Below are 142,520 nucleotides of genomic sequence, written 5' to 3'. Positions count from 1 at the left end.
AGGAGACCATGGAGGATGAGGCAGAGGATGGAGCGATGATGCTGCCAGAAGCCAAGGATGCCTCTGGCTGCCAGAAGCTGGGAGAGACAAGGGTTCTCCCCTGGACCTTTCAGAAGGGGCACAGCCCCACTGACCTTGACTGCAGACTCCTATTGTCCTGCCGCCTTAAGCCATCTTGTGGTCCCACTTTGTCACCACAGTCCTAGGAAGTCAATGTCCATCTTACTCACGTTCCTTCGCAGGCAAAATGCACCGCGTGTGTGTGGTTGTTTTTGTGCAGTTTTATCTCGTGCGTGGATATGTGTGACCATCCGGATCAAGACAGAGGGAAAACGCCATCGCAAGGATCCCTCGTGCTCCCCGGTCAAAGCCAAAGCCACGTCCCCCCTTCACTCGCCCTCCTCCCCCCATCTCACTAATCTGTTCTCCATCTCCGTAATTGTGTCATGGCAAGAATGCAAAATAAACGGACTCCCACAGAGTGTAACCTTTGAGACTGGCTTTTTCCACTCAGCATGGTTCTCTTGGGAGCCTTCCAAGTTGTTGTGGGTGCCAGGGGTTGGGTCCCAGAGTGAGGACGTGCAACTGCTTTTTTGGTGCTTCTCTTTTGGCAACCGGTGACATACAGAATTCCCAGGCCGGGGATCAGCTCCGACCTACAGTAGCAACCTATGCCGCAGCGGCAGCAATTCCGGATCCTCGTCCCACGGCACCAGGCCAGGGATGGAACCCGCATCCCTGCGCTCTGGAGATGCCGCAGATCCCGCTGCGCCACGGCGGGAAGGGAACGCTGCGCCACAGCTTTGTAACCACGCATTTGTGGGGGACATGTGGGGTGTCCGTAGTTGTTGGCCCTCACGAATACATCGACAGTGAACAGTTGTCATGTTTAGTGTGAAAAAGTTTTCGCATCTCTGGGATAAATGCCCGGGAGTCCACTGGCTCTGTCATAGGAGAAGCACGCGTCCAGTGCTGTAAGCAGGTGCCCTCCACTCTCTCCCAGAGTGGCTGTGTCATTTTACCTTCCCCCCCCCCGAAAAGTGTGGGTGATCGGGTTTCTGCTCATCTGCATCAGCATTTGTGTTGCCTTATTTTGTGCTGTCATCATTCTGATACGTGCTTCGTCTCCTCACTCGCCGTGGTTTCTGTCGGCATCCTTCCGGCTAATGGTGTTGAGCATCTTTTTGTGTGTCTGTCCACCATCTGTATGTCCTCGGCTGTGTGTGTGTGTCTTTTGCCCATTTCCTACTTGGATTGTTTATCTTGTTCTTGATGAGTTTTAAGAGGTCTTCATTTATTCCAGATGCGAGTCCTTGGTCAGCTACGTGGTTTGCAGGTCTTTGCGCCCAGGCTGTAACGTGTCTTCTCCAGCTCTTAACAGGGTCGTTTGCAAAGCGAAAGTTTTTTAATTGTGGTGAGTTCAGTGTATCAGTTTTCCCTTTTACAGACGGTGCTTTGAATGTCAAATATAAGAATTCTGCCTAACTCTAGATCCTAAAGACTTTCTCCAAGGCCTCGTTTTTCTAAACATGCTTTTTTTCTTTGTCTTTTAGTTTTTTTTAAATTGAGGTATAGTTAGTCTACAATGCTGCGTTGGTTTCAAGTGCATAGCAAAAGGTTCTGTTATACAGGATTCTTTTTTTCAGATTCTTTTCCGTTATGGGTGATAGTAAGATGCTGAGTACAGCTTCCTCTGCTCTGCAGTTGCTCCTTGTTGCTTATGCATTTCATACACAGTAGTGTGTACGCGTTAGCCCCAAATTCCTAATTTATACCCCACACCCACCCCCACTGTCCCCTTTGGTACCACAAGTTTGCTTTCTATGTCTGTGGGTCTCTTTCTGTTGTCTAAATAAGTTCATTGTATTTTTTTTTTTAGGTGCCACATGTGAGTGATATATTTGTCTTTCTCTGTCTGACTTCCTTAATTTGATAATCTCTAGGTCCATCCATGTTGCTAAAATTTTTAAATTTTACATTTAAATCCATGAGCCACTTTGAATTAATTATATAATTAATTATATAATTAATTATATAAGGTGTGAGGCTTAGGTTGAGGTTTGTTTTTGGTTTTGTTTTTTTGGTCTGTGGATTCCCACACTTGCTCTGTGCTAATTTTTTTTTTTTTTTTAGGGCCGCACCCCAGGCATATGGAGGTTCCCAGGCTGTGGTGTAGCTGTTGGCCTACACCACAGCCACAGCAACACAGGATCTGAGCCGTGTCTGAAAGCTACACCACAGCTCATGGCAACACCGGATCCTTAACCCACTGAGTGAGGTCAGGGATTGAACCTGCATCCTCATGGATGTTAGTCAGGTTTGTTAACTGCTGAGCCACCATGGGAACTCCTGTACTAAGTCTTAATAATTGACCCCCGTCTGTTGCTGTTCCTTTTGTATTTCATTCCCACAGGAGCCCACTGCTCTGTCTGGGGTGGGGAAAGTCAGGGGGGCGTGAAGGTGGGATGGATGCAGGAAGGGGGAAAGGAGGAGAGGAAAAAAGAGAGGAAAAGCCCTGGCTGGTCAGACATAAGCCATTCTTGGGTCCAATGACACAACATTCTAACCCTAATTCCTGCCACCCCCTGCCCTGCCCCCTTAGAGTGTTGCGAGGATAAAGTGAGAGCACGTACAAGAAACTGAGTGAGGAGTTCCCGTCGTGGTGCATCGGAAACGAATCCAACTAGGAACCATGAGGTTACGGTTCGATCCCTGGCCTTGCTCAGTGGGTTGAGGATCCGGCGTCGCCGTGAGCTGTGGTGTAGGTCGCAGACGAGGCTCGGACGCTATGTTGCTGTGGCTGTGGCGTAAGCCAGCAGCTGTTACTCCACTTTGACCCCTAGCCTGGGAACCTCCATGTGCTGCGGGAGCGGCCCTAAAAAGCAGATTAATAAATAAATAAGAAACTAATTTGTAACCACACAGCCCTTGGCAGACCCGCAGTGCTTTTGGATCCAAGTCCCGGGTGTGGTCAGTGTTATGATGGGATCCCACTGGGTCACTACGATCCTCTTGTGTTTAGAAAGCACATTCCCTAAAGGGTTTTCATATGCACTCTGCCTCTGCCCTCATAGATACCTACGCATTTCAGTCAAAATACTGCAAAATTCACCATCCACATATGAAATCGGCGTGCATCAAACGCTTTGCTTGGGCTCGCAGAGGAAATAAGAGGAGACATTGACCCGGGGAGCAAAGTGAAAACACAGATATGCACAAAGAGAATTGGGAATGTGATCGGTTATTCTTTAGAAATGACTCTTCTGTGACCATGGACACTGAGCTTCAGGGGCGAGTGAGCTGGCCTCCAGGGCTGCAGAGCTGGCCACACAAGCAGGTGCCCCTGGGGAGCTCTCACCTGGATAAATTCTCTGCCTCTGGTTTCTAGAAATCTGATTTTGGTACGGCCCTGAGAGTTTTGTCTCTCAAGGACAGACACAAATTAACTCGACTCACAGTGGCTGATGTATAAACCTGATGATTTATCCATCAATCCTGGGAGACGTGCCTATTGAAAGGTTGGGGTGGCACATCTCAGCTTACAGCCTCATTCTTCTGCAGGCTGGTCACCAGGGCAGCTGGACGACAGATGCTGCTCCGTCCAGAGCGAACTGAAACAAGGCCAGTCTGGGGAGCTCCATCATCTACTCTTGGGCAGCAAACCGAGAATGCCAAGCCACGCTGCCCTCCCCTCATGCGGGGCCTTGTGCTGGTCTGAGCCCAGATTTCTCTGCCCGACCTGAAGCTTTCTTTCTCTGACAAGGCCTAATACCGTTGATCCGTTCCTGTTGCTTAACTTAAAATCCCTTTCTGTCCTGCTTCCCCAATATCAGTCCCAGCTGGCATTTGACCTGTGCCCAGCTCATCATCCTCTCAGTGTGGGGATCCTCCAGTGGCTGGTGACGTCCAGATTTTACCAGCTCCACTCCAGGGCTTTAAGAAACAGTGTCAGTGCAGCCCCAAATTCTGGCTCTAGATGGCCACCCAGGGCTTCTATCACATTGGCATAGGCTTTCCGAAATGAAGAAGTGAGACTTTGGAGGGAGCAAGCTGGGTGCTTTATAACAGCACGTTTTCTCCTCTTTTCTACGGCCATATGGGGCTCTCCAGGGCTTCATCTGAATGTCTCGTTTCAAAGCAGCAGCTCCTCTGCAAGAAGAGATACCTGTTCTGAGAAAAGCAAGCAGCCAGGTCCAGACAGATGAGAGAGCAGCGTGCTCTGGAGGTGCCCGTGTTACCTGGAGAACACGCTTCCTTGTCGGTGTCAAACCACTTTGGTGCCGAGCCGCTGAAGCATTTCTGCAAATTGTCCCCGATAGGCGGGTTCCTCGGACGGCTTCACGCGATAGGGAAACTCACATCTGATGAAGGATTGCTGTCCACCAGAGACAGGCATGCACTCCAGCATATGGCCATATGGCCATCTTTTTTTTTCTTTGTAGGGCCACACTCGCAGCCTATGGAAGCTCCTGAACTAGGGTTTGAATCCAAGCTGCCACTGCCGGCCTACACCACAGCCACCGCCCCTCTGGATCTGGGCCATATCTCTGACCTACACTGCAGCCTGTGGCAATGCAGGATCCTAAACCCACGGAGCAAGGCCAGGATCCAACCTGCATCCTAGAGACAAGGTCAGGTTCTTAACCCATGGAGCCACAAGGGGAACTCCACTACCGTCCTCTCTGCAGAGAAGGAAGCGTTTTCAAACGGCCTTTCACACACTTATTTCACTGGGAGCTTTCATCATCACCCGAAGGGCAGACAGCAGTGTCCACCACGTGTGTGGAAATAAAGATGGCCCAAGGTCACTTCGCCTGAGACCAGATCCTGACCAGCTGCCACGGGGCCCAGGCTCCTCTGAGCGTCCCCTGGCCCCTGGGGAGGCTGTGCTGTCCTCAGTGTGCCTGACCTTGACCTGATGTGCAGGGTAACAGCAGAGGCAAAGCAATCAGCTCGTCTAGGAGGCCCTCCCGCTGGTGGGTGTGACCGGGAGCTGGGGACGGGGTGGGGACCATCAAAAGTCCATGTCTTCGCAAAATTGTCAAACTTGTGAAATTGGCATGACCTTCATATTGAGAGGGAGGGAGTAGGCACAGGGGGCTGCAGACGTCCCAGGAAGGGATCGTAGACGGGGAGCGAAACCTGGGGGCCACTGGGAGACCACTGTGAGTTCACACCTGCTCAAGAGAGCCGTCAGCACAAGGCAGGCTGACTTGACTAGTGGCGGGGCGAGAACGGCCTCAGGTCGCTGGGTGGGGGATGGACGAGCCCTGCATTCGGATTCAGACCGAGGGCAGGCGTTTGAGGACCGCCCTGTTGCTGATTTGAATACACACCTTATTGGACACTAAGGAGGAGCTACTGCTGGAAGAAAGAGGAAGAGGCGGGCTTGTCTGACCCCCACTCCCCTTGGAGGACAAAACTGTAGCCTGGATCCAGTGGGTCCTACGAAAAAAAATTTGAAAACTGGGGATGAAGATTCTACACGGGCCTGGAGGAAGGCAGCCAAGGGCCCTCGGGGAGGAGACTTCGCGTCCTCCTTCTGTGGCAAGTGGGCTTGCGGCTGCTTCCGCATCCTTCTTCTGCCTTGAGCAGAGGGTTTAGAGTTGAGTCCAGACCCTGAGTGGTGCCCGAAGACCCACTGGGTCTGTGCATTCGAGGGCTGGGCTTCTTGGCCTCTAGGCTCTCCTGGTGTGTGTGAGCAGGGCTGCCCTCTGCACCTGTGCCCATCTTCAAGGACTCTCAGGATGGGAAACCAGTGATGCCACCGTCCCAATGCTGCCCCGTGTGCCTTCTGTGGACTCACACCTGATGTGTGGTTTGTTGGGGGAGGGGGGGGACAGGATAGAGCCAAGAGGTGCAGGAGGCCAGTTCAGTCCACGCCTAGAAGCTTCTCACCTCTGGCTCTTCCAGTCCTTGTCCTTTCTCAGCCGACCTGAGGGCGGGCACCAGCTGGCTGCGGATCTGAGTACAGAGAAAACCTCCCTTCCCTCCGACCCGCAGGAGGCTGCATCGAGGAGAAGAAAGATAAAACAGTTTTCAACTTTCCCCCAAATGTCCACACTTCTCGTATTGAAAATGTTCCAACCAAACCAAAGTTGAAAGACTAATCTGCACACAGATGCTTCAAGTCACTTTGTGCCTCGTTTTTTCTCTGCATGTGTCATATACATACAGGCATACTGTACCGCAGGTATTATATGTCTATGTAGTTATATGTGCAAGTGTGTGTGTATCTGTGTCTGTGTCTATATCCTCCCCTTAGATTTTTTGCTATTTGGAAGTTGCAGGTCTCCTGATGCTTCTCTTAAATACTTGAAATAAAGACCTTGTCTTTTATAACCACGGATACCACTACTGCACCCAAGAAGTTTACCTTTAATATAATAATATCCTCTAATGTTCAGCCCATAGTCAAACTGCCCCAATTATAGATTGTTTTCAAATCCGGGATTCAGTCAAGAGCACAAATTGCATTCAGCTGTCACCGCTCTTTCACCTTCTCTCATTTAAAGGAGCCATTGTTTTCTTGTCTTTCATGACGGATATTTTCGAAGCGACCAGGCTGGACCCTCCGCCCCCTCCCCACCAGGAGCCCAAAGTTTGGGACATGGTTTTCTCGTGACGGGTTTGAGGATGGACATTTTTGGCAGGAGTGTTGCATGGATGCGCGTGGAGCACGGCACCCCATCAGGCGACATATGTGATGAACTTGAGTTTGTTCCATTCCTGGTGAAGTGGAGTTACCACTTCAAAATATACGTTGTCCTTTAGTAAGTAACCTTGAAGTGACATTTTGAGATGGCGTGAATATCCTGTTCCTCAAAAGCCTCTTACCTAGCGGTTTACGCATCTCTATTAATTAGCTGGCATTATTTCTTAAAAAAGACTGGTCCCCTTACCTCTTTTTAAAAAGTATTATTTTAGATTCATAAATACTTTTTAAAAAATTCAATGTGTTATAATCAAAAATTTTTCCCACCCAAATCATTCCAAATTTGTTCAGTGAGAGGCTATTTTCACACGCTCCAGCTGGTCTTCAGGCACCTCCCTCTTTCTGACACCAAGACAATCCAGGCTGGCCTTGTACTTTCCCTGCTCCAGGCCTGGAGTCAGTAATTTTTCCCTGTGGAGGAGAAAGGTCCTTAGAAACCAAACTCGGGGTACTCTGTGTGCTTACTGCAGCTGTGTCATTCTTTCCATATCTGCTCAATGGAAAGAGATTCAAAATATGTTTCTTAAAGAAAGGATGAGCTCATGCAGATGAGGTATTTACTTCCAACCCAGCATCGGAAGGTTTGTCCTGCCATTCCCACATCTCTCATGAGCTTACCTCCCATCACTGCAGGAATCCGTGTTTTAAGAATCCTTGTTTCCAACATGTGTATTGACTCACTTGCCAAGTCCTAGAATACATGTGATGATTGCACCAATATCATTATTGAAAACAAACCTCAGTAAATTCAGCTTTTTTTTTGCGATTCTTTTGTCCTTAAAATATATCCCACCGGAGGATGTACAATCTGAATACACTTTCCAAAAGTCACTTGAATTCGCTTCGTTTTCTATGTGGTTATGAGGTCAACGTGATATACAGTTAGGTTCATCTGCTTCTGCTTGGAGTCAACTGTATTTGATCCCAATGACAAAAGCCAAGGAAAATAGGAAAGAGAGTCACTGTATATAAAATATCCTTATAGCACCATGACGATGAAAGATATTATCCAGGAAATTGAAGTGCAAATTTTAATTTCAACTGAACAGAAGATATTTCTGGAGAGACGTGGTAACATAAGGTTGAGAGAACAGCTGTGTGCACTTTGTTTTTCCATCACTGCTCTTCTGCGCTGTCTTCAGAGCTGTACGGAAACTTCCTAAATCGTCACACAGTAAACAAGGGCAAAGATGAGTCTGAGATGCAGGAGTGGGTCCTGAAAGACGATCATAGACCAAGCAAGAAAAAAATGCTGGAGCTCCCTTCGTGGCTCAGAGGTTAATGACCCGACTAGCATCCATGAGGACATGGGTTCAATCCCTGGCCTTGATCAGTGGGTTAAGGGTCCGCATTGCCGGAGCTGTGGTGTAGACCGGCAGCTACAGCTCTGATTAGACCCCTAGCTTGGGACACTCCATATGCTGTAGGTGCAGCCCTAAAAGACAAAAAAGAAAAGAAAGAAAAGAAAAATACTGCCTGCAGAAGGCATACGCAAGCACCTAGTGATCTCAATGGATGCAAAATAAAATAAATTAAAATAAACCCCAATATGCACTGGATACTAAGACTGGCCAGACCTTTTTTGGCCTGGTAAATGGGGTAGAAGTTACTGGCAAGATAGGGTCGCAGTGAGGGTGGTCTGTATGAAACATCAAGATTTCGGGTCATTTTTCACTGACCTACTGTGTCGTTTCATCACTTCTTCTGGAGACGCTGTGGCGGTTTGATTTACAAACTGTCCTGACTGCATGTTGGCAGCTCAGTGGCTACTTCCCAAAGGATAACGCATGACATTAATTAAAATTTTGACTCTCCTGTGAGTTCCAAGTTCCATAATTTTTAAACTCTGTGATCCGAATAATGCTGAGATCCCCAAGGAGTTACTGTACATACAACAATAAAATTAAAATGTCAGATGTGAGTGAAATATGCTTTTCTGCCTTAATAAACAATGAATCCAAGCCTGCGGTGCATTCAAATACCTTTCCCCTGTGCCTCTTCTGCAGGTTACCTAGCAAGGCCTCGATTCATCACCCTGGGTTTCCGTGGAAACCATTGATAAGATTTCAAAACACTTCAAAACAGAATGACTCCCTTCTCTGGAGATGTTTCCTTGGTTGCTTAGGAAACCTGTCTCTTATTTTGGCTCCGGAGTGGAGGCAACGGGGAGATCCCTGTGCCAGGAGCTAAGCGGTATCTGGGAATTCTTGAAAGGAGGGTCAGCCCGGAGCGAGGGCACCCTCAAATGCTTCCAGCCCTCCACCCACTGGATTTCGGTCTCCACCCTCCTTTCCAGAGGCGCCAGGCCCAGGATGGGAGCGCTCTCTGCACGGAAGGCCGTGGCCTGCATTCCTCAGCATCCTCGCCCCGTTGGAGACGTCGGGGAAAGGTGGAAGCAGTGCAGTGTGTAGGGTCGTGGGTCCCTCGTCTTGGTTTCTTGCTGTTATCAAGAGAATTAGAAACCAAGCCTGCACAGCCAGGTCCCACCCTCTCCTGCTCCAGCGCAGAAGCTGTGGTTCCGGGGAAGGGTCTGGGTGGGAGGCAGGGAGTGGGTAATACCACAGAGAGCGCACGAACGCGGGCCCAGAGGGGGGCCACATCCATCACCCCCAATCTCGTCCCTTCCAGCCGGGGTCCCTGCCCCCCAGCTCCCCAGGGAGCAGAGGGGGCTCAGCACTGAGATCAAGGTCAGCCTCTTCCCCGCTCTGGTCAGAAGGTGCCTCGGGGCTGCAGGGGACCCATTGGGGAGCAGGTGTCCCTTGGGGATGGGGACAAGCGGGCACAGGGAGGGAGCTGTGGGTGGCCTGTGGGTGTCCAGGAGTAGGCACGACTGAGCAGTGGGCCAGGGTGGGCCGAGGCTAGAGGGAAGGAGGTCCAGCAGACCCCATGGCTGGAGGCTCCACGGGGGAGGGGGGGGGCCCAGGAAGAATGTTCCAGAAGGAGTCGGAAGTATCTGTTTCCAGCCACGGGGTGAAAAGCCTCCTCACAAACACAAAAATCCACTTTACAGAGAAAGCACGATGATTTTCAGGAAAGTAAAAACCATGTCAGGCTCAATTTGGACCGATGGGTTTGACCCAGGGTGAGGCTTGGTCCCTGGCTGCGGGCCTGGGAGGGCGGAGGAGGGCTCTGGGAGCCTGGCCGCCCTGGGGTGTGCACAGGGTGACCCCGACATGACAGACACGGGCAGGGTGGCCCGGGGAGCAGGGGACACTGGGCGTGGGAGGCCGCCTCTGCACGAGGCCTGAGGTCACGTGGACGGATCCTCACTCTGGACAAGGAAGGAGGACCCTCTGGGTGCAGCACCGTGGGTGGGGGGCGGCTGGACACCCAGCGTCTGCAGCTCAGGTGTGTGGAGGAGGGGACACAGCGAGCCTGGTGCTCCCTCTGCAGATGGCGGGGGATGAACGGCTGCTGAATGTGCCCCCCCTGGGGGAAGTGGGGTGTCTTCCATCCCCGGGAGAAGGGGGACAAGGGCCGGGCTGGGAGGGATAACACTTCTGGGAGGGGCTGTGAACTTGCAGAGTTTCGGGAGTTACACCAAGGCTCCTGCATGAGCGCGGGCGGGGGATGAGGGACGAGGGCGAGGGACGTGGTCAGGTCCCAGTTAACACCTGGCTCCCCGCGCTTCTCTTATTGGAGACCAAACCTCATCAGGTGGAACAAGGAGCCTTCAAGGCTTGGCTGGGAAAGGAGAAGCCGTCCCCCCCGCCCCTCTGCCCCCTGCCCCCCCCCACTCCCCACCCACCTTCTCTGGGTCTCACCCTGAGTCCCCTCCCCAAGGATGTCCGTCCTGAGTCTCCCTTGCTCCTGTAGCATCAGGGTTTTTTGTCAACACGCCTGCAGCATGAGGATGTTCCCAGTTCCCGGGGCCAGGGATCGAACCTGTGCCACAGCAGTGACAACGCTGGATCCTTAACCTCTAGGCCACCAGGGAACTCCGGCAGCCCAGCCTCTGGAAAGCGCTGTCTCGCAGGGTCCTGCAACTTCTCTCCTCCCATATCCACACTCCCTTTCCTTGCTCCCCAGCCTCGTGTGCACAGAACGGGATTACTCGCTGTCCTGACCGTGGCCGCCCCTCGTGGTCCATCTAGGGGGGACTCACGTCTGTTTATTTACTGACTAGCTTTAAGCACCTGAGAACTCAGCACCCAAGGGAAAGCTGGCACGTTGACAATGACCCACATGTGGCCACAGGGATTTCTTCCCCTGCCCGTCTCCTGGCTTCTGTCACGGAAGCTCATCCTCCTGTGGAAAGTAACGTAATGTCTTTTCTATCAAAGGAAATCTAGGAGTTCCCATCGTGGCGCAGTGGTTAACAAATCTAGGAACCATGAGGTTGCGGGTTTGATCCCTGGCCTTGCTCAGTGGGTTAAGGATCCGGTGTCGCCGTGAGCTGTGGTGTAGGTCGCAGATGCGGCTCGGATCCTGCGTTGCTGTGGCTCTGGCGTAGCCGGTGGCTACAGCTCTGATTAAACCCCTAGCCTGGGAACCTCCATATGCTGCAGGAGCGGCCCTAGAAAAGGCAAAAGGACCAAGAAAGGTGACTCCATTTCGCTCAGGTTTCGGCTGAAACGCCCTCCTGCGACCCCCTCCTCTTTCCCTCTTCTCCCAGGAACAGCCTGTTTCAATGAGCCCCCCGAGAAGAATGTGCGCTCTGCCCTGACCCCCGGGAAGGGGACAGGTCCACCCCCTGCAGTAGGGATAAACAGGGAGGGTCCTGGCTTCCCTCGTGTGCTGTGTGAGCACCCGCGCCCTTCTGCGGAAGGAAGGAGCCTGGTCCGGATCTCCCGTGTTCATGGGTCGCACTTTCTGACACTGACGATTCGAGCCATGTCCCCAACACGCCCCTGAACCCTGGGTCCATCATGCCCCTTTCTTTCCCCTCTGCGTCGTTTTATCACTTTTCTGGGTAATAGAACGAAGAGGCCAGCTCTCCCCTGGCTCTGGCGCGAGGCTGTTCCCACGTCTTTGCTGAGGGCCCAGGGCTGCAATGAAGATCCTTTTAAAAACTAATCCATGATATGTATTTACTTATTTTTGCTTTTTAGGGCTGCACCAGCAGCATGCGGAAGTTACCAGGCGAGGGGGCTGAATCGGAGCTGCAGCTGCCAGCCTACACCACAGCCACAGCAATGCGGGACCAGAGCCGCGTCTTTGACGCACACCACAGCTCCGGGCAATGCTGGATCCTTAACCCACTGAGCGAGGCCAGGAATTGAACCTGCATCCTCATGGATGCTAGTCGGGTTTGTTACTGCTGAGTCACGGTGGGAACTCCTGATTTTTGTTTTTTAATTGAAGCGTAGTTGATTTACAACGTTGTGTTCATTTCATGTGTACAGCAAAGTGATTCAGTTATACATACATATCTATTTTTTCCTGATTCCTTTCCCTTGTAGGTTATTATGAAATATTAAGTATAGTTCTTACAAGGACCATTCCTGTACAAGTTTCCTGTTGTGGGTCAGCACCATCTCTTGGGTTTGTCCTCTCTCTCTCTCTCTCTTTTTTTTTTTTTTTTTTTTTTTTTGTCTTTTTAGGGCCACAGCTACAGCATATGGAGGTTTCCAGGCTAGGGATCAAATCAGAGCTACATCTGCCGGCCTACACCACAGCCACAGCAATGTAGGATTCGAGCCGAGTCTGTGACCTACACCGCAGCTCAGGGCAATGCCGGATCCTTAACACACCGAGTGAGGCCAGGGATTGAACCCATGTCCTCATGGATACCAGTCAGTTTCGTTAACCTCCGAGCCACCATGGGAACTTCGCTCTCTTTTTAAATAACTTTATCCAGCACCATCATCAGTGCACACGAGTCTGTCTGCCTCAGGAAATGCACGCCCCCATTCCTGCGGACCTCACTGCCATCAGGTAGGGGTCGCTGGGTCCACTGCATGGCCGTGGCTGTCACCTGCCAGCTTCGTTCCTGCATGACTCGCTGCGGATGCAAAGAGCACCACCAGGAGTGTGCTGACGACCCAGCTTCCTTGGAGTTCAGAGTCACAGTCGCTTTCTTTCTGCACCGTCACTGATACTTGAAAGCGAGTGTAAAGCCAGTGAATGGCTAAGCAGGGACCCTCCGCCCACCTCACTGATGAGGCGCGGATCCAGTGCGGCTGTGGCTGTGGTGTAGGTGGGCAGCCGCAGCTCCAATTCCACCCCTAGCCTGGGAACTTCCACATGCCGCGGGTGCAGCCATAAAGGGGCGGAGGGGGGAAAGGAAACCAGTGCCTCTACATTGCTCTTCCAGAGATGAAATAAACATGTACTGTGCATGATTAGTGAGAACCCTGTGTCTGTCATTTTGCTGGGTTTTAAGGTCCCTTGGGGACCTTTTTAAGAGAGGTGTCTGGGATCCAGGGCCAGTCGGGGAGAAAAATCCTGACCTTAGCATTCTGAACTCACAGTATCCCCCTGTGTGCCCCCTGAGGTCCATCCCTGTGCCCTGCACCATTCCAGCAGGGACTCTGCATTGGAGTCCCCTCAACTCAGTAGATGACAAAAACTGGTTAAAAAAAAAAAAAGAAGAATACTCCAAATTCCAAAACACATCCTTGACTCAGGATGTGCAGCTGGAGAGTTTCCCATGGGAGGGAAGGGGAAAGGCCTGCCTTGTAGGTGTTCTACATGCTTCTTGGTGGGGCCTGGGGGAGGCAGGGGGCAACAGCGGGCCTCGTATCTTTCTTTCCTACAAAGTTCCTCAGGGGATTTTCAACATTTTTCACAAAGATACCTGGATTACTAAAAAGATTTTTTGCATAGTTTTCCTTTGAAAAATCTTTTGGAGAAACATTCTTTTGGTAGCAGCTCCTGGTAGCCCTGAGGGCAGCAATCACTGTCCTCTCTGTTACTGTTTAGTAGGGACAGGGCTCCCAAGGGCCAGACTGACCTCGGCTCACCCCAGGATGCAGACGTCTCTCTGGCCTCTGGGTGGACACCATCAAGGTCACGTTTGCTGAGAGCCTTTGGAACTTCAGGGGAACTCATCCAAAGGGGATGGAGAGGGAAGAGGGTGGCCCCAAGGTGCCTTGGAAGGGAGGGGCCATTGTGATCAGGACAGGGTCCGTTCTACAAACTGTCCAGGACCTGGCCCACCCAGACTCATGCCTGTGGCCCAGCAAGAGGATCTGGACAATAAAAAATGAGCAGGAAAGAACACACGTAATGTTTGAGTACACTTCCTCATTCTGCAGTGTGGACTGAGGCACAGGAAGGATGTGGGGTTGGTGGCTTGGCATCCTGTCCATGGAGGTTTCCCCCTGTGACCTTGGCAGCTCTCTTGTGGGTGCACTGGTGGCTTCAAAGACACTGCTGACCTCGCCTTTCAGGGCTGTGAGCTGGAATCAGGCCCTGACCTGTCCTATACACCCATGGCCTGGAATGCAGAGACAATTCCTAGGAGCTGTGCATGGAATGATTTCTGCTTCAAGCCATCTAAAGGGCTTGAGGGGAAGGGCAAAGCAAGGAAGAGACCAGAGATGGACCAGACCCAGTGAGGGGTCTTGGCAAAGAGATAGGGAGATGAATCATGGAGGATTCCCTTGACTTAAAAAAGTAAGTGACACGTAACACTGACCAACTGAAACAGAGGGCTCCCATTTCTCAGCTATCTCACACTGGCAAAGATATTTTAAAATGATCATTCCACGGGACAGCTAAAGCCATTAGGTGAAAACCTGATGGGCTGACAACAGCTGATCCTTCTCATCTGTCTTAATGTCCCCAAAGGTGGGGCAGCCAGACATCACAGAGCTCCTGAAACTCTGTAATAGGAAGTTAATAGCCCTACCTGTGAAGTATTGTTGTCTGCAGATTGAACCTGAACCCAAATGAGCCCTCTAGACCTAACTGCCCATTCACAGGAAATACGAAGTTGAGAAGAAATTTAATTAATGCCTCAATGAATCAGCCAGCCAAAGCCAGAAGTGAGACATTCTCTTGGGCAAATGACCTGGAAAATGATCAGATGGTTTCCAGCAAATAACTGGCATGGAAACCCAGAGGAGGAGGAGGTAAAACTCTCAAGATTACAAAAGAATTAAGAGTTGGGTTAGCTGGAAGCAAAGGCTCGAGCCAATGAACCATAAAGGCCCTTCTGAGACAATCAGGAAAAATTGAAGACAGATTGGTTATGAGGCAGTATACAGAAATTATTGCCAATCTCTCGGCTGTAATAATGATATGATGTGTGTATGTTTAAGCTCTGATCATGTATTTGTTAGCCATGAACACTGGAGTATTTATGAGGGAAATGACAGATTATCTGAGATTTGTTTTTAAGGCTCCAGATTTTTTTTTTTTAATTTAAGAGGTCAAATGAAAACAAAGAATAGAGTTTGTGTAATTGTTGAAATGAGTGATGGGTACTGGGAGTTCATCCTATCCCTCTCTATACTTTTGTGTATGTGTGAGATATTTTCCTATTAAAAGATAAAAACAAATTCCTCTGGATTGGTAGAGGTGTGGGAAGTTTTGATTTCATAGATTGCCTTGCCCAGATTATCCATTTCCTTCGGGTTTTATCTTCGATTTCTCTCTTCACGATGTTCTTATTTTCCTTAAAATTCTTACGTATATTTATAGCAACTGTTCTAAAGACCTTCTGGGCTAAATCCATCATTTCTCCATCATCTGCATCACTTTCAGGTCTGTCTCTGTGACTGATTTTTGTCCTGCGGCTGTGTCACATTTTCTCATACCTTCGTGTGTCTAGTAAATTTGGATTGAATATTGGACATTGTGCATTGAACATTGGACAATATCAGACTTTGTCCAATATTGTGCGTATTGCATTGTTGACTATCCAGATCTTTTTGGTCTTCGTTTAAATAGTTTTACAGGGCTTGGGAGGCAGGCAGTTAAATTATTTTTGAAGCAGAGTGACCTTTTTGAATCTCATTGTTAATTTTTTTTTTTTATTTGGCTCTACCTTTTTTGGCTGGATCCTTAAGCAGCTGAGCCACAGGGGAACTCCAGTTTTTTAATGACATGTTTAGAGCAGCCTTTATTCCTGGGCTGTTCTGACTAACACATGACCTGTGTGTGTTCTTTTCTGAGTGCCCTGGACATTCAGCGAGGTCTCTCCACTTGACTGGTTGGAACTATGTGAACTCTAGAAATTGTTAACCTTGCAAATCCCCAACAGTTGTTCTTTCCCCGACCTTGGAGTGGGACTGAGTTCTATGCCTGCACAGTGTAATTTTCACCCAAAGACTCAAGGACCCAGAAGGACACCTCTCAAAGAGCATTTTTTCTGGGTCACTCATTTTATCCCAGTGCTCTGGAATGAACTCTGGCCTCCTTTGCCTCTCTGAAGGCCAGTCCCTGATCTGGAGCTCAGCGAGTCCTCTGTGATCTGCGTGGATTCTCTCTCCCTGGGCTGTGGTCTGGATTTCCTCCCCGTGGGAATCTGGGGTGAAGGTGGCCTTCGTCTCATTTGTTTTCCTTCTCTCAAGATCCTGCCCTGACCCACCGACCTTGGTCCAGTGTCTGAAAACGGCTGTTTCCTCTTTTTAGTCCAGTTCCCTCATCGTGTCTGTAGATAAGCAAGTCCAGGACGGGTTATACCTCATGGCTAAGAAGCAAGAGTCCAACTTTACGACCTAAAAAAAAAAAAAATCATTTAACCGGTCCAGAAGTTTCTCCTACTAAATGAACCAAGGCGGAAATGAGGTCTAGACAAAAATATCGTCAGGGTTTTATGGCCAGTATGAGGGACATTGAAGGCAGAAGTGAACATGACTCATTATTTCTTTATGTGTCACCTTTGCGGGAGGAAAAAAAAAGTGGGAAAAAAACAGAACAACAATAAACCAGAATAGGAGACAGAACCAAGTCCTATAGGCCTGAAGGACTTTGAAAGGAATTAGATCCTAAGTATGAATAATGAAAAAGCTCACTGTTTAAAAAAAAAACAACAACAAAAGCAGGAGTTCCCTCCACAGGCCAGTGGGTGAAGACTCAGACTGCAGTGGCCTGGGTCACCACAGAGGTGTGGGTTTGAACCTTGGGCTTGGGCTATGGGTGAAAAGCATCTGGTGTAGGTCACAGCTGTGGCTCAGATTCAGTCCCCGGCCTGAGAACTTCCATGAGGCATGGGTGTTGCCATAAAATTAAACCCAAAAACCAACCAACCAAGCAACCAAACAAAAAAACCCTAGAAGAATCCTTGGTCCACCAGCCACTGACCACCGAGAAGTCTTGAGGACATGGTCGACCACCCACATGAAACAGCATCTGGCTTCAATTCATTATAAACCTGCATCGATCTCCGTGGCGCCCACAGAGGGCTTGGCGTTTTTCACATACTCACAGTACGTGAGCAGGGAGATGCTGGTGCAGCATCACTTACTGTTAAGAGCATGAATTCAAAGCAAATGAGCCTGTTGGGGAGCAGTAACCAAGGCTGGAGGCGGGAGCAATGAAACCCCACAAGGTTCTCTTAAGGAAGCTGCCAGCCCTCCTCCCTCCCAGGCCCTCAGGTCCAGGGCAAGGCAGGTTTCTCTAAGGACGGGCGGAGGGGCTGGCCTGCCGAAGGTCACATCCGATCTTCCAGGCTGGAAGCGGGTGTTCTAGCATGCGGTTCAGGCCAGGGGACTCTAGCCAGCCATGGCCACATCCCCAGCATTCGGATATGGGATATGGGATATGGGATATGGGATATGGGATATGGGATATGGGATATGTCTCCTCCTCAGGGATTTCCCCTTGTAGCACAGAGAATCAGATTTGTTTTTATAGACCCGCACCCGTGGCATATGGAGGTTTCCAGGCAAGCAGTCCAATCAGAGGTGTAGCCGCTGACCTACACCACAGCCATAGCAACGCAGGATCTGAGCTGCGTCTGTGATCTACACTGCATCTCACGGCAACACCAGATCCTTAACCCACTGAGCGGGGCCAGGGATCGAACCCCCGTCCTCATGGATACTAGTCAGGTTCATCTCCGCTGCACTGCAGTGGGAACTCCCGAGAATCGAATGTTTCCCCGAATGTGAAACAACTTACAGGAAGTGGGTCATTGTTTGGTCTGTCTTCACTAAACACTGGATATGTCTGGATACCTCGGGAGGCAAAGGCAGCAACGGAAAATAGCTGTTGCAGAGCAACAAGCCAGCAAGAGCAGTTAAAGGGTGTAAGGTTTTCTGGAAGACCAAAAGGAACCTCGGCCGAGCCGCTGGTCTAGGGCAGCTCTTCATTTTGACCAAGATGAGCTGTCATGCCGCAGGCAACGGTATCCCAACCAGGCTCCTGCAGGCAATTTTCTGAAGCCTGCCATCGAGTCAGATCTCCGGGTATAAAATGGGTCTACAAAATATGATGGCGGGTTTGTTCTTAGGCAATTCCAGGCACAGGAGAAGATGCTGCCTGAAGGCCATGTTAAAAACGGTGAAGGAGCAGTAAGTTGGCTGCCTGAGTTTCCCCACGTGAAGGAAATTCTTGCTCTAGGACTGGCGGTGGCTGGTGTCTGCGCTTGGGTACAATCAACGCACCCAGCCAAGTGAATCCTGTGTGGAGCTCCAATTCCGAGCTCGTAGGGTTGTCAGATCAGACTATCCATGTGACAATGTCAGGGCTCAGCAATGCGACTCAACATCCCCCCTCTCCTCTGCTCCCCTCCCCTCCTCCCCAGCACCCCCCTTCCCGCCCTTCCTCCACAAATGTTCATTGTGCAGCCAGGGGAGCAGTGGTGAGCAGAGCCCAGAGTCTTCTGGGAGGCAGACGTCAAGGAAACAAGGCTATTGAAGATGGTATAATTACACAGTGGGGTCAGTTCTCAGGAGCAAAGGGTCATGGGTCTAACACAGGAATCCACCTCGGCCAGGGATCGGATCAGAGGGTGTCCCTGGGAAGCGCTGGGGAGAAGGTCCCCAGGGAGGGGCAGAAAGGAGGCCATGGATGGAGGAAGCCACCTCCAAGGAGGGGACAGGTGACCAAGAGCAGCATCCGGAGGTGGTTTGTCGGATCTTCTTTTTTTTTTTTCTCTTTTCAGGGTTGCGCATATGGGAGCTCCCAGGCTAGGGGTCGAATCTGAACTGCAGCTGCTGCCCATAGCAATGCAGGATCCGAGCCCCATCTGTGTTGGCCCACTGAGCAAGGCCAGGGTTCGAACCCGCATCCTCAAGGATACTAGTTGGGTTCTTAACCTGCTGAGCCACCACGGGAACCTGTGATTTGTCAGGTCGTACATGAGCCCCTCCTGCTCATCTTGTCCTCCAAGAGGTCTCCCTCTGCTGCCAGACGGTCTCACGCGGGCTGACAAGACTCGGCCAGAGAAGAGAATTCTGGCTGCCTCGGATCCGAGGGACCTGAGCATCACGAGGAGGGGCTGCCGGGACCCCATTCCTCCTGTGGGGGCTGACTCCAGCCACGGCACTGAGAGCGCCTGCCTTTTGCACTGGGTGTCTCTTCAGTTTTGTCTGCAGCTCCCACGGGGATGCTTGAGAGTCACGAGCTGTGGCAGAGGCTTCAACACACTCTAAAGAAGCGGACTGTGTGTGAAATCCACCTCCTTAAAATAGTCGAGAGCTGTGATAAACAAAGACGACTTATGTTAAAGAAACACGGATTTAAACGAATCCTTAGACACTAAAGGGAAGGACTGATATTTTCCCCAAATGACAGCTTTTGAAGCACCTGACGGTTACTCCTTTGGGTGCAGAGAAAACATAAATCAGAGGTACTTAGGAAGATTTAAAATATAGCATCATGTGTAACCGTGAAAAAGAAGCTATGATCTGAGTTCATCCTCAAATAATCTCTCTAAGGGGCTGAGCAAATATCCGTGTATTTTAGAGTCTTCTCTTTTGGCAACTAAGAAAATCTTACTTGTCTTCTTAAGCCGTGGGTATTTCTGTGAGGCTCCAGTCAATATTTTTTTCCTCCTGTGTTAACTATTGGTCCAGACGAATCTATGCTGTTTAGGACACCCACGATGCTGTCACGACAGGATGGAAGATTTAGGACCAGACTTTGCAGTAGCATTTTTTTAAAATACAAGGTTTTCACGTTAAAATTTTGGAGTTACCATGAAGAAAATGGAAGCTTTCCAAGGGAAAAAATGCTTTTTTAATTTTTATTTTTTTGATCTTTTTAGGACCGCACCCACGGCAGGTGGAGGTTCCCAGGCGAGGGGTTGAATCGGAGCTGCATCTGCCAGCCTACACCACAGTCATAACAATGCAAGATCCGAGCCGCTTCTGTGACCTACACCGCAGCTCACGGCAATGTCGGATCCTCAACCCACTGAGTGAAGCCAGGGACCGAACCTCAGGGATGCTAGTTGGATTCGTTTGTGCTGAGCCACGATGGGAGCGCCAAGAGAATGCTTTTAAGTTTATATTCCGATTTAGTGTCTGGTAAAGTGGTAGCATGAGTTAATGGGTTCTGGGCCTTTGAAGAAACACCACATTGCAAATATTTCTTATTGAAACATCCCCTAAAACCTTCTAAAGAGGAAAGGTAGCGTAGTCACCAAGAGATTCTCTGAAGTTTAATGAGTGCAGCTGCACTGCGGATGGTTTGGGTGGTTTGTGAGAGGGATGGGCCATGTGTTTTGCTTTTTCCTTTTACAGCCACAGCTGTGGTATTTGGAAGTTCCCAGCCTAGGGCTTGAATTGGAGCCGCAGCTGCCAGCTTACACCACAGGCACAGCAATGCCAGATCCGAGCCTCGTCTGCAACTTACACCATAGCTCAGGGCAACGCCGGATCCTTAACCCATTGAGCGAGGGCAGGGATCAAACCTGCATCCTCATGGATACGAGTCAGATTCTTAACTCACTGAGCCACAGCGGGAACTCCCCAGAGGGATGGACGATGGTAGGCGTGGTCCCAGGAGGCTGGCTGTTACCAGACATGGAGAATGCTTTTAGTTAGAATTCAAGACAAAAATCACAATAGTAATAAGTCAGTATTGTTTCTTTATTAGACTCGAATTCTATTTCAGCGGGAATCTGCTGCTTCCCTGGACAGTCACGCTCTGCACATTTGAACACCTGTTTGGTCGTTCTGTCCAAGCTGCTACACATCTCCTCTGGCTTCCTCCTTCCATCGAATGCTTGGCAGGTGACCCAGGTCACGGCCTGCCCCAGCCCCAGGCCCTGGGTCCTAGCTAGGAGAAACCCACCCTTGCTGGCTGGCATCAGGTGGTGTGTAGGAAAAGAGCTCAGCGAAAAAGCTTCCTTGTTTTCCCTCCCGCTGTGAAGAAGGTGAGCCAGGCTCGCGGAATTTTTTGTTGCTGACAGAGGGGCCCTGGGAGAGTCTGAGCTGAATCAGGACTTGGCTGCATCAGGCATAGTTGGCTGCTTCATTTCTTCTTTTCTTGTATGTCGGTTTTATTAAAACACATTCTTCATTATGTTTACAAGCCTAATACGTGCAACTCAGACACCTTAACCTCGTGCCCCGTGTGCCTTATAGTTCGATAAAACCGACAAAGAAATGCATTCTGCTTTCATGAGGAATTGTTTTACCACGTCCCAGCTGTACTAATGCATTTTTATTGGAGGTGCTTTTGACCAGTTTCAAATCATATCATGTTCATCTTTGATTCTAACGGCACTAAGAAATGCAGATCTGGAAGTCACGGCTTCTGGCTGTCCTTTTCACAATGATGGTATTAGGCCCGTTTTCAGGCCCAATTAACCAAATAATCCATGCCTGCCGGCTCATGGCGGAAAAATAGGTCCAGACACATGTGGTCCCATGTGCGGGGACTCCACTGGGGGTGGCACAGTTGCACAGGCTGCACGGGCCCCTATTTCTCTGTCTTAATAGGATTTCTAGTTGGTTTAGCGCACGTAACGCTCCCTTACAGCCAGGGGCCGGGGGCAGGGAGGGCGGAGTCGGGGAGGAGGAGTGAGGGGTGGGGTGGGAGGGGGGCTGAGGGGAGGAGGGGCGGGAAGGTGGAGGACAGTGTGGCTGTGGGACAATGAAACACAGTGGAATCTACTGAGTGCCTCTGCCCGGAAGGTTCTGGTTTCCCTGTAAAAAGAGACAGACCTCCCAGCAGACCCCATGCCCCTGACCCGCTCCCATTCTTGCGGCCTGGAAAATGGACCCGGCACCCGGAGACGTGGGACAAAGCCTCAGCCGAAGGGGGGCCGTGCAGGGAGATGAAAGGCTGGTGCGTGGAGCCTGTGCATCAGCCCGGACCCGGCACGCAGCCTGGACCCCGGGTCAGGTGAGAGATGGAAGCCGTTCCTGGCCAGGTTTCGGCTGCATTCAGCCAAACACAGAGCTGGCAGATCAGCAGAACGATGGATGTCATACGTGTGATATGCAGAGACGCAGCTGCTGGAAGCACCTGGGCGGAGTGTGCCCTGGGCACCGCAGGCTGTGTTTGACCAGGGCCAGTGTGCTGGGCCCTCCCACCTACGAGCCCCTCTCTGCTGCGCACTAATGCTGTGGATAGGAGAGGCTTTTCTACGGACCTTGCCTTTTTCATAGACTTTAGGCTGGCGGTTGTTCCACTTCGGGGGATTGTGAACCTGTACGAGAATTGATAAAAAAACTCTGGACATCCTCTTTAGAAGATGCACAGACCAAAGTAAATACAAAATTAGCACCCCGTTTGAGGCTTTCAGAGAGCTCCCTAAAACCCAAGGGAGCTTTCGTTCTAGGCATCAAATCCATTTTAATTATCTGCTTATCTATGCCCATTCTGCTGATTAACATCATGCAGATTAGGCCCTTGCTGGATTTTTAATTTTGCAAATTGGGCTATTCGTTCTACTCCTTGGATACTTACAGCCACTTCTAAATTACTCTCATTTCATAAATTATGATCTACAGCAAAAAAAAAAAAAATAGAATTATGAAAGTATCACTGGTACAGAGTAGGAAATCAAATGGCACAAAAAGATACACCATCGAAAGTGGATCTTTTCCCCAAATGCAGATCTGCAAGCCCCAACGACCCGTGAGCAAGCTCCCCGGGTGTCATTTCAGAAATCCCCTGAGTGCAACCCCCGTCAGGGAGATTTTATGTTTTCTTCACTATATCTTGGCTAACCTTTCACATCAATTATCACAGATCAGATCTGCTCATTCCTTTTCATGGTTGAGTAGTATTCCACTGTGTAAACGTGCTGTGATTTATTTAAACCACTCGGTACTGACAGACATTTATGTCGAGGCAAATTTTATTCTATTTTATTCATTTGTAATTTCTATTTTAATTTTTTGTCTTTTCAGGGCCGCCCCTGCCGCATATGGAGGTTCCCAGGCTACGGGTCGAATTGGAGCTGTAGCCGCTGACCTACACCACAGGCATAGCAATGCTAAATCTGAAACCCACTGAGCCAGGCCAGGGATTGAACCTGTGAGCCTCCATTTCCTTCTCTTGCTGGGGTTTTGACTCACCGGAAGACATCCACTGAGTATGGCAGGAATGGGCTGTGGTATGGACCTTGGAGCCAGGTTGCCCGGTTTTGAATCTCAGGACACATTCATAGCTGTGTGACCTTGGGAAAGTTACTTAACCTCTCTGGGCCTCAGTTTTTCATCTGTAAATGTGGGTAATAATTTGACCGATCTGCCAGGGATGTCAAGAGGCTTGGATGAGTTAAAATCTCTAAAGGGAAGTTCCCGTTGTGGCTCAGCAGCAATGAACCTACCTAGTATCCATGAGGACACAGGTTCAATCCCTGGGCTCACTCGGTGGGTTAAGGATCTGGTATCACCATGCACAGTGGGATAGGTCTTAGATGTGGCTCAGATCCTGCAATGCTATGGCTGTGGTGTAGGCCGGAGTCTAAAGCTCCGATTTGACCCCTAGGCTGGGAACTTCCATATGCCATGGATGCGGCCCTAAAAAGAAAAAAAAAAAAAAGAAAAAAAATCTTAGAATGGTGACACAGAGAAAGTGCTAGATAATTGTTGGCGGTTACCTGTCTAGGTGACCTTGGAAGAAAACGGAGGGGTCGGTGGCTTCTGCGGTGGTGGTGGAGGCCAAGGTAAGAAACCCCTGGAGGCTGTCTCAGAGGCCTCCTTACCTCTGGCGCAGAGGTGCACCTGCGCGTGCTCACACACGCATGCCCCCTTGTGTGCAACACCCACAGGACCCCTCCACACACACCGCCCAGCGCGTCCGAGGCCTGTTGAGGCAGCACTGGTGGGCAGGATGTATCTCTGCAAAGTCCTTCTGGGGACAAGCATTGACCAAATGAGAGCCGTGCACCGGCCTGCGCAGGAAGCAGCTGGAAACGCCAGCAGACGTGGACACGGGCTCCCAAATCCAGACCACCAGGCCTGGCCTGTGGGAAACGCAGTCTTCAGCGGGGTTAGGAATCACTACCCCTGATGACTAGGAGGCCCGAGGAGGCACAGGGCAAGGGGCAAGGGTGCCCATTCCTCCCAGGGCGGACAGGCCAAGGAGCCCCAGTGACATCGTTTGTATCAGAGAAAGCTCCCGGGAGATAAATCAAGATTCAGCAGGAGGTGGCTCAATGAGCAAAAGCCAGGAAGCCCAGGCGAGGACACGAGGTATTTCGAAAAAGCAAAAAGGAATCCACACCCAGCCCCTCCTACTCAGAAAGGGAAATCATTTGCATGTCTTTTCTGTCTAGTCTTTTTCCATAAAATTGAAAATCGAGCTGGTCCTCACACATCAGGGCCCTTAAGAGTCAGAAAGGAAGCTGCTAAAATGCAGATTTCCTGGGCCCCACAGCACTAACTCAAAAGGCCCAGGAAGGCCTTGGAATCCTCATTCCTAATACACTTCCTCCTGGTAAGGCCCATTCAGGTGGTCCATAGACTACACTTAAAAAATCAGGCGAGGAATTCCCGCTGTGGCTCAGTGGAAAACAATCTAACTAGCATCCAAGAGGACGTGGGTTCAATCCCTGGCCTTGCTCAGTGGGTTAAGGATCCAGCATTGCCGCGCACGCTATGGTGTAGGTTGCAGAGGCGGCTTGGATCCCAAGTTGCTGTGGCTCTGGCGTAGGCCTGCAGGTATAGCTCTGATTTGACCCCTAGCCTGGGAACCTCCCTATGCGGCCCTAAAAAGACAAAAACAAAAAGTAAGTCAGGCGAGTGGTCAAAGCCATTACATTTTAAAAAATGATCTTAAGTAGTTGAATTCTTTCATTTTCCCCGGATTACTAATACCCACTTCACTTCCTTTCAGAGCTGCAGATAGAAAATATATGGTAGTCCCGAGTAATAAGGATATTTTAACTAGAGCTCTGTTCTGATCTGATTGATCTGCAAAATATCCAAACAAGAGTAAATATTATAAACATTAGAATAATGCAAAGTAAATATTATATTTTGAAGGCATTTGGATTTCTTATTTTGTTTGTTTGGGTTTTCCCTCTTTTTTTCTCTTTGGAGAGCCTGGCCAGAGGTTTTCCAATCTTGTTGACCATTTCAAAGAACCAGTTCTTGGTTTTACTGATTTTTCTACTGTTTTTTAAAATCTCTATTTTATTTATTTCCCCTCTGATTTTTATTATTTCATTCTTTCTGCTGACTTTAAGTTTTGTTTTTTCTTCTTTTTCTAATTCTTTCAAGTGGTAGGTTAGGTTTTTTATTTGAGAGTTTTCTTGTTTTTTGAGGAAGGCCTGTATTGCTATGAACCTCCCTCTGAGAACTGCTTTTGCTGCATCCTACAGACTTCAATTGAAGTCATCTTTGAGAATAATGATACTAATAAAGCACCTTGTGTGAAGTACATGAAAACTGTGCAAAACCTCTCATTTAGGGACAGAGTGCTGTCTGATATATCAAAAGTGTCCAATAATACTTTCAGCAGAATTTTCAAATATGTTGCATGTCACAGACAGGAAATGGCATCGCTTTTACTTGGGCATGAATTTCAGCATGTGAAACCCATTTATTCTGGTTTTGATAGTTTGGGATATCCTGTGCGTGTCATTGTGACAGCAGCCATCAGGACATTTTTATGTACCTTGTGCAAACTTAATACTTGAAAAATGATTGCTGTCTCCCAGGTCCTAGGAGAAATACATAAATCTCCAAGGTCTGTGTAAATGACTTCTAACTAGGTGAAGCGCCTTGAATGCCTCTGTACACATTGCACACTTTTTCTGCCTTTAATTTCTCAACTTATCTATCACATACAAAATGTGATAATTAGACTATATAAAGGTGTTTGGCCACATGCCTTGCATAACTGGAATCTGACTATTCAGAGCGATTTTTAACACATAATTGTTTTCCTACTAAGGTCCTGGTTGCAGCAAGAATACACTTTCATACAGCACTTCCAGATACACACACAAGGTTGTGTCTGTATATTTCAATGTTACACATCATTAAGCTGACTTTGTTAGCATGGGTTTTGCTGTAAAGTCTTCATTCTGCAGATGTTGTTCTAACCAGTCTCGGGGTCAGAAAAGAAGGTGACTCAGTTCTCTGGATGGCTTCTCTTCTAAGTGAGAAGGACAGCCCTGCGGTTCCCCAGAGTTGCTAGGCAACCATTTGCCTGCTTTACCCAGGTGTCAGGTCGTGGTCCAGGGAGGTTTGTGACACCGGGACAGCTCCCTTGAGGCTGCAGATGGTTGCCGAGTGCACCCACCTCTGTTATGCTAACCTAGGTGTGATCATCCACACCTTGAGTGTGATTTTGTACTTGGAGTGTAGAGAAATACGTCGATGTGTGAAAAATAAAGCCAACGCCTTTTTTTTTTTTTTTTTTCACCCGGAAGTGTGAGCTTTAGCTGAGCTAAACATATGCAATGTTATAGTGGGAAGACCAGGGAAGTAGACGTAGAACTTTCTAGAAAAAAGTCCAAAATGGATTCCCTACAAAACTTACATTTGATTTTTAAAAATCACTACTGTTACACACCAATGTCCCAGGTGTGTACTTGGCCTCCATTCTCCTAAATGCATTCATCAGCAGCGGTCCCCAGGAAGCTGTCCATTCTAGGGTCACTGGGAAGCTGTCCCTTCTAGGGGTCATTCATCCGAGACTGTATTGAGTGTGAATCTGAGTTTCTTGAGTGTGATGTGGGCACTGTGACATCTTCCTTGCCCAGTTTACAGTTGGTGGAACAAAATAAGCAAAGGCATGGTTCTGACACAGACAGATTTGGGTTGTAGTTGTGCTCGCCGCAGAGGGCTGGTAACGTGGGTTTGCATTTTCTGGGTTAGGAAGCATGTCCTCAAGAGGAGGACAAACTGACCATCCGGAAAGAACGCTGAAGCCACGAGCCCACTGAGGAGGGTGGAGTGGGTAGAAGGAGCTGCAAGAGCAAAGAGCCGAGGAAACTGACTGCTGCATCTTACGCGTCTACTCTCCACCCAACAATCGGAGTCTGGAGGCGCATGGGGTTTGTCATCAGCCAACATCGTACTTTACCGAGAAAGGCGTGAAAACCACTCCTACGATGTCCTGACACCGTCACTCACCCAGCTAAAGAACAAGTTAATGCTACAAGGCAACAAAGGGCTCCATCTTGGGATCAGGAACAGTGCTTTGTTCTCCCCCAATTTATTTTTTCAAGAACCCCACCCCCGTGCGTTGTTTTTATTCCTGCTTGGTGGGAACAGGTGGCAGCTTATAACCCGTGTGCTGGCATCTGGGAAACATCCCTTCATCACCTCTCAACACAAGGACCACACAAGGTGGGGGTTCAACCGTCCTGTTTCCCTAGGGCCATTCTGGTGGCCATGTGGAGAAGGAGCTGAGACGAGGCTGGAGCTGCAGGGACGGGAAGGGCTGAGGGTGGCCAGGACTAGGGTGCAGCCCCGGAGAGACAGGAGTGAGGGCCGGCGACTCAGAAGCTGAACAGTCAACGGGACGGGTGTGGGTGTGGGTATGGGGGAGGGGGCGCCGTCGAGGATGTCCAGGTGTCCATGTGTCTGCTCCAATTTCTCACTGCGCTCCCCCCCCTTTTTCTTTGCTTTTTAGGGCTGCACTTGCAGCATGTGGAAGTTCCCAGACTAGGGGTCCAATTGGAGCTACAGCTGCTGGTCTACACCACAGCCACAGCAATGGGGATCTGAGCCGCATCTGTGACCTACACCACAGCTCAGGGCAATGCCAGATCCCCGACCCACTGAGCGAGGCCAGGGATCGAACCAGCATCCTCAGGGATCCTAGCTGGACTCATTTCTGCTGCACCACGATGGGACCTCCCTCCCTGGCCTTTTTGATCTAAAATCTTTCAGTGCTGCCTTCCATCTTTCTGTTTGGAGGCAAAGTCCTAAGTCTGTTGGGAGCCAAAGCCAAACTGATCGCTCCTGACTGACTGCCCCCCACCTCCCCCAAAAATCTATGTCCTCTGCAGCTCCTGGAGTTAAGAGCCCTGAGTCTTACTCCCTAGTTTCCACAAGCAGACCCTGGGGATGCAGAGAACTGGGGCTGTAAATTTCTTTTGTCACCATTAAAAAAATTGTGGTGAGGGAGTTTCTGCTGTGTCCCAGCAGGTTAAGAAATCCAACTAGTATCCATGAGGATTGAGGGTTCGATCCCTGGCCTCACTCAGTGGATTAAGGATCCGGTGTTGTTGCGGCTGTGGTGCAGGCTGGCAGCTGCAGCTCAGAGTCAACCCATGGTCCGGGAACTTCCATGTGCTGCAGGTGCAGCCCTAAAAAAAATTTTTTTTTAAATCGTGGTGAGGTGAACATACAATTTCCCATTTTCCCTATTTTTAAGTGGTTCCTCCAAGTTCAGCAAGGCCTCTTGGGTGGAAACGACTGGCTCTTAAAAAAGGAACACTTTGTTTCTATATTCACGTAACTTAGTAAAGGTTGAAATTCTAAAAACGAACCAAAAAGGAAAAACCTTGGTTAAGTACAAGTATTTTAAATACTTCTGACTGCAGGGAAATGGTCACCAAACGGTCACGCCGAGCGCGGACACACATCACAGCAGAGATCAGTGAGGACCACGTGGAGACGCCCCCGCGCCAAACTCCCGTGGCTCTGGCTTTGGACATTTGCTTCTCAAGCAGTGGCTTGTCTCCAGTTTCTTTTTCCTCCTTTTCTTTCTTTCCTTTTTCTTTTCTCTTTTCCTTTCTTTCCTCCCTCCCTTCTTTCCCTCTCTCTTTTTGTCTTTTTAGGGCTGCACCTGCAGCACATGGAGGTTTCCAGGCTAGGGGTTGAACAGGAGCTACAGCTGTCGGCCTACCCCACAGCCAGGGCGATGCAGGATCCGAGCCACATCTGCCACCTACACCACAGCTCACGGCAACGCCGGATCCTTAACCCACTGAGCGAGGCCAGGGATCAAACCTGCGTCCTCATGGATGCTAGTCAGGTTCATTACTGCTGAGCCGTAATGGGAACTCCACACTGTTCCCGTTTCTGATGTGGCAGAGCTGGCAGAGGACAGAGCTTGGCATTGGCACCAGCTGGAACTGTCCATGGTTCCCAAGTCTCGGTTTCCTCACCCACGAAACGAAGGCAGCCCAAGGGTTTAACGGGACAAAGCTTCTTAGACGGCAGGCGCTGAGCAAGGGCTGAGCACTTAGCCTCATTCCCTCTGCCCCCAAAATACAGTCTCTTGACTATTTAGATGAGGCCGTTTGGATCATTTTATGTAAAATCCAACTTGACAACAGCAAAAACCATGGCCCAGGGAGTTCCCTGGTGGCCTAGTGGCTAAGGATCCAGTGTTATCACTGCTGCGGCCCAGGTTCCATTCCTGGCCTGGGAACTTCCACATGCCATGGATGCAACCACCACCAACACAAACACACACCCAAAACCAAAAACTCCATTGCCCAAATTGACTACGTTGTCCTTGTGCCAGGAAATGGAAGGTTGAGGCAACATCACTTGCTTGTGGGGTACACCCCACTGAGTTCCACCTCTGCCGGGATTTCCCTTCAGAACGTACTTTAAAATCTGAGCTGTGTTTGGAGTTCCCATGGTGGCTCAGCCGGTTAAGGACCCGACATTGTCTCCGTGAGGATGTGGGTTGGATCCCTGGCCTCGCTCAGTGGGTTAAAGATCCAGTGTTGCCATGAGCTGTGGCATAGGTCACAGCTGCAGCTCAGATTTGACCCCTAGCCTGGGAACTCCGGGATGCCACAGGTGCGGCTGTAAAAATGAAACATAAAAAATCTGAGCTGCATTTGATGCATCATTGCTGGATGAGCTTTGGCTTATTTTTCATATGGTTCTAAGCCCAGCACAAAAGCCCACTCTAGCCACACCAACACTCAAAGCCAAGGACATCCTGAAATGCATTTCTAGGGCAGAGGTTTAGGCACTTCCCTCAGGCAACACACACTTACGGTGCCAGGCTCTGGGGACTCAGAAGCGAGTTTAGACACGGTCACTGCCCTCAGAGCTCAGTGAGGATGAGGGAAAAGGAAGGACAGGTGTTTCAGCTCATGAAGAGCTCGGGCAAAGGCAGGGAGGGACTCTGGTCTTCCCTCGTATCCCACGGACAGGGGAGGGGAGAGCTCGGGTGGGTGGACCAGCTGGGAGCGATCTAGGGTAGCTTGGCCATCAAAGGAGCGAGAGCAAAGGGACGTGTCACGTCCTTGGGTCCGACGTGACAGCAGCAATGGTTGGGAGAACTCCAATGGGCTGCGGGAATCTGTGGCTCATTAGAGGGGAGGGTCCCAGGACCGAGCCAGGGGACCCAAGACTACCAGGAGGGCTGGGGCTGGGGAGTCACCCAGCAAGTCATTTGGCGCATGCCCCATCTGATAGGCTATTGTTCATCCAACAGGCCCCAGGCCTGGGGCGGGTAGTCAGCCTCTCGTGGTCCCTCTACCCTCTCTCTCAAGGATGCACACAGCTTCCCCCAGGGGTGGCCTGGCCTTGGGCTCGCTGGTGCCGAGGCAGCCTGGAGCTTGGATTCAAGTCACTTCTCAAGGAGGCCCTCCTGGCCCCACTCCTCCCAGCACCTGGTCTCCATCAGGGACCCGCCCCCAGTCCCTTCTCACCCTGGGCTACACCCCATACCTAGGGCACGGTGGGGGCAGGGCCTGGGGGAGTCCGGCTCTCACTAGCAACGGAGTCCTGGCGCACAGCCATGGTTCCATCCTCAGCTGTATTGCGGGTTTGGGATCTGCCCATTCCAGGTGCAAGAGACCAAGAAAATGGCAAGCCACCCACCTGCACCCTTTGGGTACGCTGGGCCACACTGATTCCCATGAGTCAGTGATGGCTGAGAGCGTGTATTTCAAGAGCAATGAAATTAACAGCTAGACAACAGATACCCGTGAAAGCAACTGTGCCACCATCATCCAGGGGCAATGGTGTGGGGGCAGGGGCACTGTTCTCCGCAAAGAGTTACGCCACGTTTTGTTTGTGTTTCCTTTAGAGGCTGCGTGGGGACAGAAGAACATACACACACTTAATTAAAATATCCAAAGAAAATTTACTGCAACTTTTGTAGAATCGAATTTTGTGCTACAAGACATGTTGCATAGGAAACAATTTAAAGCCCCTGAGGAAAAATATCCATATTTAAGGTGCGACTGGTTTGGTTTCTTCTTTGGGGGGAAAGTGAGAGATGCTCTCTGGGAAGACTGAAGGCGGAGAGTCAAGAAGCAGAAGGTCAGGTGACTTTGGGTGAGGATCGGCCGAGTGTGTGTCCAGGCTCCTGCAGAAGAAACGAGGCAGGGCTCTTTTCGTGGGTGTTTCTAGCTAGTTGGTCTTCAGTATCTGAATCAACAGCCTTCTAAGAGTGTTGCTGCCTGAGAGAGCATTTACATCAATGAGGCTAAGTAATTAACAGGCCTCCAGAAAGCGGACAGAGGGAATGACATTCAGGGATTCCAGATGGCCTAGCATCCCTCAGGTGAGCACAGCGCGTGTCCTGGCTCCTTCCTGGGGATCGACTCCTCAGATCCGCTGGAGTCTTCAGCCCCGCCCCTCACTCCCTCCTGGCGATGCAGCCGGAATTCAGCCCAGCACGCGGATCTGCAACCAGCGTTGGGAACTCAGTGGGCCCCACTGTATGCGGGAAATGTTTTCAGAAAACATTCATTTTGCTTGGGTAATCGTTACAGTGTTTTTTTTAAAAGAGACTTCCCTATGCTATTTACGTCCAAGGAAAGATGGACACACCAGGAGGCCAGAGGGGTGACGTTTTAGGTGAAATGGAGTTTGGCAAACGGCAGCGGACACCCCTGGCCATGAGCATTAGGTGCATGTGGGGTGGCGTTTTCTTCACACCCGGAGGCGAGGCTTTGAGCTCCGCAGGAAGCACTCCCCCTGCCTCCAGGGAGAAGCAGGACAGTGGCTTTAGAGCTTCGGGGACCCCCTCCCTCCAAATGGTGCAGCTCTTTTGCAGGACTGAAGGCCCCCGGCAGGGCGGGAGAGAAGGCTGCCTGCCCGCTGCCCGCTTGTCTCAAGGGCATAAAACTGGATTTCCCTCTGGCCGCTAAAGCTCAAAAAAGCCTCCCCTGTGCTGTGGCTGATCCTTTCCTGCGACACGGGGCCGATGTACAGAAGGTAAATAAAAACACGAGGAAAGCCAGGCCTAGGATGATCTCGGGAAGAATGGGTGAGGACCAGACTCTTGACTGAAACAGCACGGTTCCTGTTTGACTTCGTTTTCCGTACAGACCCCAGACGGCCCAACGCCTGAACGAGTGTCTTTCCGAGCTCAGTGTTGAAATGCCGAGTGTGCCTGGCAATTAGAAATGCTCCCACGACCCTTAAATACATATATACATCTGGAACATAATTTAAAAAGGTCTTTCGAGAACATAAAAACCTCAACAGCATCTGCCCCTATGAAGTGTTCTTTTTTTTTTAAATCTTTATGGTCCATTAAAAAATTAGGTATCACCTTTCTCATCGGCCCCTAGCCCCCCATACTTTAAAAAAAAAGTGATTTTAAATCTCAAGGTATAATTAACAAATAGAAAGCTATTTGATTGGCAACAACCTGCCGTAGCAATTCCCACGGCCCCTCCCCTGTGACAGAGGCGGTGAGTGGAGCGTTGCATGTGCTTGGTCCGGGGTGCGGGTCCAGCCGGGAGGGACCCTGGATCTAAGGGAGCAGCCGACCCTCCCTGTCCACCCCCAGCTCCATAGGACTGCGGGGCGTCCAGGGCAGACGGAGGGCAAGTGGCCCGCCCCGTGAGCAGCAGGAGGTGGAGGGACCCCTTCAAATCACATAGTCGTCCTGGTCCATGGGACTGAAGGCGGCTGCTCGGAGGACGTCCAGGGAGTTCACCAGGATGAGCGTCCCTGTGAGGTGTTTCCAGCGCTTGGTGATGGGGTTTTTCATCTTGTCCAGGCCCGTGTGCAGCTCCTGGATGACGTCGCGGTAGCTGTCCCCGATCTGGTGGCTCCAGGTGAGTAGAAAGTCATACGCGGGTTTCCACATGGCCTGGATGGGAGCGTGGTCCAGGACGAAAAGAGCGAGGGGAGAGGAAAGATTAGGGGTGGTGAGACATGGCATCCCAGCTCCTCTGCTCATCACTGAAGCTCCTCTTTCCAGAATAAAATGGGAGTTCCTGTCGTGGCTCAGCAGGCTAAGGACCCGACATCCTCTCCATGAGGAGGTGGGTTCGATCCCAGGTTCAGTGGGTTAAGGATCCAGCGTGGTCACAAGCTGTGTCAGAGGCTGAAGATGCAGCTGGGATCCTGCGTTGCTGCGGCTGGGGTATGGGCCGGCAGCTGTAGTTCTGATTCAAACCCTAGCCTAGGAACTTCCCTATGCTGCAGGTGCGCCCCTAAAAAGACAGACGGAAAGAAAAAATAAAGAGGGAAATGAGATCTTGCCGTGGCGCTGCAGGTTAAAAATCCGACTGCAGTGGCTTAGGTGGCTGTGGAGGCACAGGTTCAATGCCCAGCCTGGTGAAGTGGATTAAAGGATTTGGCATTGCCACAGCTGTGGCCCGGATTCACTCCCTGGCCGGGGAACTTAAACAAACAAACGCAAAGAGTGAAATGAATAGAAAAGAATGGAGGGATGGAGTGGCCTCTGTCCCTGGCCCGCACATCCCCGGGGGAAGAAATGTATTGCGTGGGAGCAGGTGCGTGTAGCAAGCAGGGGCCCAACAACAGAGAGGGTTTCTCTCCCCTTCCATCCCCGGCAGCTCCTCCTGTCTATTCAGAAACTCGCCACGTCCGTAAAGGACGCTCTGATCCTCGGGTCTTCCTGCTCCCTGGGTCTCGCAAGACTGTCTTTCCAGAAGCTTAACGTGACCTCCATGAAGCAGGGAAAAGACAAAGCCTCCCTGAGCAGGAAGCCAAGCAGCTCTGCCCCAAGCTGATGACAGACCAGGTATTACTGGCCCATGTGGGCAGAGCCCCGGCCAGAACTGCGCACAAAGCGCTCCGTCCCATCTGACCGAAGGTCACTTAAGATCAGGATCAGCAAGGGACGGCAGCCCTGGGGAGGCCACTCCACATCCTGCTTGATGGCGGAGCCGCCTCGCCTCTGCCAGGGACCCCGAGAGGGATGAGACTTGCTCCCACTCACCTCGCTGTCCACGACCCCGTTCCGGTCCCGGTGGGGGGACTCGTACGCGTCCATCTGCTGCTTGGACACCTTGGCGAGCTTCTCAGCCAGCTCCCTCCAGCGCTGCGCCACCTCCACGGCCGTGGTCAGGAGCACGAAGTCCTGGATGAGTCTGACCACCAGGCCCTGGCAGTCCATCTTCAGCAAGGCCTGCGGAGGAAGGACGGGCAGGCATGAGGAGTGCGGGGGGGCAGGCTCCGGCCATGCCCGGGGACAGCTGTCTCTGCAAGGGGGCCTGAGCGCCAGCACCACCAGGGCTCACGTGGCAGGGGGGAACCGCCACCTGCAGAGCGTGCTGGCCCCTGCGCGGGAATTCTTGTCCTCCTGGAACCGCACAATATGACCGTGGAAGGAGGGTCTTTGCTGACGCGACGTGCTAACATGAGGCCCTACTGGATGAGGGTTCTTAGGGACAGAACGAAGACATCTCCATAAGGAAGGCGGCATGGCCATGTCCATAGGTGGGGTGACACGGCCACATCACTGGAGCAACCAGGAGCTGGGACAACGGCCTGGACCAGGCTCTCCCTCGGAGCCTCCGGGAGGAGCCAGCCCTGCCCCCACACCTCCAGAGCCTTGACAGGTGTCACTCCTGTTGCTCTGAGCCTCCCGTCTGCGGGACGTTGTGGCAGCCCCAGGACGCTGACACGCAGGGTGTGTGTGTGGGGGGGTGACAGCTGTTCGTTTGCTCCCGCCCTTACGGGGGCCGCTGGAGAGCTGATGGGTGCCCTTTGCCCAGACGGCCAGCACAGCCCAGCCTGGGGCTCAGAGCGGATGAGATGCCATCAGCAGATGGCAGGGAGCCCCAAGAGGCAGAAGTGACGTGGGCGGGGACTCTGATCGGGGCCTGGAGCTGAGACGGGGATGCTGGAGACACAGGACGGCCCGGGGCGGAGGGAGGACAATAGAGGCCAAAGGTGGACACGGCGGACACGTGCACCCTCGGATAAGGTCTCCAGGATCAAAGGGGCAGCTCCCTCGTCAAAGCTGCGACTTTTCCGTGTGTCTCTGAGACGGGGGTCCCAATGATGGAGGGACAGGCACTTGGGAAGGAGAGAAACACCCTCGGCCTGGAACGCGCAATGAGCCCAGAACAGCAGGTGGGCACCTTGGGATTCGACTCCCGTCTAGGAAAGGGGCTGGGCCAGGAGGCCAGCTTCCAGCTCAGGGCTGGAGACCCCGTGGGTGCCGTGCAGCCCCGGGCTGAAGGCTAGGTCACACTAACACTCTGCCTCAAAGAAATGAAGCCACATCAGCTGCACAAACCTGCAAGCTTACTGTCCCCATGTGTCACCCCAGGTTACACGACGGCTGCTGGGTGCCGGCGCCAGGCCGTGGGCCTGGGAAGAGCCTGGTTACAGAAGAGGCCAGGCTGTATGCGGCTCTGGGCGGCCAGGACAGGACGGAGCCCCAGGCAGGAGGAGGGCCTCTCCTGGGCCACAGACGGCGCGGCTCACCCCCCACTGCCCCACAGAGCCTCTGCCGCCCAGCACACCCTCGGATTACAGCCTGACGGCAGCAGAAGCAGCTTCCGAGGCTCCAGAGACGGTGTCTGAGATGCCTTGGGCCCGAGGACAGCGAGGGTAAGGCCAAAGAGTTGCAGCTACCAGTCACCAGGCCTTCTTTCTGTCGCCCTACGCTGTCCAGGCACCCAATGTTGTCACTTCTCAGGTCGGAAGAGAAAGTGTTAAAAACAGCCCCAAACTAACCAGCCAGCCCCTCCCCAGTGGAGCCAAATGCACAATTCACATGCTCCCTTCAAACATTTTATGAAGACGAGGTGGGGGGGCTTGGGGGGGGGGTTGGCGAGCAGCCTCACATCCGTGCAGGAGTGATCTGCTGGGGCGCTACTTTAAAGAACGCAGCTATTGCAGAATGAGTATTCTCGGGAGTTCCCTGGTGGCCTAGCAGTTAAGGACTTGGTGTCACTACTGCGGCACAGGTTTGATCGCTGGCTGGGGAACTTCTGCATGCTGCGGGCGTGGCCAAACAAGTAAAATAAAATAGACTGAGTATTTATTTATTTGGGGAGAACTTCACAAAAAAGAAAGGGCAGCTGATTTCGGGGGGGTGTCCCTAAATGCACGCGCCAGATGTTGCAGCATCTCAGCCTCTGCCCTTTAAAACACAAGATCACTCCGGGGCCATCCCGGGTTGGGGGTTAGCAGCTGCTACAGAGGCAGGAAGCCAGAAGGGAGCTTGAAGACTGCTTGAGACCTTTTCTGTTTTTGTTTTTAAATAAGCCGCTGTCCCTGAGTACTCCCTGTGCGGGCTCCTGCGCTTCCGGGCAGCCCCAGGAAGGGCGGGGCTCCCACACCGGCTGCGTGTCAGAGCCGGCCTGGCCTCCAGGCAGCCTTGGCCGGGGTCCCACAGCGAGAGGGGACACAAGCAGAGGCAGGTCCGGGTTTCCTGGCGCTCAGGCCAATGGCCTTTCCACCCCAGTGGGTTCCTTGTGACCCCAGGAACTGAGCAGGAAGCTTGCTTTCAGTGGCTTAGGTATTTCAGACAATGGTCTCTGAACTTGGAGATCTTCAGGTGACACTGTTTGAAAGTTCAGTGTTGACTAGATTTGAGTGTGAAAGATAGGAAAGGGGCACCGCTAGGTGTCTGTGGGGAGGGCGTGCTGACCTGGTAGAATATTCTGGATTTACACTCTCTTGGCCTGGTGTGCTTTGAGCCAGACACACGGGGGCAGACAAGGTCCCCTCCAGCCATGCCTACTGTCCCGAGGCATCTCGCCAGCCCCCTGGTGACAGTGTTCCCACCCAGCTGCCTGACTCCGCAGGTGGCCTCCAATTCCAGGTACGTGCTTACCCGCTTCTGATTCAGGGATTCCTGGTGGGCGGCCATCAAAGCTGCTCTCGGTCCTGGGCGCACCCACAGACACAAAGCTCCTGAGAAACTCAAACCCTCTCTCCGGCCCTGAGTGGCCACAGCTGGGACCCAGCACTGACCACACTGTCATTGCCATGGGGTACTTTATGTATTTTTTCCTTGAAGGATGCCCCCCCCCATCTCTGCAATAGAACATTTCTCAGCAGTGGCGGGAGGTGCTTCTGGAAGCTTGTCCCTTTCAACTTCGGCACATACACCGGTCCCCGCGGGTAAGACCAGAAAATACCCAACGAAATAAAGCACAACACGGGTTCCAGTTGGACTCCTACCTGGAGTGACCCGTGACTTAAGTCAGCTCTGTAAGGGGTGAGATGGGACCTACTTTTGGTGTTGCGGGCAGGGGGTCTCTACCAGTGACAAGAAAACAGCACAGACAACACCTGAACCAGTGGGCATAGCTGTGTTCCAGTAAAACTTCTTGTACAAAAACAGGCGGTCCCGGGGCCACGGCGCCGATCCCTGTTTGAAGAGATTCTTAAGAAAAGACAACAAAGCCTCATTTCAGTTTTGCTGCACATTCCAGCCAGGCTTCCTTTCCAGGGATGCTCAGACACCACGAGGGCCGTCACCATGGCAACGAGTGCTCCTCCCTGTTTTAGCCTAGGGCTTTGGGACCACCTGGCAGGAAGTCCCCAGGAACCTCCCTAGATGCACAGGTGGTAGTTAACTGCTTCCTCTTGGGGCAGGGGGGAATGCACAACCTGAAAGTTGAGAGTTAAGTTTGATTTGGGGCAAGATTAGGACTTAACCCTGGGAACCAGCATCTCAGGTAGCCCTGAGAAACTGCCATGAGGCGGTGAGGGAGGAGCTAAGACATATGGGAGTTTCTGCGACGAAGGACAGGGAGCAGGGACAAAAGAGGCCTGGGCTCCCTGAAATCCTTCTTTTGATCCTTTGCTATGCACCTCGCTATCGGGCCGTATCCAGAGTTTTCACAGCTTGTGGGACTCACGGCTCTCACTCCCCTTGGAGATGACTGCATTCACAGACGACCGTGGCATCCTTTGCTTTATCCTTAACTACAGCCCGGGCAGAGGTATTTAATGCCAGCCAAAGAGGAAAAGGGGGATGCGATAAAGGTGAGGGGATGCAGCTGGGCACACACTTTACAAAGGTTTGTGGCTGGTCTCCTGAAGGTCACTACCAGTCACAAGGAGCAGACATCACCACGAAGGATTTTAGTGTTTTTCTAGATAAGAGGAGATGCAAGAATTGGGCACAGAAAATCTCCTCCTAAAATTATCGGACTTTCCGAAGACCTGTTCTTCCAGTTTCCCCAGAGCCAGAGTGTCTCACTCCTGATTTTCACCCTGAGCTCTGCGCAGGGGGTCCTACGGGGCAGAGCGGCAGCTGCAGTGGCTCGTAATTTTATCCACGTAGAGGCTGATGGCAAGGGCCAAACTTCAGATCACAGGGCTCCCCCATGGTCCTAACTTCGGCCATACGTTTTGGGGGGCACTGCCTGGCCATTTCGTCCCACGGTGCTAGGAATGCTCGTTCCCAGGTGTGGCGAAGGTTTCGTTGGCCAGCCACTCAATGTGCTCTTACTGGACCAGGCCTTATTAACAGTAGCTAAAAGCCTCTGGCCACCCCCTCCAGAGACCAAGAACCAGCAGCACTGGTCCCGCTGGGGGCGGGGGGCACAGGTGGCTCAGCAGGTGCTGAGCCACTTGTGCCCGCTCTCCAGGGCAAAATGCAGAGTATGGCCAGCCCAGGGCAAATCCCAAGGAAGTGGGGAATAACTGTGGTGTCTACACTCCCAACCGCTGGCAGAAGCTGCCTGTGGGAGACGGGCCAGACAGGGGACCTTCCGCAGCGTCCTTCAGAACCATCAAACATCAATGCCAAGAGCAGCAGCTGGGTCTTCGCAAAGGGGAAAGTCAGTGAGCATTGCTTTCACTCTGGGGAGACCATACCTGGGATGAGCCCGGGAGGTGGTGCAGACCGAGGACCCGGGAGGGGCTGAAGGTCAGCTCTGATGTGCACGTGGCCCGGGAACAGCCCCTCTCAGCCCCTCGGAGGAGGTGCAAGCCGGGGGGCGTGGGGTGGGGATGGGGTGGCCCGAGGGGGGGTGGCCACCCCGCCAGGGCAGGACAGAGGAGAAACCAGAGCTGGCAGGACAGAGCACCCCCTTGTGCAGGTTGGCTGGGTGAAGGGGGATGGGGGGTGGGGGTAAAAGGCCAAGGGGTCCAGTCCCAGGCTGTGAGGGTTCCCTGCCCGGCAGCCCATCCCTTTGGCCCTCATGTCTCATCTCTGACCTCGGCTGAAACCAAACTGCCCATCTTTGCCTTAACAAGAGGTGAATCCGACAGGGATGGAGCCGGCACAGGTGGCTGCAGAAGTCGCAGTAAAGGGTCACAGACAGAGGGAAACCCAAGGGCCACTGGGAGACCACTGTGAGTTCATACCTGCTCAAGAAAGCCGTCAGCTACAAGGCAGGCTGGCTTGACTAGTGAGGGGGGCGAGAACGGCCTCAGGTCAGTGGGTAGGGGGTGGGGTGAGGGCTGCCTTCAGATTCAGACCGAGGGCAGGCATTTGAGGACCCTCTCCTGCTGATCTGAATACACCCCTTAACCAGGTACGAAGGAGAAGCTACTGCTCCCAGAAAGGAAGAGGCGGGCTTTTCCAACCCCACTCCCCTCAGTTGATAAAACCGTAGCCCACCGGATCCTCAGGGCAGAGCCCCCCCCTGCCTGCCCGCTGGCATCTCTCGCAATCATCCGATCTTAATAAACCTATTTCTTGCCTGTCCCTTTGTCTCTCACTGAATTCCTCCTGCGTGGAGGCATGAAGACCCTGAGCCTCAGTGAGTCCAGATACCAGGTGAGTGATTCTCATTTAAAATCATGGGTTTAAGCTCCAGTCTGGATTCGAGTCCCAGCACGTGGGTTCACGTCCTAATCTGTGTTCTGGGTGGCTTCAGGCCGTGAGCGCTGTCAGTTTCAAATCCAGGGATAACTGAGTATTAGTCCCCCCTCCCCACCCCAGGCATCCAGGTGTTCAGAAAGAATGGTGACGAGGGAAGGGCGCGTGTCACGGACTGTCACCTGAGCAGCTTGGAGAGTGGGACGCAGGAACGAACGACGACTCACCTGGGCAGATCCCCAAGGAGGACACACCTGGATCCCCCTGGCTCCCCTTCCCATCCTCCAAAACACTCTGCCCCCACTCACCGCCCACAGAATAGAGCGCGAGCCTCACCCAGCTTGAGGAGCGTGTCCCCCCGGGCACCTCATCCCCTATCTGCCCAGCCTCCGGTTCTACCTCATCCCCCGCTCCCCTGCATCCCTGGCCCTTGCCCAGGCTGTGCCTTCAACCCAACAGCCCCTTCCCCTCCATGCCCCCACCCCTCCGTGCCCCCACACCTGCGTGCCCCTCCCTGGTCCACCCACGCCAAGGAGGCCTTGTCTTCGGGGCCCCTTACAAGTGTGTCCTGCACTCCTGTGGTTGTTCATTCGTTAGGGCGGGATGCCACCCACGGTCACAGAGGGTCATTCTCCACTGTGGTTGTTCATTCGTTAGGGTCACAGAGGGTCATTCTCCACTGTGGTCATGCTGTGCGGGTGAGAAAGGGCAGCAGAGCCACAGCGGGAGGTCTTAAGGGTTACACGAGATGCCCCTGGACCAGCTGGGACATGGCAACTGTTCACGGAAACGGTGAAAAGGGGGAACGGAACCAGAGAACGGGGCGGAAGCCACGAGGCCGGGTCCGGCTCCGAGCCCCAGGCTGCACGTGCTCGCTCACGCGTTCATCACACGCCCCAGTGTTGCCTACATCCCGGCCTCCCTGTCCTCGCGGAGTTCACGCTCAGGGTAATAACACGAACCACAATCACAAGCAAACCCGACCATTTCGGATCCGAGCAAGCGCCGTGGAGACAACGATACACAACACAGAGGCTCAGGGGCAGAGGCTGGGAGGCCCACGGTGGCTTTATCCAGGGCTGCAGGAAAGCGCAGACAAGAGGATATTTGGCCTGGAACCTGAAGGAGATGAAAAGCCACCACAGGAAACTGGGGGAAGAGCATTCGGGCAGAGGGAACAGCACAGGCGAAGGCCCGAGGCGCAGGGGAACGGGGTGTGTCCAAGATACAGAGAAAAGGCCAAAGTGGCCGGCAAGCAGGAGGCAGATGTGGCCCCAGGGGCACGGGCCGGGCTGGGTCGTACAGGAAGGATGGCAACTTTGTTCTTATTTGATTCCTTCTCCTCTCCATCGCCCTGCAAAGTCACTGCCCCAGACGTTCACCACTTCTAACTCTTTCAGTCACTGCTTCCAAACCAAAGAGTCACAACTAAACAGAAAACCTCCTTCACAATGACAGGGGTGGGAAGGGGGGGGGGCTTCGAATGGGGGGCCGGGTTGAATCAGTGGTTGAGGCCGTAGGAAATCTGACTGCTTAGCAAGTCGTTAAGTCCCTAGAAATAAAACACCTGGTTCCCCGCGACAGCCCAGAGACACGGGGATCAAGCAGCCTGTGGTTTCTAGAAGCTGGGCCAACCGTTCTAACCTGCTGCCCCTGAGATGCCAAGACAGGAGAGGAGCTGGGGAGGGGGAGGGAAGGGGGGGGGTCCGCTGCAAAACCAGTTTCACCTTGTGCCACAAATCTAACCTTGTCTCAGAGCTGCGTTCCTGCCAAGGTCGAATTTCAATTTCTCTGTGGGAGTCTGAGTCCGGGTGGGGGTGGGGCTGGCAGGGGGGTGGGGGAGGGGCCGAGATGCACAAAGACCCCTGTCCTCACACACATTAACCCCGGGAAGCCACCAGAAAAACCTGGCCCCATAGCAAAGTTCCCCTAGTGAATAAAAACAGATGCAAAGAAACGAGGAGGAAACAGAAGCAGAAATCACATCCTGCGTCATTATTCATCCGGGGCTGGAAAAAGCCCTTCGGGCTATTTGGTCCTTCACCTCTGCTCAAGCAAGGTGGGCATTTCTAGCTGTTACGAAGGAGCAATCCATAGCGTTTAGGTTCCATGAAAGCCCATCACTCCAGCACCGATGGAGAGACGCCCTCCCGGCTGGCTGGAGGCTGCCCCCTGCCCCCGGGGCCGAGGAGTGGGAGGAGTCTGCGTAGCTCGGGCTGGATGCGAGCTTCGAGAACTGACCTCACAAGGTGGGCCAGCCCTGGAGGAGGGGCCTGGAGCCCCCACTCTGGGAGAGCCCCCCCCAGCACTGGCGCAGGTTCCCCTGCAGCCTCCTAAGAACTGCTACCCCATCACCACAACAACCTGCTTCCTCCCCACAGAAGCTGCCATCAGTGCCCTATCGCTGACCGCCTGGTTGCCACCTCTGGCTGCTGTCTCCTGCCTCTGGGCCACGGCAGGCTCTCATTCTGTGCCCAGCACCTGGCACTTTGTAACACTGTGGGCCTCTATCAGGGGTCTATCTTCACGGCCTGCTCCCTGCCAGGCTGCAAGGCAGTGCCCCGCAGCAGGGGCCACGCTGCCAGGGACTGTACCCCTCCATCGGGCAGCCCGGGACGTGTGCAGTGACGAGCCTCAGCTGTCCACCGCGGTCCACGCGGCATCCTCAGATGCCCGCAGACACCCCCGGCCTCTCCGTTCCAACAGGCACTCACGCGAAACGGCAGGTGTTGGGGTGAAGCTGAAGTGGCAGAAAAGCTCGGGGCTCCGGGAGTCTCACCTTACAGAGATTAGGAGGCGCAAAGGGCTGTGTGGAGTTGGCGGAACAAGGAAGAAAGCCTAGGACTGAGTCACGGAGGCGTCCCACGGAAACGCAGACTAGTGGTGAGTCCAGGGAAGGGACCCGCGTTGGCGTCTCTCCAGAAGGAAGCGGATAGAGATTTTCTGGCAGAGACTCGACCAGGGATGTATTTCCAGGGGACACTGGGCTTTTCCGAGGCTACTGGACCTCAACCAGTTAGGAGTGGGTTGCCTGTGGAGCACGGGACCAGCGCCGAGCCCAGGTCCGCTGGGAGCCGTGAGAGCATCCAGCGCACGCCTTCCCCGCGGCCTGCGGGCTGGACGTGCCCAGAGGTGGGACTCTAACGACCTCCCTCCTCCTTAGGCTTCCAGCTCCCAGTTCCACTGGCAAAGTGGAGGCCGACCTCGCTGCAACCCAAGCTCGTGCCAAGAGGAGGAAGAGGGTACCGAGCGAGGGCAGAGCCTTCCACCAAGGCCTGGAGAGAAACACTCCCGGCAGGAGAAAGTCAGCGTCTGGGGAGGTGAGTGGTGTGTCACTTTCAAGTCATGGATCCTGCTGGGCATCTGATGAAAGGGTGGGTCCCCTCCCAGCAGATCTAAAATAGGGGTGATGGAGGAGCAGCCCCTGCTCCCCCAGGAACCCCCCTCTGGCCTGCTGAGAAGCTCCCAGAGTCAACGAGAAGAGACCTGAACCCCCCCCCAACAACCCCCGCTGTGGCCCCTCTGGCTTGTGTGGGGGCCCCTGCTGCTCCCACGTAAAGGCCTGTCCCCAGGTGCAGGCTTGGGACCCTGCCCGGGAGTTTCGGAGAGCAGAGGGGGCCCAGATGCCGGCCCAGGGCCTCACAAGCCCACCCCCGCATCCACGCGTGCCAGGGAGGGGCTGGAGGCTGGAGGCAGCCTCATCCTCCAGGCGCCCACAGCCCGCTGGGCACTCACCATCATGAGCTCCTTCTGGAACGATTTGCGCTCTTTGTTGTCGGCGTTGTTGCAGTCCTCCTTCAGCTTCTCCAGGACGGACGCCACCCGCTCGGGCTCGCTGTCCAGCTCGGCCCGGCAGAAGAAGGTGAGCGGCAGGTTCCCGTAGCCCAGGGCGTCGGCGAAGGAGCGCCAGCTGCCGATGTTCTCCATGAGCAGCGTCCGCACCGAGGCGTAGATGTAGGTGAGGAACTTGCAGGGGCGCAGGATCTGCTCCAGCAGCGCGGACGTGCTCAGCTCGGGCCCGGCCAGCGGGCTGGGGCGCGCCCTGCCCACCACCAGCACGTTCTTGGCGTGCACCAGGCCGACCTTGCCCTGGTGGTAGCCGATGTACCACTCCTTGGTCCACAGCTGGCCCTTGAGCCGGATCTTCTCCTCGCTGAGCAGGGCGATGGCGTCCCCCTTCTTGTACTCCAGCAGGTAGTGGTTCTTGCTCTGCCGCACCACCGTCTTGAGCAGCTTGCCGAACTTGAGGCTGGACACCGGGCGGTCCTGAAACGTCGGGTACTTGGTGGTGGCCGCGAACGGGGACAGGATGATCTTGCCGACCTCGTTCTTCTTGAGGAACCGCCTCTGCCCGGACGGCTTGATGGCACTTTTGGGGGGCGGCTGGGGCGTCTGGACGCAGAACTGGGTCAGGATGGCCTCCTGGTCGTCTTTCACCTGAACCCTCAAGGTGAAGTCCGAGAGCTCGCCGGGGTTCTGGCAGATGATGGGGAAGATGAGGCGGCTGACCTTGCCCAGCTTCACCTGGAAGCCCCTCACGGCCTTGGCCTGCTCACTGGCTTTGACCTCGTAGTTGGTCATGTTGGAAAACATGCAGACCTGGAGGTCCTGGGGCCTGGACAGGACGAACTGGTGCTTGCCCCAGAGCTGCAGGGCCACCGGGGCCGGGCCAGGGGCCTGGCGGGTGACCTCGCTGACCAGGAGGGTCTTTGGGGCACAGTCATGGCCGAAGATGGTCACCACCGTCTTGAAGGATGGGTGAATGTGTTTGGGACCGTAGAGACCCACGGTGACTTTCTTGTGGATGAAGTCCCAGACCGTGGAGGGATACAGGATGTTCGGGCCGTGGGCCACAACGGCCAGGTACATGCAGGGCTCCAGGTTGTCCAGCTGGACCTGGACCGTGTCCCCGTAGCTGTACGACAGTGGGATGGGGACATACGGGCCCTCCTTTGCGTCACTCCTCAGGCACTGGAGGCCCACTGTGCTTTTGCTGAAGACGTCACTCTTCACCTCGGCCGAGACTTTCATCTCCAAGACCACATGGGTGTTCACCTCGAGGGTGCTCAGCTTCACCTCCAGCACCGGGCTGATGCTGCTGCACCTGTCACTGTTGAGCTCCAGCGGGGGGTCCAGCAGAGCCTTCATGGAGATCTGCTGCGTCTCCCCGGGGGCCACGTGGCCTTCGGGCACGTGGATGCTGATGGCGGTGTCGGGAAGCTGCACCGAGCCCCCCGAGCTGTCCAGCTTGCACACGATGTTTGTCTCCACCGCCTGGGTCTGGCCCCACCCGGGGCTTTGGCCCAGCAGGTCCAGGTCATGGCAAGACCGGGCCAGCTTCCGATGGCTCAGCCAGGCGGCCCGAAAGTCCTCCCGGCTCTGGAACTGCTCGGGGGCCGGCGACTTCAAGCCCGAGAAAAAGCCCGAGGATGCCGGTGCGTCGGACTTGGCTTGGAGGACCGAGAGCTCCGACAGGCTGTAGGAACGCTTGCTGCGGAAGAAGGGGTTGTCCCGCTTGACCGGTGGCTCGGCGTGGAGGCGGCCGGTGGCCGGCAGCTCGTCGAAAACGTTGCCGGTGCTGCTGGTGGTGGCCGAGCCGGACTCGGTGAACGAGGACGGGCCCGCGTCGAAGAGGAGCAGGTCCACAGTGCTTTTGGGAGTCAGCGCGTCCACGCTGGGCATCACCGCCGGCACGTTCCCATTGAGAAACGGGTTGGTTTGGACCCCGTTCCAGAAGGGATTATTACTGGAGGGTTTGCTCGATCCCTTCTTGTCCTCGGCCCACCCTCCGAGCAAATCGAGCGCCTTGGCCACCTCGTCCGGGCTGTCTGGAAGATTGTCAATCATCCCGCTGTCGCTTAAGGTGGAGTTCCGGTAGTTTAGGGGCTGCACGTAGGAGGAGGGGATGTAGCCCATCTCGGTGGTGTTGTGTGCGTACCACCACTCCCCGCCCGACGTGTCCAGGACGTAGAGATGGTCGCCCTTGGAGAACTTGAGGGTGGTGAAGTTGGTGGGGCAGTAGTCCTTGATGGCAATCACTTCCTTTGCGTTTCCAAAAGGCGTGGGATTGTCTGCGAGCAAGGCACTGGGAGAAGGCACTGCGAGAAACACACAGAACAGGAGTGAGGGCGCGGCCGCGGGCGGTGGCGCGGGTGGGGCAGAGCCCTGTCCTGAGCCTGGGAGGCGAGCGGTCTGAGAAACAAACGCCCCCGTGCCCAACATGGGGACGAGGAGCCGCGCAGGCAACTGACACAAACAACGTGCCCTCTGGGGTGTGACTCGCCTGGCTGACCCCTGAATCAAGCATTGTCCTTCCAAATTCCATCGCATCCCAACGCACCGTCTAATTTGGGTGGCAAGTCTCTCCAGCATCCTCAGAAACACGCATCAGCATCAGGGAACTAGCAACACACCTCCGGCTCTAAGCATCTCACTGGACCAAATTTTCCTTCATGCACCTAAGTTTCTGAGGCTGATCGATAGACAAGGTGAATGTCACTGATTCAGGCAACAGTGGTGCTGCGTTAAGGGACCTTGCCACGTCACCAGGGACCCGAAAAGACCCTCAGCAGAACCCCTCTGTTTAAGAGCTGATGCCATGTTCTGCCCTCAGCACAAAATACCAAAATTCTGACAATCAGGCTCCTTTCTGAGTTTCCAAGTTGAACCTACGTTTTCATCAAGTTGTTTATATGAAATCAGATGTTTGAGGTCAGTCTCTTTCAACCTCTTTTAAGGGATCATTCTGAAGAATGGCGTGGAAATGCTCCCTCATTCCTTGAAAATCAAAGGTTTACGTCTATTTGTAATTCACATTATTTTTAAACAACTCTTTAAGCAAGCTGAAAACTCGCCACACTTTAAACAATGACTCGAGCTAATTTATGGCACTTGGTGTTCAACTGTGTGTTACCAACACAGACAGCAACTGGACCAGCAAAAAAAAAAAAAAAAGTCATTTAAACAAGCAAGGTGTGTTTTGAAAAATAACAATGAAAAACCTAGGTGCTTTCTCGCCCTCCCATACCTGACAAAGTACATACACACTCAGAGGCTGAAGAAACGTCTTCCTAACGGAAATAAGCCTGAATATTTCTCACCAATCCCTATGCCAGTTGTGCCTCGTTTTGCTGAGTGGGCTGATACTCTGCCTTTCTGAAACGAGCAATGGAAAGCAAACTTTTCTTAGATGCTTATGTAAACAAGCAAAGAAAGGGCTACATTACAGGTGAAAAATACCTACCTCTTGTCTCAAATATGATGAAGGCAGCAGGCATCTTATTCTATGAAATTGCCACCCCCCCCCCATGATCTGCCAATTTCCCCTTCCTTTAAAAGGAAACAATGAAAATGAAGGTGTATTTCCTTGGCAAAGTCTCAGGAACTACAAGTAAGAAGTTTCTACTTATTTACATTAACTCAGTTACAGAGATGTGCTGGGCAGGAAGTCGACCTAGGCCTGGAGAGCTGTCACCTGCCACCCTCTGTCGGGGGTGTCGGGGAGAGTCTGGTTCTGGGATCCCTAGACCTGGGCCTTCAATCCACACTCTTTGCAACTGTGTGAGCACCACAGCCTGAGATTCTTCATGATGGAGAAGAGCCATCTTTTGCCAATGGGTTCAGGTGAGGATTAAATGAGACGGGGCTGATAAAGTGGTTCCCAGAGTGAGGTTCAGCCAAAGAGAGGGACTCACAAAGCATCATGTTAGCACTGGGAACTATATCTGGTCCCTTATGATGGAGCAGGATAATGTGAGAAAAAAGAAGGCATATGTGTATGTGTAACTGAGTCACCTTGCTGTACAGCAGAAAATTGACAGAAGACTGTAAACCAGCTATAATGGAAAAAATAAAAACCATTACATAGAAAAAAAAAAACAAGAAAAGACAAAGTGTTATGTTTAAACAGACATCTCCACCCCCTCCTAATTCAATTTTTCTCCATAGCATTGATCAACCAATATAAAATGTACCTTACATGTTTATTTTGGTTCTGATGGGCTTACAAATTTATTCTGACTTATTTTGGGGGGGGGGAGGGCTCCATGGCCCCACTAGGGTATAAGCCCCGCTAAGGTATTTTTTGCTCACAGTGGTGACCCTGGAACAGGGCCTGTGTCACATAAGCATTTGTGGAATGAACATTTATCTTGTAAGCTTACAACAGAGAAGCTGCATCCATGTTCTTGGGACAAGGCGCTGGCCACAGGCAGCGTCAGAGCCCCCTGGCTGTGTCCTTCTGCTCTACAATCACACCACAGAGAACTCACTTAACACTGAAGGGGGGCAGTGAATACAAACAGCCAAATAAAAGATAATGACTCTTTTTTTTTTTTCTTTTTATGGCTGCACCTGCCATATATGGAGGTTCCCAGGCTAGGGGAGGAATCAGAGCTGCAGCGGCCAGCCTACACCACAGCCACAGCAACGCCAGTTCCTTTACCCACTGAACACGGGCCAGGATCCAACCCACATCATCACAGTGGGTTCTTAACCTGCTGAGGCACAACAGAACTCCAGGAGAATAGATAGCTAATGCTTTGAGGGGAGGTGGGAAGGGGAGGGATGGGTCAGCTGGGGTCTGGGGATAGCATAAGAGCTTCTGCCCCACTGTTTTCCAGTCACAGGTTCTCTTTTTTTTTTTTTTTTTTGTCTTTTGTCTTTTTGTCTTTTGTTGTTGTTGTTGTTGCTATTTCTTGGGCCGCTCCCGCGGCATATGGAGGTTCCCAGGCTAGGGGTTGAATCGGAGCTGTAGCCACCGGCCTACGCCAGAGCCACAGCAAGGAAGGATCCGAGCCGCGTCTGCAACCTACACCACAGCTCACAGCAACGCCGGATCGTTAATCCACTTAGTAAGGGCAGGGACCGAACCCGCAACCTCATGGTTCCTAGTCGGATTCGTTAACCACTGCGCCACGACGGGAACTCCCAGTCACAGGCTCTTGTAATGTAAAGTGGTTTTTGTTTCCTAGACACAGCTAATGAAAATGTCCCATAGAAATGAAAACCAGATGACAATTACAGAAAGCTTGCCAGCTATTAAAATCATGTTAGAATTCCTCAAAAGTTATATCTCTATCAGGCACCCCCAGCATAGTTCCCTTATAGTAATACTTTAAAAATTAAAACCCAGTGCTATGAAGCAGACTTTGGACGTTGCCTAAGAAAATGTATCAACGCAAACGATCACTTTAGGCTCACCAGACTGAAGAACAAAAGCGCTTTTACTTAAAATGCCAAGGCACCCTCCTTAGGAGAGGAGTGGTAATTGACTGCGCCCGAGGATGAGGCTCAGCTGGGGGGCTGGCGTCCCTTCCCCGTTAGGGCCCCGTCCAAGCCGACCGTGGTGTGAACTCCCTTCCAAGACCCAGCTCTCTGTCCATCAACAGCCCCCAGCACCTGGGACAGAGCCTGTCCAATCAAATGCAGAGGAATCCCTATCAACTTCCAGCAGTGCTGCCCAGAGTCACAGCGACCTGGAATTTCACACCGAAATGTCCCCGTGTGTTAGGAGGCTCAGCCCCCTGAGTAACAGCTTCCTACCTTCCTGCCTCGGTTCTTCTACAGGAAAAAGATTCATGGGGGGGGGGGGGTTGCAGAGAAGGGTTTTTGTTTGTTTGTTTGTTTGTTTGTTTAAGGGCCAAAACCATGGCATATGGAGGTTCCCAGACTAGGGGTTGAATTGGAGCTGTAGCTACTGGCCTACACCACAGCCACACCAGATCCGAGCCGCATACATGACCTACACCACAGCTCACAGCAATGCTGGATCCTTAACCCACGGAGCGAGGTCAGGGATCGAACCTGCAACCTCATGGATACTAGTTGGATTCATTTCCGCTGAGCCACGATGGCAACTCCAAGGGGCAGAAGGTGTTTCCAGCACCTATTTTGGCTGGACGAAGACTCCCACCTGTTCTACCATCGGGATGTGTCTGAAATGCTGCCTGGAGCACGTGCTGCGCCTGAGGAGTGGAGTCAGGGCGTCTCGCCTGGGCCAACCAGCCCCTCCCTACACCCCTGGATGTCTCACCTGTCTTACTCTCTGAGCTACAATATTCTTTGAGGAATAACTCCTCCCAGGTCAGTATCAGTATCTTTTTTTTTGTCAAGCCAAAGTTCCAAGCGAAGAATCGAGCCCACACCACAGCAGTGATAACACCTTAACCCACTGAGCCACCAGGGAACTCCCAGGATCATCATCTTAAAATGATAGCTCTCTTCCCTCGTTTCAAAATCTCAGCCCGAGTTCCTGTTGTGGCTCAGAAGAAATGAATCTGACTCGTATCCATGAGGATGCGGGTTCTATATCTGGCCTTGCTTAGTGGGTTAAGGATCCGGCATTGCCATGAGTGGTGGTGTAGGTTGCAGATGTGGCTCAGATCTGGCATTGCTGTAGGCTGTCAGCTGTAGCTCCGATTGGACCCCTAGCCTGAGAACTTCCATATGCTGTGGGTGCGACCCCCCCCAAAAAAAATCTCAGCCCAATTCTGACACACAATTTCCAGCTCTAAGCATGATTAGCTAGGTTATAAAGCAAGAAAACAATGCCCATTACCAGACTATGAAAAATAAACAGCTTGACTGCTTATAGCAATGCCCAATAGGTCTGCTGCTGTTTGTTCATAAAATCTCACGGTTCCCCTGTTAGCTTTTTCTTTAAAAGAACATTTAAAGCAATGCTCAGGGCTACAAGCATAAAAAGGACAGACGGGAAGAAGAACAAGTCGAGGACAAGTGGAAATGAGAAGAGGAAATCACAGACACGCATGATTTTTAGTGCATTGGGGTCCAGCACCATGGTTTTGTCTGGGAGACAGCAGATTAATTAAAAGAACTATTTTTTGAGCACTCACTCTGCACCAGGGGCTAATGATAGAAGCAAGGTAAAGCTCTTGCTGTTCAGTGGTCTGTAGGCAGCACCATGGACCATTCCACCAGAACTGGGTAACTGCTGTGGGAAAGTCACCTGAAGATGCTGCTGCTGCTGGATGAGGTCAAGAAAGCTCATGGGAGGCGTTCCTGTCGTGGCTCAGCAGTTAATTCCTGACCAGTATCCATGAGGACGCGGGGTCAATCCCTGGCCTTGGTCAGCGGGTTAAGGATCCCGGTGTTGCCATGGCTGTGGTGTAGGCCGGGAGCTATGGCTCCGATTAGACCCCTAGCCTGGGAACTTTCATATGCTGCGGGTGCAGCTCTAAAAAAAGAAAGAAAGAAAGAAAGAAAGAAAGAAAGAAAAAGAAAGAAAGAAGGGAAGAAACAGAGAAAGAAAGCAAGCAAGCTCATGGGAGACACTGGCCATGGCTAGCGGGGGCGGGGCAGGGGGGTGGATTTCTAGAAGAAAATGACCCCCCATGATCCACTTCAGGGTCCAAAAGTTGGCTTTATCATCAGGCCTGTTTTATGTGGCTGTCAGGGAGATCCAGAGGCACAGAGTGCTGGCGCTCTGGTCCACCCCTAAACCAGGGGCTGGCGAACTCTGGCCCCTCGGCCAAATCCAGCGACGGGTCTTGTAAAATTTTGCTGGAACACAGCCAGTCCGTGAGCTTACGCTCTTCCAGGGCTGCTTTCTTGGGGCAAAGGCGGAGCTGGCTGGCTGTGATTCAGGTATTCACTCTCAGACCTTTTGCAGAGACCTCATGCCCGAGACCAACCAGCTTTCATTCCCCAGGGGCTCTCGGGCCCTCCCCGACGCTGCACTCTCTCCCTCCCCCTAGGTTTCTGCACCGCCAGCTCCTACCTTAGTGTCACCAAAAGTCACCAAGAGAGAAACACATTCTGCATTAAGAAGACGTTTCATTACGAAGGGGAAAATTCAAAACAACCTCCCGACACCTCCAAACAAAACAAGACAAGCGGTTGTTGCTCCTGGGCTGGATTTACAATACGGTGGCATTTAGAGAGCGAGGATTTAATGAGGTGAACGTGAACTTGGCAGCCTGTAAGTGAGAGGCCCTGGGTCTCAGAGGCCGTGCAGCCTGCCCTTCTCCCCCCGCCAGTTCTCCTTCCCGGAGAGCTCTCACCTTTGACATCGTTAAAGCTCGTTTCTGAAAACCCTTCGCTCAGGTCGATCAGGGTCCCCTCGGACTTGCACCGGGGGAGGCCACTGGAGTTGGCAGCTCGGATCCGCTGAGCTGCCATCGCGAAACCCTCTTCCTGGGAGAACTGCTAAGGTTTCATATTTCTCTCTCCCGTTATTCCAGCAGTTTCCGAAGCTCAGGCAACCATGCTGCACGATGCTGTCCGCTTTGCAATGTGCTTCTTCCTGAAACCAGGGGGGAAAAAAAAAGAATTTCCCTTGAGCCAGTGAAACATGGGTTAAATGTTAGCTTACGGTGATTGGGAACCTTCTGTCTTCCAGAGGCCATGTGCCACTTTCTCCTGGCCCGAGAGGGCAGAGTAGGGCTCACTCCCCAGATTCCATGCCCACTTCACGCCCATCTCGTTTGTCTTCTTGGGCGCACAGCCCCAGCAGTGTTTCCTGGCCTGCTGTTTGCACCCTCTCTTCCTGGGGCTCAATGGGGTCTGTGAAGTTTGCTCTAGCACCTGGCCAGCCCCTTCCCTGCCGTCCAAGAGGAGGACCAAACGGGAGCTGTCCACACTGCTAGTTCCAGGGGTTGGGAGAAGGGGAACGAGATCTCCATCTGCCCAGAGAGTGGCTGGTCCCACTGCAGAGACAGCCATCCTGCGACTCCAGCCCCGGGCGAGCAGCGCTTAGCATCCATGTGGGGGGTCCAGGGGGACCGCTCCCTGCCCACGCGCTCCCAAAGTCCTCCCGGACCCCAAACAAACAAACGCAAATAAAGCACACGTGGCCATTTCTGTACATGAGGGGTTCACGGGTGACTTCTGCAGACGGAATGGGGGGTACAGTCCCTGAATCACTGTGCTGTGATTACTAAACCAGCAGAGGAAGTTTTTGTGGGAAGGAACAGATTCGCTTGGAAGGTCTCGGTTTGTTTTGGGGGGGAGGCACTCAGGTGTTGGGGGGGTGGGGGGAGGTTCTGGAGACGAACGAGGCAGCTGGCTCCCAGCAGACCTCTCACCAGGGCCAATGGCCAGGAAAGGAGGGGCCAGGAGCCAATTTCAGAGCAGGCATCTCACACGCTCTCCAAGCGCAGCCCTGGGCAGACATCGCTCCAGAAGCCACAGCTGGCCACAGCTGGGCACACACCTGGAGTGGAGGGCCGCCCAAGGATGGGTGAATTCCACCCCTGTTCAGCTGGGTTCATGTGACCTGGTCTGATGCCCCTTGTTCCTTGATGGCTCTGTCCAAAGACAGCTGGGAATGTGCCTTCTGACCCAGGTGTGTCACCCTTACGACTCAGAGGGACCCAGAGGCCCCGGCACCGCCCTCCTGGTGGGGATGACGTAGCCGCGCCCCAGGCTCTGCGTGTGGCAACTGAGCGGCGAGCGGACCGGGCCTGTGCCCACACTCCGATTCCCAGGGATGATCCTGAGTTAAATACTTGACACGAGACCTGTTTTTGTCTTTGCAACGCGGGGCAGTGATAGCACTCCTGAGCTGATCTGTGTGAGGGGGAAAAGGTAACGCAGCCGAGCCACTGGGAACAAGGGGCAGGAGCTCAGGGACCCTGGACCCCATGCCTCGGCCACCATAGCCGGGCATCAGCTGCCCCCGCCCTGGCTCTGAGTGACTGGCCGGCAGTGGCTCTGGGGCGGATTCTGGTCAACCTAAAGGCCCCACAATGCCGCACACACCTGAACACCTGCACCAGAACAGCTGGAGAGAAGGCCTGGGCCATGGATGGAGGGTACCCCTCTACAGTCGTTCGCTGAAGCCCTAATGCCTGGTGTGGTGATGTTTGGAGATGCGGTCTTTGGGAGGCGATGGGGTCAGTGAGGCGGAGGGCGTCCGTGCCCTTTGCAAGGGGAGACAGCTCCCTCCTCTCTCTGCTTCTGCCAGGTGAGGACAGAGCAGAAGGCAGCCGTCTGCGGGCCAGGAACGAGGCCCTCACCCAAGATCCAAATCAGCACATGACCTTGAGCTTCCCAAACTCCAGGGCTGGGAGGAAGCGACTTCCCCTTGTGCAAGCCCCTGGGCTCTGGAGCTTTGTCCCAGCAGCCCAAGGTGATTCATATGGGGTGTGAGGGCAGGACCATAGCGGCTGCCTCTCTGGGGAAGGGGCAAAGTGGGTCCTGGGGGGTGACACTTCCCTTAAAAAAAAAATACCCAACCTGGACCTCCCATCGTGGCTCAGAAGTAACAAACCCGACTAGTATTCACAAGGATGAGGGTTCGATCCCTGGCCTCGCTGTGAACTGTGGTGCAGGTCAAAGACAGGCTCGGATCCTGCATGGCTGTGGCTGTGGTGTAGGCCAGCAGCTATAGCTCTGATTTGACCCCTAGCCTGGGAACCTCCATACGCTGCAGGTGTAGCCCTAAAGATAAAATCAAAAAAAAAAAAGGAAAAAACACCCAAACTGAGCCCAGCACGGCCGTTCCTTCCATCCTGCCGCCATCCCAGAGTTCTTTAGTCTGTCCCAGCTCCCCACCCCCACCCGACACACACTTTCATTTGTGACTCAGGCATCAGTGCACGCACCGCCCCTCCCCCACCCCCATCGGCTATTGGAAGGACCCAGTGAAGCACCTGGATGTGTCCCCAGTCACGTGGGACCTCAGCTTGCTTCCGTTTCCTCCCCTGGAGGTTACAAGTGATGTGACCCTGTGCTCGACGCCCCTTCCTGCCCAGCTCTTCTCCGTGGAGACCTGTGCTCGGGAACGGGACCTCCGGGAGGGGACAGCGCTGACAGGCCCTGCAAGCACCAGGGGGCTGAGGCCAGGAGGCGCTACTGAGCCTTGTCTCCTGGTTCCCACACAGGTACCACGTCTCCTCCCGACCCAGAGTCCACCCTCCAGTGGGGTCACAGCTCGTCCATCAGCAGTGGTGGCTGCACTGCTTTGTCTGCACAGGCTATGTCTTGAGCTGGACCAGAGGCCCGTCACCAAAGCACAAGCTCTGCCCTGACCAGTGACTGAGATGCAAGGAGGTGAAAATACTTTGGATCCAAAAGATGAAGCCTCATTTCCTGGAAGACTCAACACAGAGGATAACGTGGGATTTGTGGGTAGGAGAGGGGAGCTTTTTGATGATTTTGAGCCCATAACCTGTGTTTGATGGGTGGGCTTTTGCATTAATGACGATTCCTACCCGAGATCCTACCCGATCATGCCTTCTGAGGAAGCAGCAGATGGACACAGCGAGAGGAGCTGGGGAGGTGAAAGCCAGGAGATGCCAGTTAGCGTGGGAAGCTGACTGCTCCCCACCCAGGCCAAGAGGCTCCAGAGACAGTGGGCACGAGGTAGAGCGCTCTGGGTCATGTGCACGGAGAGGAATGCTCTTTCCACCCCAGGTACCCCCCAACTACGTCCCGGCGAGGACATGGGAACCCCGGCAGTGATGCGCTTCAGGAAAAAGGATCTCACAAGTTTTCCGGGCAGCTCGTCCTGATCAAGCATCACGAGATGAGAAGGAGGGAGGGGCTGCCCCTGCCCCCCCAACTCCTTTTATGGTTTTTACCAATTTCTACCCACAATCACCGAGCAGCATCGAGTAGAGGGCTTAAAAAAAAAAGACATGAGCTCACAGCCTTATTCCACAGCCCTGCTCCAGAGGACCCCTGCTGTAAGAGCAAGGGTCTGCAGAGCCCCGCCAGCTGCCCAGAGGCGGTTCCAATGGGCGTGGGAGTCGCCAGGCAGCGCAGGGCAGGCAGGCCTGGAGCACATGGCGGGCGGGGCACTGGAGGAGCGGGACGGTGGTATCGGCCGGGTCAGAACACGCGAGTCAGAGAAGCCTTGTCTTTGCCCTGGACATTACAGGAAGCTACGAAAGGCTTCTGATTGAGAAAGATGACGGTGGCTGCTGATGACATACCTGGAAGCAGCAATGCCGTTTAGGAGAGGCTACTGAGAGCTGGTGGTGGGCTGTGATGCAGGTGGACGTGGCGAGGGTCAGGAGACATCCAGACCAGCTCACCATCCTCAAAACCTGGCCACAGATGGCCACATCCTCAACAGAGGACCTGGATGAGGTCTGGATCGGGTGGCTTTTTTTTTTTTTTTCTCTTTGGCTGTGCCGCAATATACAAAAGTTCCCAGGTCAGATTGAATCTGAGCCACGGCAGTGATAACGCCAGACCCTTAACCCGCTGAGCCACCAGGGAACTCCAGGTGGAGTAGATGTTACCCAGGGCTAGGAAAGCGGCAGCCAAAAACTTGGCAGAGGCCCCCTACAGGACACTGAGACAGCTTCCCAGGAGCAGCCAAGGAAACTGGAGATCACCGTTTAGGAGAGAATAGATTCTTGCAGGTCCAACCAGGGCCAAGAAGGTAGCGGGTCTCAGGATGAGCAGAGAACAGACCACAGAACCCCGGTGGCATTTGGGGAGACTGACTTGTGATGGATGAGGAATATAATGATGACCCTGAGCCAGCGGAGACAGAAAGCATGGTAGCAGTTACAAAAAGAGTTCTGCAGCCCTTTTAAAACACAGACACCCTCGCTGAGGCTGCCTTTCAAGGAACCGAGAAGCCACTATCACTGTGGTCCTGACAAGGTCGCCGCTTACCAGCCAGAGCCGAGGACTGAAGCCCCATCGCATCAATCAACACGCTCACTCACTCTCCTCCTGGAGCGGGGCACCTGTCCGCTGGTGCTCAGTGCCCCGTGGCAAGCCCAGAATGGCAGCTTTTACCAGGGGCAGCGGGAGACCGCCCTGGACCCATCCTGACGTCCATCAGTACGCTCATGGTACACGCAGAGATGCCCAGCCTTCACCTTGGCGATGCTGTTCCCCAGCAGAGAAAGGCAGCCAGCCCCACTGGGCTGTGCCCGGTGGGGTCCCTCCTCCTGGCACAGCCACCTCCTCCAGGTCCTGGGGTGGAGAGGTCCCCGGAGGACGGACGCACCTACAAATGCTAGTGGCTGGGGCTTAACCCACTGTGGTTCAGTGGGCTAAGAACCCAACTAGTACCAGGAGGATGTGGGTTCGAGCCCTCTCTGCTTCCCACCTTGCCAACCGCTTCTTTCCAAACCCACAGAGCTCACTAAGCCCTCGCTGCCTGTGCCTGTCAGTCTGATTACTCCCAGGTCCAATCCATACATGCCCTTAATTTTCTCAAAGGTTCCTCCCGCAGCTCAGAACCCTCTGGGAGTGGTTTGCTGCTTTGAAACCAGCGAAGGTCAAGGTCGACTTCCTGCCTGCTCCTCAGGGGCCTCCCCAGCTCGGCTCACCTGCACATCCAGGTCTATCGCTTACCTTGGCCCCAAGGGGCACCAGGGACCACACTTCCCCAGCCTGCCCCTTGCCGTCCACCTTCTGCCCTTGGAGCTCGCTCCCTCCCCTGTGCCTCCAGGAAAATGCCTCTCCCCACCTCTGTGGGCTCCACCCTGCTCACCCTGCACTGCACTGCACGCTCCCAGTGACTCATGTGGCGGCCTCACTCGGTAACCAATGTCCCGGAGCCTCAAATTCAAGTCTCCCAAGTTCAAGGACCACGCCCCTTGAATGAGTCCTTTTTTATTAGGAATCTAATGTTGGGGTAAATGACCTGATGCTCAGATCTGCTTTATTACGAGTTCACAGAGGTTTCTCCCTGCATCTTACGACATGCGATACCATTACTATATGTTACCATCCACGATGCCATTTTCCCTCCTTTTTCCCCATGTCCCTAGTTTATCATTTAATTTTATTATTATTACTTTCATTAGTAGTTAGGTTTTTTTTAATACTATTTTCTTACTATGTACATGTTTCAAAATGTCTGCAGCAAAACATTTTGTAAAATTAAGAAACTAGTGTTAGGAAACCTTTATCACCCCCCTTTCCAGAAGGGGGGGCATCAGGAACCAAGGGGGGTGTGTGAGTGTGCGTACCTCCTTTTGAGCGAGAAAAACTTTAGGGAGCCCCAAATCCAAACACCCAGATGGTCTGAGTCCCCTCGCAGCACACGTGGGCGGGGTCGCTTCCCCACTCAGCTGACAGGTGAGGCTCCCCTTGAGGACCGAGGGGCATCCTGGGCCTCCCAGATCCACACGCCTCCCCAACGTCACCACCTCGGTCCGCCGATCAGCCAGCCCTGGAGCCCTGAGTCCCTCCCCTCCTGCTCTCTGAGGAGGGCGTGCATGGCGGGTGTGCACCTGCCCCCCACCCCCGACACCCGGCCCTCCCCCCTTCCCGGGCAGCTCTGCCTCACCTCCCCGCAGCACCTCCACTTCACGTCATCGCTCAACTCAATTACAGTCATCAGGTCCTTTCCACCAGGTCTCCCGGGGCCAGCTCTTCCCCCCATCGTCCACCGCTCCATCAGTGGCACTTTGAAACAATAAGCCGGGATTCTGTTCAAAACTCTCCAGAGCTTCTTCGGTGTCTATGCTCACAACACCCTCAAGGCTGGCGTTCTGGGTCCTGCCGGCCATCTGGTCTTTCTTGAATTCCCTCTCCCCGACCCCTGGGCCTTTGCATGTGCCGTTTCTGGATCCTGGGAGGCCCTGCCTAACAGTCGCCAGACTTGATCCTTCCGTGCACTCAAGCCTCTGCTCAAATGTCACCGAGTCAACAAGGACGGGATCTGCAGTAGCAGCACCCCCACCCACCCTCCTCCTACCTTCCTTATCAACACCAGATATATCCGGTGCTTTTCCATTTCCAGCTGGATTTCTCCAAGGGAATGTAAGCTACACGAGGCCACGGGACTCAGTCTGTTTCCTCCCCTCCACCCCCTGTGCCGTGATAGGTCTTGTACAGAGCAGGCTCTCAAATATGAACGAGTGGATAATTCTATTTAAATAAGGAATACAGCTTTGGGGAGTTCCTGCTGTGGCTCGGTGGGTTAAGAACCGACTAGTATCCATGAGGATGTGGGTTCGAGCCCTAGCCCCGCTCCATGGGCTCAGGATCTGGTGTGGCCATGGCTGTGGCCGTGGCTGTGCAGCTCTGATTCAATCTCTAGCCTGGGAACTTCCACATGCCACGGGTGCGACTCTGAAAAAGAAAAAGAAAAAAAAAGAAAAAAGAATACAGCTTTGGAGCCCCTTTGCAGGAATCTCTGGGCATTTAAAGAGCCCAAATGCCCCACAAGTGTCAAGAGTCCCTCCAGGGGGCTCATGTGACTTGGTGACACTCAGCAGGCTAAACTGAGGAATCTTACCCTATTTTGGAAATCTAAGCTGTACATTCCCTAAACACGGATGGCTTACCTGATGGGGGTGAGGGGTACCCGGGATGTACCTGGAAGGCCTGGCCTGGAAGTCTGGCTGCCCTCCACTAGGGCCTGGACTTCACCCACAGGCCCAGGAGCCACCACCTCTCCAGGACAGTCGGCAGCTGCCTGCACCCTTGGTCAGAGTGGCCGGCACTGGAGCCCAGGACATCTCAGAGAGGAGGCTGGAGCACCCACCACGTCCCCCATCCCCGCAACCACAGAATGGACTTGGGAAGCCACCTGCTCCCCCTCTCACCCTGGCGTGGAAAAGGTCAGGTCTAAGACAAGAAGAGACGTTAAAGCTGACTAATGTGTGACTCACAGCTTTGTGTGGTTTTCTTTTCTTTAGTATAAAGACCAATTCATTTCGAGAGGAAAGAGCCTGCTCCCAGCTCCTCCCCAGTTACCAGGGGGCTGAACAGACGACACCGCTGTGCAAGCACAGAATTACTGAGAGATCCCGGTGGCAAACTCAGCCCCTCGGCTGCCCCTGTGGTCTGGCCATGCCTCAGATCCCAGGATCACAGAATATTCTCGTGGGGGCTTGTGTGTCAGCACTTTGCCAGGGGAACAATAAAAAACCCGACCAGCCTGGAGAAGCAGCAGAACAGGAGCATCTGCGAGTGGAGGTGCCCCGGTCGGGACCCCCGAGGGTGCACAGCCCGGTTCTGGGGGTGGGGGTGACCCTGGAAAGTGCAGCAGGAAGACACTGGGCCTGCACCCCGCCTGCAGGAGGCACCAGGCATCGAGACTGCCCTTGGCTTTTCCCTGGAGAATTCCGTTCATGCCTTGGGGATGGTGACTCAGTCTCCAACATTCGATTTTAATTTCGGGAGCAGGAGTGTCATGTTGATGCCGCCAGATTTCCTCCGGGTTACAAAGAAAGCAGGCCTTTCCACCCGCTCCGGGCACTGCAGTCACCAGTCTCCCCACCGAAGCTCCATTCTGTCTGCTCCCCCTTCACTCTCTCCCCAAGAAAAGTGTGTGCTTTGGAGAATAAAAATAATCCAGAGACACTCCCGCCCCAGCTCATTGGCCTCCTGTAAACCCCCAATGCCCTGGGCCTCGGCAGAGAAGCTGGCGCGCGCCTGGGATGGCCCAGGGACACATGTCCTCCAGGCACCGGGATGGCCCAGGGACAGCGTAGAGAAGGCGAGCTGGTGGTGACCCAGCCAGGCGAGAGTGAGCCTGCCTGCTCGCCCATAGATGTTTAGGACACCCCTTTCCCTCCGAGGAGAACAGCTCGGGAGGGAGGCTCAGCCCGAAGCCTCCGAGCAGCGCGCCAGCTCCCTCCACCTGCTGCCCCAACGGGTCTGGGCACTAGCCCAGGAGGAAAGCCAGCACGTGACCGCTGACCCCTCTCCAGGCTCTCTTCTGGCGGGGAATGCACAGGCTCTGGTTACCAGAGGACTGGGAAACTGCACAGCGAAACTGGAACCTTCCTGCACCCCCCTAGGCCAGATGCTTCCCCCTCCCCCCGCCACCCAGAAGTCTGATCTCCAGAAGCTCTGCGTGTCCACCTGGAGCCGAGATGAAGGGGGGCGGGGCTGCCACCTTTGGGGGAAAGCACAGGAGGAAGGGCCCACGGGGGTCAGTGGCACGCTCCCCGGGGTCCCAGGTGGGTTTCTCTTTGGTTCAACAGCGACCTCCATGAGGGGCCGTCGGCAGTGCCCCCCACCTCCGCCCACCGGCCCTCTGGGTAGAGTGACGCGTTCATGGGCAGAATCAAACTCATTACTGAGCAAGGCGGGCACCCCCGCAAGCAAGGGGCCACGTCGCCCAGGTGAGCAGCCACTGAGAGCCGCACCTGCTTCTAGGAAGGAGGCTCTGTGCCCCTCTGTGGCCCACCCTGGGGGCAACGTGCACGTGCTCAAGGCCTTCTCTCTTCATCCAAAGCAGGCGACTCAAGCTCAACGCCCTGCAGGCTCTACGGGGCGCAAGGGAGCGACTCTGTAGCTGTGGGGGCCCACTTCTGGGATGCCTTTGTGTGCAAAGTGTGATGGCTGGAGGGCCCTGGCCCGTTGACCAGAGAGGCTTTCACCGGCCAGTCACAAAAAAATAAAATCTGAGTCTGGAGAGTTCCTGCTGTGGCTCAGTGGGTTATGAACCTGACAAGTATCCATGAGGAGTCAGGTTGGATCCCTGGCCTTGCTCAGTGGGTTAAGGATCCAGCATTGTTGTGGCTGTGGTGTAGGCCGGCAGGTGCAGCTCCAATTTGACCCCTAGCCTGGGAACTTCCATATGCTGCAGGTGCAGCAAGAGAGAAAGAGAGGCCGAAAATCTGAGTCTGGAGAGTCACAAGGGTGTGGAGGAGGGTTGGGGAGGGAAGGGGCGGCCAAACCCCTCTCCCCCTCTGCAGGATCTGAACATCTTACCCTCCTGGCCTCTTGCCTCCTGGCTACCAGCTGTGGGACCGTCCTTGGTGGCGGGCTGGCCCAGGACTTCCTTGGGTAAACCCAATCGCAGCCTCTTCTCCTCAGTGTGGAGACCACCCATCCCCTGGCCTGTCCTTGCAGACGCTCCTGCACGAACCCTCGCTCCGTCTCCCCAGCACCCCCTCTCTGTAAGAGCTCTCCCAAGCACTGCTGGTCCTTTCCCTCGACTCCAAACGTCTCCCAGGCAGACCCCAAACTCTGGCCTCCCTCTTTCTCCCCACCCCGCCTACTCAAAGACCCGACAGGGTCCCCGATTTCTGCTACGTGAAAAACCTACCCATTTGGGAGGGACGCCCATCAAACGGCGCCTTTGCAGGTGGGCTTCTACCTGTTCGCTGCGCTCTCCTGGGACCCATCCATCATCTTCTCCAGGCATTGGCTGGGATGCTGCGCGCGGGTCTTTAGTTCCCTAACAATCCTTTTGTGTCCTTGAAAGCCAACCTGGGTCCTCTAGGCACCTCCAGCACCAAACGTGGTGCCGCCCACGCTTGTGTTTGGTGCCATGAGCTGAATGGACAAATGCTTCCTCCAGACATTCATTCAGCACCGCAGTGCCCTGGGGACCACACAACTGGAGGAGACCCTGTCTCTTCCCTCCACTGCTTATCCTTCAGCTGCGACCACAACACGGGGGAAACTGACCCCAAGGAGGGGGAGGGGGAATGTCTCCGCCACGCCTTCTGAGCCCACATGGACCACGAGCCCACAGACACCTCGGTTTGCCCAACACCCGCCAGTGCCGTGGTGATGCCCTGCACTTATCCTCCTGTGCCACCCCCTGCTGCTGACAACCATGAGGTGTTCAAAGACGACCCACGTGTGCGTGTCACGTGGTCCCCAATCACGGGTTTGGGAGGTCTAGTGGGGTGGGGCCGGCCTCTGCGTCACACGGGGAGGCCACCCACCTGTGTGACAGAGCTGGCAGCAGACAGGCTGGGAAGTAAAATCTTGTGATCCGCCTGGAGTAGACGTACTTTCCCATTCTGGTCCCCAGCCAGAGACTAGAAAGAAAAAGCATCCTTATCTCTGAAGATGTTGTAACAGAGATGAGAGGAGGCCATTCACCCGCCGGGCTCATCAGGGGGTTCCTGACCCGGCCAGACATGTGCGTAAAACTGCAAAACTTGTGGCCTCCAAACATCAGCCCCTGATTTGCTGTCTCCGTTAAAAATAACACGAAAACTCAAAAGGTTTATTCCTCCTCTTTAAGCCGACCAGCTTTTTAACAAGAAAGTTTATTCAACAAAGTTATAAAGGCAGCTTTCCACGGCTTTAACAAGGACGCCTCTATCCTTTAAAAAGAACTCTTCCTCAGATAGACTGATGTACCTTTTCTAGTATAGATTAATTTAAAACGTTTTAAAGTTCATCTTAGATATCCCTCTGGGACCCGCAGGTCCAGCTGGGGCCACGCATTTTACAAAAGAGGAAACTGAGGCTTGTTTGGTTTTTAATGAACAGGGTGTTCCCAGGGGTTCATTTCTGAGCCTTGGATGCAGAAGAAGGATTCAGACAGCCTGGGGCAGAGGGTAGGTTCTAAGGCTTTGTGCTGCCCCTGCATCTCCTGACAGTTCTCATTAATGAAAGCACATGCCACATCTGAGGCTCAAGTTCAAGATAGGAACTTAAAACTGTGACGATGGGAGAGGAGCTGCAGAAACCAGAGGGGTCATCAGAGGAGCAAGGGACAAACAAGGCCACCCAGGCAGAGAGCAGAGCCACCACCCCCTCAAAAGGGCTGGGCTGAAATCAACCAGCAAATACAGCGCCCGCCCGACACCAACCCCACAGAGCCTGTCTGGGCCCCCAGAGGGCTGCCCAGGAGAGGACAAGGGAGGACCCAGGGTCACCCCTCAGGTGACTGTCTGTTTCTGAGCCAGACCTGCCCTGGGATCGAAGGCCACCCCTTCAGTTTGATGCACTGTTGATGGAGGATCTGGCACCCAGCACAGTAACCAACCAATGGAATTCCCGGAATGGATACATTTCTGCCAGGCCCACGAATCAATAATTGAGATGTTCAGGGCATAAACCAACACCAGTCTAGAAACCGCATCAATATTCACTAAAGGAAGGAGAGAGGGCAGGATTCTACTCCTTCTCCCATCCCACAGCCCCTCAAACCATCTGTCCTTAGGGGAATTCAAAGGTGGAGACAAAGTGACTTATCCACACAGCTGCCTACAGTGATACAGACGTGGAAACAATTACTTCCACGGGGGCTTGAGAGGGTCCCACCTCCAGGATGGGTTAGGTAGCCTTGAGGATTCACCTTCTAGTCGTTAATAGGATGGAAAATCCATACAGCAAAACATTGAGAAAAAGGAAATCCACACATTTTACGAGAAAGCTCATTCCATTGCTGTTCTTAGAAATGGAAATTTGATAGAAAAGAGTAAATTTCACACTAAATGCTAACAGCAATTATGTCCAGGAATTACGCACATGGATAATCTTGTTCTTTTGCTTCTTTTCCGTAAATTTTCCACTTTTTGTAATTAAAAAATACAGTTTTTTTTGTTTGTTTTTTTGTTTTTGGTGGCGGGCACGCCTGCAGCATGCGTAAGTTCCTGGGCCAGAGATCGAACCTGTGCCACAGCAGTAACCTGAGCCACAGCAGTGATAAGGCCAAGTCCTTAATTGCCAGGCCACCAGGGAACTCTCCCCCCCAACACATTTTATAAAATAAATTTTCATTCTTATGCCCAAACACCAGGCCCTGATACCAGCAGTTCCCCTCCCAGCCTCGTGAGGCTGTGTTCTGAGCACGGCTGACACTAGGCCATCCGAGGGGCTGACCGCAAACACTTTCAAACACTTGACCGAGTGCTCTGATGCAAGGACCCCAGTGGAGGTGCAGCCGGCCTTCCCTGTACTTGGGAATCATTTTGCCAATAAATGAGAACATGCATTCCTGTTCCTCCTGGCACCATGATTCTACCAACGAGGAGCCTGGCTCCCGAATGGTGATGCTGCGATTTATAAGAAAATGTACCATGAGATCCTGCTGTGTAGCATGAAAACTATGTCTAGATACTTACCTCGCAACAGAACAAAGGGGGAAAACAAATGTATACATGTAAGTGTAACTTGGTCCCCATGCTGCACAGCGGAAAAAATAAATTAAAAAAAATTATATAAATGAATATTAAGAACTAAAAAAAAAGAAAGAAAAAGAAAATATACATATTGGTTTTGGTTCTGTCTCAGGCACAGAGCCCCTAAAACCCTAGGGATTTCCTAAGCAAAGAGAAGCGGGAAAGGTGTCTTTTGTTATGTTAATGAGGTGACAGGTGGGGGGGCCTCCCCTCCCCCAGGTAACCTGAGGATGGGAGGCTCAGTCCTGCCCTCTGACCTCATCAATCGCCAATGACCAGTGATTTAATCAGTCGTGTCTATGTAATGACTAACGTTGTGAACAGTGGAGGTTCGGAGAAAGGGTGGCAGGAGAGGGCATGGAAGCTTCGTGCCCCTTTCCCACACCTTGCCCTGCTGGGGTTTTTGGTGGTGTTTTTTTGGTTTTTTTTTTTGGTCTTTTTAGGGCCACACCTGAGGCCTATGGAGATTCCCAGGCTAGGGGCTGAATCGAGCTGTCGCCGCCGGCCTACACCATAGCCACAGCAACACGGGATCCAAGCTGCATCCGCAACCTACACCACAGCTCACACCAATGCGAGAGAGGCCAGGGATCGAACCTGCATCCTCACGGATGCTTGTCAGATTCGTTTCCTCTGAGCCATGACAGGGAGCCCTGACTAAAGGCATCTTTGCGAGTACTGATTTTGTAGGCGGTGAGCCTCGAGACGGATTCAATGATTCAATAACAGAATGGTTGCAAAGGCATCACCCCAAAGGCTGCAGGAAGGAGCTGGGTGAGAGCAGACCAGCGGGGCTTGTTTTCAGGTCTGCGGGGGGAGAACCCCTGGTCTGCTCCTCCCCGCAGGCTTCCGACTTCCTGCCCGGTTACGGATCAACACGCCTGGGTAGTAGGACCATCTTTACAGCCGGTCTTCCGAACTTTGTCTTATTCCCTTAGGATGACTTTCTAGTAGAGTACCAAGCGCTGCCGGATGCTCTTTTGGAAAGTTGTAGCCGTTTATCCTCCCCCAAAACAGTAGGGGTCCCCTTCCATCCTCCTGCCAGCAGGTCAAGAAAAGCTTTGCTTATCCGTCCGACAAGAAGGACAGACGACCGAGTTTAAATTCACATCCCTTGACCATCCGTCAGAAAATGTTCAAATGCTGGCTGCGTCGTATTTCCTGCTTCACGACTGTCACTTTGCATCCCTTTGCTTGATTAGGGTCTGAAGTTCACATCTCTTGCAAATATCTTCCCCATGTCACTTGCACGTGTTGCAATGCATGTGGCAAACTCGATAAAGGCTCCATTATCCGACCCTATCAATCTTTCCTTTGTGGTTTCGCCTGTAAGCATGGCAAAGCCTCCCCTGATAAAACATTTGATAAACATTCGCATCTATTTTCCTCTATTTAAAAAAAAAAAAAAAAAAAAAAAAAGCCTGGTGGACTGACACGAATGTACAAAGAATTGATTTTGCTGCGCAGCTAGGAACACTACTAAATTAGTTAGCACGCAGCCAAGCAATTGCTCCTTTATCAGGTCCTTAACCATTTGTCCCTCCATGATGTCATCTGAATGCATTTTAAACGGGTACAGACACCAGAATTTGAATGCGGCCTATGCTGTGTCATCAATCTGCCTATTTTACTGTTTTTATAACAACATCAGCCTTATTTATTTAACTCCATCTGGAAGGACCAGCCTCCACGAATCGTTCTCTTTCAAAGTCCCTCTCAGTTATTTTTACCTATTCTTTTCTTCCCCATGAAAACTTTAGAATAATTTAATAATACGTCTTCCCGCCTCTTCACTCCTTCAAAAAGTAACCCTACCGGGTTTTTGGCTTTGTTGGCACGGCACTGGCTAAGATCTGACATCCTTAGGCTATTCCGTCTTGTCTTCCAGAAATACAGCGGGTCTCTGCGTATTTAAAGATGGGTCAGCACAGAGCAGGGACCGGCAACCTCGTCCTGGAAAGGGGCTGAGAGTAAATAAAGCTTCGGGGACCATTCGTCCTCTGTCGAAAACCCTCAAAGGCAGGCAATTACACAAGTCCTATCCATTCTGCCTCCAAAGGGGGTGGCTCTGATGGCTTCTCTCTGCATCTGCTCCTGGCTCAGCATCTCATCCCCCCTGCCTTTCTGCACCTCGAGCCCCAAACACACGCAATGAAACCATGTTCCCTTAGAGCAGCCGGGGCCCCTTAGCTAACTGGTCTCTCCAAAGGCCTTTCCCTGCACTTGCAGTAAGTCTGACCCCCTCACTGGGGCTATACAGCCCTGGTTGTCCATGACCTTGTCTCCTTCCGGTCCACTCATTTTCCGGGGCCACAGGACCCCGACTGTGGACTTCGGGCCTCGGGACCACGAGACCACAGGGTCTGCGGTGATGAATACGCCCTCCGTGGCATCTGTTCTGATGGCTCTTGGGAAGCTCTACGCCTCCCAGAGGTTCGGGCCCAGACTGGTCTTCTCAGACCCTCGCTCTCCTCTTCTAGGCCGTGTGGCCTCTGCTTCCCAGCAAACCTCGAGCCCCGCTGGAGTGCCAAACGCCAAGAAGCAAAGGGACTCCAGGCCCCAGACCGGGTCATGGCCTCTATCACTAAGCGTGGCCTTGCCTTCACGTTCAGGAACATTCTTCCCTAAGATCCCCAACCACCAGCCATCGCCCAACCGCTGCTCGCCTCACGTTCCGGAAGGTGAGTCTGAGGCCGGCCCAGAATCGCACCCCTAAATCCCAGGGCTATTGTGAAAATTCTTGCTCGGTCACCGCAAGAGCCTCGTAGAGGCACTTCTTGGCCCCAATCAAATAAGCAGGGTTTTGAAACCAGCCGCTTTCCTTAAGATTCTGGAGCCATCCCAACGTTCAACTCACTGATTAGAACACAGGAGTGGGGGGGACAAGGCAGACGGAAGCCCCCTAAGCTGTGGGGGACCAGGAGCCCTCCCCCCACAGGGCTCTACCTCGGGTCTCCGAGGACACGATGTCAGGTGGCCCTTCTAGGGGGCCCAACCAGCCTGCACCAAACGAACAAATATTTAGTAGCACAAAAGGACACCTTATGTAGTCACAGCGCAGAGGCGAAATCCTAGATAGAAATTTCCAGCAGCTGGTAGAAGCCGAGGAAGAGAGCAGCTGAGGGCCAGAGATAAGGCTGCGAGTTGTGTGTGGTGGGGTGGGGTGGGGGGCCTCCAGGGACAGGGAGATGGAGGGGGCCGGAGAGCACAGCTCCAGATACAGGGAAGACGTGAAGGACCCCGCTGTCGGGAGGCGGGGACTGACAAGCAGGTGGGGAGCAGAGGTCTGGAGGCCAGACAGCCCGCTGATCGGCACTGAGCCTTTTAATGCATCTTCTGGCACAAGCTGAATCTCACCTCTACGGATTCATCAAGACACAATAATTCCAGAAAAAGACCAGGAAGAAAAGGCTGCTTTGGAAACATTTGTTATGAGCAGATGCAAGCTCAGCCTCTCCCCCTGGGCCCACCCTCTGTGCCTCGGAGATAAGCCGGTTGTTTCCTCCTGCATCACAAGGCGCTGCAGGACTGCAGGCACAGCATCCCGTCTCCAGCCCAGCGTCCAGACACGAGAGGCCCCAGAGGCCGGGCCCTGTTCGGTCTTCTAGCATAGTCCTTGGTTCTGCACCTGCTCTCTGGTCACCAGGATCCTTCTTCCCGCCTGTATCTGGAACTAAACTTAAGGTGATGGCATCCGACACACAAGGAAACATGGGGTTTTGGAGCCAGATCGGAGTGTAACCAGGGAGTAGCTTTAGCTGTGTTCTTGGACAAGTTACTTAACCTCTCTGAGCCTCTGTTTGCATCTCTTGCAGCAGGAAGAGGGTCACATCTGCCTCCCCAGGTGAGCGCATAGTAGGCACTCAGCGAGCACATAGTAGGCACCCATCATCCTCATGCTTGGAGACCAAGACGAGATGGCCCCCTGTAGTGGTGTCCCCAATAGGGACATGCTGGGGACTCAAACTAACTCACAAATTCAGCCTGACGGGCCGCTCCCCTCGCCTGTAAGGTCCTCTCCGGCTCTTGTAAGTGAGGATTGGCCAGGGTGAGGATACGCTGGTTCCCAGGGCGGCTCTAACCATCACCACAAACCAGGTGGCATAAAACAAAGACACCATCCTCTCGAGCTCCGGACGCTGCGTCTGAGACCAAAGTCTCGGGGGCCGGCTCTCCAGGGCTCTGGGAGGAGAAGCTGTCCCAGGCTCGCCCCTGGTCTGTGGCATCACGGGCAGGCCTTGCGTTCCTGGGCCTGGAGATGCTCTGAAATCTGCTTCAGTCATCACGTGGCCGTGTCCCCGTCTCTCCATATGGCTGTCCACTGAGAACACCAGTCATGGGGTTAGGGTCCCCTCATTTTTTTGTTGTTTATTTCTTATTTTTTATTTTTGGCTGCCCCTCGGCATATGGAGTTGCCGGGCCAGGGATCAGATCCGAGCCGCAGTTTCAACCTCAGCTGCAGCTGCAGGACCTCTGGATCCTTAATCCACTGGCCGGGCTGGGGATCGAACCTGCGTTCTGGCACTGCAGAGACGCCGCCCATCCCACTGCGCCACGGTGGGAACGCCGGACCACTCATCTTAACCGAACCGATTACCTCTGCAAAGACCCTATGTCCAGATAAGGTCAGATCCTGAGGTTCCGGGTAGACGTGACCTTTTGGGGATACAACTGCGCCTTGGACATCAAGGAAGAGGGTGGGGGTGGGAGACCAGGTGAGAGAGAGGCCACTGGCTGGCTCCCCCCAGGGCAGCCCAGCCGGGCGGGGACCATGAGAATGGCCTGGGGCCTTGTGGGAGGGTCGTTGGCGGTTCAAGGAATGTCCGACCCCCTTGTCTGGTGAAGTGGGTCACAAGTCCACTTAGGCACAGAGCTATAAACTGATTTTGGAGCCTCCTTTATCCAAGACACACACAGAAGGGGCTAACTTAGCGAGTATCTCAGAATTTGCTCTTGGCTCCCTTTAAAAGAATTCCCCAGAGCACAATTCTGTCGCCCTTCTCACTGGAGCCAAAAGAGCCAATTCTGATGACCGGCCTGTCTGGAAGATGCTGGGTCCATCACTGTGTCAGTCATCAAACTGTGCTGTATGTGGGGGCCTGAGGGACCCTCCTGCGGGGCCAGGAACATCCCAGGTCCCTGACTACTCTCGCTGTCTCCTCCCGGCCAGCCCTCAGGATACCCTACACAGCCGCAGCGCCCTGAGCAACCTGCTAGGGATGCCCAGAGCCCTAAAACCAACAGGCTGTTCTCTGAATCAACGCCACATTTGGGGTCACCAGCCCTAGCCCCCCAGTGTCCCCTACAGCAGGACCTAACCACCTGCCTGTAACAGCTTATTTATTTGTGTGTCTCTCCAGCCAGGCTGTGAGCTCTGGGTCAGCAAGGGGTCCTTCGGTCTGTCTGGGGTGCAGCAACAACCCCTCAGTAAGAAGCAGTTAGAGGAGCTCCCATCGTGGCTCAGTGGTTAACGAATCTGACTAGCATCCATGAGGACTCACGTTCGATCCCTGGCTTCGATCAGTGGGTTAAGGATCCAGCGTTGCCATGAGCTGTGGTGTAGGTCGCAGACACACCTTGGACCCCACGTTGCTGTGGCTGTGGCATAGGCCAGCAGCTGCACTTCTGAATAGATCCCTAGCCTGGGAACCTCCATATGCCTCAGGTGCAGCCCTAAAAAGACAAAAAAAACAAAAAAAAAAAAGGGGGCATTTATAGAGTTCTCATTGTGGTTCAACAGGTTACGAGCCTGACATAGTGTCCCTGAGGATGTGGGTTCACTCCCTGGCCTTGCTCAATGGGTTAAGGATCCAGAGTTGCCACAAGGTGTGACACAGGTTGCAGACATGGCTAGGATCCCACACGGCTGGGGCGGAGGCCTGTAGCTGCAGCCCTGATTTGACCCCTAGCCTGAGAACCCCTGTATGCCGCAGGTGTGGCTGTAAAAAAGAAAAAAAAGGAAAAAAAAATAAAGAATTGTTTACACCAACCAAGGAGCTTAAGGGTTGCTCGAGTCTCCCTGGACATGAATGAAGCTGCAAGTCTGAGGCAAGGCTAAAGGTCGCAGCCCTCCTCGGGTCTGTCCAGTGCAGATTTCTGTCCCGAAAGCCGAATGGGTACCAGAAGCAGAGTCCTTCTTAATTGAAGTCACAAACTGCAGGGGTGCTGGCCGTGTGCCACACACCACGGTGCAGCTGGGAGATGAACACAAAGAAAAGCAAGACCCCTTGCTCTTGGAGGCTGCTGGAAACCACGGAGACAGCAACGTGAGCTACAGCAGACACCCAGTACAGGCAAAAGAGCCAACCACTCCACTGCTGTCCGTCCAACAGGGTCCTCCAAAAAGATACATTCACATCCTCCGTCGCAGAACCGTGCATTTGACCTTTGGAGGCTGGGCCTCTGCAGGTGTGATCAAGTTAAAATGAGGTTCTACTGCTGCAGGGTGGGACCTAAATCCAATCACTTGTGTCCCCATCAGAAGAGGGACGTTGAGATGTAGAGACAGAGGGACACAGAGAGAAGATGTGAAGAGACAGGGAAGGAAGTGATCCGGCTCAAGCCAGCGGGCGTCAAGACGGCGGGTAAACGACCCGAGCTAGAAGGAGGCAAGGACAGAGGCTCCTCGAGAGCCCAAAGGACCCAGAGCCCTGCGGACGCCTCAGTTTCAGACTTGCAGCTCCAGACTGTGAGACAACCCATTTCTGCTGTTCTAAGCCAGGCAGTTCATGATCCTTTGTTCTGCAGCCCCAGGAAACTGCAGGCAGGCCTCCGAGATACGCGGGCTCCGTTCTTACCACGGTCACAAAGCGAATCCAAGAGGAAGCGCGTCACAGCATTTTTTTTGGGTTTTCCTGGTGCATCAAAGTTAGATGCACCCTATATGATGTCTCCGGAGGGTGCAACAGCATCATAGCTAAAAGAACGGCCCTGCCTTAATGAAAAAAATACTTCATCGCTCAACCCCGCTAACTCCTACCCCCCGAGCCTTCAAAGCCTCGTCGTTTTGCCACAGTCACGTCACAGATCACCCGACACAGAGCAGCAGAACAAATGCAGGCGTTATCATCGGAAATATTTAAATAAATGCTGATTTTAAAAAGGAAAACACGTCTGAAAGAGTTCAAGAGTTACTGAAATGTGGAGTTCCCGTCGTGGCGCAGTGGTTAACGAATCCGACTAGGAACCATGAGGTTGCGGGTTCGGTCCCTGCCCTTGCTCAGTGGGTTAATGATCCGGCGTTGCCATGAGCTGTGGTGTAGGTTGCAGATGCGGCTCGGATCCCGAGTTGCTGTGGCTCTGGCGTAGGCCGGTGGCTACAGCTCCGATTTGACCCCTAGCCTGGGAACTTCCATATGCCGCGGGAGCGGCCCAAGAAATAGCAACAACAACAACAACAAAAAGACAAAAAAGACAAAAAAAAAAAAAAAAAAAAAAAGTTACCGAAATGTGACACAGAGACAGCGCTGTGGGAAAAAGGAGACCAACAGACTTGGTCGAGGCAGGCTCGCCCCAAACCTTCCATCGGTAAAAACCCCGGTATCTGGACGTGCAGTAAAGGCGCCCAGGAGCCCACCCGGCATTTGCTGGGCAGGGAGTGTGTGTCAGGCACTCTTCCAGGCGCTTCTGGCTGCTCACTGGGGACCCGACACAGCCACCCCATGACGCGGAAGACGACCGCCTCCATCCCACACTCGAGGACACGCGGGCGCAGGGAGGCCAGGTACCTGGTCCAAGGGTCCCAGCTGCACGAGCCCAAGGCAGGTAGGAGCCCAGCCCAAGGATGGCTGGGTGCCTTTCCAGACAATTCTGAGACCACAAGCTCCTCCTCCTCTGTCCGCTGGGCAGGCAGCCCGGTCCCTGGAGACCCGAGCAGGAACCCCAAGCTGAGCAGGTGGGGAAGGGCTAACAGGACAGCCTGAACATCGGCTGTGTGTGTGTGTGCACGCACGCACGCGTATGTGTGAGTTTCATCAAAGCATAAATAGCAAACCTGGTGTGAAATCATCCTGTTTTTCGGCAGAGCTTCTGTGCCAAGTCCGTACCAGGCAGAGATGTCATGCAATTCAACCAACCCGACAGGTTTCTTGCGGGGGTGGAGGGGGGGTTTCACGGAGGCTCTGGGATCCGGCCCGTGGCCCTTGGATAATCAGTTATTTTCCTCCCAGTCCTGAGGGTGATGCAAGAGAGGCGGCTGCACGGGAGCGAGTGTGACCTGGAGCCAGAGGGCAGCACAGAAAAGCTTTCCTTCCGCCTCCGAGCGCCCCAGGACGATGATTTGTTACAGAGGGTCAGGAAGAGGGTCCGGGAGAAAAGAAGCCCCCCCAACCCCAGTAGGAAGGGGCTCCTCCTCGAACGCCCGGCATCCTCCGCTCACACCCAGGCGTCCAGGGGATTCTTGGTGGCATCTTCTCTCTGCTGCATGCTCCCCCCGCCCTGTTCTTCCTCCTCCTCCTGGTGGGCAGGAAGGCTGTGCCCTCAGCCAAAGAGCCCTGGCTGGACCAGAGCCCCGGGTGGCACGGGCCCCCCACCAGAACCAGCCCGGCTGGCGCAGCTCCAGGCTGCTCAGTCGTCCCTCTGGGCTACGCGCCGCCCTGAAGCAGCTCCCGCCCCCTCCCCTGCCCGCCCCGAAGCAGCTTCCGCCTCAAGGCCAAGACTGTTGCCATCAGGGGCTGGCGAAGGCCACACGGAGCCCCGGGTCCCGAGGGCGCTTGCCCTCACGCATCTCACGGGGAGGCTTTTGAGCACCGACCTCTCCACAGCCTCCGGGGCTGGCTTCCTCCTGGCCCTCTGGGTGGGCCTTTGAGGCAGGTGTCTCTCCAGCATCTCCCTGGGTGCCCACCCTCTCCCTCGGAAACTGCTCCTCCTCTGCAGCCTGCCGCCGTGTCCCCAGGGTCCGTCCTTCTTGCCCTTGTCACTCGGGGCGTTCTCCTGGGGGGGCCAGACCACCCCGGGAATGGAGCAAAGGGCCACCTTATCTCTGCCCAAACCCTGCTCTGCCTGGCGGCCCTCTGCCCCCGCGGCAACGCCCCCATGCCCTCAGATGGTCCCCAGCCACCTCGAGGCCCTGGCGCCCGGCTCATGGTCCCGCTCCCGAGCCTGCCTCACTCTCCCGCATCCCCCACCACAAAGGGCACTGCCTATTTCCACACAACGGGCATAGACAGAGCGGCTTTCTCAGGTCCCCACTCGGCCTGCCCAGGACAGAATGGGTGGCTGGAGCCAGAGGGCTGGAGATACAGACCTGGACACAACCTTGCAACCTCAGGACACAGCCCTGGACCCCTCCCTCGCAGGGTACAGACCGGGACACAGCCTTGCAACAACCTCAGGATGCTAAGCGCAGTCGCTGAAAGGGAGCCAAGTGCTTGTGCGCAAGGGAGCCCCAGGCGGGCTATCCACCCCACAGCCGACAGCACTGGCTCCGTCCTCCCTGCTCCCCCAGGTCCTGCCTGTGGGCAGATGTGTATTAAACTTGCAAACTCTGGACGTCAGGAAGGGTTCTGGACACACTGCTTCCTCTGACGGACGCTCCAAAGACAGGGACAGAATCAAAGCGGAGGTCCGAGGTGTGGACCCAATGAAGCCGAGAATGTCAGTGCCCAGCTGGGTCAGTGGGGTCGAAGTGGCCTCACTGGGCCCCGCCGGGGTGTTCTCACTGGGTAGGGACAGGCTGAGCTGTCACTCCCATCAGCCTCATCTGAGTGAGTTTAGTAAAGTGACAGTGACAGCGAGGCAGGTGGCTGCAGAAACGCCCTGAGGCAGGGGGGAGCGGTGGGGGGTGCAGTTACTGGAATTTGGGGAGACAGGGACCCTACGTCAGGGGAACCAGAGTGAATTCTAGGCCATGCTTCAGGGACGGACCACCTCTCCACGCCCCCTCCCCCCCACCTTTCTATGGCCAATGCTATCAGGAGGCCAGGGGGCCCCATCTGATGCAATGATTTCATATGAACCCCCGGGCCAACCCCAGGGCAGGGGTGGAAAGGGGCGGGGGTGGGGTGGGGTGAGGGGCAGCCCTGCGGCAGCAGCAGAGGAGGCTCAGAAGGCTGCTTTCCCACAGCAAAGCCTCCACACACTCTTTTTTTTTTTTTTTAAATTACTTTTTTATTTTTATTGAATCTTGAATCGGAGCTGTATCCGCGGGCCTAAACCACAGCCATGGCAACGTGGGATCTGAGCCTCCTCTGTGACCCACACCACAGCTCACGGCAGCACTGGATCCTTAACCCACTAAGCAAGGCCAGGATCGAACCCGCAACCTCATGGTTCCTAGTCGGATTTGTTAACCACTGAGCCACGACGGGAAATCCCCTCCACACACTCCTGACCAAGGGACCCACCTGGAGAAACACCGGGTCCAGACCTGCTGTCGACACCGCCCTGTAAACAGCACTTCCGGAACTGCCGTGTTAACACACAGATCGACGAATCCACATCGGACAGCACCAAGCCGGGTTCTGTGTGTCAGTGACCCGAGCCGAGCCGTGCCCTGGGTGACTTCAATGCCAGGTCAAGCCTTGCCTCTTGGGGATGTGTAAGACACGGGGACAGTCCTGGGAGGCAGAGTGGGGATGGGGAGGCAGGAAGCTGGAGTCCAAACCTAGGAGTCTTGGTGAGAGAAGGCAGCTCTTAAAAAATTGAGCGCATCACAGTATCTGATGAATCCCAGCAGCACTATTCCCAACAGCCGCAAGGCAAAGGAACCCGAGCATCCACGGATGGATGAGTGGACTAACCCAGGGTGGTCCCTCCACATGGCAAAGATCAATCCACTAAAAAGAAGGGCAGCTGGAGTTCCCACTGTGGTGCAGTGAGCTAAGGATCCCCCATTGCTGCAGCTGTGGTGTAGGTCACAGCTGCAGCTCGGATTTGATCCCTCGCCTGGGAACTTCCATATGCCGCGGGTGCAGGCAAAAAATAGAATAGAATAGAATAGAACAGAATAGAATAGAATAGAATAGAACAGAATAGAATAGAATAGAATAAAAGAATAAAAAAGGAAGGATATTCTGACACACGCTACAACATGGGTGAACTATGATAAATGGAAAAAGACAATCACGAGAAGCCACATACGGCACGGTTCTGCTTGTAAGAAATATCCAGAAGAAGCATATCCATAGAGAGAAAGCAGGTTAGTGGCTGCCAGCAGCTGGGGGTGGCTGGGGGGAGGGAGGGATGTCCCTTGGTGCTCCCAGGTCTCCTGCTGGATTGGGAAGACATTTTGGAACCAGAAGTAGTGGTTGCATAGCTTTGGGAATATACTAAATGCCATCAAATTGGGACCCTTTAAAATGTGCCCATCAGAAACCCACCTGAGACTAAAATATGCGAGCATGAGGAATCATCTGAAACGATACCTTTACTTAAAAAATGTACTGAGACATCATTTTGTTCTAATCAGGGATAAACAACTCACGGACTACGTGTAGACAGGACGGATGTTGGTCTGGCCAAAGGAAGAGCCTGTAACAGCAGGACTCAAGGTGGGCGGCACCCCAGTCCCGGCCAGGAGGCAGCAGCTGGTCTGACCCGGGGCCCCCAAGCACTGTGATCCCAGAGGGGCAGGGCGCCCCGAATGGGGACATGTGTGGGGGGTTTTCAGGGCTCTAAAATCACCACCCACCCTCGCTAAGCAAAACCAGAAACGAGCTGGGGCAGCCCCGTGTCGCTGAGGGCAGGGATCCTCGTGGATGCAGCGGCTCAAGGCCTCCCGGCCTGCAGTCCCGGTCCCTGCCCTGTGGTCCAGCATCATCCACACACATCCACTCCTCCAGGAAGCGAGGGCGGAAGTGGGAAGGCGCCGCCCTCCCTCACCTGCAGCCTCCATCCCCGTTCTGCAGAGGAGCAAACGGAGGCCCCACAGAGGGGATGCTGTGGGCGGAGCCACGCAGGGGGGAGGCCCTGGATTCAAACCCAGACAGCTTCCTTTCAGAGTCCAGGCCACGCTCCACTGGAACCACACAGGTCAGGCGGGAGGGAAAGGTGCGCCCAGAAAAGGGGTCCTAAGATGAACCACGCGGCTGCTCCTCCCACTGACGACCCCCCAGCTCACATCGCGCCCACCTCCCTGTACATCCGGGCTGCTCTATTTGCTCCGTCAGGGTATCATTAGCTTTTCTCACATCCAGCTGATAAACTGGCAGCCTGGCCTCTGGGGCCTGGGTTTGCAGGATCTGAACTCCAAGTTCAGCATCAGAGGGCCAGACCTCAGCCAAAAGGGATCTGGTCCTGCTGGCCCAGCCCCACCAGGCCTCCCCAGAAGGGCAGCCAGGACAGGGTTGCTGCTGGTTCTTGATGCCCAGCCACACCCTGTCCCCGGGCCCCATCCCTCTGAAGCCCACTCATGGATGGTACCCTGAGGAATTTCTGCAGAAACTCAGCATCCCAAGAGGGCAAACTATGTGCTAGCGACACATGCAAACCTGCCTCAGCACTGCAGGACCTGAGCCGCGTCTGCGACCTACACCACAGCTCACAGCAATGCCGGACCCTTAACCCACTGAGCGAGGCCAGGGATCGAACCTGTATCCTCATGGCTGCTAGTCGGGTTCGTTAACTGCCGAGCTATGATGCGAACACCTATACTTTTTTTTTTTTTTTTTTGGTAATGCTATTTTCTATCATGTTCTAACTCGAAAGACTGGACATAGTTAAAATACAGTAAAGTGCAAAAAAATTTAAGGAAAAAAAGAATTTATGTTTCGGTAGATGGAGGCCTGGTTCTCAAGTTACATTAAGTCCTTTGGAAATCTGGAGATCTCAGCCAGAAGGGGCTTCCATCCAGCACCCCCTCCCAGGACTGCTGCAGCCAGGGCACTTGTTCCACTGAAGGATGGTTCTAGAACGCTGCCCAGCCTTCCACCACCATCCCAGGTCTTTTGCTGTGGGGACCTGCATGCTGGTGTCAAGGTCAGAAGGTCTGTGAGAACTCTGTGGAATCACTGTTCTGGGGCACCAGCTCCCTCCCTCGCCCATGAGAAGACTTAGGCTGCTGATTCCTACCTGGCTCCAGCCACCTCTGGGAGGAGAGCCAGGAGAAATCAAGAAAGCTCTGCAAGTTGACAGCGAGTAGAAAACGAGCCCACAGGAGGGCTCCCCAAACAGCGGACAATGCCATTTCCTCCCGAGGCTTCCTCTGCCTTGTGGCCTCAGACCACACACAGCACAGAAGAGAAACCCACCCTCCTGTGAGATCCATAAATTCTCTTCCGGAGCTGCTCAAGGCGCTCAAGACCTGAACCCAGCAGCCTGACAGTTCAGGGGGCCCCCTCTCCATCCGCTGACCCACGGATGGTGGGCCTGCTGGTGACCGGACCGGGCCCTGGGTCCCTGTCCCCCACCTGCACAGCATCTCCGATTTTCAGGTGTGGGTCGGAGCAAGCCCCAGCTCAGCTAAAATCCAGAGGACATTTCCCTAAGCCACGGCTCTCCCGCTCTGCAAATGAGCAAATACCATGGGGACTGAACGCCCAGCAAGAGCAATGATAACCCGAGGAGGAGCGAAGAGTTGCATTACAGTTTGGGCGCAACGCTCCTGCTCAAGGGCAGACCAAATCGGGCTTTTCTCGGGCCACCTTCTCCCCAGGCGGTCTTCGGTCTTCCTCCAGGTCAGGGGCTCTGAGGACCCACATCATTTGCGTAATCTGCTAAGGCTGGGGGCTTATCTTTAGAAAGTTGCCTACAGAGAGATGAGGCTGGGCATCCCAGCTCGTACACGGAAACAGCAAGTGTTTACTGAATGCGAAGTCCAGGGCTGCCCAGGAATGGGGTTCCTGTCCCCCAGGAGTCAGGGCGGCCGGTGCACAACCCAGACACAGAATAAGGCGGACCCCACTGGGCGGACGGGCTGGGCAGCTGGCCGGTCATCCGGGAAGACACACGGTGGTGACACGGTGACCTTGCATGGCACTGGCCTGTCAGTCTCTGCTTCCTCCTCTGCTGAATGCCGAGCTCGGGGGCCTCTCGGGTCCCTTCCCACTGGGACAGAGTAGAAGGAAGGGGACCCTGCGTGTACCACTCACAGGACTCCAGGACCTGCAGCCACATCACTGGGACAGGAGAGGCTTATCCCAAGCACCTCGAGCCAAGCTGGGCTGGACCCCCTGCTCGGCTGCCGCCCAGGCCAGCTGCTGACCTCCGGGCAAGAGGGCCCCAAACTGTTTACTCTCGCCAGCAGGGCGTGTGAACCCCTCTCCTGACCTCTGGGGCCCGAAGGTGGCAGCCTGAGGTCAGGAGGACAAAGCACTTGAGAAGCCATGTGACGTGCTCGGGACGGGCAGCCCCGTGGCCCCCGTCAGCTGCGCATTCAGAGAAGCCACGTGGCATAAAGCCCAGGAAAGGATGCATGGGTACCATGTCCTCACTTTCCTGGGAGTATCACCGCCTGGTCCAGGCACATTCCCAAGCCTGGACATGCCATGGCCCAGTCCCCTCGCACCACGTACAGGTGAGCCAATCCACTGCCTGCCTGCTGACCCAGCCATTGAGGACTGGCTCAAAAGGGTGAGGGAGCCCAAGAGCAGGGTGCTGGGAAAGGCAAGAGCAAAAAGCAGCTCTGGCGCAGGTCCTGCACAGCACTGCTGGCCTTGGCTGGTGGCCATTCCTGGGCCAGGTGCATGCTAGTTGGGCAGCAGAGGCCAGGTGACATGGTAAGAAGCACAGGTTGGGGGAACATGCAGTTCAGTTCTTTTTGCTTTGCAGGGCTGCACCTGTGGCATATGGAGGTTCCCAGGCTAGGGGTCTAATCAGAGATACAGCTGCCAGCCTACACCACAGCCACAGCAACGAAGGATCCTTAACCCATGGAGCAAGGCCAGGGATCAACCCCACATCCTCATAGATGCTAGTCAGGTTCGTTAACCACTGAGCCACGACGGGAACTCCTCCAGTTCAATTCTTGAAGAGCAGTTTCATTTCTCAAATCCTGGTTCCCAGATCCCCTGCAATCTCTGGATCTTTCCAAGAATCGTCCCATGTTTTCCTCTTGAGCAAGTCTGCGTGCATATTCGATTCCTACTGATCTTTGAGAACCTTGTGAGAGCGCTCCATCTTTACAGATGAGAAAACCGAGGTCCAGGGAAATTCATTTATGCAAAATGCTTGCGTGCAACTGAGATTTGTCTATGCTTAGCAAAAATCAAAGCTCTCTGCAGAAACTTTTCTCTTTTTTCCGCTTTTTAGGGCCAAAAGTGCAGCATACGGAAGTTCCCAGACTAGGGGTCCAATCAGGGCTGTAGTTACTGGCCTACACCACTGCCACCACAATGCCAGATTGGAGCCACATCTGTGACCTATGCCACAGCACATGGCAATGTCGGATCCCTAACCCACTGCTCGAGGCCAGGGATCAACCTGCATCCTCATGGTTACAGTCGGGTTCGTAACCCACGGAGCCACAGCAGCAACTCCTGCACAGACATTTTTCTGACCCAAGAATGGAATGCACTCCCTCTGTCCTTCCAAAATTGCAGTCAGTCCAGTCGGCTTTAAATAATGAACTAACAAAAGAGGAAGCCTGGAGCCAGAGATCTGGGAACTAGGGTTTTCCGATTCGATTTCGAAGTTCTTTGTAGTCCAAGCAGATTTCGGCAGGAGACTGGAGGCCTCTTAAAATAAACAACAGTGGAATCTTCCTGCCACTCACATCTTTTATCTCCACAGCCTCAAATATGCTAAAAATGTCGCATCTGTCCTCAGGACATGCCTGCTTTACGAAGGGTGAAAAGGCAGGCTGGTGAGGAGACGAAACACGAGGCTTTTAAGAAGAATGCAGGTGCCCCTTTTTTAGCTGAACGCTTGCGGATTTCTTACCTGCCCTCATGCCCGGGCTTCACCCCCTCCTGCAGCTCCTCACCTCCCCAGTCAACTGCAGCCTTTACTTTAAGGAGGCAGCACCCAGGGGAGGCTACTGATGCAGCTGAACACTGCTTCGCATCCGGGCGATGCACGGCCAGGGCCAGGTCCTTCCTCTCCCCAGCAGTCACCTGACAAGTGCAATGTCAGGTCCCCTCCAGAGCAGCCCTGCAGGCCTGGTGTCTGCAGTTAAGGATGCTGGGCTTTGCTGCTCTGTCCCCAAAGCAGGATCTCCCTATGTACAGACTGGCACCCAATTCAAACCTCAAAAGTAAACCAATTGTTGACTGCTGGGGGGTGGGGACAGGGGACAATGAGAGTAGTTACTTCATGAGAAGGAGGTATGCTTCTGGGGTGATGAAAAAGCTTTCAGACCAGGTGGAGGTAAAATGGTTAATTGAATGCTATGTGAATTTCACATCAAATAAATAAAACAAGGAGTTCCGGTTGGGGCTCAGCGGTTATGAACCCGACTAGTATCCATGAGGATGCAGTTCAATCCCTGGCCTCGCTCAGTGGGTTAAGGATCCTGCATGCCATGAGCTGCAGTGTGGGTTGAAGATGTGGCTTGGATCCAGGGTTGCTGTGGCTGTGGTGTAGGCTGGCAGCTACAGCTCCAATTCAACCCCTAACCTGGGAACCTCCATGGGCCGCAGGTGCAGCCCCCAAAAGACAAAAAACAAAACAAAACCCCGCACAAAATCAGAATATTTGGAGGTTCTCGGTCTGAAAAGTAACTCCTGACGAGAGAGAATTTGTCAGTGATTATCCGCGTGGTCCAGGCAGACGGTGCCCGGCCAGAGTTCCCCCTACAGAGTGTGGACAGACAAGTCTGGGCAGCCAGACGGCACCTGCCTTTTTTTTTTTTTTTTTTTTTTTTTTTTTGTCTTTTTGCCTTTTCTAGGGCCGCTTCCCGTGGCATATGGAGGTTTCCAGGCTAGGGGTTGAATCGGAGCTATAGTTGCCGGCCTACACCACAGCCACAGCAACGGGGATCCGAGATGTGTCTGCGACCTACACCACAGCTCAGGGCAACGCTGGGTCCTTAACCTACTGAGCAAAGCCAGGGATCGAACCCGCAATCCCATGGTTTCTAGTCGGATTCGTTAACCACAGCGCCACGACGGGAACTCCTGGATGGCACCTGCCCTTATGATCACCCAGCTCCTTTCTTCACGGTATCCCTGTTTTACATAAATTTATAGTTCTAAGAGGAAAAATGTACTTCCCCCCGTTGATATTTACTTTAAAAGTTACCTACGTGGCTCATGTTTGTGGCTCAAAACTGAGTTCGACTGACCACAGCAAGACCCAGGGACACTTGTCCCCTCTGCCCATGTAACCCCCCAGGAAGGGAGGATGGCTTGGGGCCCACAGACGGGCTTAGTAATACCCCTCTGAACCTGAACTCGAACGAGGTGCTCTCTGAGCCTCGACAGCTCTTGCCTGCAAAATGGGTAGACGTGTAGAGTGTTCCCGGGCTGAAGGAAATACAATATGTGGAGGGCGTGAGCCGAGGCTGGGTCGTGGGAGTCAGCCTTGGCCTCGGAGCCCGGTCTCCCCACCCAACTCCTCCGTGGTTGGCACAGTCCCTGGGGGGATGTCGGGCCAAGTCCTGTCATTCGCTGGTGACACGGGTCCGTCACGCTGGTCTTAAAGCGAAGGGAACCAGAGCCCCTGCTCTCCCACCTGGCCCCTCACCTTGACAGCTGCTTCCCCGGGCACTTTCGGAAACCATTCCTGCCGGTGATAACGGTGGGATCAGAAACAGGTTAGGAAGCAGACCCCGAGGTGGTGGAACGACATGCAAATCGCAAAATCGGGCAGCAGCAAAACGCGGAATGTAGAAATGGAAACCTTAGGATGTTCTGTCTCAGGACGAACTTGGGACAAATCAGATCGTGAATACTCAGAAGCAAAAATGTTTGCACTTTGCGTTTATGTGTCTGGAGGAAAACGCCACAGAAATAGGCCAAATGTGTCAAGACCCTCTTCTGGCCACGGCCACCAGATGGTCAACTGACATGCTGGGAGACACACACCCACTCCCTAAATCCCCCCATGGCCGCAGGCCACTCTCCACCCCCAAGGCAAACAAAAGCGAATGACTAGATGGAGACAAGCCACTCGTCCTGGGATGGAAGCCCCCTTCCCACCTCCTGCCTCCTCTTCCTTGAGGTCCCTGCCCCGGAACCCTGGCTCAGTGCCAGAAAAAGCAAACCGCCTAAGTGACGCCCAGGGAACCACGGAGGCCGAGCGGGGGCCCGGATGGACCTCCTTCAGCTTTGCTTGGCAGGGGGTCCGCAGTGGCCAAGCCGGCCCCCAACTCCAAACCCAGAGGTGGACCACGTGGGGTCAGACAGGGAGCCATGCTGCACCAGCACCAGTGTCCATCACGGTTACCTGCAAAGAACCAGGCTGCGTTCTGGCTGGTGGATTTCAGAAACCCCAGCACTCCTCCGATGCCAGCTCCAAAGAATGCCAGGAATGTGGATGACTTTCACCGCAACCCAAACAGATCGCAGCCTCCAGGGCACCGCCTTGCTGCTGGCGGCTTCTGGGGCAGAAGTATTTTAAGTCTCTTAAGACCGCAGTGGGGTAAGGATTGACCCTGGGACCAGAACACTCCCGAATTCCTGCCTTCACTACTGAAAGCCCCCAGGTCATAACCTGCAGCCGGTCCCCAAACATTCTTTCTGTCCGAAAGCACAAACCTTACTGGAAAACAAAGAGATGTGATGGAAAAGCCGGGGAGGGAAGAAAGTTGAAACAAAATTCAATCAGCTTCCCCCAGCTGAACAAGATACACGTGGTTTAAAGAAGAACACAAAGCATAACCTGAACTAATCCAAGCTTTTCTTATTCAAACCGGACCCTGAAAGGAAGCAGCCTCTGGGCACTTCCATCACCACGCCCCTCTTCCACCCGAGCCTGCAAAGGATCCCTTTTAATTAGACTTTTAAGTAGATCCAATCCTTTCACCCTATGAGGCAAGTGTCATGGGTTGGTTTTTGGTTGTTTTTTGTTGTTTTTTGGCTGCACCCTCTGCATAAAGAAGTTCCCAGGCCAGGGACTGAATCTGAACCACTGCTGTGACCTACACTACAGCTGCAGCAACACCAGATCCTTTAACCCCCTGTGCTGGGCCGGGGATCGAACCTGAGCTTCCACGGTGACCAAAGCCACTGCAGTCCGTGCCACAGTGGGAACTCCTCCTTGGTTGGTTTAAAACATGAAGCCTGCCCCATATTACCTGATCTAACCCAACCGATTTCACAAAAGAGGGTTTCCTACTGTTGCCAGCCCCGGGGAATAAAGATCAAGAACAGCCCAGAAAACACCTGAGAACGTTCTCCCAGGCCACTTTCTCCCCTCTTCCTCCTGAACACCTGCTAATGCTTCCGTTCACATGTCCTGCCACTGCACTTCTTCCAGGACAAACCTCTCCCGGAGGCACAGGGCATCGCGTCGCATCACTGGTGGCCATTGTCTGGGAAATGCAGAGCCTCTTAGGTTTTAAGAATAACTCCTTTGTGCAAATACCACAGGACGGCCAACCTGGGCTCCGTCCCACGGCTGTCAGGACAGAGGACAAGCTGGTTTCTGGGTAGAGCGAGAACGTTCCACTGGCCGCAGAAGGGGAAGTCACCGAGGTAAACAGAAACCAGGGACTGTTCTGGGAACTGGCTGGTGCCAGGCACACTGGTGACATCTGACCTTCTTGTGCCGGGGACACGGGGCGCTGCCACGGATGTGAAGACAGGGCCGTGAGGGAGATGCCTGCAGAGCCAGGAAAGGCTGCGAAGGGTCGCGGGAAGCGCCTTCTCCCACCTGAAGGGCTCTGGGGCAGGACTCAGCCCCCCGCACGGCCACTCAATCAGACGCTCCGTCTGCATCACTTACCTGCAACAGCTTGCGACGTCAGAGGACCGGTCCCAGGACCCGGGCTTCGGTCCAGAAAAGGAAGATGCTGCGAGACAAAAGGGGAAACGCGACTAAGACGCAGAGTCTCATTCAGCGGAAGACCTCATTTCCACCTGTGCCCTCCAAGACCCTCCCACACCCAGAGCACAGGATGTTCTAAACTGCATTTACCCGGGGAGGTGAGGGGGCTGCCAGGGGGTGGCCCCGGACCCCTTTCCATCCCAGCTGCTGCCGGGAGCCTGGTGGCCAGAGGGACCCGGCCTACAACCGCCTCCTGGAAAGAGGCCCTCCTCCCCCAGGTCAGGCCCCCGCCCGTGGCGGGGGGGGGGGGGTGAATGGATGCCCTTCACCCCTTCTCAACCCAGACAAGATGAAGGACCATGCCAGGGCTGGGAGCGCCGGGCGGTCTCCAAGGCCTTCCCTTGGCCCCCACCCCGGTCCCTTCCAAGTGTGCCGAGCCCAAGCATGCGCCCCAGTGAACCTGCACGGGGATCGGTGTCACACAGCTGGTTTCCGGGGGCCCAGCCTGCCACAGGGGCTCTTTTTGCTTTTTTTTCTCCCATGCTACGTCGTCTTCCCTCACCTGCCGCCGCTTCTCCCACAGGCGCTGATGGTGTTGGCTCAAGAGAATAATCGCATCAGCTAACCCCAGATGTGCTCCTGACACCTCGCCAGCTGCGGGGCCTCCTCCCCACGCGCTGGTCATTTGCCTGGTAACTAACAGAGTACGGAGCCCACGACGGGGACAGATTCTTAAACAAGTGATGCACAGCGAGGCTGACGCTACCACCACGCCACGACCCCCGTGAGCACGGGCCCGAGGCTGACCTACTGGACCGAGCCACGGAGCTGCTTTGCAGGAAGCCTGCACCTGGCCAGGCTGTGAAGCAGGAGGCGGAACTGTCCTCCTGGATCCCTTCCCTAAATCAACAGCCTCCCCCGAACAGTCAGCCCTGAACAGACCCTCCCCCGCGTAAAGAGTTCACATGCAATTACAAGGAGCATCGTAAGGGGGCAAGAATTGGCCCCAGACACCAGGACAGCTGGCTGGTCTTGAGAACATCGCCTCCCCTGGGGGCTTCCACAGTGGGATGAATTCCAGATGTGCAGAGAGGCGCAAAGGAGGCGACGGAGGCTCAGAAGGAAAGAGAAAATCAGGGCGTGCGGCTGCTCTCGAGGTAGAGACAGACCTGAGCAGACGAGGGGACCACACAGGCGGGGAGCTCCCTGGTGGCGCTGTGGGTTAAGGACCTGGCATTGCCACTGCTGTATCATGGGCTGGATCCCTGGCCCGAGAACTTCTGCTTGCTGTGGGCGGGCCAGAAAAAAAAGACCATACAAAGGCGAAAGGAAAAACTCCAGCGAAATCAATGAACAGCCCGAAAAAGGCAACAACCGGCTAATGGGATTATTCAAATGACACACAAGAGTTAAGATCCCGAGAAGAGAAGACTCGGGTGGGGAGAAGGTGTTCCCATAGGGCCGCTGTTGACCCGTCACGTGAATTTGGGACGCGTCTGCCACCTCGGGGTCCTCCCCAGAGCGCCCGTGGTACCACAAAGATTCTGCCTATGAGTTAAAGGGGGACAGGGCTGGAAAGGCCTGGGGGTCGGGGGTGGCCTCTGGGAAGTGGTTTGTGGTGTTTTCTGCTTCTTCAGCCTTCTCTAACCTTCCACTTGCTTCTACGGTGAGTACAGAATGCATTTCTTTCATTTTTTTTTTTTTTTTTGAGTTATCATACCAGCCTACCTAAGAGCTTGGGTGCCTCCTTTTCTTTATAAACCCAACCCCCATATCTAGGCTGGAGGAGGGGACTTTCTCACACTCCGACCAGGTGTTCACACTGCGGGGCCTTGGACCTCCGCACAGGTCCACCGCAGGCCCTTCAGGAAGGGCGGGAAGTGGTCGGGGGCTGGCGAGGCCATGGAGTCTCCCCAGAAAGAGCATCTCCTTGTGGCCAACGGCCTTGACCGCCCACATCCGCGTTCCTTCTCCCCTGAAGTCCATTTCCCAGACGCAAAATAACTGGTACCTTCGCAAAGGGGGAAACTGGGAGGCAGATGCACAGGGAGGACTGCACGTGAAGACGAGGGCAGGGGTCAGGGTGATGCCTCCGCTGCAGAGGGATGCCCAGGGTTGCCAGGGAGCCAGCAGAAGGACGGGAGGGGCCTGGAACAGCTCCTCCCCCAGGACTCAGAAGCGACCCACCCTTGGACTCTGCCTGAGACTTTCAGCCTCCAGAACTGTGAGATGATGCGTTTCCGCTGTTAAAGCCCCCCAGTCTGGGGTCCTTTGCTACGCACCCTAGCAAACTAACCCACTGATCTGCAGAACGGGAGAGGGCAATCTGAGGCTTCCTGTCTCCAGAGCTGCCATGAAAGCGACAGATTCAAAAACGCTCTGTAAACTCCCATCCGCCTCAACCAAGAGCTTGGCCTGCGTTAAGGCCACATGAGCTGTGCTGTGCACGCTGCAGGGTCAGGCCCCTGGGGGTGGGTCCCGTGTGCTCCTGGTGTCACTGAGCCCAAACCTTCCTGCAGGATTCCAACAATCCCAGCACGTGCTCAGTGGCCCTGCATCCACACCGATGCCCAGTGCAGTGTTTCACGGCATGGTGGCTCTGGGGAAACTGGGAAACTGCTAAGTCCACTCCACAGGCTGCCAGCATCATGATGAACACGTGGGGAGCCAATCGCCAAAGGTTCCTTTCAGATTCAACTGGAATCTCTCTGTGGCAGGAACGGTTCCCCCCAATCCTCACCCCAACTGCACCTGAAAAGCACCAAAGCAGTGGCACTAAGGCACAAAGCAGAGCCAAATCCTGCCTGTCGCCTGTCTCTGCCCATGAAAGCAGAGTTTCCTTTTTAAAAAACTATTTATTCATTGTTATTTTTTAATTTAGTTTTCTCTTTAGGGCCACACCTGCGGCATATGGAAGTTCCCCAGCTAGGGGTTGAATCAGAGCTGTAGCTGCCAGCCTACACCCCAGCCCCAGCCACGTGGGATCTGAGCCGCATCCAGGACCTACACCACAGCTCGCAGAAACACCAGATCCTTAACCTACTGAGCGAGGCCAGGGATCGAACCCACAGCCTCACGGATACTAGTTGGGTTTGTAACCCACTGAGCCACAATGGGAACTCCAAAGAATATCTCAATAGCTGGAAAAAAAATCAAAGTAATATTTCAGGACATGAAGATACGGGAAATTCAGGTTGCAGTACCAGGAAATACAGTTTTACTGAACCCAACCCACGGCCACACCTGTTCACTGACATCTAGTCTATGGTTCTTTTATGCGTCAATGACACAGAGCAGCCGCCACAGAGCCCTGATGGGCCACGAAGCCAAAATACTGTCTGGCCTTTCACAGAAAAAGTGTGCAGGCCCAAATCTACACCAGCCCTCTGGACGCCATGGGGCAGAGGGACAGGCCAAGGTACCCTCAAGTCACAGGGAGGTGGGCAGTGGGCACGGCCCATGCGGGATGCCAGAGAGCTGGCCAGGCGGCAGGTGGGTGGGATCTGAGGTGGCAAGAGGGCAGGGAAGGACAACAAAGGGGAGGTGTCGCTAGAAAGGGACACAGGAATGGCCCCAAGGTAAACTTCCTCCACCGGAAACTGTTTCCTGGAGCGGGCTCCAGCCTCCAGAGAGGGGGCACCGGACTGCCTGCAGCGTCACAGGGCCCACCCACCACCCCTGAGCACAAGTTAGCACGGGGCCCTTTGCGAGCGGTGCTCAAGGCAGATTCCGGGCGCGGGGGGCTCCCACGGCCTGGCCTTGGACTTCACCCTTGGCCTTTCACTGTTTACCCTACAAGGCAACCAATTCACAACACTGAGAAAACCACACTACTGGAGGCAGAACCTTTGGATGCCACGCTCTCAAAAGAAACACTAGGCGCACTGTTCACTGAACCAGCACTCAGGCGTGGGGTGGGCGATGCCGCCCAGAGGAAGTGTCTGAAATCGCGCCTGATTTACACGGCGAAATTTTCTCACACAGATTCCAGAACTGTTCACCCACCCCTCCTAACATTGCGTAATATTTCAAATGTTACAGAGCACGAAGAGGTTAAGGAATATCCTTCCTCCCTCCTGGATGGAACTGAGACTGAATATAAAGCACAAAAGGCGGGGGACCGAGACCCCCACCAGCCGGACACCTGCCGTGGTTTCATTTTCACGTCCATCCTTTCACTCTCATCTGCGGGTTCCCACCTGGTGCCCGACCCCGTGTCACGTTGGTGCATTAATTAGTTCGCCGTCATACCCTCCCTCCCTGGCAGAGCGGAAGGAGGGTGGAGGCTTCGTGTGTGGCCACAGGAGGCGCTGTGGCACCTGGACCCCTACTCAGCTAATGGGGACACCCGCACTTGTGGCCAGGAAGCAGCTTTGTCCTCCTCTGGGCTTCTGCTCCCACTGGATGGAGCTGGCGGGGCCTCACGATGGACACGTTTAGGGATTTAATCATTCCATAAATCATCAGGTGCGATGAGCAGCTCCCGGGACGGGTCAACGGAATATTTCATAAAGACGCCGTCGAGGGGGCGTCCCTTAAAAGCAGGCTGGCAAACGAGAGCCCATGAAACATTGAAGGAGCAGCTAACAGAACTCCAGCAGAATTCGGGGCTCGGCCGCTCTGCCTGCCTCCGTGTCCTCACTTGGCTTTCAAAGGGGAATAAAGAGGAGGCCTGGGCTGGGGTCCGCGCCAGACACAGCTGCCAGACCCCCGCTCAGATCTGCACCCGACGGAGGAAGAACGGAAGATCCATGGACACCGGCATTTCCCATTAAAAAACCCTGAATTCCCCCAGGCTTTAATGTTTTCCACCCACTGACCAATTACTCAGGGACTTTGACGTCGGATCTGGGGCCCAGCGAGGGGTTCCCAGGGGGGCTGGAGGTTTCAATCCAATGTCTTGACAAGCATCCCTTAAACGCCGATGAAGCAGCGCTGCCTGCACAAGTCCTGCGCGTTAGATTCGGACCGTAACCTTTTCTTAGTAAACGGGGAGCCGGCACCGCCCAGGACCGGGGGTGCGAGGTGCCACGGGGTGGGAGGCAGCCTGGACACGGAGGGCTTCTGAGATGGTCCCCAGACGCGGATCCAGCCCTGCCCTGCACCGGCTTGATGACCTGCGCTGTTATGACCTGATGGCACCCTGGCCCCCGGCTTCCTCCGGTGACAACCAGCGCTCGCCACATCCAAGAGTGAGAGAGCACTCTTTTTTTTTTTTTTTTCCCTACTTCATCTTTTTTCTCCCTATCCTGTGAGAGGATACCCTTCCCTTCTCCACCAGCCCGAGGAGCATGCTGCGAGCAGGGCCCTGGCCTCTTCTTCTTTGAAACATCGAAGGCCAGATCTTTTTTGAAAAAAAAAAAAAAAGAATATATTTACTTTTTTAATACAGCAGCTCCAGGTAAAGCACATCCATTGGACAATCTGATTCTGGCCTGAATGTATTTTTTTTTCTTTTTTATGAAGATAAGTTGATTTACAATGTTGTGCCAATTTGTGCCACACAGCAAAGTGACCCAATCTCACACACACACACACACACACACACACACACATTATATATATGTACATTCTTTTCCTTCTTTTTTTTTCTTTTCAGGGACACACCTGAAGCATGTGGAAGTGCCCAGGCTAGGGGTCGAACTGGAGCCTATACCACAGCCACAGCAATGCCAGATCCAAGCCACATCTGTGACCTACACTGCAGCTCACAGCAACGCTGGATCCTTAACCCACTGAACGAGGCCAGGGCTCCAACCCCTGTCCACATGGATACTAGTCAGGTTCGTTACCGCTGAGCCACGATGGGAACTCCCTGTTTTCTTTTCAGGGCTGCACCTGCAGCATATGGAGGTTCCCAGGCGAGGGGTTGAATTGGAGCTGCAGCTGCCGGCCTCCACCACAGCCACAGTCAGGCCAGATCCGAGCCACATCTGCGACCTGCAGCACAGCTCACGGCAACGCCGGATCCTTCACCCACTGAGCGAGGCCTGGGATGGAACCTGCGTCCTCATGGATCCTAGTTGGAGTCTTAACCCGCTGAGCCACAACGGAACCTCTACATTCCCTTTCTTACAGTATCTTCCATCCTGGTCGATCCCAAGAGACTGGAGAGAGTTCCCCATGCTGTGCAGCAGGACCTCGTCGTTAATCCATCCCAAATGGAATAGTTTGCATCTGCTCACCCCAAACTCCCCGGCCGCCCCGCTCCCTCCCCCTTGGCAACCGCACGTCTGTTCTCTACGTCTGTGAATCTGTTTCTGTTTCGTAGAAAAGACCAGACCTTTAGCACCAAATACACAGTAGACACCTTGCAAAATGCTTATAGCATAAATTTAGGCTGAGAATTGAATGTGAATTAAATTTGAATTAAGCAGCGGTTGTCCAACACGAGCACATGCCAGACTTGCCTGGAGAGTTTGTTAAAACACAGACGGCCTGTCTCCATCCCCGAGGCCCGGGCTGGGCCTGAGACTGTGCATGTCGCACTCGCTCCCAGAGGAGGGGGCTACTGCCGGTCCCCGAACCACACTCTGAAACCACCGGTATCATCAATGCCCGTACTGAGGATGTGCTTGTCCGTCTGGCCTCCAGGATGCTGGAGGTGGTCAAGGCTGGCATCACTGTGGCCCTTGTAGCGGACGAGGGCGCTGAGATTCAACAGGGTTTCAGTGACTGCCCGAGGTCATGGCTGGAGGCTGGGGTCACAACCCACTTAGCAAAGTAGCCCCCGGGGCCCTTGATGAACAGAATAAAGGTCAAAGGTGAAGACAACAAAGGAAGACAAAGCGGGCTGCAGGCAGGATGCCCGCATGGGCAGGCGAAGAACGCCAGCCCCGTTCCAGCACGGCGCTGCGTTCCTTCTTCCCTCCTTCCGAGACAGAAATGACAACCGCCCCCCAAGTCTGCTGAAGCAGGAAGAAGGGCAATATCCTGCCTGGTATTGATGACCAAAGGAGGGAGTGCCTGTGCCGGTCCTTGGAGATGCACAGAGCAAAGAGGCTCCCTACCTACATAGAGGAGGCTGACAAGTCCCTGCCTGGAAGCTCAGACCCTGCTGGAAACAGAGCCTTGCATCCTGGCTCTCCTGGCTCGGGCCCTGCATGTGTGACCATGGGATGGGCACCTTTGCTCACCTGGCCTCAGGTGAGTGACAGCCTTGGCCCCTGCACGGTGGTATCCAGCGCTGGTCCCTTTCTGCCAGAATCCCAACAGCCAGCTCCTGCCTTGGGGCTGCCCAGCTGTTTCCTCGCCCCTCCCTGACCACAGACAGCACGTCCCCACCTCGGACCACCCACCCTCTGACCTGCGGATTCTTCTTCCTGGGGGTCAAATCTTCACCCCGGCAACCTCCCACCTTAGCAACGGTGAAAGAGGCAGGAAGGGCGAGATGCGGCTGGAGCAGCCCAAGTGGGCCTTTCCGGGTGACCCAAATTCCCTCCACGCCTGACTCACCCAGACTAAGGGCCCCGAGAGGCCCCTTCCCTGTTCAGCTTTGCAAAGCAGGCTTGGGGCCCGCGGTCGGCCTTGCGGTTGGACTGGGGCAATGATCGGTTTGCAAAGTCCAGCCAAACTGGTGGCGAAAGGGTGGCGTGGCTACTCTCTAAGAGCATCCAGTGATGTGTGATTTATCTGCCACGCAGCCCAGACCACCCCCCTCCCCTGCCCCTGCCCCCACTTGCAGACCACACGCCCTCCCCTCAAAGAGATGCAAAAACTGGGTCAGAAACAGAATCACTGCAATAAACATCTCCTGAAGCCCTGAGACCTGGATCAGATTATAAGAAGACCATTCTGTATTTTTATTTATTTCCCCCAAACCAAGCCTCAGATTCTAAACTCTTTGTTGAGAGAAGCACGATGTTGTCCAGAGATGCCAGGTGACCCCAACCTCAGGAATAGCCTATTTTTTTTTTTAACGAGACATTTTTTTAAAAAATGCAATCTTGTAGAGTTCCCGTCATGGCTCAATAGTTAGAGAACCCAACTAGCATCCATGAGGACTAGGGTTCGATCCCTGGTCTCGCTCAGTGGGTTAAGGATCAGGCGTTGCCCTGTAGGTCGCAGATGCGGCTCAGATCTAGCGTGGTGTAGGCCGGTGGCTACAGCTCTGATTGGACCCTAGCCTGGGAACCTCCATATGCAGCAGGTGCAGCCCTAAAAAGACAAAAAGACTGGAAAAAAAAATTGCAATCTTGAAAAAAAATTTTTTTGTCTTTTTTAGGGCTGGACCTGCAGCACAGGGAAGTTCCCAGGCTAGGGGTCTAATCAGAGCTACAGCTGCTGGCCGACACCACAGTCGCAGCAATGCCAGATCCTAGCCGAACGCACGACCTATGCTGCAGCTTTTGTAATGCTGGATCCTTAACTCACTAAGTGAGGCCAGGGATCAAACCCGCATCCTCATGGATTCTAGTCAGGTTCTTAACCCGCTGAGCCACAATGGGAACTCGAAAAAAACTGTTTTAATGCTAATGTGAAGAAGCTGTGCCACCGCTGGCTGCCTGCTGGAGTGAGATGCTTGCATTGTGGACACAGGGTTGGCTGACCTTCCCCAGCCCCGCCCACCTGCACAGCTCCATGGGGTCAAATCCCCCCTCCCCCGGCCATGCCCCAGCTCCTAACTATAGGCTGAAACAAGATCGAGCGTGGAATTGGGTGGGTCAAAACACACCAGTCCAGGCGGTTATTAAGGGACGTGACAGGTGAGCTCTGTGTGCCGTCCCCGCCACTCCCCAACGGAGCCATCTGAACCCCGAGGATCAGCCCCCCTCTCCCCCAGGCACTGCTCCAGAGAGCTACTTATTCTTACCTTCGTCATAAGCCACCACCAATTAGGCGTGAAAGGTTAACAACTGAACGCAGTGCAAGCTCCCCGGGCTGCCGCTCCCTTGGCTTCGAGTGGCCTGAGGTCACAGTGTCCACAGATCACTCTGGCATCTCTCGAACCCTCACTTGGGCTCTGTTCCTCACAAGCTACAGAGGGACCAGCAAGATCAATAAAACACGTGCGTCCCGCGTCCTCAAACGCAAGTTAGAGGAAGTAGGTACCTCACTACAAGACAAGACTGCACACAGAAGATGCCAAGAGAGTGGCCGTGTGAGTACAGGACAAGATGAAGAGAGCCTCCTGGATGGCGAAGGGGCTCCCGGGATGCAGAGAAGGTACCACCTGGGCTGACCCGGCTCCAAACAGGTCATCAGAGAGGATGCGACACACAGGGTCACAGCACCTGCGCGGGCCCACCCCTCCCCCCACACACCTGAACTTTCTCCGACGATCCTCTGAGCACCCTCTGCCTCGCTGGTGGCCGAGAGTCATGAAGACAGACCTCGGTGGCCGGCTGAGCTCTCGCTCGACGGGGCTGAAATACCTGCCTTTCCCCTGGGCCACAGGGCACCGTCAAGTCTGGGTTTGGTGAGGACCACGCCATACTGGCTTTGGGTACAACCGCTCACCCCTCCCTGGGCTGTCAGGAGACAGAGACCTCCAGACGGGCAGGGGCGACCCCCATCACAGGCTCCCCGGCCCCCACCCAGCCTGCCCCAGCCCCCGTCCTCCAGGGGGACGATTCTAAAGCATGTTCTCCGGGTTCCTCGGGAGGGTCCCCAGTGCAGGGGAGCCCCAGCCATCACGGTGACCGTGAACCCAGTAACTCCCTTTGCCTCACACCCCCCCTTTTTCGCGTCTCATCCTCCTGCCCCCTGACTCCTGCTTCCAGGGACCACCCCTCCCCAAGTATCAGCCCCCAAAGCCTCATCTCAGTTCTGCATTCGGGGATCTCAAATGAGAAAGATGGCAGATGCCAGGCTGGCACGAGGCCCCTGGGCCTTTCGGTCAGGACACAGGCACCGCTGGGTGACCTGAATTCGAGCCAGGGGCTATGCTGTCCTGCTGGAGACGCCCAAGTTAGAAAGCCAAGGAAGTATCTGTTGCCTTAATAAGACACACGCATGCGCAGCTAAATCTAGAGAAAAGCAAAGGGTATTTATACCCCGACTGACATTTTTACATTAAAAATACATAAATTCACCGCGGCTCACGTCCAGGCTCAGGGCCATCCGAGCTCATGGTTCCCAAGGAATTCGTGACTCTGAACTGGGCCTGGATCCCGGTTTTGGCTCTGTGGTCCCAGCCCCCACGTCAGCAGGGCGCCCAGCCCCAAACTGAGAGCACCCCGAGATCTGGCCTCCAGCCACGTACACCCAGGGCTCTGCTCAGAAGTCACCCCCTCAGACCCCCCAGACTTCCGAGTGACTTTCCCAGGGCTGCTGGAACGGACTGCGGCAAACCTGGTGGCTTAACGCCCATTTCTTCTTAGGGTCTGGAAGCTGGTTTCGCTGGGCTCACGTCAGGGTGCTGCCCAGTCTGGTGCCTTCGGGAGGCTCTAAGGGAGAATCCCTTCCCGGGCATGTGGCCCCTCCTGCGTCTCCCAAGCCCACCCTCTAATCTTATCTCCGTCATCACAGGGGCTCCTCTGCAGTCACCTCTCTCTTAAAACGACACATTTAGGGTCCATCTGGATAATACGGGGTAACAACCTCTTCACCTCAAGATTGTTTTGTTTGTTTTTCTATTTAAGGCCGCACCCGAGGCATATGGGAGTTCCCAGGCTCCGGCTAATGGGAGCTGTAGCCACCAGCCTAGGCCACAGCAACACCAGATCTGAGCCGAGTCCGTGACCTACACCACAGCTCGTGGCAACGCCGGATCCTTAACCCACTGAGCAAGGCCAGGGATTAAACCCATGTCCTCAAGGATGCTATGTCAGGTACTTAACCCACCAAGCCACAATGGGAATTCTTAGACTCTTAAATCAATCTCACAGCAATGTCCTTCTTGCCATAGAAATGAACATTCACAGGTTTGGGGAATCAGCACGTGACTGCCCCTGGGAGCCCGTTACTCAGCCCACCACACACCGACTCAAAAACAGCACGGCTTTTCTGCCCAGCCCTCCACCTGGCTCCAGGGACCACTCCCAGGCATCTTGGTGTATCATCTGTTCATTTCCTTTCTCTTCCACCCGAGAAAATGCTCCACGAAGGCAAAGACTTTTCAGCCGGTTCACCTGGAAGCACCCGGGACACAGTGGCCACTCAGTAAATTGTTTAAGCATCTTCTCAAGGAATCAGCATCTGTATTTTTTGTTTGTTTTTGTTTTTGTTTTTTGTTTGTTTTTTAGGGCTGCACCTGCAGCATATAGAAGTTTCCAGGCTAGTGGTCGAATCAGAGCTGCAGCTGCTGGCCTACAGCTGACTGACAGCCACAGCAACACCAGATCTGAGCTGTATCTGTGACCTACGCCATAGCTCACCGCAACGCTGGATCCTAACCCACTGAGAAGCCAGGGATTGAGCCCACATCCTCATGGATATTAGTCGGCCATAACCCAGGGAGCCAGATAGGAACTCCAGCATCTGCATCTCTAACAAGCTCATGTATATGGTCCACGTGGCAAGAATCCACCTGTCTCCCTCAGTGCTGCATCCCAGCCCCTACACCTGCTGCACCAGCCCATGTTAAGATGCTCCATTAATGGCACCTGTTGCCAGAACATAAAAGAAAGTCCCCCAGGTACTGTGATTTGCAGCCAGTTTGGGAACGAATGAGCAACTGTCTCCCAGATGGTCCAAGCTGCATCTTTCCAGCATCCACCCTCTGGCCACCTCCTTGCCCTCGATGACTATCCCCCCCCCCTTCCCCAAACACAAAGTGCCCTTCTCTCTCTGGCCACCAGCCCACCTTGGGGCCAGGCTTCCCTGCCTCAGCTCAAGGCTCTCCCCACCTTGTCCCCATCCCACCACCAGCCCCCTGGGTCCACCGCCAACTCCCCGCTCCCCCCACCTCCCGCCTCATCCCATCTCCTCACTCAAGGCCCTGCCTACCCACGGCTCCCACCAAGAGACTTGGGACACCAGGTCTCAGTGACACCACCCCCCGCCCCCCGGAGGGATGTCACTTTCGGGCAATCAGTGCAGCTGAGCTCCTGATGCTGTCGTTTCCTGGGCATCAACCTCTGGGAGCCCTTCTGTCCTCTGGGGACGGTGACACACCATTTCTCTGGTGCCCTCCGGCTTCCGGCTTAGGACTCTGACGTTTAACAGAGACGCGAGCCCTGGCGCATGCTCCCCATCCATAAAACAGGCACAGCATGGGCCGCGCCACATGACTGCCAGCTTGACCCCAGCACGTGAGAGCTGCCAGTCGGGCAATGACACAAGGAAGCAACAAACCTAGAGAAGCCACAGGTGCCACCAGCTAGCCAGCCAGGAGCAGGCGACACCCTCTCACCTGGGAGACGACCAGGCACCATGAGAGACTGAGACCAAGGCCACAAAGTATCGCCAGGGGTGAGAGGGGTCTTAGGGGCTCCAGATAAAATCTAGGACATCCAGTTAAATCTGAATTTCAGATACATAATTTTATCACTCTAACCGTGTCCCAAATAATCAAACATCCTGGGATGTAGTGCATTTTTATTTGCTAAACCTGGGGGGGGTGGCCCCCTGGGCTGTGCCAGTCAGAAGAGGTTCCCCAAAAGAGAAGTGGGTGGTGGCCTCCCCAGGAGGAGGCAGGGAGATCTGGAGCCAAGTCCCTGAGGGCCCAGGCCAGCTCCTTCCAGAGTTCATGGACGAAGCCCCACTCCATGGGTTCAACTTCCTATTAAAGAGCTTTCTCAAAAAATAGAATCCTTCTTGCTAGCTAAGAAAAAAGGAGTTATTTTGGAGTTCCCTGGTGGCTCAAGAGGTTAAGGATCACCACTGCCGCTGCTGTGGCTCACGTTACAGCTCTGGCTGGGGCTCGATCCCTGGCCTGAGAATTTCCACATACTGCGGGTATGGCCAAAATAAGTAAATAAATTTTTTTAAAAAGTTGTTTCCATAATATTTTTCTTTTTGCCTTTTTTTTTAGGGCCACACTTGAGGCATATGGAAATTCTCAGGCTCAGGATCGAATTGGAGCTGCATCTGTGACCTACACCACTGGATCCTTAACCCACCGAGCGAGACCAGGGATCAAACCCGTGTCTTCATGGATACTAGTCAGGTTCTTAATCTGCTGAGCCACAACGGGAACTCCCTCCACAGTATTCTTCCGCGCCAACACAATTCTACAAGAATTCACAAACAAAGCAGCGACTCCGCCCACAAAGATCGCCATGGAAACGGATCACCTCCATCCCGAAAATCATGACTTCACCTCACATTCCACCAGACACCGACCACAGATTGTTCGCAGAAGAATCCTTGTGCAAACAAACACCAGCCAACTGCGGCTGAATGGCAGGAAGCAGAGCGGCTTTTTCTAATTTTAACTTTCTCCAGGAATGCACTCGTTCGAAACACACGCCGTGCCCATGCCTCCCAGACCCCGCATTCCTTTAGTAAAGCGACCGCCACCTCCAGGGGCCACGACAAAATGTGGATTGAAAGCTGCGAGGAGGGTGGGGGGGTGCGTCCTGTGCCTGAGGTCCAGCGCTGACTCACTGATTTTCTCCAAAATGACTAAGCGGCTAAAGTGAGCGGTTGGAGCAGGAAAGCACGCCCAGAGCAGAGGGCGATGCGAGAGGGGACAGAAAGTGAGCGGACTCGCCCAGAAAGGCAGCTGCCAAGAATTAGGATAAGCGGGCGCTCATCTCCCAGCACGATGCTTTGGCTCAGGACCAGGAGGCCCCGGGGGCAGAACCGCGAACACCTTCAAAACAGTTCTGCCCAGTATCCCCCAGGATGCAGAACGTGCCTCGATGGATTTTCAAAGCCCCTGTGAGCATGTAAGCTGGGAGGCAACATTTGCAATGTTCATAGCCAAGAAAGGCTTATTCTCCAGCAAATTCAAAGAACTCCTACAACCCGGTGAGAAAAATGGGCAAAACCATGAGAAGCATCTTCAGAAGAAAGGAGAGTCGCCGGTGAACACTAGTTTAGGGTGACTAATCGAGAAAGCACGACTCTTTGGATGGATGTGGAAAATCCCTCCACCTCCATCAGACCTCCTCCCAAGTGAAGGGACAACCTCAGGGCTGCAGGGATGGGGGGATGGGGGTGGGGGGGACAGCGTGAATGACCTGGAGCACGGCTGGAGGGACGGAAGGGGAGACCCTCTGCCCCCCCCCGCCAGGGTCACCCTGCAGATGGGCATTTGGCTGCTGTGCTGCAAGCGCGGTTTCGAAGAGCAAACGGCTGAAAAGAGCTCTGTCCCAAGAGAAGGACGAAGAAGCTGTTCGTGCCAGCACGCGAGCCAGATGGGAACACTCAGAAGAGTGTGTATCAGTCACCTCGTGCTGGGTAACAAAAGAGCACAAACAGGAATCCAGGTGTGGCTTCGCTAGGTCCCCTGCCACAGGCCAGTCAATGCCTCGGTCAGGGCTAGAGTCTCATCTGAAGGCTCGATGGGGGAAGGCTCTCCCTCTGACTCACGTGCTTACTGGCTGTTGGATTCAGGGCTTCAGATCCATGTCATGGGGGCCCCTCTACATAGCAGCTTCCTTTGTCAAAGGCAGCAAGGAAAGCTGGCATCAAGAAGGCCATTGTCATCTTTTGTAGCTTACTCATGGCAGGGATGCCCACCACTTGGGGTGAATTCTATCATTTAAAAGCAGGTCGCCAGGCCAGCCACATCCGGGGAGAGTCACACAAGGGAGTGGAGGCCTGCAGGTGGGGGTCACGGGGTGGGGGTGCCTGGTTCCATTTATACAGGATATTGCTTATGGGCCTGACGCTGACCGTGCTGTAAACTGGGGAGTAAGGGGGCGATGATCACAAAATTCAGGAGAGGGACGACCCTAAATGATTAGGGGACATTAGATAAGATACATTTGGGAGAGGGTGGGAGAGAGGGCCTTGGGGTGGGGGAGGGGCCTCGAGACTTCAATGTCAAGGTCAAGCTCCATGTTTTGGCTTTGGCAGAGGCTATACTGGTCTATACCAGTGTTCACCATTTCTTTGATTTTCTATTCTTCCCAAACAGTTCGGTCTTATTGGTATCTATTCAAGATTTAGGGATCACACGGCTTGGCCCCTGATGCCCCGTGGAGTAGTCAGGACAGGCACTCCAGGGCCTCGGATGAGGCCACTGCCTCCCACTCGCCTTGCCCTGCAAAGAAACAGGCCAGCTGTGACCTGGAAGCTGGGCCCCACCTGGGAATCCTCCTGCCACAAATTCGCAGTCGTCCAGCCTTCCCTCCTCCTGGGCTGGAGTATGAATCCCAGGATTGACCCCACCTTCCCCCTGCACCTGAAGGTGCAGGTCCAGGGCTGCCCCCAGGCCTCAGAAGGCCCTGTGGGTGTTGGGATTTATCCCTCTCGCGGCAGCAGAAAACAAGATCCTTCGATCGCTGGAAGCTGGGAGTCACCCAGACCACATCCTGTTTGGCTGCAGCTTGGATCCAATCATGCCAATATCACGGAACAAAAGAACTTTCTACCCAGGCTGATGGGCGAGGCGTGCTGCTGGCAGCTGGGAAGGAGCCTAGCTGGCGTTCAGGGTGGCCTGGGTGGCGAGCACCCTGGGCCGAGGGCATGCCGGCTGGGCCCAGGGGGGTCGTGGGGCACAGGGCAGGGAGTGGATGGCGCCCGGGACCCGGCCTTCTGCCCACCCCTCTCCACCCCAGGCGCAGCGGGCTCTCACAGACTTGCTGAAGGAGTGAGTGACAAAGTGCTTCCAGATGCAGCGAGGAAATGAAGGAAATGCCAACTATAAACACGATCCGAGGGAGCAAAACCCCCCAGGACGGCGGCAACGCAGCCAACCCTGCCTGTGCGCCCGTCTTGCACCCAAAAGCAACACGGGGAACGGCCAGACCTAAAAGCCAGGCCCTCTCTGGAAAAGTCCTCCACTCACTGCACTCACTGCACAGCCTGCTCCCACTGAAGAGCCGACAAAGACCGGAGCATGTGTTTTCTGGAACACACTTTGCGCGTGTAAGGCATCTGGAGGAGTTTCTTCCAGGAACGACGGGGATCGTGGCATTAACTCAAGAGGGCTGTGGTCTCAGGCGGGGGAGATCTGTGGGCCTGAGGTCCAGAAGAGTGGCAAAGACAGAACCTTCTGGAAAGCCCAGAAGCAAGGAAGTGGCCTGGGCGGGGGTGGGGGGATGGTCAGAACACCGAAGCGGCCATCCAGCTCCATGTCTATCACGCGAACCTCTGGGCCCAGGGCTCCAGGGAAGGGTGTCACCAGGAGCTCCCAGGCCCCCTGGCTCGCCCAGCACAGGGACCTAAGCTCTGGTTTGATGCTCATCCGTAGAAACACATTGGCTGGGAAACGCCACCTGTCTCACCTGAGCGGCTGCAGGTGCAGAGCTCAGCAGGGACTCTGGGCTGCCCGGGGGGTCTGGGAGCAGGGCTCCCACCCTCTCCCACTGGCAGGTCCTTGAGCGGGGAGCAGACCGGCCTCATCGCTAAAAAGGCTCAATAAACGCCACTGAATTCGCAGGCTGTCCTGGAGAGTGAACAGCATCTGTCAAGCGCTTGGAACAGCACCAGGTCCACAGTGGGTGCTACCTAAGTGCACGTGGCCCACAAAGGCACACATGAGCCACCTAGCATGGGTGCCACCTCTCCCGCTCCTCCCACCTGCCACCTCGGTGTCTCTTTCCAGCCGAATCTTGCCGCTTTACTCTCTTTCAGGCTTATTTCCTGATGTGCCCCCCTGACAAAATTTCAGCCCCAGCCCCGCCCCCCGCAGAGAAGCACCAGCCCCACTCCTCCCAGAGGTCACTCCCCCCAGCCCAGACGGAGCCTCTGCCACTTAAAGGGTGGCCCCCACACCAGCAGCCTCCTCCCCGCCACCTGGCAGGTCAGAAATGCCCCTGCCCCTCAGGCGACTCCTAGCTCCGTAAGACTGGGAAGCTCTGTGCCCAGAGACAGCAGGTGCGGCTGGAGGCGGGCGCGCGTCCACACGCTGTCCTGGGGCCTCTAAGAAAGCCTTCGGCCTAAGAAGATTACAGATTCAAGTTCAGGGGCTGGTGCCTGCCTGCGTGTTCATGGACTTTCCCGGGGCGGGGTGCAGAGCAGTGCTCGCCGCCCGCCCCCAGACTGGCCGCATGAGCAGAAACCACCTAAAGGAGCCGATGCCTCGAGGCTGCCTCGTAGTCTGTGCACACTTTCATCAGCCGTCTTCGGGGGACAATCTCAATCGCATCCCACTTTCGGTGCATCAACCTCTGAGCCGCTAACAGGATTAGCGGGGCCCTCAGCCACCCCCCTCCCCCCGCCCCTGATGCACCGCTCCCCCCCGCCCCAAGCTTATGCTCCAGACTCTGAGTTTCAGAGCAGTTTATAAACAGGCCCATTGTCCCCGCTGCCCGGCTCCCCTTCTCAAGTTCACCTGGCAAAGAGATGAGCCCTGTTCGTGTTTGGAAGCCGGCTTCCTCGCTGGCAGGGAGAGCAGTGCACCGTGAAAAGTCTCGTCCCGGAGAAAACAAAGGCCACGCTGACTGCAAGAGAAAGGCCTGACCCGGAGCGGGCTGGGCACCGTGCTTGGCTTGGCGGAAAAGGCGGCAGCTGGCCAGGTGTGGAGGCCTGGGTTCCTCCCTGGAGGGGGCACCCAGTCTCTCTGGCCAGCACTGTGGGCACCCTCCGGACACCAGCTGTGGTCCCTGTGTGAAGCAGATGCGAGAGCAGAGGGCCAGGTCAGCCTGAGAGCCGGGCCACGGAACACGGCCTTCTCTGCCACTGTTTCTTGTCTCTTTTTGCTTTTTTTTTTAAGGCCACATGTGTGGCACATGGAGGTTCTCAGGCTAGGGGTCGAATCAGAGCTGCAGCTGCTGGCCTACACCACAGCCACAGCAACGCAGGATCTGAGCCAGGAGCCACATCAGTGACCTACATACACCACAGCTCACGCAACGCCGCATCCCTAACCCACTGAGCGAGGCCAGGGATGGAACCCGCATCCTCATGGATCCTAGTTGGGTTGGTTACCGCTGCGCCGCAACAGGAACTCTGTTCTTTCCTAAAAAAGCTTTGTTTTAGAACAGACTTGGCTTTAGAGAGAAGCGGTCAAGATGACGTAGGGCCCTCCCATATGCCAGCCACCCCCTGACTCACACCCTGCCTTAGGATGGCGCCCCTGCCAATTGAAGGAACTGGTGCCAACCCATTATTATTAACGTTTTGATTAACGACAGTCCATTCTTTACTCGGGCTTCCTTAGTTTCTTCCGAACGTCCTTTTTCGGCTCCAGGATCCCATCCAGGTACCACATGACATTTGCTCTGGTCTCCTGAGGCTCCTCTGGCCCGTGACAGTTCACAGACGGTCATTCATTGTGTTCAGTGACCTCGACAGTGTTAAGCAGGACCAGGCAGGTATTTTGCAAGCGCCCCGCAGCTGGGATGTGTTTAGGGTTTGTTTGCACGGTGAGACGGGCGCCGTGGATCTGGGGGAGGAAGGCCCAAGAGGGTGAAGTGCCCTCATCGCACCGTCTCGAGGGCACGTATGTCAACAGCGCGGACCACTGCGGATGCTGACCTTGGTCAGCTGGCCTGGCCTCGGTTAACCCCTTCTCCCGGCCCGTCCCACCCTCTCTGCCAAAAGGTCCTCTATGTCCACTGCCAGCCGGAAGGGCATAAATACGAACTCCTCCGTGTCTTACAAAACAAGAAACCAAAGCACTCAGCCCAAGGTCAAGAGAGCAGAGGGCTGCCAGGGGTGCAGGCTGCGCTGTGGAAAGACCTCTCAGAGCTCCTGCCGTGGTGCTGTGGGGTTAAGAATCCGGTGTTGCCACAACAGTAGCACAGGTCGAAAATGCGGCTCAGGTTTGATCCCTGGCCCAGAAACTTCCATATGCTGCAGGTGCAGCCAAAAGAGAGAGAGAGACCTCTCAGCCACACACACACACACACACCACACACACACACACACACACCACACACACACACAGCCCTCTGCCCTCCTAAGGATTTAAGTTAGCGACTCAGGACGTTCAGCTGACTGTAACATCAACAGCAAGTTACAACCTCGGAGGCTGGATGAATAGAGGTGATAATCTGACCGAGATTTTAGAAAAGAGAATTTCTAGGAGCAGAGCCCAGATCCCACTTGCTCTGCTCTGGCCCAGGCGCATACCTGGCCAGGTGAGCTGGTGGGCCCCGCCATAGGTGGATGGGGTACCTGATGAGGTCCCTGGAGATGCCTGAGGTTACCTCGAGCCTCCTTCAGAGGGCTCACTGGATGACAGCTGGGCCCCTGAGCCTAGGAGACACGGGCACATATGGAGAACACACAGTGTCCCTGCCACTAACTCTGCCTCAGACCCCTGGGCAGCTCCGGGGTCATCGATCAGTGAGGAAAGATGAGTGACTGCGTGGGCCTGAGAACTCTGGGCTGAGGCTATTGGGGGGGCAGGTCACATCCTTTTTTAGCGCCTTTCCAAAAGACATTCAGGGAAGGGGGGGGGCAAGAGGGAATGTTCCAAGTCAAATCACTTTTTTTTGGTCTTTTTAGGGCCACACCCACAGCATATGGAGGTTCCCAGGCTAGGGGTCAAATCAGAGCTGCAGCTGCCGGCCTACGCCACAGCCACAGTAATGCTGGATCGGAGCCGTGTCTGCAACCTACACGGCAGGTCATGGCAATGCTGGATCCTTAACCCACTGAGGGAGACCAGGGATTGAACCCGCATCCTCATGGATACCAGTCAGGTTCATTTCCGCTAAGTCACATCGGGAACTCCCAAGTCAAACTACTTTTGTTCAGTTTTTGACCCTCTGAGTTTGAGTGAACTGCCTGGTGCCTCGGTGTCCCCAAATGCTGAATGGAGATGCTCACAGCACCTGCTTCGCTGGTGGGAATCTAGAATTACGTATGCGAGACGCAAGGGTTGACAAAAGCTGGTCACATGAGGGAATCAGGCGCTGGGTGTGGGGCCCAGGGACAGCCAGCTGTCTGGGTCCACGTCTGCTGGGTGGCCTTGGCATGGGACTGAACTTCCAGGGGGAAGCTTCTCCATCTGTGACGGCAGAGGGGCAGCAGCTACGGGCGGCCAGCTCAGCGTTTATAGGCTGGAAGGATTCCGTTTGGGGAAAAAAACCCAAACCCAACTCCTATCTCCCCAGGAGCTCCTCAACAAAAACTGCTAGGCGCCACCAGAACCGTCCAGCCCGGCACCCCGCCAGTCCACAGAAACCCACTGCACCCCAGCCTCCCCCTCCTGACCCATCGGGGTGCCAGGCAGCTGGCCTGGCCTGCTCCACGCCCCCACCCAGGCAGGGCAGAGACGTGAGCCAGGCACACGCCACATGCGCCCGTCATTGGTGTAAGTTTTACAATTATCCCCATTCCAAATTGCCACGTGTCACGGATCGCCAGGCTGAGCAGTTAAGGATGAGCTGCATCCCCCAGGGCGGCCACAGAGACTGGCTCAGAGCCACCTCACTCCTGCCCCTCCTCCCACCCGGAGGCCAGAAAGCACCCCCACACCTGCCAGTGAACAGAGAGGGGTGGGGGGGAGAGAGAAGCCGGAGCAGCTGTGTGGGCACGAATCCCTTTTTCTGACCTAAGGCGGCGGGTCCAAGCCCCGTGGGAACCGAGCTCCGGCCTCCCGGGCAGCTGAACAGCCAGCCACACATGCAGGCAGGAGCTGCGGGGCCAAGTTTTGCTCAAGATTCCAGAAGCTCCTGGGCTCCCAGTGGGCCCCTCACACTGGCTGGGGGCTGCGTGACCCACCATGCCCGCTGCACTTGAGGGGCAGCAAGATACCAAGTTCATGGGTCTCTAGATGACCTTCCCCAGGCTAGCGAGGAGCCAGCCTATGAGGTAAGTGGAAACATTTGAAGGTTCAGGTGGACTTTCCAGACCACAGCCATCCACCCAGACTCAGGAAACACTTCACGACTGGCTCACGCTCCCTGTGGGCAGTGCCCCCTAGGGCCCCCAAATCTGGGCTTCAGAAAGGGGTTTGGGAGTTCCTGTTGTGGCTCAGCTGGTTAAGAACCTGACATAGTGTCGGTAGGGAGGCAGGTTTGATCCCTGGCCTCATTCAGTGGGTTAAGGATGTGGCGTTGCTGTGGCTGTGGTGTAGGCTGGCAGCTGCAGCTCTGATTTGACCCCTAGTCTGGGAACTTCCATACACTGCAGGTGCAGCACTAAAAAGCAAAAAAAAAGTGGGAGGTCATATACAGTAGCCTATTTTGTTCTCCTCATGTAGTTTTCTGAGATTTGTGTCTAACAAGGCCTTGCAGCAACAAACATCCAGCTCCTCTTCCTGGGGCCTGGTCCCCCACAAGGCAGGGCTAGAACAGTTTTTTAAAAAATCCCCTCACCAATCGCTTGATCAGGCAAAAAATGACCATGATTCCCAGAGCTGACAAACAGAGAAGGAAACTGTACCCAAGGCCCACGTGGGGATGCAGACACGGAAACCTGAGCCATGCAGGTCACAGAGGAATCCACAGCCCCAGAGAGAAGGGCCCCAGAGGTCAAGGGCAGCCTGCAGGGATAAAGCTGTCAGAAGCCAGAGAGGCCCCTGCTCCGGGGACAGTGACTCACTTCTCACTTTCCAGGTGTCAGGGACACTTGGAAGTGTCACAAAAGCACATATGATTCCTACCATGAAGCAATTTAAGGACACCAACATTTTGAGAAAACCATCCCCTCAGGAAGATACCGTTCAGGACACGGGGTCCGATGGGGTCACTCCAGGCTGGGCTCAGGTCACCCAGAAGGCTTTTTAAATGAAGGATGCAGAGGATGCAGCCCCGGGACGACTGAATCTGTGAGCAGTTCGGCTTCAGGGATGAAGCAGATGAATGCAGAGACTCCATGAGGCCCCCTAAGGTTAAAGGACAAAGGACAGAGAAGGATGTGCCCTCTGGGCTGGTCTCGGTGCCACTGATGGCGGCTTGTGCTGACCAGCGTCACTGGAAACGGTACAGGAAAACATCAGGGTGAGAGAGAAAGAGAGAGAGAGTGTGAGAGTGTGTGTGTGTGTGTGTGTGTGTGTGTGTGTGCGTGCGCGCGCGCGCATGCGTGCATGGGCACCATTCAGCCTGGGGAGAGGGTCCACACGGGTCACCAAGGGGACACTGCGGCATTTCTGGGACAGCCTGCAGGTGCAGAGGAGGGAGGCTAGAGAGACAAGGCCAGCCTGCCAGACCCAGGGCCGTGCTGAGGTCAGGCTTACTTCCTCTGCGAAGCCGCGAAGGCTCTACAGGGAACACGATCAGATGGAGAGTTTTCAGCTCCTGGACACGCACAGAGGTCACGGCTGAATCACGTCCAGCAGCCAGACGCCGCCAGGCATGTCTGCCGAGGGAATCAATGAACCAATAAGCAGGAAGCACAGACTGGGGTCGGTCTCCCAGGCAGAGGCAGGTCACAGAGCCACACCTGGCACAGCTGAGGCCAGCACCCAGCATCGCGTGACTGCGGAGTCCCACGGAAACTCACAGCTCACGTGATGACACACAACCTCCCTGACGCAGGAACGGACCGAGGACTGAGCTGGGGACCTCAGAAGGCTGCAGGCCTGACTCTGACCACAACCCCGTCACCCCCAGATCCAAGCATGCCACACGGAAGATCAAACAAACCACACTCAAGGCTGCAAACCCCGAACGACGAGAGACCTGGTTAGAGAACGTGGTGACATCAGAGGCTGTCACACACGAGGAACACAGGTCCCGACACGGCTCTAGACACGCACCGAGCACTTTCCGCTGAAATGTTCTCCTGTTCTTTCTTCTTCTTTTTTAACGGCTGCACCTGGGCACATGGAAGCTTCTGGGCCAGGGACTGGATCCAAGTTGCAGACGCAACCTACACCACAGCTGCGGCAATGCCGGATCCTTTAACCCACTGCGCCTGGCCAGGCGTGGAACCCGAGCCTCTGCAGTGACCCGAGCAGCTGCAGCTGGATTCTTAACCCACTGTGCCACAGCAGGAACTCCTGAACGTCCTCCTCTCCATTGAAGGGAACCAGAACCACGGCCCTGGGTCTACCTTCGAAACGATGCTCAACAAGAGGCCAGGAGACGCAAAGCCTTCAAGGGGGCGGGGACGGACCCAAGCGTATGAGTGATGACACCAAGCATGAAGCACCCAGAAAGGGGATGCTTTCCAGAAAGTGGTTAACGAATCCGACTAGAAACCACGAGGTTGCAGGTTCGATCCCTGGCCTTGCTCAGTGGGTTACGGACCCGGCGTGGCCGTGAGCTGTGGTGTAGGTTGCAGACGTGGCTCGGATCCCGCGTTGCTGTGGCTCATGTAGACCAGCAGCCACAGCTCCGATTCAACCCCTACCCTGGGAACCTCCATATGCCGTGGGAGCAGCTCAAGAAAAGGCAAAAAGACAAAAAAATACAAATAAATAAATAAAAATAAAATAAAAATAAAAATGAGGAATGTCTTGGAAAGAATAAGGACAGTACCTCAGGGACCCCCGGCTCCAGGCACACGGGTGACGCTCTGAAGCACCCCATCAGAAACACAGGGGCAACCCCCTCCCACCGCCACCAACGGTCCTACTGATGTTGCTACTTACAAATATTCAAGCGGCTGAAGAGGCAAGCCCTTCCAGCAGTCAGCCCTGTCATCACCAAGATGCTTGAGCCCCAGATCTCCCGGTGGACCCCAGCCCAGATGGCCCTCCCACCTTCCATTCCATCCGCTGTGGACGGGTGGCCACAGAGGACCAGGTGGCTGCTCTCACCAGGTGGAGGGAGGTGGGCTCCCCCACAGCTGGCAGGCAGGAAAATGGGGGACCTCCTGTACCGCAAAGTTCTTTTCTTCAAAAAAAATCTGGGAGCTCCCGTTGCGGCTCAGCCTTAAGTAACAAATCCGACTGACATCCATGAGGATGCAGGTTTGATCCCTGGCCTCACTCAGTGGGTTAAGGATCCGGCATTGCCATGAACTGTGGTGTAGGGTGCAGACATGGCTCGGATCCCGTGTTGCTGTGGCTCTGGCATAAGCTGGTGGCTAAAGTTCTGATTGTACCCCTAGCCTGAGAACCTCTATATGCTGCAGGTGTGGCCCTGAAAGACAAAAAGACAAAAAAAAACCAAAAACTGGATTCAGCATGCAGCAGCCTGCTGTGGGATCTCAGTTCCCAGACCAGACACTGAACGCAGGCTGCCATGGTAAAAGAGCTGAATCCTAACCACGACACCACCAGGAAACTCCCACCGCACTAATTCTTAGTTGAACATGCAATCGCTAATTCGAAAAGCACCACAAACAGATACCGGAGGCCAAACTCCTTAGCTGTGAAGACTCATCTCTGAAATGCTCACCACGCAGGTGACGGCCAATCGCCCCGATCAGGTGTCCAGCACTGTGCCTGACGGGGTGCAGCTCCTGCCAAATGGCAGGAGGGGGTCGTGGGGGGAGAAGACTGAGGGCCCCCCTCCCTCTCCCCCCGCCCAGCACTAGGGTCTGTCCCATCCTCAAGCCTGAGCAAAAGCTACCGGCCTCCGGTTAAGCTCGGCGTTACGAGCACAGCACACGCACGCTACGTAAGATCGGCGGCCAGGGACCCACAGGAAAGGGCGGGATATGCAAACCCGATTTGGGAGCAAAGGGGACTTGCATATATTTTCTGCCACCTCTGTCATCAAGGAGGATGTTTGCTTCGTGAAGCAGAGCGTTTGTTTATGCGTCCGCGGTACTGGGATGCCCGCGCCATCTGCCATCAGTGAAAAGAACCATTTCCCAAGTTTCCGAGTATCCCTGTAATTTGAAGCAAGATAAGGCAGTGGAGGCACAGGCACCCTCAAACGCAGGATGTGAGAAAGAGTCGCTGCCACATGGAAAAAAAGACGCCAGCATGGAAGACAAGACATCGTGGGGGCGGAAGTGGAAGTGGGTGGAGGGTGGCGTGTGGTCCAGGTGAGTTACTCTGGGACAGCTCCGATCTGACAGGTGCTCTGCAATGAATGCCCTGCAGTATATCGTCGGGCTTTGTGTTCTTTTCAATGCCCTTCATCTACCCACTCTAACGGTCCATATGCCCACAGTGGGACAGGTGTTCCTGGAGCCTGGCATTCAAAGTTTGGTTAAATACCCTCCATAGTTAATATCCAGGCATAAACACCACGGAAAACAGTTTACTCCTTGGTATTTTCAGAAACTTGCTGTGTCCGTGGATGCATTAATTACCCCCCTGGCTGCAGTTTCATCATTGGCAAGACAGGAACGATGCCACCTACCCTGCTGGGTTTTGTGAGCATCTTATGGATAAGAGGACCTAGTACAGAGTCTGCCCGTGGTACTTTATCTTTCTATTATATTACATATGACATTTATCTTAGCTACCACCTCTCCGCTTTCTCCCCCAAACTTTGTGCTTGTGTGTTTTTGCTTTTTAGGGCCACACCAGCAGCACATGGAGATTCCCAGGCTAGGGGTCGAACTGGAGCTGCAGCTGCAGGCCTACACCACAGCCACAGCAACACGGGATCAGGGCCACATCTGCGACCTATGCCACAGGTTCGTTAAGACCGGATCCTCAACCCACTAGGCGAGGCCAGGGAATGGAACAAGCCCCCATCCTCATGGATACACGGTCGGGTTTGCAACCTGCTGAGCCTCAGTGGGAACTCCCATCCCCCAAACATTTTTAAATTTGCAGTTTACTGCATTTGGTTAAAGACAACGAAGGGAGTTGGGGGGTCGGGGTGGGGGGGATGACCCCCAACCTCCTGCCCATCCATTTCCACACCGTTATTTCTACACGCTCCCTTCCAGCCCTGTTTGCAAGCTCTACGGAGCTGCCTAGTTACAATTCCCAGCAGTAAACTCGGAAGGCAAAGGACAACGGCAAACAACCAGACACATTCAAAGTCACACGCGCTCATGTTTTTTTCTATAATGTCTAATTTACAGCCACCGGCTAAGCCGTAAATCGACGCTTTTCCTGCACACTTTATTCACCTGTTACTCCCAGCCTCCCAGCTCCCGGGCCCCGCGGGAGCCACCGCTACGCTCTCCATTCTCAGGCCCATCAAAGTAAGCCCGCTACTTCCCAGAATAATAATCAGACCCTCGATTTAGCAAGCAGCCAACTGCTTGACAATTTCCCTAATGACCAAAAAAAAAAAAAAAAGGTCTTTATGACATCATTTTCCAGCTTTTAGTTCTGTCCCTTTTAACCTTGATAAAGCACTGGTTTCACTCTGAGCGCGTGCGGAGGACAGCTGGCTGTCCAACCGGAGTGGAAGGCTGAACTGAAGTTTCCCCAGAAGCAGACACAGGATTAGTCAGGTTAATGTGGGTTAAAGACAGAAATCCTCCAAAGGCCAGCAAAGCCGCCACTTTGCCGCGGCTCACGTGGAGCCCAGGAGGGGGCCGTCAGGAGGGGCATGAAGCCTGGGGAGTTTCGGACCCTGATGGGGAGAGCCTGGACCACGCCTGGAGCCGTGCCCTGGGGGCTCAGCTGACCAGGGCGAGGTGCTCTGAGCCAGCACACCGCATCCCTCTGATGTTGTTCTATCTGGAAAAATCTCTGCTTCTTTATCAATACTTTTCCTTTGTGGAATGTGAGATGATGTGACTTTTTTTTTTTAACGGTAGCACCTGCGGCATATGGAAGTTCCCAGGCTAGGGGTCGACTCGGAGCTGCAGCCACAGCCACGACCACAGCCACGCCAGATCCAGTTGTGGCAGCACTGGATCCTGAACCCACTGATTGAGGCCAGGAATCAAACCTGCATCCTCATGGAGACTATGTCAGGTTCTTAACCCACTGAGCCGCAACGGGAACTCCGAAATGCTGTGACTCTTAATAATCCGACAGTTGGCTCGGTTTTGAAGTGTCATTTTCAGTAATTAGGATAACTTTTAACACTGCACACGGCGGTGTTTAACCAATGGGGTAATTCTGCGAGGCTCTCACAACAGGTCAGGTAGGAGCGGCACCTGTGTGGGTCAGAAAGGGGGCCCCAGGAGAGGACCCCAAGGCAGCTGCAGGGATGTCAGGGCTGAGGAGGGAGGTGCAGTCTATCAGCTCTCCTCCCTGACACCGTGCAGTCAGGCTCACACCTGTAGCCATCTTCCCTGCAGCCTGAGACAAAGGTTCAAAGCTGACTGAACCCCAGAAGGACCTGCCCTCCCAGCCACCTGCCACCTGCCTCTCGCATCCCCGCCACACGCTCCCAGAAAGCCGGCTCCTCCTTGGGCTCTCAGTACTCACCAAACTACTTGCCATCCAAGCTCCCCTATTGGCCCCCACCCAATTCCTTCAGGCCCCCACTTAGTAGGGCTTCTTTAGGGGGCCAGTCCTGACACCCAGCACACCTGGGGAACCCTAACCTCTTCTCCTGGGTCCCCAGGGGCCGATTCCCTACACGAGGCCGTCCCTGGGGGTCTCTCCATCCCACCCCTGCCACTTGCATACAGTGCAGTGAGGGACAGATTGAGGTCAGGTTAACCACGAGCTGACAAGGAGGCATGGGGCCAGGACGATGCCCCAGAGAGTTACAACAGGACCCAGCTCTCCAGCCCGATCTAGGGACTCTCCCCCCTGCCGCCCCCGCTGCAGGAGGTGGACTAGCACCCAGAACAATTAACCAGAGGGAAAGAGCAGTCCTCCTGCCTTCAGGGCAGCCCGCCAAGGGCAGCTTCACCCCACAACAGGTAGGCACTGACTCACGGATGCCACGGTGCCAGACAGTGGAGGTTGGCGGCCCCTGCAGAGCCACGCTCAGGAGCCGGGCCAGCGCATATTCTGCCCATAATTCAGCACATTCCTCTCTCGCCAGAACGAAGAGGTCCTGTGATGCCGGACCACAGCTAGAAATCAAAATTACAGCCTCAGCATCCATGGAGGGTATTAAGCACTTTCTCCTTTTCATGAACTGGTGGGTCTCAAAACTCAGGTCTGTGCCAACGCCCTGTGCCAGGTCAAACCCCAGCTCACTAAGAGACATGGCCCCAAGGACCACTCTTCACACCCAGGGTGACTGGGCCCTGCAGAGCTTGAAGTGACAGTTCTTTTTTTTTTTTAGGGCCACACCTGCATCATATGGAGGTTCCCAGGCTAGGGATTGAATCAGAGCTGCAGCCGCTGGCCTACATCACAGCCACAGCATGCCAGATCCGAGCCACGTCTGTGACCTATACTCATGGCAATGCCAGATCCTTAAGCCACCAGTGAGGCTAGGGATTGAACCCGCATCCTTATGGATGCTAGTCGGGTTCGTTACCACTGAGCCACCATGGGAACTCCAAAGCGACGGTTCTGGAAGCTGAGTGTTTGGAAATCAGATGCATTCCTTTCTGGGAGGAGCGGGCCCCAAAGGCGTCCAGAAAAACAGCTCTGAGATTGCAGGACACACGGTCGTCCCCATATGCTACTGTTTCTGGAACTAGCACCCTAAAATCGAGATGTGCCCTTCCAACCCCTGCCCCCAAAGCTCCAACACAGAGCACGTGAGCGAGCGGGTGATCAGAAAGCAATTCCCCAAAGGAGGCCAGCAAGCCCAGGACGGTTCTCAAGGCGGAGGAACTCTCCAGAAGATCACTCCTTTGAATGTGCTTTTCACCCAACAGTGGACAGAGCCAGAAGTTCTTTACAGATTTTAAGAATAAGAGAAAAACACTTCATTTGCAGGAGAGACATCCACGCACTGAAAGAGGTTCAGTGCAGTGCTGTTTATTACTTCAAAGTCACTGCAAAGTTAAATGGGGAACAAATCTGGGGACTTCCTCCTGTGGTTCAGGCAGTGACGAGCTCAACTAGTATCCATGAGGATAGGACACGGGTTCGATCCCTGGCCCCGCTCAGTGAGTTGAGGAGCCGGCATTGCCGTGAGCTGTGGTGCAGGTCGCAGACGCAGCTCGGATCCCTCGTTGCTGTGGCTGTGATGTGACCCCTAGCCTGGGACCCTCCATATGCTGTGGGCGTGGCCCAAAAAAGAAAAGAAAAAAAGAACAAATCTGACAGGAAAACTGAGGATGCAAATCTGTACCTATTAACCTGCAAATATGCCAACAATTTCCCATAAAAAAGCATCGTAGTCATTTAACAATGAGTGACTGGCTGAAGGATTACTACGAGGCAGGCACCTCGCGAGCAAAAAGCGAGTTTCCACTCCCCCAGCCCGTGTCTCCTTTGGAAGGGTCTAGATTTACATGTGAAAATACCTGAAAGACACAAAAACGCCCAGCGCAGCTACCATGAGCAGGATCCCACTGATGAGACCTTTTCTTCCTTCCTTTTCAGTTTCTAATATTTTTAAAATGAACACAGGATTACTTGAGTACCTGGCAGGGGAGAACTTGAGCAGACAGGGCTTTTTATGTATTTTTTATTTATTTTTTTGCCTTTTAGGGCCGCACCCGCGGCATATGGAGGTTCCCAGGCGAGGGGTCAAATCAGAACTGAAGCTGCCGGCCTACACCACAGCCACAGCAACGCAGGATCCTTAACCTACTGAGCGAGGCCAGGGATTGAACCTGCTGTGTAGATTACAGATTGTAGATGGCTTGGATCTGGCATTGCTGTGACTGTGGTGTAGGCCGGCAGCTGCAGCTCTGATTCGACCCCTAGCCTGGGAACTCCATTTTTAGCACCTGTGGCCCTAAAAATACAATAAAAATAAATAAATAAATAAAATTTAAAAACTAGAATAAAAATAATCTAGGAGCTCCTGCTGTGGCGCAGTAGATTAAGCATCGGACTGCAGTGGCTTGGCTTGCTTCAGAGGCGCGGGTTTGATCTCCGACCCAGGGCAGCGGGTTAAAGGATCAGGCGTTGCCAGGACTGTGGCTGGGATTCAATCTCTGGCCTGGGAACTTCCAAATGCCGTGGGTGAGAAACAAACAGACAAAAAATCTACAGTGCTCGCAAGACTCAGGTAGGCCACACTCACAAAAGCCTCCCCAGGACAGGAATGGGGCTCAAAGCCCAAGGCAGGCGGTGATACAGTGAAATTCACATCTCCACGTGGCAACCTCCCAGCCAGGGAGGCTGACTCTCACCATCGCCACTTTAGAGACCAGAACGCCCCGCTTCAGAGAAGGCCACACCTGCCCAAGATCCACACCACAGGTAAAGGCGAGTGGGATTTCGAAGGCCATGACGTCACCCCAAATACAACCTGTCTCCACGAAGACCACTGGCGATGCCCCTGAGAAAAGGGATGTGTCACAGTCCGGCCCCCGAAAACTTATTTCAGCTGCTTCTGTTCCCTGACGATGTCTTGGGTACAAAAAGCAGTATTCAGAAGAATATCATGGAAAGTCAATTGTTTAATTCTCAAATCACCTATGATGACTTTCACTTGGGCGAAGCAGGCTGTTTCATACGCAGGCGTCCAAAAAGGAAGAGCAGACTCCGACCTGGGCCTGAAATGGGACCAAAATTGTAAATCTTGGTTTCCTAATGCAGCGCCTAAAGGCAAAAGAGTCAAACCGCTGCCAAGGAGCACAAAACCAGAATAGAGCTTTCCTCGTGAAAAAGTCATAAACGCTGATGTCTGAAGCCACAAGGCAGGAAAGAAAACCCACAACTGCTCCAATAACTGGGACTAGAGGGGAGGAAAAGTGAGACCAGCCCTAGAGGCCGACCGCTGAGTGGCCGGCCCTGGGTTACACAGGCCCCGGTCCAGAGCTTTACATGAATTATTTATCTGTACTGCGCCAGCTACAACCACTATGCCCAGTTAAATTCCAACACGGAACCTCCATTTTCCATTTCTGTAAGGGACACACAACTATTGGACACTGCTTATCAAAACAATGATTCTTAGGGTCATTGAAAAATGTTTCAGTATCTGCGCATTTTTGGTTCTTTCACTTACAGAGGGTCCCTGATACATCCTGGACTTTACGATGGTGTGAAAGCAACACGCACTTGGAGGACACAATGCTTGGAATTTTGCTGTTTTCCTGGGCTACCTTAGGTGTCTGATGCTCTCCTGTCCATGCTGGGCAGGGAAGGGAGTGATGAGCAGGACCAACAACCAACACGCTACGACCAGTCTGCAGCCCAGGCCGGGACGATCGTTCAATCAATCAATGACATGAGTTACTCCACACCTTATTCTCAAATAGGCTTTGTGTCAGCTGATTCTGCCCCGCTGCTGACTAACGCAAGTGTGCTGAGCAGGTTTAAGTTAGGCAACTCTAAGCTGCGATGCTGGGTAGGCCTGGGGTACCAAAGGCATTTTATTTCCACTGCTGATGCTTTCAGCGTAGGATGGATTTATCAGGACACAACCCCATCCTAAATGGAGGAAGAGCTGTAGTCCTCTGTATCCTAAAGCTAGAAAAATTAAAATCCTCTCCAAAAGGGCCACGGCATGAATGGTTTTAAAAAAAAGGTGGGAAAGCTAGGCTCCATGGTAGACAGCAGAGTCATGTGGGGTCCGCTCGAAAGCGTTTACAAGTCAACTAATAATTATTCATAGACATGACTTCTGTCCTCTATTGTAATTTTTCGCAAAGACATCTAACGAGCGACTCTCAGCATCCTTGCTATGTGGTTATGTGGTAAGTCCCCACCCAGGCTGGTCCCTCCCCATTGGTAGGAGGTGCTCTCTGTGCATCAAGGATGCAGCAATAAAGATGCAACCTGTGCCCAGCAATGGCTGGCCTAGGGGACCAGACAGGTAAGAGAGCAGCAGTCAGCCCCTGACCTGATGCGTCAGGAAAGGCTTCCCTGAGGAGCTTTTTGGGAGCTGGGTCTTAGGGACAAATGAAGCCCCCAACCAGCCCCCTCCATGGCCCCATGCTGGTCCATCCCCAGAGGCCCCTCCACCAGGGCTCCACGGCCCCCCAGCATCCCAGTCTCTCTGCCCCAACCCTGGCTCCCTCCTGCTCTGCTATCCTCAAATGACAGTCCTTTTATCACCAACATCTTCTCAGTGGCCTATGCCCCTGGTCCTGGGTTTTCTAGAAGCTTCCCTGCTACCACAATCACGTGGTTCTAACAAGCCAAACCGAAGGGCCCCAGTCTTCCCGGGGTTACTTCTCTGATCATCGGTGAGCTACAGCGGCCCACTGTGTCAGGCTCCCACGCTCTTCCTCTTCCCCCAAGCTTCTCCTCGGCTTCAGGGACACTGGTCCAGCTCCTACCTTCGGATGCCTCTTTCCTCCTCCTCGGCCTTCCCGCTCCACCTTCACTGGGTCCCTAGAATCGTGCTCCCCCCAATCACGAGTTCAACTCCAAGGAAATGAGCCCGAGCCAGCCCTCTCTCAAAGCAGGAGGGCAGATCCTGCGTGTGTACAGCCCGAGAGTGAGGCCTCCTTACACGCTTGCACCCCGGGGCCTGGCTGGCCTCCTCCTCATCCCAGAAGGCTCGCAAGACTGGCTCAGAAGCCCAGGCATACTCCCCTTCCCCCCTGCTTGCTGCCTCTCAAGGAAGCTCTTAGATTTTAAATAATTTTACTGCTAATTATGAGAGAGAGAGAGAAAAAAAAAAAGCCTCAGCGTCTATGTGCAACCAAGCTCAGACTCAAAAAAAGCTCCTCCTTCCTCACTGGGACGGTCCTGGGGAGCTCTGCTGGACTCTGGCTTTCTGCTTCAACACCCAAGATCAGCTCAGCAGACCCACCCAAGGAGCTTCTCTCACTCCATCCTGACTCCTTGCTCCACGAAGACGTGTCTCCATCCTGGACCAGTAGCAGCAGCCAAGGCAAAGCAACATGGCAGCCACCCTGAAGGAGAGAAAGGGCCACTGGAGTAAGAGTGACATTGGCAGCAGGGAAGATACGGACCCTTCCTTGCGCTGGAAGCCTCCTGCTGAAGAACCTCCCTCAGCTCTTCGTGGGAAAGGCTCAACACTCCTTGGCCGAACACAGGGACTGTCAGGCCCAGTCCCAACGGTACCCAGCGCCGGTCTTTTTACCCAGATCCCTCACATCAGTGGAGACCAATGCTGGATACATGTCAGCGTGGTGATTCCACACTGGGGATTTTTTGAATCCCCGTGGTGATTTGAACACAGTGGAATCTGCGTTTTGAAGCACTCTACTGTCGCTGGCCAAAGGAGGCCACTCAGTGACATCCAAAGCCTCTGTCAGGACACACAGCTCCTGGGCAGCCGTAGTCCAAGCAGAAGCCAGGCAACCCTTTCATCCATTATATATGGGGGGCTGTGCTGGTGAGCTCAGTGCAATGCAAGAAAGGCGAGCTGGAGCCGCTCTTCTTGGCTACACAGACTGTCCAATGTTTAGCAACAGTGCCACCCCCAAAGGCAGCTTGCAATCAGCCAAGGCGGGAGTACTTACACCAGGGCAGTTGGCAGGCGCTACCATCAAAGCTCTTTTTTTTCTCCTGAGAACAGGTTGATCAGCCCACTTCAGGCTCAGGGACCTGAGCAGAGAAGCCAGAAAAGGAAACGTGTGTGTTTCTTTCCAGCCTGCAGAGTTAGCAGGCTTCGGTGGGGCAGGGCTTTCCTCAGTGAAGCAGACCCAGAGGAAGGGGAGAGCGAGAAGATAATTTAATACCGGTTTGGAACCACAAATGCCTTTTACAGAAAGTATTCTTTTCGATTTGTTCAGAAGAGTTGGGCTAAGAGGCATCAGCAAAGAGAGTTCCCTAAAGACGAGCTTTTATGGAGCAGATAAGAATAATCTCATTAGTTTCTCATTTATTTGACTAGGAAGTGGAAGATGGACAATTACTTGACATTTATTTAACAGCCTTCCCACAAAGAGTGTCCACCTTTGCCCAGAATACCCTCTTTTCATGATCCAAGGGCAAACTTCAAAGCAGATCCTGCCCGAGTTATCCCTTCATGAACATCCCAAATCTTCCAAATAAATCAAGCTTTACCTTGAGGATGCGGCGCAAGGGCACAGCCCCCAGGAACGAAGGTGCAAAAGGGTGGGCTTCTGTGTAGGCTGCAAAGATTTCTCAGGGTTTGTTTTGTTTTTTTTTTTTTACAGATTTCATCACCTTTCTAATCTCATCGTGTAAGGGAGGCAGGCACTCTGCTATTTTCATGCCAGTGTCTTCACACCACCAAGCGTGTGACAGCCACTTGTTTCTTTTACTTCAGCACACAGGGAGATGTGATTAAGACCGCTGGGCTGAGCAGATCCAGGTTCAAATCCTGGCTCAACCACTTCCAGGGCAAGGGGGAGGAGCTACTTAAATTCTCATAGCCTTCCCAGAAATGGAAGCCCTCAGAGATTTCGTGAGCATCTGAAGTGTGCACACCTGACTTGGGGCATCCATCATAAACCCTCAGCAACTGATAGTGTTAAAACCCCCCATGCCTCCACTGAAAATAGCTGGACTCAGGACACCACTGTGCTCCCACAAGCCCATGTTTGCTTGCTGGTGGTCTGGAAAGGCACGGTGTCTACCTGGCAGGTGACAGGCGCTAAGGACAGTAAGGAATTTCACCCTTTCGAGACACACATCATGCACCCTTATTTCTAAAATACCTACAGCCTTCCCTTGTCTTCTGAAGGCTGAACCTTAACATCCTTCCCCCTGAGACGCCGGTCCTGATGGTGTCAGGTGCCATCCTGTAATACACCACTTGTCCTCAGGGTCCCTGGACAAGCAGGCTCGGGCTCCCTGGAACATCCCGAGTGAGTAGCTGGATGGTTCAATGGTGCTCAGGGGCTTGCTGAATTATTTTTGCCACTTTACAGAACGTGACGGCAGGATGTGGGACTTCTATCGTGCAAATCCCTGGGTACCAGGAGACCCAGCTCGCTGGTAGCTGAGTGTCAACATTAGATGGCCCCAGGCTGCCCTCTGGCCGGGCCAGTGCAGTCACGGTGAAGTCTATTTAGCAGCTCAGCTCAGTGACCCTTCTCAGTTCCTGGTTGTCAGGCAGGAACTTCAGGACAAAGAAGTCCTAGCGCCCATCTCCAGGGCCTTAGGAAATATCCCAGGAGCCTGACTCCAATTCTCAGAAGAAAAATCGCAACTCAGGTGTCGTATCTGCACATAAAGCTAAGGGAAACCCACCTGGCTGGCCCAGGGCAACGGGCTAAACAACAGCTTCTCCTCGGTCAGACACAAGGCAGGCACCACGCTGGTGGCTCCAGCAGGGAGGGTTGGAAGTTTGCTCCCAGCCAGGGGTAAGGTCAGCCAGGGCCCAACTCTGGCCTTGTTTGGACCAAGGGCTCCCCTAAGAAGCCAAGGGTAGCCAGCCGGCCTCCTCCCCTGGAAGAATGCCCACATCCCCCTCCCCCCCCAACTGCCCCGGATGCGAGGATTTAAACGCTGGGGCCGCCTTCCAGCACCCAGGGGCGTAAACCTCAGTGACATTAGCATATCTTATTATCTCATTTGAATAAGAAAAAAAAGGCTGCAGAAGCAGCCAGCAGGAAACAATTCCAGGCTGCTGGGTGACCAGAAATCAAGTTAGCAAACAGCAGCAAAGGAGAAAACCCAGGAAGACCCCCCCCACCTTCCTCCCTACACCAAAAAATTAAGGGGCACTATAGGAACAGGGGACCCTAATAGCCACTCCTCCAGCCCACTTTCCGGGTCCTTTCGGAAACCCCCAGTCCGGCTGCCATCAGCCACTAGACCTTGAGCAGAGAATACAGGCTGGTGGGAGCGTCCATAAAAACAATGCAACTATCAAATGACAAACGGGGACCCGGGGGACCTGCGACAGAAAAAGGATCTCTCATCTCCTCCTCCCCGTTCCTTTGCCAGGGGAACAAAAGGCACCTAGGGCTTCTGGTGTCTGAAAATAACAAATGATAGAAGTTCCTCCTAATTGTTTTAAAAGGGCCCTCACGCAGGGTGCCTGAGTCTTGGGACAACAGGAAAAAAATAATTAAAGCTCACAGAAGCTTCTCAGGCCCCGCGGATCTGAGCTGGTCATTGTTCATTTCGTAAACAAGGGCGCCATAAAACAAATGCTTAGGAAGCCCGGGTTGTTCACCGAGTCCTTGTCCCAGAACTAACTGTTCCTTCTCAGCTCAGCAGGAGGCCTGCGAACCTTGGGGAGCGTCTTAGGGCCAAAGCCCCCTTCCACGCTTCCCGTCTGCCCACGTGCAGAAAACAGGGAGGCAGGCAAATAGGGAGTTTGGGCTCTTTCCATTTTCTGAGGGGCTTGGCCTGGACAGACTGCACTGAGCAGGGCGCCAGGAACCTTCTCCAGGCCCCCCCCGCCCCACACACACACTCCTCGAGTCTGTTTCCTGGTCAAGATGGCCAGGTGGGAAGGCGGGCTGTTCTACTTGATGACCACAGCATCGGAGACCAGCAAAAGGCTCCCTAGCCCCTCAAAGTACAGCCGCTGTCCACCCAAGGATGTCAAACGCCTTGCCAACCACCCATTAATTTTTATGGTGCCCTGAGAAGCTGATTGCCAGTCATTACCTTCATTTTTACAAGGCAAGGAACCCAAACCCAGCCAACCCAGTCTGAGCCGATGGTCTAGCTCACTCCAGGCTTCTGTTTCGCTCCATCTCAGGCCAGCAGATCCCCACCCACTGGAAAGGGGACGCACAGCCTGAGAAGGGAGCCAGGCCCTGGACACCCAAACTTTGGTGCTCAGAGCTCACCACGTTTAGAAGGGCGGAAAGGGGAGAGCCGCACAAAGGGATTGCTTTCATTTAGTTAAGAGAGGCTCGGCTTGTAAACTTACAGATTAAACCGGCAAGCCCGTGAAATGTGGGTATTAAAGACTGTAAAAACTGAGGCCGGTAGGAACTGTGGGATCAATGATGGTTTATTTCACTGTTTACATTCCTGTTTTACTGTTTACATTTCTACCCGGGGCGTATATTGCTTTCGTGAGCAGAGCAAAAGTTATGCTAACTTCTTACTACTGATAAGCACACGGTACCGATCTGCTGCATGCACTAACTTGGAAAGAATAAGCACGGGTAAAATCCAGCCCGGTGTTCTTTCTAAACCTCAACGGTAAGGCTCCACCGGCCTCTGCGCACGTAGGAAGCCCGGCCGCTGTCCCGCTGCGCCCCTCTGGCGGCTCCTCTGGCCGCCCGATACCCCGAGGAAGGGCCAGCGCGGCCTGGTCACCCCCGGCCGCATGACCCGCCTCGGGCTAGGAGCCGCCGGACTCCACGGCCAGGATCCTGCGGGCCGCCAATCCGCACCGCGGAGCCGGCTTCCCGGGAAACACCACTAAGCAAGCATGCGCCTCTCCCGCCGTCCCTACCCGCCCGCGGCCGGCGCTGTCACCTCGCGGCTGCTCGGTCGCCGGACGGCCAAGCCAGAAACCGGGGTTTTCGTTTCCATCCTAAAATGAGGGATCTCCCAAGAAGTTGAAATATGCATTGTCACCAAGTTTAACCCGGGACCGCGTGCCTCGCCCTCCTCCCCGGGCCGCGCCAGAGGGAGCCCCGGCTCCTCCAGCCCTCGGAGTGCCCACGGCCCCACAAGCTGAGCGCCCCGAGGACGCGTCCGGTTGCCGAGGAGGGCCACCCCCCAGGGCCGGCCCCGGGAAGCGCTCTAGGGCCAGGGGAGGAGGATCCGCCAGGCGCACGCGAGGCTGTGAGTGCGGCTTGGCACCCGGAACCCCGGCCTGCCCGCCTGCGCCCGGGTGACCGGGCCCGCGGGAGAGCACGAGGGGCGCGCGAGGCTTCCCGAAGCCGTCCCGCGCCAGCCGCGTCCGGCACTCTGGAGCCCCGAACTGAGGCGGCTGGGAAACGATCCGCGCCCGCGAGGCGTGCAAACCCGCTGAGCCCCAGCAGGCGCGGCGAGAGTGAGGCCGGGCAGTGGGGCTGGAGCGGCCCGCAGGGGACAGCCCCGAGCGCAGCCTGCCTACCTGGCTCGCATTGCGTCCCGCTGGCTGCTGCGGCTCTCGTGGCGATCTGGGAACTCGCCCCGCAGGGAAAGCGGGCGGATCCGCGGGAACTACCGCGCGGCGCCGGCGAAGGGCCGGGACCGCCGAGAGTGCCCGGAGCACTCGGCCCCCGCCTCCGCGGGCGGAGGGTGGTCCCCGCGCCGGGGCGGGGCCGTGGGGCGGAGGCGGGGCGTTCGAGGCCGGGCGCGGGGGGCGGGGACCAGGCAGCTGACAGCAGGGGTGGTCTCCCCACCCGGACGGGGTCCCGGGGCGGGGTCTCGGGGGCGGGGCCGCAGGGGAGGGTGGCCCTGCGCGGAGCTGGCCTTGGGTGGCAGGGGCGGAGTCTGAACGGAGCGCTCAGAGGAGGCTGGGGGTGGGAGGAAAACCGGGACAAGGAGGCTACGGGTCAGAGCCTCGGCCTCCCGGAGGCAGGAGCGGAGTATGGGCTCGCAGAGGGCGGGGCAAGCTCGGAGGGGAGGGTTCTGCAAGGTGGCGGAGAGGCGGGGGCGGGGTGTAAATAAGTAGGGGCGCGGCTAGAGTGGGGGGGCGGGGCCTAGCCGAGGCCGTCTAGAGGAGGGGGCGGGTGGAAAACCAAGGGGTGGGGCCGAGCAGTTGTCTCCGGAGTCTGGGGGAGGGGCGAGCGGTTGGCCACCCAGAGGCCGGGCGTGGGGTGCGGCTTGAGGGGCGGGGCTAGCACGGAGGGGCGGGGCCGAGCCGGGCGGCGGGGAAGCCGGGCGGGGGAGCGCGCGCAGGCGGGGTCTGGCGCCGAGTCTCCCGAGCCACCGCGGGGATCCGGCCTCGGCGTCTCCTCCTCTTCCTCCTCTGGGCGCCGGCCAGGGAGCGAGGTCTTGGCAGGAGGGTGTCCCTGGGATCGCGGTCCCTGGTACCGAGCAGATCTAGAGGTGGCTGTTATTACCGCGACCTTTTGGCCGCTCTCCTGAGCCCCCGGCATCCACATCTTCCCACCTCGTCTCGGGGAACCCCAAGCAGAGACCCCTGAGTGAGGTTCGGAACCCCAAGTTGGCTTCGTCCACGCCGCTAACGGTGGCTCCTGATTCTCAAAACCCGTCTTAGAATAAGCTTGTCTTCGACCGTGGTGGAAAGCAGGTGCGAGACTGTGGGGACCAGCACAAAGTTAAAAAAGAAAGAACAAGAGAAAAGGAGCCACGCCGAAAATTACCAAGAACTTCCTGCTAAGCAGATTGCATCTAACCATTTACACTTTTCTCTGGCCGGTACGCCGCTGGGTCCCAGTACCTAGAACCTGCCTGGGACATAGAAAGCGCTCAGTGAATGATCGCACCAGTTACTGTATCGCAGGCAGTTTCCATGGACTGCACATTTAATTCTTAAAAAATCCCACACTTGGCTACTCACAATAGTCCATTTTACGCATGAGTAGACTGAACCTGGGCGGATTAATTTGACAGCAAGAAACTGGTAGAACCAGAATTTGACCAGAGGCCACTCCAGAAGGTTGGGCTGTAACCACGTTGGGGAACACCAGCCACCCTACTGAGGACTAGGAGCCCCCTGCAATGCAGAATCCAGGGGAGTCTTTGGCGGTAGGGAAGCTGACACTTCTTGTTCCGTGGCCAGAATTAGACACTCCTTCAGTCATTCCTCGTCACTGCCTGGCAAAGCAGATAGTATTGCTATTATTCCCACTTCATAGGTGACTTAGAGTTTACGCACTGCACGTATTGATTACATGGAGCATGAGTCTACATTCAAACCCTCCCTGTTCTGGATTCCAAGCCTTTGCAGCTCCCTCAGTCTTGGACACCTTCCTTTACGTACAGAATCTGGTTTGCTAGCACCTTAATTTGAAATCCACCTTGAAATTTCAGGAGACAAAAGAAGACAGAGACATAATCTAGAAGGGTGGAGACTCCTCTTCTGGTTTGGGGGTCATCTGTGTGTTAGGACAATTGCATTCCTGAAAATGGATACAATTAGTTCTAAAATGTTTGCTGCATGTTTCAAAAAGAGGCCTTCACCCTGAAGGGGCAGGTAAGAAAGCCTCAGAGAGGAGGAGCTTGTCTATGGCATATGGGGGTCCCAAAGGATCCTCAGTGGCTTAGGACCATGTTTGAGGCATGGGCCTGGGAGCCAGTCTGCTGGGCTTGGGTCCCTGGTGAGTTATGCTTCTCTGTGACTCAATTTCCCAAGTAAGTATGAAAATTCAGTGCAGCAGGTAAAGGGCTTAGCAGGGTGCCTGGCACAAAGTAACATTCGATACATTTTACCTACTATTATTACTGCTATTCCCACTGACTAATATCCTTACTGTGTAAAAATGCCTGGAAAGTATTGAACAAGACAAGCAGTAGAAAAGGGACAAGCGGGATGGAGAAGACAATTCCCAGAAGCGCCACAAATGGCCCAACGTTTGGAAAAGCTTGGCAGCCACACCCAGGAAGGGAACAAGGGCAAAACAGGGAAACAGTCAAATAAGATAGCCAGGGCCTAGGCTGGGAAGAGCTGGGGAGAGCTGAGTTCGCCGAGCAGTAAGGGAAGAAGAGGCGTTAAAAAGGCACAAAGAGCTAAGTGTGGTGGAAATGCAGGATACTGTGTGAATAAGCAGAGGGCTGGCTCCCTTCACCTTGAGTGGCGGAGAGCCTGCGCCCAGGTGTCCACAGCTGTGCCAGCAGTTCTTGGCATCAAGGTGCTCTGAGCATCTTCAAACCAGCCTGCATCCTCAGAGAGGAGCTTATGGAAGTCAAAAGACCCAGGCAGACACGCTTGTACTCTTACTCCTGGAGCTCGTGCATTTGAGCTGGGGAGGCAATATTGCATGAGGTGTCTGTGGGCTGTTCTGCCTCGTGTGTTCTGGAAGACAAGGAGGTCTCAAGATGTTGCTCCCTGGGAACTTTATACTTGCTCATTCTGCCAGTTTTTACTCCTTGCCCTTCTGAAAGCAAAAGAGAAAACATGAACTATTCATAACATTCATAGTGCTCACCTACTCAATAAGCATTTCTAGTGGGAACACATACAGCAAAATCGATAGCTTGGGTTTTTGAGTACGAAAATAATAATACATGTTTGTTTCAGAGGATTCAAATGATTGGAGGACTGTGTAGAGTAGCAAGTAGGCATCGACTCCCAATTTCGAACCCTCTCCCAAGATCCCACGGTTAACAGAGTATTGTTGGATGTCCGTCCAGAACTGTTTCTTAAGCATTTACATATATGTTAGTGTGCATGCCTGTACATGTGTATGTGTGTGATGTGGATGTGTGTATGTACACACACAGGAGTGTACACATGCACAAATAAAGACCGACTGAGTGTGTGGGTACTGAAACCAGGTTGCCTGGGGGTGGATGCCAGCCCCACCACTTCACCGACTGATTTCTCATCTTGAGATGAGCACAATACTCTCAAGGATTAAATAAGATGATGTATGCAGATCGCTCAGTGGAGAGCACATAGCATTTCCTCATATAAGCTATTGTCATTCACACACACACACACTTACAAGTTATTCTTTGATTCACATAAAACCCAAGAGAACGGTCCTACTTTTATATCAGCTGTACAGAAAAATACCTTTTTGCAAGCCACAGTACTTACCAGGGAGCTTACCACATGGCCCCAAGGGAAAAGGGTTGATGAGCATCCAAGAAAGTGACCTTCAGATTTCATGAAAGGATTTCACCTGCCAATTTTCTGCATGAATGTGGGCTCCTCTATAACAGCATTTACGCAGTGTCTAGGGACAAATGCCATCTTGGGAAGTCCTCTGTGTGTAGGAGAGTAAAATGCATGAGAAGTTAGAGGGCAGCAGGTGGCTTTGGACCGTCAACATGGCAGCACTCTTATCTAAGCCAACAGTCGTGTCAACTTAACCCACACCAACCACCCACCACCAAAGATTCATTCTAGATGCATACAGCACTCCCAGAAAGAGCAGCTCAAACAAACATGAAGACGTAGCCTGCCCTGAGCTCTACCAAAGCCTGCTGATTTTGTAGCATTTTGGCCACCTATAAAATACACTTCCCATTCGGAAGTAACTACAATGAAATTGCACATGGGTACATCGTGAACGTGTCTTTCTACATACAAGTGTGTTCTCCACAAGAAAGTAAAAAGAAGAATGTTCCTTTGCTGAAGCGAAATCAGTAATGACCAAAATGCCCACATCTAAGGGAAAATAGAAAAGAAAAAAAGCTACAGAAGTCAGTAAAGGGAGACAAGGAGAACGTGAAGCATAAGGAATGTTTCCAGTGGAATCTATAAAATAAGAATTGTGTCATCAGTGTGGCCGGATGGAATTCCGAATCTGCTGAGTATCCTCTGCAGGTTGAAGGTGAGGGAGAAGATGTTCCTAGCATGAGTCCCAAGCCTGAAGAGTGACCGCTGTGCCCCTGAGAAATATTTATTGAACCCTATGTGCCAGGTCCTGGGTTCAGAGCTGAGAATAGGAGGCTGAGCAGGTCAGAGTCAGCTCTGCTCTCCCGGTGCTGAGGGTCTGGTGGTGGTTTGAGAACGAAAGAGAGGAACAAGCTCTCAGGTAGCACCTGCTCGAAAGCAAACACCAGGGGCTGAACCAGGAGACAACAAGAGATGCCTGACTTAGGCAGGATGCTAAGGAGCACCCTTGGGGGAGATGACTTCAGACTCAAAGAGAAAGGAGCCAGGGAAAAGCATGCCAGGCAGAGGGAACAGCATGTGCGAAGACTCTGAGTCTAGAAAGTGTTTCCTGCTCTTCTGGAACTGACACGATGCCAGTGCAGTTGGAGGGGAGAGGCTGCGGTTGGAGAGAGAGGCTGAGGTGGAGGGGGTGTGAGGTGAGCACAGAGAAGCTCACAGCTGCAGGGACCCGGACGCCTGGTGACTGTGCAAGGATGCTGAGGATACAGGGGCTGTTCAGGTGCTGCTCCATCCTCCACTGCCACTCCCTTCCCCCACCCCCCTGCAGCTCAGAAAAAGTGGCTCTTCCAAGAATTCAAGGAGACATGAGCTCTAAAGAGAGAGTCTCAGTTTCATCAGCAAATGTTGGGCAACCCATTTTCCATGCCTGGAAGCCTCTATCCTTCCCACCCTAAAATGCTGCGATGCTAAGCCCTCCCTCCATCCTGCTGACTGTCCTTCATTAATTCACACACGCAGGGCGGGAGCATGACTAGGATACCACAGGAGCAGGTGCAGAATCCAGAAGGGAGATAGACAAAAACAAAAAACAAAAACTCAGCTGAAAGTTCCGTGGCTTTCAGGAAACTTCTAGAAATACTTCTAAGGAAATACTCATTTCCTTCCATGATTATTCAGTTAATCATTTAACAAATAGGTCTAGAGGAGTTCCTGTTGTGGCTCAGGAGTTAACGAACGCTACTAGTATCCATGAGGACACAGGTTCAATCCCTGGTCTCACTCAGTGGGTTAGGGATCCTGCGTTGCTGTGGCTGTGGTGTAGGCTGGTAGCTGCAGCTCTGATTAAACCCCTAGCCTGGGAACCTCCATATGCTGCGGGTGTGGCCCTAAAAAGACAAAAAAAAAAAAAAAAAAAAAAAGGTCTAGAATGCTTACATGCTTACTGTGTGCCAGGCAGTGTGCTGGGAGCTGGGCACAGGAAGATACCTACATGGTAGATTCTTTTATCTAAGATCCATGCAGCCGTGGGAACCAGGGCTTACTCTATGGAGAGCGAACCAGTTGGAGAGGATCGGGCTCACAGGGCAGTCACCTCACCCAGCCTGGACACGGGTCGGGGTGTGCAGCCTGGGGGCTGGTTGGCAAAGGACCGTATCATTTGTCTTGGGCTTAGAAGCAGGGGGCAAGGGCAGCGTCCCAGGCAGAACCTGCCAGTGTGAAGCCAGAGGCTTGAGGGGCTGTGGGAAGGCACGAGTGGCTTTTACTGTGCAGGGCTCAGAGGAGGGTGTGTGACCCCAGGGAAGATGTAGCAGGACAGATAGGCTAACTCTGCCCCTGGGGTGTCGTGGGCAGCACAGAACCCCACTTGCATAGGATTGGACCTCCCCACAGCCAACATTTCAAGGTCAAACTCTGAGAATTTCACAAAAGGGTTGCAGCCCGTTCGGAAATTTAAGAGCAAGGTGACGCTTTGGCAACCTGTGTTTAGGAAGTTAGGAAAATTGTTGAAAGGGTACCCACTGGAAGTTATAGAATTGAACTCTGAGCTACCTGGCAACCAAAGAGAAGGGAAAATACAGGAAATTATGAATAAGTGAGTTATCCATTAACAAGAATATCATCACTTCATCCGGCAAGACCAGCTTTTTTTTTATATCTGATGTGGAGAGCCCATCTCATATATTTTTTTCTCTCTCATACTTACAAACTTTTCTTTGTTTCCAGGTTGAAAGTTTTCTTTTTTTTTAATTGTTATTTCTTCAGTACAATTTTTTTTTCTACTGTACAGCATGGTGACCCAGTTTCCACACGTGTATACATTCTTTTTTCTCCCATTATCCTGCTCCATCACAAGTGACTAGACATAGTTCCCAGTGCTACACAGCAGGATCTCATTGCTAATCCATTCCAGAAGCAATAGTCTGCATGTATTAACCCCAAGCTCCCAATCCATCCCACTCCCTCCCCCTCCCCCTTGGCAACCACAAGTCTATTCTCCAAGTCCATGAGTTTCTTTTCTGCGGAAAGGTTCATCTGTGCCATCTATTAGATTCCAGATGTAAGTGATATCATATGGTATTTGTCTTTCTTTTTCTGACAGCAAAATTTCTTGAGCTATCTCAATTTTTAAAAATCTATTTTCATCTGTTATGATTTGTGATGGTTAACTTGACAGCCCTTTCAATCTGAAAATAAATGTCTTTATTTATTTTTTTTTCTTTTTATGGCTGCACCTGCAGCACATGGAAGTTTCCAGGGCCGGGGGTCAAATTGGAGCTGCAGCTTCAACCTATGCCACAGCCACCTCAACATTGGATCTGAGCCGCACCTGTGACCTACTCGGAAGTTTAATGCCAGATGCTTAACCCACTGACTGAGGCCAGGGTTCAAAGTCACATCCTCACTAAGACAACGTCAGGTCTTTAACCTGCTAAGCCACAGTGGGAATTCCGCGTATCTTTAAATTATGGGACATCTTCTTGGTTTTTTTCTTTAATAAACTGAGAAATAAATTGTCCTTCCATTTTCTCTTTCTGGAGCTCCTATTATTTGGAAGTTTGACCTTCTCGATGGATGCCCTGTTTTTCTTATTTTTTCCCCCGCCTATTTTTTATCTCTTTGTCTTTTTGCCCTGTTTTTTAAAGATATCACCTCCACCTTCCTCAAATTACCAAATCATTTTCGACCAAATTATTTTTACTTCTGCTATTACAGTTCTAATATTTTTCCCACCTCCCCAAATGATAGCATCTCTGGCACGGCTCTCTACAGCTTGCTTTTTTACATAAACAGAAGATTCTACAGATGGTTTAGAAGCAGCTTACAGAGCTCTGCCTCCTTCTCTTTAAGGAGGGTAGTGTTTCTCTATATAGATGTGCCAGGATTTTCTTAACCATTTGGGGTTGTGTTTTGAAGAAGGAGAGGCGTAAATTAATTGGAGAGGTTCTAGGCATTATAAGCAGAGGGACAAGCAGGAGGAAGCATCGGGATATAGAACAGCAGGCGATCTTGCCAGGGGTACCTGTGGTGTCTCAGGGGTGGGATGGAAGAGTGTGTGTGGTGTGTGTGTGTGTGTGTTGGGGAGGAGCATCTTTAAGAATCAAATGATGCCTTCCCAAGTGATTTGGACTAAAAACTTTAGACTTCAAGCAGAGTAGGAGTAAAGTGAACTCTGTTCCCCTCAGTCAGGAACACGGAAGATGGACCAGGTAACGATCAGACTTAGGTCCCTGAACAGTAACTGGCTGTTACCTCGGGGACAAGAAGTGTTAAGAATTGGGACCAAGACGGTGGCAGTGGAGCAAAGCAGAGGGTCCCAGCAGAGAGCAGAGATGAAGTAGGAAAACTCTGCACAGTTTGGTGGCTGCATGGAGGGATGGGTGAGGAGGGATCCAGAAAGACGCCTGAGTTTAACCTGGGGGACTCAGCAGGATGGCGAATCCCAGATGAGAGGGTGTGTAGGAAATGATGTAATCGGGTTTGGACATGTTGAGTCTGATATGCGTATGGGACATTTGAGGGGAGCTGCCTTCATTAAGATCTGAGGTTTTTTTTTTTCTTTTTAGAGCCACACCTGCAATTATGGAAGCTCCCGGGCTAGGGGTTGAATCAGAGCTGCAGCTGCTGGCCACAGCCATAGCTCTGTGGGATCTGAGCTGCTGGCTCAAGGCAATGCTGGATCCTTAACCCACTGAGCAAGGCCAGGGATTGAATCCAAATCCTCATGGGTACTAGTCAGGTTCTTACCCACTGAGCCACAATGGGATTCCTAGGATGTGATTCTTTTTTTTTTTTTTTTTTTTTGGTCTTTTTGCTATTTCTTGGGCTGCTCCCACGGCATATGGAGGTTCCCAGGCTAGGGGTCGAATAGGAGCTGTAGCTACTGGCCTACGCCAGAGCCACAGCAACGCGGGATCTGAGCCGCGTCTGCGACCTACACCACAGCTCACGGCAACGCCGGATCGTTACCCCCTGAGCAAGGGCAGGGATCGAACCCGCAACTTCATGGTTCCTAGTCGGATTCGTTAACCTCTGCCCACGACGGGAACTCCCGAGGATGAGATTCTTAACTGAGACGTTTGGGCTGAAGTCAGTTTGGCTTCAGTGGGATCAAAGTGGTGATGGAGGCTCTGGGCTTGGACGAGGTCCCTCGGAAAATACACAGACACAGAAGACCAATGACAGCTGCCCGGAGCGCACTGGCATTCTTCCTTCGTGTGCAGGGGTCTGTCATTTCCCCCCAGGTGCCCTGGCTCTCCGTTTCCTTCTGCTGTCCCTTTCCCATCACATTCCCCCTTGCTGCTCTTGGAATGTGGCTAACAGACACCTGCCAGGCTGTCTTTGGATTTGCTCTTCTATTTTCCACATGCGTGCTCCTCCGGGTCTTTACCTCAGTTTCTCACAATCCCACCTCTGATGAACTGTCTCCTTCCTGGGGACGTCTCCTCTGATCACCTTAATCCAACCGGTGGGGGACCCCCCCCAGTGTTCCCCTCGACCAGCTTTGCTTTGCTTTATTTTGCTGCCTGCACTTAGGACCCTTTGACATCAGATGACATACTTATTCGTTATTCATTTCTCACTCCCTCTGTGCTCTTCCTCCCTCCCCCACATTGGACTGCAAATGCAGAGACTTCTTTCACTGCAGCATCCACAGGCAATAGTTGGTACTCCGAAAGTTTTGTTGAGTGAATGAATGCGTATATCTAAAGAGACGTCAAGAGAAGCCTAGGAAGGGACAGACAAGACATAGAAAGGAAGTCAGGGCAGGTGGAAGTCTCTCAAGGCGGGTAGCGAAAATATTTCTGGTATGAGAGAGGGGTGGACAGTGTCCAGGGTCAGTGAGGTGACTAAAAGAGATGAATGCAGGAAAGCATCCGTTGTCCTGGCCACGGGAAGATCATGGGTCGCTTAGTGACGCCCTGGCAGAGCGCAGTGGGGCAGAGGGCAGACTGCAGTGGATTGGGCAAGGCACAGGAGGTGAAGGCAGATGACCAGTGCTCAGGATTTTCTCAAGAAATTGGCAGTGGATGGATGAGGACAAAGAAGATAAGAACCAGTGGGGGAGCAATTTTTTTTTCAACTTGCTATAAGTTGGTTATTGAGGGGGCACCAGCCGGACACATGAGAGGGTGCAGTCTGAATGGGGGTGTGGAGAGCAGCATTTCAGAGGTGGAAGCATTTGGGGGGGGTGGCCACAAAGGTGGGGGGATGGGAAGCACCACAGCGGCTCTGCATCTCCTTTCTTCGGTGGTTACCCTTCCGAGGTCAAGTCTGGATTAAGATACTCCTCCTGTCTCATCCCTTCTGCTGCTCCTGATGTCCTTTTAAGTGGTATTCTAGCAAAACTGGCTTCTGGAAATGCCTATTTTCTGCCAAGGAGAGTGCTGATAGAAGCCAATAGAAGAATCACAGCCCATTGCCCTGGGAGGGGGGGCGTGTAGGTTGGGGTCCCCCCCCCCAGTGATTCATATGTTGAAACGCTAACATATGGGTGGTCATTAGGTCATGAAGGTGGAGCCACACCTGGGAGAGCCCCTCACTTTTCTGCTCACCACCCTGCGAGGACACCCTGAGAAGGTGAACACCAGGAAGAGGATTCAAACCGGCGCCCACCCCCCGGCTCCCTGATCTCTGACTTCCAGCCTCCAGCACTGCCAGACATGACGTCTGTGGTTTAAGCCACCTCGTCTGTGGTATTTGTCCCTGCAGCCTGAGCTGATTGAAACTAAGAGAGAAAGAAAAACCATATAAAGGACACACCCAGAGATCACGGGTAATAGCATTTCAGAGAGTGCAGCATGGAGATGGAAAAAAACAAACATTAAAGAAAGAGCGGAATAAAATACAAATCAGCCCTAAAATAGAATTTAAAATTGGGGAACTCATGGCTGGAAAGAGCACAGGGTGAGCAGAGGTAAATACGCGGAAATAAAGGTTGTAGAGCAAACCCACTGTGTTTCTCAAAGGCGATTTCAGTGTTTGCTTCCCTGCTGATGTCAATGGCGGGGGTTCCCTAAAGGTAAGAATGCATTTTAAATGCATTTAAAAAAAAACCTAGGATGTAACAATTAACAAAATTAAGAGGCGATTTGCCCCGCAGGGACAAAGAGATCTAGTGTCACAAAAGAAAAAAGTGAAAGACCAAAAACCTATCCAAACAAAGTAGACTAGAAACCAAACAATCAGAAAACAAACAAAAGAGCACAAAAGAAGGTGACAGGAACAAGACGGAATATAAATGACGACGATGAGTATAAATGGGTTATGTCTCCACGTAAAAGGGGAAAATTGAATTAAAGAACAAAAAATCTGCAACCCGTTCCTTACAAAAGTCAGGCCTAAAACATGCTGACAAAAGAAGAGACCAATAGAGGCAGACACGTATCAGGTAAATGAGAATCAAACAGGAAGCCAGGGAGGATGTGTCCGTTTCAGTCAACACATTCAAGGTGAGACTGTGTCCCCAGGACCGTGGAGGAAGTTCACTCTGATGAGCGAGGTCTCACCCCCTCTGCCTGGGGGAGGGGCTCTCCCTGCACTGGGCTCATTATCAGCCATATGCTGACCGCCCCCCCATGTCCCCCGAAAGCCCAGACCCATCCTCTCAACTCCACACAATTGTCCGCTCACCACCCTTCCCAGCAGCCACCACCCCTACCTGACTCCACACCCGCCAGGCGACCAGCTAAGCTCCCATCTGCCCAGGGCTGAGTGGCTCTCAGGGACTTTGGGTACCAAACTGGGACAGTCCCAGGCAAACCGGGATGGTTGGTCAGCCTGAGTCCCTCCATCCCAGAGAGGAGAGAGGCCCTGCTTCCTTCCTCCCAGACCCTCCCTGCAGGTTGTTTTAATTCCTGGCTTACTTCTGACTCCTAGGTCTCCAAGCAAGAGGGCAAAGCCTGTGCTTGGGTGAGTTTGTCTTTGATTTCCGTCCTCGCTGGCAGGGTCTGAAACTCTCAGTCCATCCTGGTTGAATGAGAGAATGCATGGGTGATGGCAGAATATTCAGGAACCTTCTTGTGCTTTGTTGACAGCCTCAGAACATGTAAGGCAACTTCCAAATGATTTGCTTAGTTGAATACATTTTTTTGGAAAACAATACAAAATGAAAAAACATGACGGTGTGTGTGTGCATGTGTGTGTTCCTGTTCTGCTTGTCCATCTTCTCTTATAGAGATCCTTCTGGAACACCTCCCTCTCCTCAAGACTCATCCACTGCCTTTCACTTGTCTGCATCCCTTTATTTTGCTTCCCCAAGGCTGAACTTTTGCAGAGAGTTTAATTTTCTAAGATTTTGGAATTTCTTCCACTGTGTTGAGGAGTTTGGATGCCCCAAATAAAGAATGAAGATAGACTCACGTTGGAGTTCCCTGGTGGCTCACTGGGTTAAGGATCTGGCATTGTCATGACTGGGGCTGGGGCATGGGTTCGATCCCTGGCCTCAGAACTTCCACATACCACAGATGCTTCCAAAAAATTAATCCATCGATTCAATTTAATGGTTAATTAAAAATAAAATAGATTTGTTGTTGATTATGAATGCAAGATTTTCTTCTTGACTTAAGCATGGACACCGTTTACAGAAATACTTTCGATTCCCTAAATATTTATTAATGAAATGTTTGTATCAGCAAACATGCCTCCTAAATATTTACTTCTTAGCCATCCTCTTGCACAGCTCTGTTTTGGCGAGAGTGGCCCTGCTGTCAAAGACTGAAGTGATTTTGACAACAGAGGTGAAAGTTTGTTTGGCTATTGGCTTTGCTGCTATTTTCTGAGAGGATGTGGTGCTGTCAGGTTTTGTGCAGTGGTTCGAATGTTTAGAAGGACTCATCCAAAAATAGATGCATGCAGATTCTCCGACCGGGGAACTCTCCTCTGAGTCCCAAAGATGAGAGTGAAACGTGAGACTCGGGACTGGGGACTCCAGTTTTCAGTGCATAGCAATACAGGCTTGGGGACACAGGCCAGGGCGGCCTCACCAGGCCCAAAGACTCACCTACCAGGCAGGCCTCAAGCTCACGTGGATGGAGCAGTTCCTGGGGTTCCTCTCTGCCCTCTGGAGCATCTTCTGTTCCTAACTGTTCGCCTCTGTCCCCGTTTTTGGCTGAGTAGCTCAGCGCTTGCTTCACGACATCTCAGATTTTATGAGACCATCTTGCATTTAAATATTTCGTCTGTTTCTTGACGACTCGCAGCAGATTTGTTCCAATTTGGGGCTTGGAAAATGTGATCTTCCATAGCTGTGGGCCTTTCAGAACTTTACTTGGTAAGAGGAGAGGTTCTTTTTTTTTTTTTTTTTTTTTTTTTTTGTCTTTTTAGGCCCACACCCCCGGCATATGGAGGATCCCAGGCTAGGGGTCCAATCAGAGCTGTAGCCACCAGCCTACGCCACAGCCACAGACACGCGGGATCCGAGCCACATCTTCGACCTACACCACAGATCACGGCAATGCTGGATCCTCAACCCACCGAGTGAGGCCAGGGATCGAACCCGCAACCTCAGGGTTCCCAGTTGGATTCATTTCCACTGCGCCACGACGGGAACTCCAAAACAGGAGTAGAGCTGTTCTTACGTGTGCCTACCCCCAGCTTCCTAGGAGAGTTTGGGCTTAAATTTCATGGACTGAGTCGCTTTATTTTAGACTCAGCATCAGCTCTTTTCGGGGGGGCTGTTGGAACACACAGGGGAATCCTGTGTGCTTGGTGCACTCTGAGTAATTTGTTACAGGCAAGGTGTACAGGACTAAAGTTGGTGGCTGATGTACTTCTCAATAAATCCGAGCTGCTGCCTCCAGGACGGCCTCCTCAGTGACTGGGACGCGTTCCCCTTTGTGGGAAGGCAGAAAGGGATGGGGTGGGGGTCAGCAGGCGGGGTCTGGTTCTTACCCCCCCCCCCCCCCCCGCCGCAAAGCCCTGGGACGGTGTCACAGGACGTGAGCAGCGTCTGGGTGGTGTGACTCGGGGAGTCAAGCTTGAGGATGCTGCGTTGTGTCACTTGTTTTCCAAAACCACTTCCAGCTCTTTTCTTTCGCTCTGAGGCAAAGGAGGCAGTCCTGGGCAAGGCACTGTGTGTCTGATGAGAAGTGGGAACTTTGAAGCAGAGCTAAGGAAAGCATCTAGAGCAGTTGCAATGTCCTTTATAGAACTAAAGGATGCGTGCTGATGGAGGGGTAAGGAGAAGTGACTGGGAACTGGGTACAAGACCTAAGGGGCTTTATTTTTGGCTTGAGAGTGGGTCTCTGCCGGTCTGCAACCCGCTGTCCTGCCCAACTCTGTTTTCTCCAGTCAGCATCTCACTGGACGGCAGTCCCGTTTGCGGTGAGCACGCCGTAGCTCATCCCGGGAAAAGTTTCCAGAATGGCTCTAGGAGACAACCTGGGTATTGATGATAGAAATCCACAAATTGGGGATTTCTCGTCGTGGCGCAGTGGAAACGAATCCGACCAGGAACCATGAGGTGGCGGGTTCGAACCCTGGCCTCACTCAGTGGGTGAAGGCTCCAGCGTTGCTGTGGCTGTGGTGTAGGCCGGCAGCTGTGGCTCTGATTGGACCCCTCTCTTGGGAACCTCTATATGCTGCATGTGCGGCCTTAAAAAGGAAAAAAAACCCAAAACAGACTAGGGGGTGGGTGGGAGGGACAAATTAGGAGTTTGGGTTTAACAGATGTGTACTACCAGATATAAAATAAACAGCAAGGAGGGAGCTATACACCATATTTTTTTTTCTTTTCATGACCACACCGAGCCACCAGGGAACCCCTTAATATCTTGTAATCTATACTGGAAAAGAATTTGAAATAGAATATCCATGTGTCTATATGTGTGTACATACACACACACACACGTACATAACTGAATCACTTTGTTGCACACCTGAAACAAATAGAATGTGTAAATCAACTGTACCTCCATTTATTTATTTATTCATTTATTTAGTCTTTTTAGGGCTGCACCCGCAGCCTATGGAGGTTCCCAGGTTACGGGTCTAATCGGAGCCGTAGCCACTGGCCTACTTCAATTTTAAAAAAGACAGACACTGGTTCAAGTAAATAGAAATGCAATAATTTATCAAGGTTCTAATAATGAGTGACGTCGCCAAGATCTAGTGAAACTGACCACTTAATAAATGGGTCCTGATTACTTGTCCTGCTGAAGAATACGCCTGTAGATGTCCATGGGAGCGTGTCCACACTTCATTATTCTTCAAATAGCAATTCTCTTGAGCTGCCATGTGCTATCCCCTCAATTGCTACCTTTAGCTGCTCACTCGAATTTTAAGTAGTCGATTTTTGCAGGCTTTCTTTTCATCGGTTCAGTATTAGGGATGATTTTAGTAACCAGCATCCTTTGAAACTGCAAGCACAATGTCTGCATGGGGTAAAGTTCCAGCCAATTTTAATTCCATTTGCTTCTCTCCTCTCAGAGCAATGGACAGATTTCAAGACCGCATGTTCACAGAAAATAGTACGTGCCATCAAGACTCACCCAGACCTGGGGATCAGAAAGCATCACCACAGGACTGGAGAATGGACCACAGGATTGCCGGGTTGATGGAGTGGTGTTATTGCCGTTATTCTTGCTTTTAGCTTCGGCCACTTTGAGGACGTTGCTGAGGAATCTGGAGGGGGGGGGGGTCCGTGGTGGCACAGCCCCCTGGGAGGTTAAGCTCCGCCCCACTGCCCTTTGTCCTTTGGCTGGAGACCTGAGCTCCCTGTAGGCTCCCCAGCAGCCGCTCAGCTCTCTTTCTTCACTGGTTTATCTCTGAACCACGGTGAGCCACGGAGTTTCTTTGTAAGTTGCTTTGTGGCAGCGATGGGCTTTTCACTCAGCTGTATTTCTAGGATTTGATACCAGCGGGCCAGGCAGATGCAGAAGGGCTGGTGGAGGAGCCGGTTGCCTGAGTTGGCCCTTCTGTGGCCTCACTTGCCCCCGAGGTTTATAGGTTTTCCTGCAGAAAATGTGGAGCAGTCTTTTGTGCCAGGGTGACTTCCCAGATCTGGCCTGGGACTCAAACACATTTCCCGGGGTGCCCAGCTCAGTCGTGGGGGACCAGCTGGGGAGTTCCTGAGGCCACCTGCGGATGCTGGAGATCTACACCTTGCATTTTTCTTGTCTTCTTTTTAATCCCCCCATGACAAAAATTCATACAGATGAATGCGTTTTCTGGAAAAAATGAAAAGCAAATCAGAAACAAATTACAGAATGCTAGTGATTCCTCATACTCTGTTCCCTAAAATAGACTGAATATAAATCTATGCATATTGAAGTCTTGCTGTTCTAGTAACAGACTTTATAATTCAAGAGCATGTGGAGAAGCAAGTTTTAAATATGTGTTCTGGTATTTCCGGGAATTTGCCCTCTAAGATGGACTTGGAGATGGAGGCTGCTTATACCCACCCTGTTCTGTGTGTGAAGGGTGCTAACACCTCATGCCCATTATCTGAAGAGTGAACACCCCACAAATGTGTTGGATGTACCATCTGAATGCATAGCCACTTGCCTTTCCCTGCAAAATGCATTGTCAAAATGATGTACTATTCCCTCGGCTGCGTGTCAAGGATTTGATATCAGATGTCTGAGTCCAATTACAAGGGATTTCAAAAAGGCAGATACGGCTGGAGTTATTACATTGCCATAGAAACTGGAAATTTCTAACAGAAAGTGAAATAATTAGCCTCTCCTGAAATGTTGAAAATGCAGTGTTGTTAAGGCAAGTCTATATTTATACTTACCTTTCTCTATCTGTCATCCCCATCCCTGTAGGAAGATGTACATTTTATTAGCTTAATGATTAGGCTGAGAATTACTCTTAGGAAAGGAGCTGTCTGTGGAAGAAAATGCTGTGATAAAAGCCACTTGATGAAAATCTAAAACCTGGAGGGTATTGGATGGTTAAGTACAGAGAAAAAAAGAGAGTTAATCTGCTTCATTTTAAGGTAATTTCCAAGAAAAAAAATGGATAAGAGGACGAAGGGGAGGAGGGAATGTAAGGCAGTGTTGCTGGAATCTAAGTTGTGAAAATAGGCGAGGACTTCTAAGAATTGGCACATTGGCCTTTGTGTGTGTGTGTGTGTGTGTGTGCACACACATATATGTGTGTATGTACATATATTTCTTTTTCTGGCTGCACCTGCAGAATATGGAATTTCCCAGGCGAGGGGTTGAATTGGAGCTGCAGCTGAGGTCTACGCCACAGCCACAGCAAAGCTGGATGCGAGCTGCTTCTGCCACCTATGCTGCAGCTCGCAGCAGAGTGGGATCCTTACCCCACTCAGGAGACCAGGGATCAAATGCGCATCCTCCTGGACATCATGTGGGATTTTTAATCTGCTGAGCCACAGCGGGAAGTCTGGCCATTATATTTTTAAAAAGTAATTTAATATTATAAAATATAGCATACACACAAAAATCTTTATTGTAAGTCTTGAAATCAAGTGGTGTTAGCTCTTCAACCCCTTCCTCTTTTTCAATATTGTTTTGAATATTCTAGATCCTTTGCATTTCCAAATACGTTGTAGAATCAGCTTGCAAATCACTACCAAAATGCGCGTTGGGATTTGGGTCGGGATTGCATCACATCTATAGCTCACCTGGAGGGTAGGTGGCATTTTAACAATATCAAATTATTCAATCTATTAACTTGGTGTATCTCTTTATTTACTTTGGTTTGTTTGTTTGTTTATTTATTGATCTTTTTTAGGGCCGCACCTGCGGCACATGGAGGTTCCCAGGCTAGGGGTCGAATCAGAGCTATAGCCCCCAGCCTACACCACAGCCACAGCATCACCATATCTGAGCCGCATCTGCGACCTACACCACAGCTCATGGCAACGCCGGATCCTTAACCCAATGAGTGAGGCCAGGGATTGAACCTGCAACCTCATGGCTCCTAGTCAGATTTGTTTCCGCTTCGCCACAATGGGAACTCCTACTTTGGTCTCTTTTAATTGTTAACTGCAGCAACATTTTGCAGTTTGCAGCGCAGAGATGTTGAGCATAGTTTGTTAAATTTCTCCCTCAGTAGTTCATAGTTTTTTGATCCTGTTTTTAAGGGTGTTGTTTTTGTTTCAGATTTTATTTTCCAATGATTTTTTGCTAGCATATAAAAATGTAATTGATTTTTATCTGCATATTGTTATTTTATCCTGAGATCTTGCTAAATTCAGGTAGTAGCTTTAATAGCTTTGTTATCATCAGATCCTTTGTAATTTCTCTATGAATGATCTATAAACAAAACAGATTATTTGTTTTGGAGTTCCCGATGTGGCACAGTGGGTTAAGAATCCGACTGCAGTGATTCACATTGCAGCTGCAGCTCAGATTTGATCCCTGGCCTGGGAACTTCCATATGCCATAGGTGTGGCCATTAAAAAAAAAGGTTTACTTCTTTTCCAATTTTATGCTTTTATTTCATTTTCTTTTCTTGTTGCACTGGCTAGGAATTCAAGGACAATTTTGAACAAGACTGGTGAGAGTGGAAACACTTGCCTTGTTCTAAGTACAACTGTAGTTTTTGGTTTTGTTATATTTTTTACAGATGCCCTTTATCAGCTGGGGGAAGCGCCCTTGTATTCTCAGTCTGTTGAGAGTGTTTTTTTAAAAATTGTGAATAAAGTGTTGAGAGTGTTTTCTAAAAAATTGTTCCCGTTGTAGCTCAGTGGGTTAAGAATCAGACTAGTATCCTTGAGGATGTGGGTTCAAGTCCTGGCCTGATTCAAGAGGGTTAAGGATCCAGTGTTGCTGCAGGCTGTGGCATAGATCAAAGATGTGGCTTGGATCTGGTGGTGCTGTGGCTGTGGTGCAGGCCAGCAGCTGCAGCTCCGGTTGGACCCCTAGCCTGAGAACTTCCCAATGCCACAGGTGCGGCCATAAAAAAGAAAAAAAAATTGTGAATGGACATTAAATTTTGTTAAACTCTTTTTATTTTTTGCATCCCTTCAAATTATCGTAAGGTTTTTTGGAGTTTCCATCATGGCACAGGGGAAACAAATCCAACTAGGAACCATGAAGTTGCAGGTTCAATCCCTGGCCTCGCTCAGTGAGTTAAGGATCCGGTGTTGCAGCGAGCTGCGGTGTAGGTCACAGACATAGCTCAGATCTGGCGTTGCTGTGGCTGTGGTGTAGGCCGGCATCTGTAGCCCCAAAGAGACCCCTACCCTGGGTACCTCCATATGCTGCGGGTGCAGCCCTAAAAAGACACACAAAAAAATTATCATAAGGTTTTTCTCCTTTATTCTGTGAATAACTTATGTTGATTGATTTAAAATGTTAAATCAACCTTTCATTCCTGGGATAAACCTGACTGATCACGATGTAGTGTCCTCGTTACTGGATTCGGTTTGCTAAAAACGGTGGTTCTATGTTCAGAAAGGATATATGTCTACAGTTTGCCTTTCTTGTGATGCCCTTGGTTTTGGTTCGAGAGTAAGACAGGCCTCACACAGCGACTTGAGGAATGTTTACTCTTTTTCTATTTTCCAAAGAAATGTGTAGCTGATTTTATTTCTTTCCTAAAGTTTTGCTAGCATTCACCAATGAAGCCATTTGTCTGGTGCTTTCTTTACAGAAATAATTTTTGTTGCTTTCAACGCAATTTCTTTAATGGATGTAGAGCTATGCAAATTTTCAGTTTTTTCTTTTGTAGGTTTTGGTCATTTCCATCTTTCAAGGAATTTATCGAAGTTGTTATTTATGCATAATATTCTTTTATTATTCTTTTAATATCTCTAATATCTGTAGCAATGCCTCCTTTGTTATTTCTGATATTAGTCATTTGTGTGTTTTTAGCTAAAGGTTTATCAGTTTTACGAACTCTTTTTCAAAACACCAGCTTTCGGTTTTATCAATATTCCGTCATTTGTCTGTTTGCAATTTTATTCACTTTCACTCATATTTCTTGCTTTCTTCTACTTCCTTTGGTTCTAATGCTCTTAATTTTTACCCTCAGTTGGAAGATTCGTGGTTTCTAGACTTTTTAACTTTTCTGGTAAAAGCATTTAAACTATTCATTTCTTTCTAAGCACAATTTTGACATATTGTATTCTCATTCGTTTTGAAATGTTTTCTTATATCTCTTTTTTCTTAGACCCATGGGTTATTTTAAAATGTGTTATTTAATTTCCACATGTCTGGGAATTTTCCAGATTCCTCTTTCTTATGAATTTCTAATTTAATACCACCATGCTTAAAGAGCATGCTGTGTGTGATTTCAGCCCTTCTATATTTATTAAGGCTTTTTCTGAACAGCACATGGTTTTTTTCTTGGTGAATGATCTGTGTACATTTGTAAACAGTGTTTTGTAAAGAATGCAAGGAACTGCATTCATTGGGTCGAGTTTTCCAGCAACGTCAGTTATGTTAGGTTGGTCAAGTCTCTTGTATCTTTGCTGATTCTCTGTCTATTTGTTGTATAAGTATCACTTTTTAGGTTGATAGAATGGCCACAATACAATTATTTCCATCTTCCTTAACACAAATGCCTTTTCTGAATGTTTTATGGACTCACCTAATTAAAAAAGGCTGCATGTCAATGCAATTGGAAGAGGGGCCACTCAGGAAGTATGGAAATAAGGTACCTAAATTGAACTGTGTTAGACAACACCCCAGATGGTAAGAACCGGAAGTATCCATGGAGTATCTAGACCTCCCTAGAAAGCTCGGAGAAGGCTTGGGGCGGGGGTGGGTATCACTAGACTATTATGTAATCTGTGAAGTGTGATTTAAAGCAACTCTGTCTGGAATCCAAGAGACTGAGTCACACTAACTTATATACATTAAA

General features: G+C 53.2%; 1 protein-coding gene across 1 annotated transcript; it reads right to left on the bottom strand.

Moving 5' to 3' along the window:
* SH3BP4 (SH3 domain binding protein 4) lies at window positions 31,011-122,311 on the bottom strand. Its single transcript, XM_021074833.1, has 6 exons — window positions 122,118-122,311; window positions 84,418-84,484; window positions 51,916-52,157; window positions 43,628-45,990; window positions 34,094-34,282; window positions 31,011-32,995 (listed from the first exon to the last, which is right to left on the bottom strand). The coding sequence occupies exons 3-6, from the start codon at window positions 52,031-52,033 to the stop codon at window positions 32,771-32,773; spliced, it is 2,895 nt and encodes a 964-aa protein (XP_020930492.1). The 5' UTR covers window positions 52,034-52,157; window positions 84,418-84,484; window positions 122,118-122,311; the 3' UTR covers window positions 31,011-32,770.

This window comes from Sus scrofa, chromosome 15 (assembly GCF_000003025.6).
Source record: "Sus scrofa isolate TJ Tabasco breed Duroc chromosome 15, Sscrofa11.1, whole genome shotgun sequence".
Classification (NCBI taxonomy): domain Eukaryota; kingdom Metazoa; phylum Chordata; class Mammalia; order Artiodactyla; family Suidae; genus Sus; species Sus scrofa.
Note: the sequence above shows the minus strand (reverse complement) of the source record. Positions and strands in the feature narration are given on the sequence as shown.

Excerpts from the sequence above, each read along its gene's own strand:
- SH3BP4 (XM_021074833.1), bottom strand. The coding sequence starts at position 52,033 with ATGGCAGCTCAGCGGATCCGAGCTGCCAACTCCAGTGGCCTCCCCCGG. Across the intron at positions 34,283-43,627 it reads TCCAGAAGGAGCTCATGATG|GCCTTGCTGAAGATGGACTG; the intron begins GTGAGTGCCCAG and ends CTTCCTCCGCAG. Across the intron at positions 32,996-34,093 it reads ACGGGGTCGTGGACAGCGAG|GCCATGTGGAAACCCGCGTA; the intron begins GTGAGTGGGAGC and ends GCTCCCATCCAG.